Genomic DNA, 116015 nt, shown 5'->3' on the forward strand with positions numbered 1-116015 from the left:
CGCGCATTAAAAATTGTACTCTTCACTCGCGCAGATGCCGGACGTCACTAGAGCACACACACACACGAAAAAAAAAAGCAAGGACCATACACTGCCCGGTGAATGTTAAGCGTCGAGTTGACCGGCACGTGTGCGAAGGAGAGACCCGTGATCGAGGCGTTGTCCGTTGTCTGGGCACCGTGGGGGTATATCTGAAAGTATAAATATAGCAGCATGGGAAAGGAAATAAGATGATGCTTTAATGATGCCACGGGGAAAAGGTGGAAAAACGCTTGCACACACGTAACCACTACCGTACAGGGTACACCGCCGTTGTGTGCGAGTGATGGCATTCGGACACGGTATGATATATTGACGTTGTTGTCTGAGAACTCGCAACGGCAGAAAAGGGCAAAAAACTCCCCATACTGATCGGTTGGTGATGATAAATTTAATGGAGACTAAGCAGGGAACCTGTCACCGTTATGCAATGGGCAATGAAACGGGCGGGACAAAAAAAGATGCCCGCCCTTAACCTTGACCCTAGCAGGGCGATTGAAGTTGTATCATGGCCGTTTTGAGGCGCCATTAAAATTCCCGTTCATTCGAGCATGGCGGGAGCAATTAAAAAAGCGTAATCTTCGCACGTAATATTTATGGAAACCCTTCTTCGCTGCTTATCTCATGGAGCACTTCCTGCAATCACTCTTCAGTAAATGCCATTTCATCATCCTCGAAAATGTCATTCACTTCCCATACGTCACAACGATCCTGCGCATCCATTGGCAATTGGTCAATCTTGAAACCCGTGTTCCATCCCAAACACGAAACGGCGATTAAAAATGCGGTTCATAGCAGATTTATTTATTTTTTTCTATTTTTTGGTGAAAAAAATAAGAGCATAATAAAATGTTTAGACTAGTTCATCCCACGATTGAGGAGTTCCTCATACTCTGGCTTCGTGAGGGTTGCAGTATCATCTCACGCCATGGTGACGTCTTAAGATGATGCCCGGTCAAGGACACGACGAATGGACAACATGTTTGCGAGCAGCAGCGACTAACCAGCTGCCCAAGGGTTCCATCAGGAGAACGTGCCGAACGAGGAAAAGAAAACGTCTCGATGAAATCTCAGAAATGCCGCCACCTCAAAGTGGAACGGGCGTAAATCCTAACGACCATCGCCTTTGTGTCGCCTGGTTTCAAAAATATAATTCAATCGGCTGCTCCATACGTACCACTTGTCAAGTAAGCTCTACGGCGTTCTTGGTACCAGCGAAGTGAGTCAACACAGCCCATTTTTAATCCCACAAACCATCGCAATATCTTAGGCATAATGAAACACCATAAAACACCCCCAATGGTCTCCAAGCGGACCCTAAATTTTCGCTTATCCGACACGCGATTTCATGCGAATGAGATTACCTTATCGGTTCATCCGCATATCGTGGAAGATACCAGAATCCACCAGAAGTTAAGCTCGGCAAGCACCAAACACTGCTCTTCGGCGCTATCACTGGCTGGCTAGGAGCACTTTTTCTTCTCCTCTTGATATTACTTTATTACTGACAGATTTACGGGGTAGCGAAACACTCACAAATTATCCCATTTCGTCTGGCGCAATATCACGCTAAACGTTGCACGTAAGGACACCGCGATTTCAGATGCAGCCGCCTTCAGAAGTCGGCAAAGGCAAACAGCTTCAGCTGCTGCTCTGCATCGCACCGCGTACGGGAGACAACTGAGAAAAACCCTTGATACCGGCGAACCGTGGGAGCGATTTGATGAGTCGTCATGCGCCTCCATTCTGTCTCTGCCGAGCCTCCAGGCCCTGGTCCAGGCGAGCTGCTTATCACCGGATCGAAGACACGACGTCACCTAGCTATCAAGGTCCGATTTTCATCCCGCTCAGGTTGCCGGTCGACGAACGGGCAACTGGCCAAACTGTCACCGAAAGTGTCAATTCGGGAAAAGGAAACAAAAACCCCGAGGCAATCTAGCAGGCGATGGTGGTGTCGGTGGTGCAGCTAGACGAAATATTCGGCTCCGGCAATGGTTGCCTAGATTGGGGGTTGTTTGCCGCGGACTGGCAGGAAACAGCCAGCTCTAATGATAGTGTGGCATATATTTGGGGGAAAACATAGCTCCCAGAGCCTGGCTAAAGGAGAAATAGCATCCCAGAATCTGAAGGTGTAAAATAAGGAATTTATGGAGATGCGATTCGAAACCTTCACCAGCTGGTTTTCAAAGTGTATGTTCGATAGTAACTCAACTCCTCCTCCCATACACGATAAGTATATTTTAATTTTTGTTTTACGAACATTTTTCGATTTGCTTCTAGATCAGTAACAAATTAGCAATGGCAGTTACACGGCTAATTACTGCTACAACGCGAATAGTTTATCGATATTTTTTTACCGTTCTATATTCTTCCCTAGCTTAAATGCATTTTAACGCGTAATACACCTGCTGCGGTCGGACTCGATGTCACTGCACTTTTATCGCCAAGCACTGCGTCGGTTTTGTGTTGATATTGAGATAAAAAACAAACGAACGATATCGCCCATGCGGCCCAAGTGCTCGAGACCAGGTACGTACCTATTTGTTTCTAAGTCCTGTCGTTAATTGCAAACGTCTAACGATATTACCTAACTAATTATGGGGACGGGCAGAGAAGATAATGCATATAACTTTATTTTTTCGCTTATGAAAAACCTGAGGTAGGGGGTTCTCGTCGGAACACACGTTTGAAGTGATTAAAGCTTGACGCAAAGCCCAGCATTTACTATCGTACGATACTTTAACGAGCAACAAAAATTTATAACTTGAACGAACCGTTAGTGACACATTTTCTGATAACGTGCTTAGTTCCAGCGTTTCTATCAGTAATGTTAATATCACCCATCCATCAGCAGAAGGTGTCACCCTATCTAAAGCGAACTCTGCGCCTAATGCAGCGCCGTAGCAATAATTTAAATAAATTCAGCCAACGGCCACAATCGAACGGCGTGCGCCCGGGCGCTTTGGCCTCGGAGACACTGCCTTTCTTGGCGATCAAGTGGTTCGGTTCCGGCCGGTTTGTACCAGTTCCAGTGGCCACGAGCCGCGGCCGGGGTAAATGTGCTCAATACTGTGTCGATTACGAGCCCAATCGACCATGTCTGCGACGACACAGTAACGCATCATTCGCCTTTGCGCGTCGTCGTGCTTTCCTTTTCTCCTTTCAGTAGCTTCCAAGTAGCATTTGTTTGTTGTGAGCGCCTGGCTGATGGGTTCTGATGCTATTTTGAGCTCAAAAAGTGGTCTGACGCACCCTGGACTGCGATATACTATTGGGCAGTACAAGCAATCGGCAACACTGAAACACGCAGCACGTTCAATCTGCCTCGATTTGAACAGTGGCGCCTTGCACAATTGAGCGGAAATTGCCGCCAAATTGGTGCGCGTACGCGTTGCAATTCTTGTAACGCCTGGTGCATGCGATTGCAATTTAGTACTGGGGTTGATTGGTGAACTGCACGACACATGGTTTTGCGATCTACTGCAAAGATCCATTGCAAGCTAAATGTATTTGATTCCAGTTACATGGAAAATCATTTGAGCTCTAAAGAATGATCAGCATCATTTGAGTGCTGTGCTAGCTAGATTACAAAATAATTTCATAGAATCATACATGTGAATGCTCAAATTTGGGTGCGATTTGTAAATGAGATGGTTGATTGGGCTGGTTTTTCCTTGGCAAACCTTCACAAACTCACCATTTTTAAGCCCATTACCCATCCAATTAACGCTGACCACCGCTTAACCAGCTAATGCGTTGCATAAAAGGTCATGCTGGCGTTCGCTGGAAAGTGGAGTCACGCAAATGAAAAAAAAAAACGTATATTGAGTTTCCGTCCGTCCGGGAAAATGGCAGATTTCCCCTAGGTTGTGCTTAAACCCGACGCTTATGTCACGCAAGGTTTGCGTGTTTCTTTTGCTTTGTGTTTCCTTGTCCATCAAATGGAAAGTCTTTCACCGACAGGAAGTAAAATTTTATGCTAATTTTAAAACCTGCCCACCAAAGGCAGTGAGGCGTGCTTATGCGTTTGAATGCCTTGAAACAAGGACCGATCACGGATAAGGCTGCACGAGTGCATGTGGTTGCGAATAAAACGACCGTAGTGTTGCAGAAGTACGTCAAGGCTTTCAAACGTCCCTTAGGCCTTACGAATGAGGTTAATTGTACCACCGAGGAATTTCAAAGGTCAGCAATGAGACACTCAAATGCGTTTTAATTGCCAAGATATGGCAATATGCCTCTCGAAGACACAATCATATACCTGGTCCATGATCGACCGCGATAAGCTTATCTTTTGACACAATCCGTTCATCACCTTTCTTCAGTAGAATCCGCTCTGGCGGGTATTTTCTCTGCTACCAATTCTGAATCCAGACGAGAGGTATTTATAAAAAAAGAGTCACTGTTTGCAAGACCAACACCAAGACCCGCTTAGAGCTTAGAGACATACTGCACGTAACAAAGCGAAAAAACAGGGTGATTGAGAGTAATGCGAGAACATTAGTCAGACAACCGGATCCATTAGACTTGAATCAATCATACCTCTCCAGATAGCGTCATTAACCGGACATTAGCGAGTTCCGGCGTGCAGTGGGAATAACAGTTTTGTCACGACAATGAGCTTCCGCTGGGTGGTCAGTAATTCTATATTGCAAACAAAGGTTACAATAGGTTGCCGATAAGAAACATTGTTTTCAGTATGCAAAACAACGATGCCTTTTCCCAGCGTTTTCTTTTTCCTGAATGAATCGTGCCAACCGTACTCACAGTCGAAATTTCTCACTGTCAGTGCTTAATCGCGGAGACCAGAGAAATGAAATTGAAAAAATAATAAACAAAAATAAAGATTACCAGCCGCTTGGCGTTTGCTCGAATATTGGGCCAATTCATTTCCCCTGTCCATCTTCGAAGGGTTGTATCAGCGAAAAATGTTCAGCTACTACAACGCAATAATCCCTATCCCAGCTTGACCCGTGTGCCATAAATCGGTCCCGAGGGGCATAACTGCACGTCATTCTAAAGGAACCGACCCCAGCCACAAGCCCCGAAATGATACGAGCAATCGAGCAATTTTTTTTATTGATGTACCATTCCATTTCCGAGCGGCATGGTCGATTGGTGCTTCGGAACGATCGAAAAAATTGTAAGAAATTAATAGCAACGAGCCGCATATGCGAAAATGCCGGTCCGTAAAGGTAGCTCAAATCTGCCAAGGCCACAGATAACGGGATGGGATTGATGAGGCAGACAAAAAATAGTTGAACAAATTAAATAGAGTAAAATTATGGATTGGGTTATTCCTGTTGTGTTCTCATGGGTAAAGGTCCCATTCTTATCAAGACCACGTGCTAAAATGTATAAACTCTACTAACACCATCGGTTAGTCACCTGATGTTGCACTGAGGAGTTGCTTTGTTCTACATGTTCCGCATTCGTAGATCTATGATCGCCCATCGTACACAAAAAAAAGTCTCCAGGCGCCAATCTTCGCTAGGAAACTGGTTTCGTTGGAACGTTCACGACGAATCGATCGATAAAATTAAAGAGTAGGCACCCCCGGGGGTGGGAAAAGAAAAAGAAACAAAGCCTAAACTACAAATCACTGGCGCGCCTCCGAGGCCAGCCTATTGCATCATAAACCGCGAACGGACACACGAAACACACAAAAAAGATATATCGTCCAGACCGATATTCGAAACCTCACCAAACTTGATTAACGACGCCAGAGCTTTCTGCCCAGAACGCGTGTATTATGCAAGCGAGAATGAGCGTCAGGTCGTGACGGTGTCTAGGAAGGCTTCATTAGTGATGTCGATTAGGATGCTTGTGTGTGGCTTGCAAATCACTCAAACTAGTCCACGCGTTCACTGTCGTGATGGCGTGGTTTATCAAATTCGCCTTATCAGACCAGATGCGCTCATCTGCGCAATGTCATTATCAGGGTTCGATCGCGGAGGGTTTCGCAGCTGGGAATTAATTTACCGATTTAGGCGTGGAAAAACAAGTAGCCAAATAAAAGAAAAATGCACCCGCACAGCAACCCGATAAACCCACCCCAACGAGCACATGTCTGTTTTGAACCAGCTAACGACGCAATTTCAATGGAACTGCTCCGATGCCTGTTCTGCAGCTGCTCGTTGTGCCGTCGTCAATTAAACGGTTTCTGTCGCGTTTATTAATTTCAATAAAACGCATTGCGAAGTGTTTGGCGCTGAATTGAGTCGGTTTTAGATCAACCTTCAATTTAATCTGCCTGTGTGTATTAGGAAGCTTTCTGAGCCCACATCGATCGAGATCATCAAAGCAGCGTTTTGTTCCGGTCAGAAAAGCGTCGATCAAACAAAACGGTTAATTTACGCGCCACCGTGAGTTGCTGATCCCTGCACGAGATGATCTTGAGGGTGAACCTTCCCCCTTTTTCGCGATTACCGCTAGTAACCGATTGCTCGTTCACGCTGGCGGGCAGAAATTGTGCGCAAAGCGATCTAGAAATAGCTTACTTCCCATCCAAACTCTGCTTACGCTGCAGCAGCGCGCGTCAGCAGCACCGGCAAACACTTCAAGCAGCAGAAGTCTCGGAACTCACCCCAACGGCAAGCGGAATGTTCCATCAACCCGTTTGGCTTTACGCTGCGGATTCAGCGCCTTCGTTTCGCAGCCGCAAAGTCGCAGCTTTATTTATCTTCTTTCTGTTATTTTTTTTCCTTCTTATATTATTTTGTCCACGCGATAAAACTCGCTCCCGCTGCCGGCATTGCTGACTCGCTGCGAGCGCTTTGGGCCTTGGAGTGGAAGAAAAAAAAATATGATCCGATCTGCAGCACACAGCGCCATACATTGCCATAGCAACACGCTGCTGGAGCGCTTGTGAGACGCGTTTTTGGTGGCGTGCGATCATCCCGGAAGAAAACACATAAATGGACATCAAACCGGGTTAGGGTGAAAAGGATACGAAGGATGGAAGTAGGGTTTTTGTGTTTGCCCACTTCATATGCGATGCACATTCGCTGCATCTGATCAACCGTTCGGTGCATCGATCACCCCCGGGTGAAGGTTGCCAGTGTGCGTGCGAGTGTGATGTTGGTATAAGGGTGGTGAGAGAAAGAGAGAAGAGTTGATAAAGAGACCCGTACGAGAGAAAAAGAGCGCCTAACAAAGGCCGGCAAAGAAAACGCAGCAAAACGAATGCGTGCTAGCTGTCACTCTGAACAGCTGATAAGTGCCAACGCGATCAGGCTGTGATGCATCGAACTTCCTCTGCCACTACACCTTTACGGGCTAAAGCGAAACATTTCGGAAGCTTCACGCCGAAACACGGCACGCACGTGCGTACAAGCGCGAGAACGAGATGGAACGGGCGTTTATCTTTCTAGGTCATACACACGTGAGCGTGATGTAAATGGGGCAGAGCAGCACGTCCCTTCGCATCCTCGCTGCCTTACGGTAGACGGGTAGGCGGCCCACGGGAGCACAATTTTCGAAGGACACTCCGAAAGGGCGCAATGGGGTGCGTTTACTTACCGCTTTTGCGGGAGTTTCCACTCCGGGGGAATCACCAACGAGCGCACTTTCGGTCTCTTTCGGTTTCACTGTGCACGCAAAGCTCGAATAGTGTTCTTTTTTACTATAACACTGGCTCACACTACTCACTCGATTTCAGTCGGTCGATTGTTTCACAAACCGTCCCGTTTACTACCGCAACCGTGAATTACGTTCGTGCAATTCCGTGGGCGGTGTTTTACTTTCGTTCAGAATGCATGTGCCACTATCGCTTTCCGTCCAAGGAATGCTCAAAGCTGCGAGTAGAATGCTTGCGGTTTTTTTTTTTTTCCTTACGTTCACACAATGTGACAGGTTACCTCGCGGTGCAAAATACGCAGCCTGCTTGCACGGTGGTCGGAGAGAAAATTCGTTTGCTCGCGGATTGTCGCTAGAAATTTTGTTGTCGCACGCGCAACGACTCACACGCGTGGTGTGCACACACACAGAGACTCAATCGTGCAGTGGACTGGGCTGTGTGCGTGAGCGCACGCGGGGTTGCGGAAAATTAGAACCAGCTGCATGGGAAAACTTTTGGGTAGACCAAAACGTTTTGTGCTGGTTTTAAGGTTGCAGCATGTGTTGGGAAAATTATATGATTTTTTTTCATTTTCAAATGGGCTTAAATTTATTTGAAACTTCTATTTTCAACTAACAAACCTTTGTATAATCAAAATTTTATTTAAAAAAATCCAATAAATTAGAATAGAGATTGAACATAACTTTTACACTGACCCAATGCACTTGCTGCTTCTCAGATGTGATGTAACATATGAACACCATCGGATTCGTGATGTTTCAAAAATATTTAACAACTTATAAATAAATTAATATGATAATATTCATATGATCATAATATCATAATATTTATTTGATTTTTAATTTATTTTTGTATAAAAATCTCTTTATTTTCTATATATCTTGTAGTGTAAACCTGTTAAGTTAATTTAATATTGAAACAAAGCAGTACACGTTTTTTACAAATTATTATTTAAATAATATTTTTGATCAGCTGTTTCTATATTTACATCTCAGCTGTGCTATGGAATAAAGCCATCAACATCATGCATATGTGTTAGTACAGTGTGGTGTGATTGAACAGCACAATGTATCAAAAATAATCGCTTACCTTTGTACTGCTTACCCAATAGTTTCTTTCAATATAGTTTAATTTGTTGTAATCCAAAAATATATATTCCTAGGATGGAAAATAAGAATTACATTGTAATTATGAAATGGAAAGTTCTCGAAGGGTTATGCGAGCGTTACATCAACTCAATGGCACTGCAGCATAGTAACGCTTGTCAATTGCAGGGTTCCTACTCCCGGTTAAGAAAACCGCGTTATGCTAACTGCTATTGTTTGGTTTTGAACTATAAATAAATTATATTTATATTAAATATAGTATTTTAATACAAACAAACTTTCGAGTCAATCGATATTTATCTATTTATTCAAAAACTACAGGCAATGTTAACATCTTTTTTTTTAAATAAATCAATTTAGTTATTCTCTCATTATGTCATTATAAAATCGATCCTTCATTACCTCTTTTTTGTTAAAAAATGAGCCAATCTGTTCATATAATTCTAACAAAAATTATATTCTATGAGCTTTATACATAAGTATGCAATGAACAGTGTGGAACAAAAGATTAGCATTTTAGTTTACATGTTTTATTTTAATTTTTCAAGAATGATTTGTTACATTTGATTTGTTCTTCGTTACTATGATCTCCTTTACAGCAGTTTTGTAACATACACATCATTTGGAATTACTTTGCTTTAATTTGCTTAAGTGCCAAAGTTTTTCCCAACGTCATCAAATGGCACTGCATTATATAGGCATTCAAAAGCTTCGAAATTTGCCCTGTGTGCTTTCAACTTTTTCCAATATTATGTTGCAAAGAATTAACGCGATACAGTTTTAGAACTAAACCCACAAGAGAGATAATTTCCACATTCCTGCGCTGCCCTTCGCTTACCCTTCCACAGGATAACGCACCGCACTCCCGGTGTACGTACGCGAGATCAAACCACGGAACTCTCGCAGCTGCCCTTCCGAAGCCACCGGCATAATCCGGCGCCCGCAGCTCCTCCACCTCAACGATGACGCATGCACACAACACTCGCCGCCATCAGAACGGGCTGCGAGAGGAGCAGCCACTCAACGCCTACTTTGCGTGAGTTAGCCCAAAAATGAGCCGGCCTGGATCATCCCTCCACCAGAGCCCACCTTGGAATTGGAGAAAACCGAAAAGCCCACCTGAGCCCGCTCCATCTTTTCCGGAGCGCGAGAAAAGCCCACCAAGGGTTCTCGCAGCTCCCAAACCGGTTTCCACGCAGCAGTGGGCTCCGTCAGTGGGCTTCCAACAGGCGAGATCTTGTGAGCCTCTCGCACTCTCTCTCTCTCTGTTGTGATCACCATCGAGATCTAGCCAGCGAGAGTGTTGCCGTGGTGCCCTGCTACCAGCGAGCTTTGTACGCATCAATCCGTCTGTTGAGCTTCGTACCGAGGATTGACCATCTGGCCGGATTCCGGAGCGTACGCGTCAGATCCTTCACAACCACGGCAGCCTGCCGCACGAGTCCTTTGCGCCGCCGTCCTTGTGCTAACGCCCCCATCCCGTTACACCGCCTACTCTACATCGCCCTTTTGCCTGTCAGTTGGCTGTCACGCGTCCGGTTGGCGTCGTTGCGCGTTTGCGCGAACCGTAATCCCGCGAGTGTGCCGTGTGCGTTAAGAGTGTTTGCCTGCATACAGTGTGTACCTCCTCTTCCTCCCCCCCCCCCGCCCCACGGTGCTGTCCTCTCGATCTCGGTTTCCCTTTGCGCAGAACGTCGCGAGTGTGTGCTTTTCGCGCGTCCATTTCTCCTAGACCATTCCACCCGAACGGAGGTGCTGGACGGGTGTGTTTTCGGGTCGTTTTTTTTTTGTTTTTTTGGTGTGTGCTCCATTCCACGTGGTCTGGTGTCGTTCGGAAGAAGCAGTGGTGTCGGAAGTGGCGTTGCGCAAGTAGTATCGCGTTGTACCGTTCGGTGGACAGTTGCAGTGTACGTGCCGTGCAGTGATCACGTTTATTTCGTACTCCCGTGTTCTGTTCGGAGCCTGTGCGAATCTCCGGTGTGGTGTTGTGTCGGATTTGGATTAAGAAAAAAGAATATATATACGAAAGAATAAAACGTCCATAATCGCGCAAACCGAGCAAGCGTGTACGTGTGCGTGTTTCGTGAAGCCAAAGGTGAACAACATTCTCGAGCGTTTTTGTGTGCCTATCACCCGTCCGGTTCCGCCTAATAATTTCCGTGGCTCGATTAGGTTTCGATTCACCTGTCCCGTCCGTGTTCTTCCCGCATCCGCTAACCGGTGGGACCGCGTGTGTGTTGTGCGTGTGTGCAAGAGTGTAGGGAGAACCACGAAAACCGACGATGCTGACCCTATCCCACAGCGGGGATGATCTGGCGAAGTCCCTCGGTGCCCTTACGATCTCCCGGACGCCTCGAGATCAGTTTTCGGAAAAGGTAAGTACACCAGGAAGGTGGCGTTATCAATCGGCTTTATGCGCAAAAGTAACCTTCAAAATGATGCTGTCAAAATGGCGAACGTTGAACAAAACGAGTCGTCCGCATGGTAAATTCGCATTACTATATAACGGTACATCATCGGTGCTAGCGTGTGTGATTGATCGAGCAGGATGGCGACGGGTTAGCTCTGACGAAAAACGGGACAAGCTCTGTCACCAACAACATGGTGACTGAACTTGCCTCACGTCATCACCCGGTTTTTTTTGACCCCGTCACAATTATTTAACGTTTGCGCATCGAGAATGAAAGCGAAACTCGTCCACAATGATCTCATAAAGCGATGAGAATAGTTATTATCGCTGCAATGATGCCGATGATGATGATGATGATGATGCTACTGCCGTTGCCGTTTGCTGCCGGTGCTTGGTGTGCGGCTAATTAATCGGTGGCTGCGGGAGAGAATCTCGCGTTCTGTCAACTTGACACCAAAGCGCAGATAATAAGCGGGTTCGGCTTTGTAAACAATAACAAACCCACCTACGCGATGCTTAAGCAAGCGGAGTCCCCACCCACCCCGCCCCTGGCAGCCCAACATTTCAGAAAGGGTGGTAATTAACTTCCGCCGTTAACGCAAGTATGCGCCGCCATTGGGCGCATTTTATACGCGACCTGGTTATGATTCCAGCGATGACTTGGATTGTCGCATGGTGGTTTGGGGTGGTGTGTGTGTGTGTTGTGCTACCGGATGAACACCACCCCACTGTTATTCGTTGCCCTGCTTGCACGCGGTTGAGTTGAGTAATGATTTTGAGCGCGGTACGATCATCATCATCGTTGTCGCCTGTTTTTGGAGAACGCAATCATCCGGACACACAGGGTACTAGCTTCACCCTCAGCGCTAAAATCTGCATCCAAACTGCACTCCAAACGTTCGTACGACCTCCGCGCATAATAAACAGCTTAATCAAACCGAAAAGCCAACCGAAACGGTAGAGCAATTCAAACAAACGCCGAGCGCGCGCCGAGAAAAAGAAGCAAAATATTCATACGTCAAATGACGTCATTCCCGGTCAGCCTCATTGACTGGCGCAGACAGCCGTTTGTTTTCTGTTCTTATTCTTGCTGCTTTCCTGTTTCCCTCCGAGGAGGGTGACATTCTTTTGTTGGGAGCGTGCTCTCGTCGCGATGGCAACCACGTCCGTCAGGGACGACTGGATTTGAAAATTCCACTTGGCGGCTTCCGGAACCACCACCGGGTGGTGTCCATTATGATTCCCAGCGGCAGGTTGTATATTTTCTTACTCACCCAGCCATCATTGGGTGTGGGTTTCTTCACCGTTTTATCACGCGGCTGAGGGTCGCGAATTTTTCGGCCGATCAATCGTACCCCGTCACAGTGGAGATTGATTGGCTGGGGTAGGAAACGAACTCTCGGAACACGATAAGGCCGAAGGCGACGGTTACAGAACAAGCTTTAATTGAAGAACTAATTATCGACCCCGACATTCCGTGTAGTGTCACGGTCGAGGTGTCTTTCGCCCTTATCGCCATCCATCCCGTCAATTGGCATCAACCGATGCGCGGTGTGAGATAATTTTTATTTTTATCGGTTATCACCGAGCACTGGGTACGTGTTCAAAGTCCGTTGCGTGCGCTTGTAATATCTTAAAGATGTCCCCCTTACCCGATGCCGCTAACATTTTAAACCTCACTTTGTTATCGTACGGTGGAGGCATTGTGACGTGGCGAACCGCTCCCAACGAACCGCTTGGGGCAGGTCATGTCATCCAAAACCGGCGTGCAACTTCGACTCCAATGAATTATTGATGCACTTTGGTGCCTCTCAACTCTTTCGCAAGTGCTTTGTTCGCTTACCTTCTGCTGGATTGTGTGACACCATCCATCATTTCATTCTACCTTTCCGATGTCATGATTTAATTTTAATTGTTCAGTTTTTCGCTTTTCGCAATAAAACGTCAATAAAATTACCATAAAATTACGAGCCAGGGTTTTTTTTGTGTGTGGAAGTCTGCCCCAGAGAGCCTCGCTAATTGTCTCCCGAAAAGGTGACTCAACCCTCGAAACAATAGTGATCGGTTCTTCTCTGCGTGCCAGGGGTTTCAAATTAATTTCACCAGATAATGACACAGCAAAAGGGAATCCCCGAACCGCCAATCTCTCTGAGAGATCAAACGTTTGATGTGCAATGTGCAGTTGGCATTGCCTTTTTTTTATTCATTCCTGCACCACGGCTGGCCTTTGGGAACATTGTCGTCGTCGACAATACGCAAAAGTCGAAGGTTTCTTCGCAAATCAAGACCCAGACAACGATCGCAATTCCTCGATCTCCGTCGATTCGTCTTGTTTCGAATCTCGTACCGAACGAAACGCAAAAAGGACACTTGCCAAAGGGCTTCCCATCGAAGGTGCGCACGCTTAACAAATGGCCCCATAACCGGCCGCGAAGGTTGTGCAGACAAACGATCGTAGGGTTCGGTGGGCGACATTGAGCTGCCAGTTCGAGGGCTGGCTGGGAACACAATGCGAAACAATCTGGTTCCTCCGTCCCTTTCAGGTGTACCCGGGACCGTATAATGGGGCAATATTAGCCATATATGTAGCGACAATTCCGGAGGGCTCTAGAGGGCTAATTAATTATGATACACATTTTTGCTTGCCTCTTTTCGTTTTTTTTTCGCACACAGTGCACAACCGATCCGTTGCACTTTGGGCGTCGGGAACCGTGACTCACACTCGGGAATGAATAAACATCGGGTTTCCGTTCCCCTTATGGGGAAGATCGTAAATAGTTCAACGTGATAAAATTTACGTCCGCCGCAGGTTTCGCTCCTATGGGCAACTCAATACACTTTGTTTTGCACAGCGTGTATAAAGGGCTGAAAGGGCTTATCAGAAATGCATCTATGGCGAGGAAAAATTGCATCGTGTGTGATAGAACACGCGGCACTGGAATAATCGTAGTGCAGCATCCTGCCGTTGGTGAAACACTTCTTTTTTTTTGATCCACTTACATCACGCACGCAATTCTGGTTATATAAATGTCACCCGATCAAGGTGCCCACTAAGTGGTCCCCACATCTGGCAACCGTTATTGAAGCTTTTCGTCCTCGCCCAGCATAATTCCCGGGATTCGGCTGGGGCTAAAAGAGCCCTTCGCATTCGAGACGTGAAATGTCGCAGACACAGAGCCACAAATGCGTTGAACGTGGCCTGCGTATTTTATTTTATTTTTCATTTTGCTCCCTCGCCACCAATCTGGAAGGCTACCTTGAAAACCGGCTCCATTGAGGGAACCCCGCTGGAAGGCAGATGAAACCAGAAGGAAGGGGAGAAAGTAGTTCGGATTCGGGTGCGATCGCGAAGTAAATGCACTGCCAGTGCAGTTGCAACAGGGTGTAGGGAACGCAAGCTGAAAAAAAATGCGTCACTTCACGTGCCTCGCCCATTCCGGGGCCCGCTATTTCACCGGATCTTCGAACGTTTTCTCGCGAGATGCAACACGACGGTTCAAGCCAGTATGACTCATCTGCATGCAAGTGGATGCAGGTTTATGCAGCAGATCGTTCGAGCGGTGTGCAAGAGGTGGTCTCATAAGTAACACGTGTTTAGCAAATGGCGATGGAAAATTATGGAATTATTGAAACGTGTTGAAAAAGAGGTGCTTGCAAATTATAATCAACACATGAGAAAAGTGTGTTTTCATTTATGATTCCCAAATAGACACGAAAATTAAAAGCGTTTTGTATTTCCAATCAAATATTGAATCCAAAGTTGCTTAAATAAAATGATAAAGATGATCGTTTGATATTTTCTAACCTCACTAATCATTTAACTCGAAACATTTTTCGCACTCTATCGATCGTGCCCTAACTTTTCTCTCAACCTAGCTGCCATTCGTCGTAACCATAAACAGGGACCGATGCAAACGAGACCCATTTTCGCGACCGGGTACTCAAATCCGATTCCAGGACGGTGATTTCTTTCTTTAATTCTGAGAAAAAAGCCCATCTACACACCCCCTTAGGGCAAATGCAAAACTGCAGCCACACAACATGCGCCGGGCGCGGAAACAATCGTCAGCAATAACACGAAACGATAAGCAAATGTTGTGCCAATTTCTGGTGCACCGGCAGCAACATTGTGTCCCGGTTGGATTTATTCAGTCTCCATTTCCCCGACAGGCGTGTCTGGCAACATTCTGGCCAGTCATTCATTCACACACCGTCTCGTCTTGGCGTCTTTCTTCCGCCTCATGATCACGGCTGCCTGCGAGGAGGCGAAAGCAAGCGCAGGATAAATGGCTGAAGAAAAGCCAAAACAAAAACATAATCAAAGCCCTCCTCTCGGGGTGCTTTCACCCGTTCAGGTTTCGGCGGGGGAAAATTGAGGGTAATTGTCGAATTAATGCATCGTTTCCGTGTCGGTCCGAAACAAAAACCACTCGTAACGATACGAGCTCGCCGGAATCGAACCGTCGGGGGGATGTTTGTACGGAATTCGGGACGCATCCGAGGATAAGCTTAATTTACAATCCGTCAGTCGCCGGAGCAAAGCAACCTTGGGATCTTGTAAGGGTGGGAAAGTTCACTTCCGGTCCGCCGGAAATCCTTGGCGTCTTGACCATGCAACCAACGAGTGTTGTACGTGTTCTCACAAGGCATCTGCACCAGAGGTACAAGAAAAACAAATGTTAACACAAACAAACGGGGCCAATATTGGCCAATAAATTCGTGTAGCAGCACATGTTGAGCGTGTTCGAGCCAATCACATGTTTCAGACCACCCCGGATGCACGGTTGACGGTTTGCATCGGTGCATCCGTGTCGATACCGATCGCCATGTGCGTCTGATCTGGCCACCACACACGTGAGGCGAGTCATTTACCACCCAGCGGGAAAATTCGCACCCAAATGCCTAGAACAGCGCGATTGCTAGGACAGGCGCTGCTGGAACAAATTACTCGCCCGTTCGATGGACGTGCAAATAAACAGCGAAATTTATTGGTGCCACAAACTTTCCCAACGATCACGAAAACCCACATCGTCATCGGGCTGGATGTGGAATGCTGTTTTGCAACAAACTCTTGCCGGTTAAGGGCACATTAGTACCACCGGCTAGAAGGACATTGGTTGACGCAATGAAGCTATTTCTTACTGCATTATGAGCGGAAACAAATGCAACGAAACGGAGTGAACAAAATGCACAGTAATGAAGAACAAATGATGCTTTGTTAGGTGCTCGAACAACCGAGCTTGCGGAAGGCTGAAGCAGCTATTCGACGCTTGCATAGATCGTGAAACCACCCTTTTTAATGTTGCTGGAACCATCCCGTGTGAGTAATGAAAATGCTTGCTTCAACACTTGCGCTTCTGGGTCTGGACCTAGTCCTGAGTTCGAAGAGCCGACCTTACACACAAACCGCAAATAAACGACCGCCGTTATTGTCCTAGAATATGTGGGATACATTACGAACACCGCGAGTGTTACCCGGTGTTTTACAATTTAATCGCCCGGACTTTCGTGGCTGCAGTGGCCGGGAGTGGGATGCTTTCACACCCTGGGCCCTTCGCCTCTGGTTTCGCTTGCAAGCACGCACGCAACGTAAATGCAAATCCACGATCTTCCAGCGCACGGGGTAGGCATTTTGCGCAGCCATCATTGCCCCAGATCGAACCGGGCTGTGATGGGAGCGCGATTGTTAATAATAGCAGCAGAAGGCGAATGGAACGCCCAGATACGTCGTCGAGCAGAATGCATGCCTGCTGGCCTGCATTCCTGGTGCTGGAAGGCGCAAAACACAGTAACAGCAGTAAAACGGAAGTGATAAGCGATGGTGTAAAAAACGGGGCCGCATTAAAGGCACAGGGAACGATCGCCCTTTAGGCGGCAGGGTCTGACAGGTAGCCCTCTTCGACCCTGTACGTGGTACGTCAGACACGCGAAGGTCGTTTACACCGCGCCCCAACGCGTCCCTCTGTGGATCCAACTCTGACGAATGCTTCTCAAGGAGGAAAGGCAGGAAAAAGGCACACACGAATAATGGGAGCTCTTGTGGGGATGGATGCATAAAGAACAAACGCAAAAGCATCGAAATAAATCACTACTGGTTGGTTTGCTTGTTTTGATCGAAATTGTGGAACATCACAAGCATGATCGATTGATTGTGACGAATTTCTATCCAATTGAAATCTTAAAAATGAAATGAATCAAGTCTACCTTGACGCTAAACCGACTACACCTCTCAAACAGCATGCTAGATTGACCTAAATTTCATTTTTAACGTGCTTACTCGCGGCACATCAATTACTCTTAAATGCATTCTCTCCCCTCAAGGTGGGGTTGTAAACGCACGCATGACAGCTTTGCGCTAGGCTAGCCGGTGTAGGTGTAAGCTTTACTAAAAGCCCACCACAAAAAAGGTGTCTCACGGCTAGATCGTACTGCTTTGTGGTTCATTTTTATAGCTCACGTCATAGCCGAGAATCGCCAGCGTCATCTCCACGGTTGTGCATATTCATATGCAACGCCTCCGCAACGGTTCCGACGGTGGTTTATGAAAGACAGAGACACCTTCACCGCCGGGAAATCCGAGTCGCATGCAAAGTTGGCGTAATTAGTGACCAAAGCAGCGGGTGGTGATGCCCAATTAAAGCCGGCCCGGTCCACTGGAGAGCAGGTTTCGTAGGCCGCTTACCTGCTTGCAGTGATCTTCGAATGATCGCCGAGTTTCCGGACCGTCTCTCTCTCTCTCTCTTGTTCACTCCCATTTGTGGCTTTCTTTCACTCACATACACACAGCGCTGGCAGGGTAATTTAAGGAACGATGACCTCATCGATGGTGGGATGCTTTGACTAGAACCACGGCACAAAAGCGAACCACCAAACCCCCTTCTCTTCAGGACCTCTTCAGCTAATGGCAGCCTCGGGGCCACATGGAGACACGCACGCTTAGAAGTGCTTCCCTAAGGCTAAACTGGTTCCTGGGTCCGTGGGCCGGCGAAAATGCCGCGATTGTGACGTCGGGAAACGGATACGAACCGGGTGCGGATTTTATTTGGGCCACCCGTTTCTAGCGTGGAGATGAGAATACCCAGATTCGCGGTGAGGTTTCCACGTGCGATCAAACGCCGCACTTAGCCGGAGTGCTGCTGCTGCGCTAATGGAAACGGATGAAAGTGTTACGAGAGTGGCCGGGTTTCGGAAATGGCGGACACCGTGCATCCGTGGGCTCCCTCTTGTTTGCAATCATCATCACCTCCCGGGCAATTAATCGGCTCTACACGCCACAAGTGGATAACGATCGCTATCGAAACGGGCGCACATTTTCGTTAAGAGCCAAAACCCCCATTTAATGTGTGCGCGTGGAAATGCCACGCTTTCAACGAACGTTTCCACTCCCTCCGAAAAAAAAACCCCCAACGTGTCAGCAGCCGTGTGCACATTGTTCCACAGCTCGCGCTACAACAAGGTGCAACATTAAAACTGGCCAATTAAATGGTTTCCAGTGTGGGGAAAATCGGGTAAAAAAGAGCATTCGATGCGCATTAAAAGCATACCCGAACACGGGTGTCCCACTTCAAACCTGTTAGATCGTTGAGGTAATGGTGGCCATCGGGTCTTGCCACTTTGGAACAGAAACGCAAAGAACCCTGCAACACTCGCCGGTAGCCATGATGTAGACATTGTCTGCGTTCAACGCACCCTCACGCGATCGTCTGCAAGTGACCTCGATGCAAGTGGCGATTGTGCAAATATACAGCCACTCGATAAACACCCGTGAATCCTGAATGTCCGCCGCACTCGCTGCCATTGACTCCACCAGCTTCTGCAGACTCATCGTTGTTGGGCTCAAAAAACCTGTCCATTCGTTCGGGAAAACCCCGCCCCCATCGAAACCCGCCACCCGTTCGAAATCAATCACCGGAGATGCGCCCCCCTTTAAGGGGGGTTGTAATTGAGTGCGATTTTCCACCCACCTCTCATGTTCCGCATGGACTGGTGGTGGACAATTTCGCGGATGACTGTCAGCTTTTCGGTTCTCCATTTAACCCACCATTTCCGGGATAACGCGGCTTAACGCGAAACCCTCCCCCAATCCAGCAGCAAAAGAGTGCGGATCCGGTGTAGATCACGCGCATGAGATCATACCGGAACACTCGAACACGCCTCCGGAACCGGCCCCAGAAGCGTCAACCTTCCGAACATGAGCAAAAGCAGCAGAAATGAACGGTTTGTTCCGTCGCTCGGTGTGGTGGAAAAAGCTTCCTTCTCCAACGCACACGCACCATCCCACACACACACACACCAGGGCACAGGACTGCCCACGCCAGTGTTGCTGGTGTGTCCCATCTAAAGTGCCGTCTGTCCGGCACGGTTTGAATACCTCCAGAAATGGTGCCTGCTGCCTAATCCGTGCCAAAATGGCTTCCCCAATGGTAGCAATGGCGTATACCATGCACTGCTGGTACCGGTGTGGTAGTGTACACCATCAGACAGCCTCTCGCGTAGGTTGCGCGGCGGGAATGGCGTACGGAAGGTCGGAGATTCGAATCCCCACAGAGCCGCGCAGTCGCTGTTTTGCATCTCGATCGGCGTGAGGTTCGAAGCTTCACACACGCCACACCACCGGGTGTGCTGATCGGTTGGTGATCAACGCGTTTGAGTGTGTTTTTTATCCGGTTTTGGACCTGCGCGACACGTGAGCCACGAAGGACACACTTCTGTGGACGCATTTCCGGTGGAAAGTTCTGGGTGGAGTTCTAACCGCCCCGTAGTGTGTCCTATTTCCCGTGCAAGTGAGTGCGATCGAGAGCGATCTTCGGTCTTGTGATTGCTGTAGGACATAAACCAGTCGCTAAGGTGGTCGGTTCTGGTGCGATCCGGCTTGCTCCAGCCCGGGTTTTGATTGGGCCATCGCCATTTCGGTTAGGACACAAAATCGTAAACAAGAAAACAGGTTTCTACGGGCCCCGTTACCACCCGCGGTTAAAGACTGCCGTTTGAAAGCCGAACGATGCTTTTCGCTTCATAATTGCTGTCCCCGATAGTTCTGTTCAGTTAAACCAACTGACAAATGAACCACTGAATGCTGGAATCACATTTTTGGTTAAACAAATTCCAACGAGGTTGTTGAACGAAAGCAGAAACGTGTCGATCGAGTTGCGGGCTGTTGCTGAGATGATCGCGAACAATGCCCTTAGGAAACGACACACGTGAACGTAATTTGCAATGTAAAAACAGATCGCTCTCATTTGCACAACCCCGTGTACGGCAAACGGTCGCCTGTCATACATCGATCTCTGGGGCTCGATTGCAGCAGTTCGATTGACAACGGCCGCGCATGTGGAACGCGACGCCCGGTAGTGAAAAGGAAAACTTGCTAAAAGCTTCTCAAGCAGCAACACCCACCGGGTGTTTTCTGTAGCGAGTCGGCTTTCGGTACCGATCAGTGGTCGAACGTAGCCGGATTAGTGACCTAGTTTTATACGCCCACAGCACAGTGATGTCCTTTTTGAGAACGTTTCGTTCGAATCTAGTACTCAGCACAGCTCCACCGTCACCGTACGGCACCGAACGCGACACAATGCGTACTGGTTCCACGTCTAAAGGAGCTTCGGGGAAAGTTTCGTCGGCTGGTAGTCGAAAGAATTCGGCCACAGGACGTTCCATCGTGGAAGAGTCTGATCGTACGATTGATGCCGGTCGGAGAAGCAGTAACAGTGGTGGAACGATGCAAAATCGAACCGGCTCGAAGCATAGCACCGCTGGACGGTATGGGAAGGAAAATCCGGCTCCAATTGTCGTCTATCTGGACAAGCAGTCGGATGGGAAGAAACACCCTACCAGCATCCTGCGGACGAACACCTTCACCAGGCATGATGAGGAACCGGAACGTGTCCGGCACGCGATCAGTCGCAGCGATACGTTCACCATCAACGAAACGAACGATGAGCCGGTCAATACCGGCACCTACACCAGGCATGGAAGTGAGTAGAACAACTTCTCGCATTAGCCCTCACGGTAACGTGCTCATACTGGGTGTTTTTGGTTTCAGAATCAACCATAGCAACAACGGATGTGTTCGAGCCACTGTACGCGAAGAACATCACGCTTGATTCACAGGAAAAGCTCCCGGCGGTGGTAGACTCTCGCACGTACCGCAAGAAATCACTGAAATCCTCCAAACCCGTCCAGAAGGTGGAAAGTTTCATCAAACGCTTCGAACGCACGCTCTTCAGCAAAGGCAACGGTGGCGAAACAAAGCGGCACGGTTCACGGAAAGGCTCGACCACATCCGAGACAACGATGGCACCAGGACCCCGGTTTCGGGACGTCGGAATTAACTGCAAACTGGACGAGGAGGAACGATACAAAGCAAAGCTGGAGGCGATAAAACGATCGCGACCTAGTTCGCGTGATTCACTCGCCAGCTACCGAGAGCGAAGTTTGTCACCAGGCAAGACCAGACTGTTCACCTCCGGCACCTATGATCGCCGATCGTCATCGTCCTTGTCGGCCGGGATCATGGTGCAACCGTTGAAGGAAGACGAGTACAGTTACGGAAGTAGTAGAGGCAGTGTGACACCTCCACCAGGACGATCGACGCTTTTGCAGCCGACCGAGAGTAGCATTCTAAAAAGCCGCCAAAAGGAGATCGAAATGGGCTACAGTGTGGTTAACAAACGAGCGCCAGCTTTATCAATTGCTGCAACACCATCTGCAAGTGGGCAGATTCTAGTCGATCGCAACACATGGCGATCGGAGCGTGATCAGCAAGATCAGGTGGTGTTGAGCAACGTTCGAGAACGCACGCATCATCGGGAACATGCAACAACCACACGGTATCCTGCTCGCAGGGATACGTACCAAACGCTGAAGGATGAGTACGAACGGCAGCAGAAGCAGCAGGTTCAGGCTCAGGCGTCAAAACCGATCGGGATCGCTAGCCCACGGATGAGCGCAGGTCGAATAGAGTATGCGCCACCATCACCACCAAGCGCACGCAAGGATTCGCAAACCGAACTGCCGAAGTACACCTTCGGGACGGATCTGCAAAATCGTCGCAGCCGGTTCCAGCAGTTTCAAAAATCGTTCAAAAAGATGGATGACAGCGCGTCGGATGTTTCCGTACAGCAGAGTTTCTTCGTGCCCATCTAAGGCAGCTGGTCCATACCTAACGGGGACCGTTCTGGTCGTTCTTGTCCCGCGCACACGCCTTATTGATGTTCATAACAAGCGCTATAAATAAAAGCATGCCCCATGACAGAAACTAAAAGAACTGACTTTTGTTTGTTTGAAACTATTGTCTTCTCTTATGGAGATATTTTTAACCACCAATTTCTGTGCTGTATACAATAAAAAACAAAACTATAATTTAGATAAGAAACGTTAAATCATTATATTTGTTCTCTTCTGCGTATTATAACGTAATCAACGTAATTACTGTCTTAAACATTGACTCATTTCATTCGAGCCGATCCTAAGAGATCGGACACCTGCAAACTAGAACGCTTCTTTCACGATTCTTGAGCAAGCAAAAGTAATAACATATGTGTAGACAAATATACGTGCTCTGTCAAGCGTTACACATTTAAATCATTTTAGCATTTCACATTTGCTTTCAAGAACCATCGTAAACCTGCAATTCATAGTTTGTTGATCTTTTAAGAATAACTGAATGATTGTTTCCGATTATGAAAACGAAATGGATCATTTTTTAACATACTTTGTTGCGCCCGCTCTTGAAAAATAAGCCTACGAACCATCGTACTTCAAATAACCAAACAACATAAAGAGGGATCAAGAGAGTTGACGAGGGCTGCTGAAGGCGAAAAAACGCAGCGTCGGCACGTTTCTGCACCCGCTATGGGATAAACTATGGTCGATTATTAATTGTCACATGTCTTCTCTTTCATTCCAGGGCGTCGTCATTAAGGAGGTCTTCGATGGAACCGAATGCGACAACTGTCCGGATCGTTGTCCGGGCTTTACGCCGCACGCCTGGAGGTAGGTTGCGCTCGATTCTAACAATTCGCACTATGATCTCGGATTCTGACGCCGGTTTCCGGTTTGGGCCGGATGGGTTTTCTGCTTCCTTTTGTTCGGGCAAACGGCTACGATGTGGCCTTCTTGGCGGCAGTAAAAACACATCCTTGTCGAGTAACGGCAGGTTGTGTGGCCCACCTCTCCGCAAGCTGTACACCGGCTTGATGTGTTTAAAACCAAAGCATTTGTGGGCACTTTCCTGGGGGTTTCTTCCACACGTGTGTGGAAATTAGAAACCGTAGACGGTGGTCGCTCGTACGATGTAGTACGGGTGGTGCGATGCATACCAGTAACATTGCCATCGCGAGGATGATAAGCGTTACTAACGTGTCCCTGCACACGTTGGGGTTGACGCTTTGCATTGGCCGATGCTTTGGAACTATTACTTGAAAACAAGTTACCCATGGCGAAAATTATTCAACGTTACACACACGATCGAAGCAAAGCTTTCGTTTCCGGAGCTTTTTATCCGGAGGGGCACTATATATCACACTTGACTTTTCACGTTAGTAGAATAAACAATTTTTTACATTATTTAATGAGATCTACACAGCATGTGGAACGATCTTGTACTATTTTCGAATAAACATCGTTGATTAATCGCGCGGCTGCATTCAAACTGTTACTGTCGGTATATTCACTCGGAAATAGAGCAGACTTTGTTTGAGCGAGGTTTGCACTGTTGAGACTGTTGAGCGAGGTTTGCACAGAGTTGATGACTCAGTATGCGCACCGGGTGAGTTACACCGTCAGATTATAACCGATAAGAACCAAATGCTCATTTTTCGTTTTACGTAAAGCAGTATACCTTCCCGAGGCAATGTGTTAGTTGATAGATCAACAGAAGCGAACGAATTGAACGACAAATTAGTTAGAAAAATGCAGTGTTTTCTAGTGCAGTGTGTGGGGTATCTAGTGAAATGTGTACAGCGGTAAGGCATGGCCATCGCATTCGATTTAATATTTGACCTCACGCGGAGTTAAACCATCTATTGACAATTTGGCCCAAATGTAGCAAATGAGTGTGATACTTATAAGAATTTCGCATAGTAATTTGTTGAAATACCTTTCAATGTATTATTTGTTATCAACACGTAGAAAAAATTTACGTGAAAAATCCAATGGATAAGCAAAAAACTTTGCATTGAAAATTGAAAATATAGCGTTGAGCTAACCTTGCGCTCTATGCAGCCATGTCAGTGTTTCTTAAGCAATAGTAATACACATTCTATTTTAAAAAGCTGAATATTTCCCATTCCGATGTTAGTGATAAAATGCAGATAATAGATTCCATTACAACAAATTCATTTTTACAATTTGGAAAGTGAACCGTAAAATTATTCATAGGCTTGAGAAGCACTGTCTTTTGTTTCCAAGCGTGATTTACGCCGCAAATTGTGGGCTTGCGTATACATCGCGCTGAAAGTGCATCAGAAGAGTAGAATATCTGGCCTACGCGAGTCGCGCCGCGCTTAGTGGAAGTGTTTAGCTTAGTACAAAAAAGTTTAGTTTAAATTTTTTAACATGGGTTGCAATACGTCCAGACAAGATACAGTTCCGATGCCCGTATCAAAATCAAATTATCGAAACTCAAATTATCAACGTAGAAACGATCATCCTGGTTCGCACAATGGCTCGAATCAGAAAAATCATCGAATTCATCCACAGCAACAAAACAATTTACACCATCACAAGAAACAAGTGTTGCATCAACAACATGTTGTAATAGAAAGTGCAAGTATGCATCAGCCAAGAGGACAACCGCGGCAGCATGAAAGGCAACAGCAAAAGCGGCAGCCGTCGATATTGGTTGATAGCAATAAGAAAAATCGAGAATGCGACGTTTGCGGGCACGAAGGGCACAGTAGTGCTCGTTGTTATCATCGGAATAACACATGCCACATTTGTCAGCAACAAGGACATATTGCTTCCGTCTGCAAACAAAAAACGCATCATCCCAATAGCATTTATAAACCGAAATCTACTGCCAAGAACACAAATTACTAGGATAGGTAAGAGTAGGAAAAACGCATCATTATTGTTAAGAAATATCAGGATTACAAATAACGGTTTATTAAACCACCATGACGAAATCTCCATGCATTACGTGTAATACCTGAGTTTAGAGAATTTCAAACTTGTGCAAAATTATATTAGCTAGTAATGGTGTTGTTACCTTATTTTTAGGAAGGCTCAACAACTATAATACATCGGTATTAGAATCTTGGAACATATCAGTATGGATCACGAACTGCTCGACAGCTGTAGAGAAACTTAGATCAAGAAGCGAAAAGTTGTGGCCCATGTGCTATGATAAATTTTCAACTGTTTGCGATTAGATAGGATGAGCTTATTTCCATTGGTAATATATATTTTTAAAAAGTGGCCCCATCATATTCTGCGCTGATTTGAAGACGAACAAAAATTACTCAAACGCCCAACGTGTTAGTACAGACTAAACAGTCTTGTTGTGTATCGTATGTCTCATTTACCACTGGTCACCACTGGTCACCTCTAAAAGACCCAACGAAATCACCTGTAGCAGTCTAATTTAGTTGGCTTAAACTATGTGTAATGACGTTATGTGAAATCATGTTGTAATGATGGTTCAGGAATAAAAATATGTGCTAATGTTTTATTTCATATTACTGCATTACGAATATTGGCAGTATCTTCGTCGGTTCGAATCTGTTTAATCCATTTTCACCCAGAATTAATTTGAGCTTTTTTCGTATGCACCGGCGCTTAATCACAACGAGCTTTTTCGATGGACGCTTTCCCTAGAAATCGAGCTTTTACGAAACGTAAAGAAAGCTTTCGGGTTTTCGTCAAGTTGAGGGAATTGAAGCACTGAAAGAAGTTCAAAATATTTATGGAGGTGTTGTTTTTTTTTTCTTATAACTGCATGGGCATACATTTTTATCAATTAGCATTTGTACTGGTTTTTGAGAATAAACATTTTTCCATATTAATAGTGTAAGAAATTTACATTTTTCTCCTTGAACTACTTGAACCATCGTTGAAATCTTTTATTCCAACGAAAAGCGATCACATCACGCCTAACGTTGGTCAATTTGACCTCCAACATTGCGTTCCTTTGTCGTTTTGGCACCCAAACAGCGAGTACGTATTCAAGAATTTTGACGCAAAACATGTGTAATTAAAATGTAATTAGGATTGCAGCTAGCATTCGCTCGTTTGAATATATCGTCGGCATGGTGCAATTACGTCACAACATGGGAATAAAAATATATGGGGTCCGAAGAAAACGAGCAATGGTGGTGGTGGAAACCAAATGTACTTTTATATTCTGTTTTGATTTTCCAATTCGCAGCTTACGTTTTTGTTTTTTTTTTCGCGTCCCGATCGCCATGGTGGCAAACTGCCACAGTGAACACGGACGAAGGCTAAAACATGAGCATTGAATATACTAAGTAGCTCTCACCGAATGACAACTTTGCTACGTCATCAATTGATGGTGGGAAATTTTGTCTGTGCACTATATGGCGCATTCACGGTGAGCTTTAAACAGCTCAAGCGCACGTCGTTTTGTGGATCTTTTTAGACAGCAATGGTGGTACCCTTTTACACTGTGCGGTAATTTTCTTCTTTGCATATTCGTTGCTTTTTCCCTTCGCCCGTGTGTTGTTGCGTGGAGCCGGCCGCGATCGTTTTACTAACCTCGCTCGCTCGAATGTAGCTTTGTCGCCGCGATCTGCAGTCGTCTGTGTCCGTCCGTCCGCGTTCCGTTTGAGTAAAAGTTGCGTTTTTGTTAACGTTTTGAAAATTCCCCATTAGTTGTTCCCGTCCATTATCATAGCACAGTTGCGTTTCTCTACCATAAGTGCCCTCGTGTGATTGTGATAATAAAAGCGATCGCGTGATTGGTCTTTCCCCTGCAAAACCGATCGCTACAATAATCACTTGTTTACCGGCTCAAGGGTACCGCCGCCCAAGATCAGACAAGTGCTCGCGAGTTGGTATGTTTCAATGGAATCGTTTATGTAGGCTCAGCCGGGAGATAGCATGGCACACTGGGATGTTTCGCTGACAGCGACCATCTTCATTTTCTGCTGCCTTATCTAGCCGATCCACGGTTGCTGCGATGGTTGGTGACGTCTCGATTACATAAAGTGCGTCCACAAAGCGCGTACCTCGCGAGGGATACCTAAAACGCAGTGTGTAGGAAGAGTGATAGTATTTGTTTTTTTGTTTCGCCTCATCACGATTTTGTGCCATGTGTTCTTGGAATTACCAACTCGTGCCTGTTTAGCCATGCGTCCATCGTACGCGTGTACCTCGTTTGTCTTATCGAGCTGTTTACGAGGCTGCGTGCGTGAGTGAAAGAGCCAGCAAATACACACTGACCGGGTGTGGGTTGTCTCTGTCGCACAACAGCACTTTACGCGCAGACTGCAGCCAAGCGTGCGTTGCTCGCGGGTGTGCGTTTCGTTGGTGCGTAGACGGAGGCGCACGTGGGTGTGTGTGTGTATGTGAGCGCCCTCATGCAGTTTGAAGTGCAGGCAAACAAAACATAAACACAAGCCAACCCAGACAGAGGTGTCATCGTCGTTTTTCACTTGCTTTTGTGAAGTGCCCTTCACCCACCCCGAGTTTGTGCGTGTCTCATTCGCGTTTCGAACACGGTGGCTAAAACGTTTGCCAGGAAATCGTTGAGGAGCAGGAAAAGACCACACGGGCAAAACAAAAACAAATCATCGTCGAAAAAGAAGTCCACACATCCACCGAAGAAGACGCTGACTGTTTACATTCCGCGCTGTCATCGTGTACGGCGGCGTATAAGCATCTTCGAGCGTAAAAGCATGCGTCTTCCAAACGAACCGGAGCCGGAAAACTTTGCCCGTGGAAGCGGCTTGTTCCGGAGTCTGCGATCACGTCTATCGGATGCAGTTGGAGGCCAAGCTGCTTCGAGAGCATCTGCACCGGAAGGAGCAGCCGGAGAGCAGCAAGGACCTATCGACGCCAACGGTGACGCCATCGGGGATCGCAGGATGTCGGGGTTGGATGGACGCACCGTCGAGGTGCAACCGGTTGTAATCCGGAAAACGCCCAAATTTCCCTCTCGTGAGCGTCATCTAGCGATCCGGCGCAAGAATCGTGTTCCTCCGGCGGTGTTGCCGTCATGTCCTGGTTCTCCGGTGTCGGTATCGAGCGAACGGCGTCTCAGCAAGTAAGCGAAAAAATCCATGCTTGTGCCTTCGGGCAGGGTTGGACTTGTGCGAAATAAGGACACACGGGTGTTTTCTAGCGTTAAGACTGCAAAAACGTCATTTCGACGTGTTTCGGTGTGTTTCATAAGCGAAATAAATACAATGTCTAGGGAATCTGTAGTATACATTGATATCGGCTAATTAAGCTCAGAAAATGCTTTGTCTTTGTCGAGCTGCTGATAACAGGGATCGATCCACACTTCACCTACATAACAACCCCTTGGAAAGTCTGAAACATTTTCAATAAAAAAAATACAAAATAACACAAAATGCTTAAATAACTGCATGCGTCATTAGCCAGTTTAGATTTAACAATCTGTTGAATTTTATTCTAATATAACAAAAAATCGATACGATTCTTACCGTGTCCAGCCGGTTCCACTGATAAACGCTCGTTAGTCAATCCACTTAAATGGCCCTTAACGGACGGGAACACAAACACGCGCCCATTCCCTCTTGGCGCTATCAAATCAGACAACCATGGCCTGGTGCGGTGTCGCCCGGGAAGTAAATTAAACTCACGGTGGGTTTTGGGAAAGCGCATATGATTGTCACCCTGTCCGGGAGGGGGCCCTTATCGAGCGCTTTGGTCCTTCACTTGTCCCGACGCCTGATGGTTTCTTTTTTTCCCCCGTCCGTCAGCAGTTCCATGATAATCATAATCATAACCACGGGTCGTTCCAGCTTAGACAGCCGGGTATTGTCATCGTTTGCTACCTACCCGTGCTCCATCAGTATGGGTAATTCCCGGCCATCCCTAGAGGGTTAACCATAAAACGTACGCTGCACACCCCGGAGAGAAATGGGCGTAGAAAGAGCAAAAAAAAAGAACTACCCGTCGATCTAACAGCTTTTCTGTACCCCCTTCTTGGTGGACGGGACGAAATAAAGTACGCACAAGAACAAGGACACGGTCATGCCCGTCATGTTCTACGGCGGGAGTGGTCGGGGACAGTGTTAGCCCGTGTTTTTTTAGGTTTCCTTCGCCACACCCGCATTTAGTGGCATTCGGGGTTGGATGATAAACTTTCCTCAGTCCTGATGTGCGTCACGATGTGTCGAAGACTCGACGCCCGGGAAAGACGGTTGTTGATGCCTCCGGTCCTGAAACGGAAGCAAATGCCACCTCTCGCAACCGGCAACATAGTCGAACGCTTGAGCGCATCGGGTTGTGATTTGTGCACCGAAAGCTTGCACGGTCAGAAAGGAAAGGCGAATCTTTCGCTCCATGTCGCCAGGACGAAACTGCGACCGACGATGTGCAAAGCTCATAAAATTTACGACCGGAACAAAGGCCGATAAAAGCGGTGTAACTGTTCTAACGATTACTGCGGCCGGGGAGGAAAGGATAAAAAGGAACAAGGGAATCCTCAGCAAAAGCAGGAACAACACGATGCACGGGTAGATGACGGGTTGGGGAAGAAAATGGCGCATCTGAGGTTGAAGATTAAGAAATCGCACACACCATCGCATATCAGCAGGGGGAGCTTAGGGGACTGGCAATTTAGAGTCCTGACGGGTGTATTGGCGGCAGGCTGGCATTATCAACGATGGTCGATGGAAGGCTGCATGCGCGCACACCCTCGCAAGGAAACGATACGCCCATCAAAACCCATCCATTAGCGTTATGGTGTTGCATCATTTTCTCGCCATTCTCGCGGTGGTGGACGGTGGCGATGGGAGCGCCAGGATGTAGATAAATTTGACGAGCGTCCCATCGTTCATAGTCCTGTGTTAGTCTGGCATTGGGGTTTTATTTTTTATTTCGTCTAGCTGACGTTAGAAGGCCTCACCTGAGCGTGGTAGGGAAATTGGCTTTCCAATGTATGCCGCTCCGTCAAGTGGGAAAAGAACACCGAACACGAAGGACGGTTCGGGTTGGGAGAATTTTCCACGACCGGCCGGGGGTGAAATTAATCCATCCACGACGTGCGTCATCGCCCGGCCGGAGGCGCATTGATGGATGAGTCAAAGCACAACGCTGGTCGTAAAACAAACGCCCTCTTTCATCGACATTTTGTAAAAGGTCGCGTGCTGGGAGTGGGAGTGTAAATTAAAACACATCATTCCCGACCCTTTACTCCGGGGGAAAGTTTTACATCTCCCGGAACGAGGGGGTGTGTTCGTTTCGGAGTCGAAATAGTTTTTCCGTCCACCTCCGGCAGGGAGAGAGCGCAAGATTTCCACGCGATTAATTGGCACTCGAGGCCGCATTTGAGATGGCAATCAGCGTCCGCCTGTTGGGGTGGAAAAGGCTCGAAAGTTTAGTGATAACTTTGGTAAGTGGGTGGGAGCGAGTTTAAATGGATAAACACATCGCCCAGTAACGGTTCAGTGCCGATGGGTTTGGCACCTAATCAACCAATTTGCGCACGAGATCGATCAAGGCATCAAATTGGCATCAAATCGAATGTGCTGATTGCGGGGTGTAATGAGTGCGATTGAATCAGTGAGGTGTAATGATCGTGAAGGAAGCAAATTTTGCTTATGTTTCCATGTGAAAAGTTTCTTCGAGCATTAGGTCATTTTATGACATTTTAATTCTTCCAGTTCGCTAGACAATATATTGCCGTTTTTCTCGTATGCGAGTAGTTTAGTTTAGTGCCCTTTTCGTACGCAAAATTAAGTTTACCTAGTTCTTCGCTAGTGCGTGCAACTAATTACCCTTTTTATGTCTGTCTATTTTTAGGTAAGTTCGAGCGACGGAATCACACCCTTCCGATGGCAACCAGCGGGCTCGTTTGGTGCAGACAGCCTAAATGGAGGCCAGTTGTCAACACCGGTAGGATAAAACTAGCCAACAAAAAACGAACAAGACACCATGTAATCCGATCTTAATCATTATTCGCCACGATGGGTGCCTTTTTGGGAGAGAGCGGCCAGGGAAAAAGGGCCACGAAAGCCAATGATAAATATTTGATTTTGCAAGGTGTGTGCGCGCCGTCGTAGCGTGTCACCTGGCGTGAAGCGATCATAATGTAACGAAGGCAGCTAATCAAACGAAGCCAGTTCTACCTGGGCTTTTATGACAATTTTATGAGTCAAATCAAACGTTGGCTTCGACGATTAATCGTTGTTGGTTTGGAGTAGTGGGGCACGATTCAGCCGCTAGCTGGAGATAACGAAAGTTTTCCCCCAACAAACAGCTGTCCGGTTCGCCGAAGGAAAAGGGCGCTGGTTGGGTTGAGATCGTGCTCCGGCCATGTACGGTACCGCAAAGGGAGGCGATCGTTGGGCAATGGGAGGCTTTTTAGCTCGACCGGGTACCAAGCAAGAGAAGGTCATTGGAATTGCCTTCGCGGACGGAAAGGATCGCCACATACCCGTGGAGTGCAAAGCTGGCTTCGGCGAAGGAGCTCTCGATCGGTGCAACAGTGGTACAACATTTTTGTCTGATTTAATTGCTTTAATGAGCAATGATTAGCGATGGACATTGGTCCCGTGGTTCGCGTTGTCGTCGATGGCTGCACATTGCATGTCCTGAGAGTGACACGTGACGTGAAGCTTGTTAGTTTGCCCGATTAGCCACACATTCGGATAAATGCATGCCGTTGCCGGTGTCGGTTTTATCAAGAGAAAGAGAGACCTTTTGAGCGGGCTTTTCCTCCCGCGTTTGTGTTTCGATCGAGGGAAATTCGTCCGATTAAACGGAGTGGAAATCGTCTAGGGCCCGAGAGAGCGGCATTTCCCGTGGCCATGCGGTTGCTCGGGTTATGCCGAAATGCGACTCTCGCGGTTCTATCCGCTCTCGGTCAATGAGGAAAATCGCTCTCGGGTATGCCACATTCGTTGTCAGATTTCACTTTTCGCGCCAACCGATGAGAAAAATCTTTGCAAAATTAACGGTCTGGGATAGAGGAAGGTAGCGAAATTGGTAGCAGCGAAATTTTCTCTCATATTCAATAATCTTGTCCAGGATTTTATCTGATAGCATATCCGCTACGTCAGTGAAGCTAAAATGTGTTCAATGTAAGCATGCTTTTTCACGATTGATTTCTTTTATCGTTATAGCAAAAAAAAACATCCGCACGCATACGTGATTGTGAGACGCAGATAATGTTTTAAAAATAGATCTCGTAATGCATTTTATCACACAAATCGTTTCCTTACGCGGAATCCGTTTTTCGTTACCCGTTATCCGGCGTATTTTAATCGCTTTACTTCGCACAATTACTTTAATGGTGAACACCCTCCTTAGTAGTTGGCAAACTTTGCGTGATAACTCCGACTGATAACATGTGATAAGAATTTCGATTACCGGTAAGACGCGACCGGTACGTTTGAGCAGTCCACAGGGTTACAGGGACATTATGTCATTGGAGGTGTTGAAGGTACTTTTCCGACCCACGTTTGCACACTCCACTAGTGCAGTCGGTGGTTGTAACGCAACCGCGCAGGTGAGCTCAAGTGTGCGAGAGCTCGATGCACGTTTTCTTCGCTCTCTCTCGCTCTCGGTGCGCCTAAGATGACTTTTCCATTTTCCCCAGTGGGGTCAACTCCACACACCAGTCGATCGCGCGCGATTTTATCTCCGCTCACGTCCCAGAATGAGAGAGAGAGAGAGAGCACACGCGCGTGAGAGAGCGAGAGACAAGCGGCCAAAAGCGCGCGTGTCCAACGTGCGGATCTTTCGTCGGGTGTGCGCGCGCGTTCCGTTACCGAGAGTCGCCACCATCGGTGACAGAGGCCGCGGGACTGCGGGCACGTTAGTCGCTCGTTAGTCGTTAGTCGTTGCACGCAAAACGGCGCAGCCAGTTGGATTGGTTGGTGTCGATCTTCTGTGGGTTTCTTCGAAACTCCGACAAGAAAGCCCGCCTCGTGGCGTTGGTTGACGCGTTTTTCCGACCCAGTTGCTTGTCAAACCAGCTGCGGGCTTATCATTCACACCTCATTGGTTCAAAACGGTGATCGTTATCTTTCGCCGCCCGGTAGTGCGTGTGGGTGTGTGCAAGGTTTCACAGCCGTGTCACGGTGCAACCCAGAAGTGAAGCAGCTCTCCGGGGACCTGCCGCCGGGTGTGTGTGTGTGTGTGTTTTACGCGAAACCGAATCCGATATTTCCCCGACATTGTTTCTTAATGATCGTCCCGATTCCGTGCTGCTGTAACAATTTCCTTCTGATTTGCTAGCCTCGCGGTGAACATGATCGTGTTCCCATGTCCATTACGCGACATGTGTGCATATCGTTAGGGTTTATGTGCGTGCTGTGTTTTAGGTTTTTTTGTTGTTGTTTTTTTTTTGGCGTTTCTCAACATTCCCATGGTCCTCTGTGCGTTGCTCTGGCCCTGAGAGAACGTTTCCCGCGCGTGTGTTTGCGTGTGTTTGTGCCCCAGTGGAAAGCTGATCCAACCGCACCCAGGGCATGGGAACCACGTGCTGCGATCGCGGCGAAACAGCGAATTGTTGCACTTTTGCAATGCGCACTCTGTGTGCTAAACTCCACTAGTGACAAAAAAGCAACTGCCCACTGTATGTGCTCCCGCCCGAGTGTTTTCGGAAGTGAGTGCAGGAAAAGTGGCACCATTTCCGCGTGGTGATTGCTCCCCGCGATGATAACGAACTGCTTTACTCACTCACGTACACGAAACAAGAAACATGTCTTGCAGAAGTCGAAAGATAAGGCCACCAACGGAGACACTCGTTTATCGCAAGAGGAGGGACTATGCAAAAAGAAGGCCCGATTTGATTGCATTCGAGTGCGCGTTTCGTACCGCTGTGGTGTGTGGAAGTTTAAGTTTTCATATCTCTCCGTGGTGGCTAGTTTGCTCGCTTAAACGAACCCAAACGTTTGTGGTCTGGCCTTTGTGCTGCTCGGTAAAAGAAAGGGCAAACGAGACACCTTCCCCTTTTTCATGCCAGAACGGAACGCGCACGTCTACCGAGATTAGTAGAAACCACCGTGTAGGGAGATCCGGCTGATGTGAGGTTCAAGGTTAAGGCTTTCAAATTATATCACCCCCTCAACGTGAAGTGTCTTAGCATCTCTCTCTCTCTCTATCGCACTTTTCAAAGGGATCGAATGCAAAGAATGCAGTCCCCACGATCGGTGAGGGATATGCATCGGACGATCTTCTGCGATGGCGTCATATGTGTTCGCTTCCGTTATAACGATTCGTACGTGATTCATCGTTTCGTTGCAGCTCCACGAGTCGCAATGTTGGACGCACTTGTACCAAGGGTTTATTAGATACTGACGTCAAATTGAATCACTAATCACGGCCTCGCGACTCGGTTCTAAGACCCGGCTTCGAGACACCGCTCACGAGGTGTGTTTTAATCAATTAAACTAGTGCATGGGTCCGGTTTTGGATGCGGAGGCGAATGCAATGGTGGCACAGCCGGCACACACCAGCTTGTAAGGTGTTTCGCAACGACAACAACATCTACGACATGATGCCGAGGGCCGGACTCTCGGTTCCACCGGCCCCAGGGTTCGATCACCCGCGTGTCACCCTTTACGGGGAGGTGTAGGTGATAAATGCTGAACTAATTTTCCGTTCCGCTCTCGCCCGATTGTGTCGTTTCTTCGCCGCCCTCTGGTCGCTATTTCCGACCAGTTTTATGTCGCCTTTAACCGAGGCGCGAGGTTGAATGCGGCAACGGGGGCAATGGCAGACCATGCGATTGCTTTGGGAAAGCCGTGCCGGCGAGTGAGTTTATTTAGGGTTGTATACTTTTTTATATTTTGTTAAATTTTGACGACTCCGCCCTGTGTCTGTCTCGGTCGTGTCTCGGCGCGACAGTTGTGATTCCGAGTGCCGGGTGACCTCTGCTGTTGCAGTTGCGCCGACAATCGGAATAACATTGGGGGCTTTCATATTTGTTTTCTCTCTCTGTCGCCTTGCTGTTGCGGGGTTTCAAACGGACAAGCTTGTTGTAAGCACATTACAACCACCTGTCAGCGCTAGTAGCGATGGGTTTTGCAATCGGTTTGGTGTAATATTTTGTGGGGGCTCGAAAGTGTTGCGGTCTTGTTTTTCAGCTCCCAATGCGTGATGCAAACTATATAACTTTTTGTGGAAAATTTGGCTGTTCTTCGTTAAGTAAGCGGTGTTAGTGAATTAGAACAAAACATACAAAAGCATTCGATGGCTCTATGATGGGAGTTTTAAGCACACTTCGTGTATGTGATAACAATGAATTTATTTGCCAATCCACAACCATAAGCCTCGTTGCTGGTATGAATATCTCGAAAGTGTTGTCTCTTTTATCACCGTACATACATTACTCAGCAAATCCACTCATTCCCAAATATGCATCTGTGCCGTGAATAATAATGCCTTCTGTGAATAATAATGTCACCTCCGAATTATTCATCCACGCGAACGTTTGACGAGCGTAGAACAGAAAGAACAGCAAAAAAAATGGCAAACATTTACTTTGCATGGTGCTTTACGGACGTTCTGAGATAAAGACGTTCAGAGAAGTTTTATCGGATTCTGATTTTGTTCAGCCTCGAAATGAGAACACTGCTCGAATTATATACTCATCGTTTTTTTTGGTACAGAAAAAAATACGGAGAGATTCATGTTAAGTGCAGGGTTACATTGTTAGATTGACCTTTGATTTACGCGTTCCACGAAAATACACATGTACTGAGGGAGGGCTAATTATCGGTTTCATCGAAACGAGCTAATGAAGCAAAAAAGAGAGAAAAACTTCCATCACACACGACACTCGTAAATTCTCGTTCTACTGCACCGCATTCTTCACCCTTGTTTTCGTACGCCCGGATCGCTTTCTCTCGATGCACTTATTTTAAAACCTGCTTCAAACGTAAACACTGCCTTGCCGGGACTGCGCTTCACGCGAATGGGTGATTTTAATTTATTTTATTACACCCTAACGATGCTGCTAAAGAAACATATCCTCCCAAACGTGCGTCGGTTCCTCGATCGAGATCGCTCCACCGTTCGATCCCGGGTGGTTTACGAGCCAAATATGAGCCAAATAAAAATATATCTATATACACATGGTGCGAGTGAGGTGGCTAAAAATTGCACACAGCCGTGGCTTAGCTTGGTTTGCTCATTTCCTCCGTTGGTAAACATTGGTAGCTGGAAGCAGATACTGTGCGCGTATATGAACAAGCACATCCAAAATCGACTGCAGATCGGGAGGTTTTCTTTTTTAGTACAACACGCGCGGTGGACGTAGAAAATAGTCTCTTAATTTATTGGATCGTTTCCGCATGAGACGCTCGGTTTATTTATTTACCCATTCGTTCGATGGAGGCGCCTAATCAATTTTAATTATTTTGTTCGCTCGGTTTTCGTGGTGGGAAATGTTTGCTTTGTTTGAAAGAACGGTCAACATGTAGCAAATAGCTATGAAAGGTTGATTAAGATCGATTTGAAGGTGGCACGAGTGACACTTTTCTCGGTCATCAAAAATAAAAAATTTGGTTTTTTTTACATAAATGATTAATGACCTTTTTTTTGCGGGGATCCACATCTTGGGTGATGGGGATTTTTGTGCGATTTTTTTTTCAATCACAAATAAAAGCCGAAACACCTTTCCCAATACATCCCCGTGGAACGGGATGCCTTTTTTCTCGCGCCGCAGATGCGGAAGAAAATGGACACGATCCCGGACCATCGTCCAGCCATGATGGAAAGCAAAAACACAGGAGTCGTACACACGGTGAGCGTAGTTCCGATGGAAATTGTTTACGCCAATGCTGACGGAAACCGACCACCACCCGCTCGATCGCGAGTGATCGCGGGCGTTCAACGCGAAGCAGATGTTGGAAAATTGACCATAGCTTAGAGAGAAATCCCTACGTCAACCTCCTTGGGGCTGGTGGGGATTTTGGAAGACGGCGAGTGTGTATTTATTGGCGTGTGGACACACCAACCAAAGCAACCGCCCCACGATCGTACGCATTTTCCGGACGGCTTCATTTTCGGGTGGCGAAATATTTTTCAAGGGTTTTCCCTCGGTTCCGCGGGCACGTGTCTAGATTAGTGTTGATTTTTAATTATCCCTGCCCGACAATTCGTTGCCACTGGTCATCGTGGCCGTCGAGTATTATTCATCATCTGTGAACATTTTGGTGTGCGAGCTCCTAGGGAGACCAACGGTAGTCCCGATATTTTTATAGCCGTTGAAAGACGAAACACGTCCCAAAATTCTGCCCGTTTCGCCATCCTTGACCAAGCCATAATCGTTTTTCAAACCAACCAAATGAGCTCGATGATCGGGACGGGGCATGATTGTACATTTTGCTTGGCGCTTTTGCCAAGTTTTTGGGCACTGAAACCGAACTTGAAAGGAGCGTGTTTTTTTCCATCGCCTGGGGCACATTAGCGGTGGCCTTGCGCAGGGAAAGAATAATATTTTCCCAAAAACCCGCGGTCCCTTGCTTCGGGGGAAATGTTTACAAGACGACGGACGGTCAGCAGTTGTGTCGCAAGCCAATTTCGTGCAATCGCGCGTTCGATTCAACGATTCCCATTTTGGACGACGTTTAGGACCATCGGACGTTGCTTTTATGTGCACTCGACTGCGCGCTGTTTGTTTTAGCTAAAGCATATTTAGTGACCAAAAACTAACAAACACATTGTCGCATGCAATTCCACCCGCGTTCAGGTTCCCATCACCGTTTGAAACCCCTACTTCGCTCGGTGGTCACTCGTGTGTCGTGGCGTTTTTTTTTTCATTTTCCGATTTAAAAATAACCCCGTTTTGCTAATAAATCTTCCCATTTGTTTAACCATCTATCGCCGCGTTAGGTGGATCCCACGTTCCGAGTGGCATAAAAGTTTTATTTTCACTCATCGCTCACTACCGCGGGTGTGTGTGTTCTTTTTTTTTTTTTTGAGCTAGTGCCTTTCCACCCCACATCGCGAGGACTTGTCCACTTCCTACACAACACTCGCCATGAGGGTCGCGATGAAGTCTTAATGTGTACGTAAGGGAGCCACTTCTTTGGACTCCCGTTGGGACGGAAATATCGCAAACCAGAAGCAATTCGGAATCGTTCATTTACCTTCCACCTCAAACGCGATTGTAGTGCGCTGTCTCCTTGAACGAAACAAGCCGAAGGAAAAAGAAAAGAAATCCCATCGAGAATGCACCACACTCAACCTCAACACACCAAAGGTGTCGTGTGGCGCCTCGTTTCTAATGACACTTGCTAAGCTCGCGTAGAATTTGTCAACATTTTGCTGCTGCCGAATTTTCACTGGCCGCACCCGTGAGCCGGTGGTAGACGAAACATTTCGAACGAAAATTGACCGCACCGAAGCGTAACATCTGCTGGGCGTCACGATCGGAAATGGTCAATCGTTATCCGGTTGTTTGGGGTTGTAAATTAATGGTGAAAATATTTCGAACATCTAGCCGCGAGAGGGAGGGTTTCGTTTGCGTTTGCGAACCTTGTGGCGTACGTCGCCAACGTCCTGTCGGAAGTGGTTTGTCACGGTTTAATCATCACTGAACGAGAAGGCTGATGCAGCGGAACTGCCACACGGTCGTACACGCTTGGGAAGTAAAGTGAGCATGCAAGCTGTCATTTGGCAGAGACACCTACAAATCTTACAAAGAAAATCGCACCTACTCCGCTACTAATCGCTACCTATTCCGGCAAAAGAAATTCGATAAAATAAGCTAAAATATTTGTTGTAAAAGAATCAGTTGCTAAACCATCTCGAGGTTAGTTTCACACAAGAAAGTTTGCACACTAAGTTGATTGACTAACTGCGCGACGTACCGGGGTTTGATCGAGAAGGTAAACGCGCTCTGTTCGCCTTCGATAGCGGTGTCGCTTGCAAGAAATTGGCTCGATGACAGCTGACGATGAGGAGTTGCCAGTATTGCGCCAACGAACCCTCCTTAGCGGCCATGTGCCAGGTGTGTGTGTGTGTGTGTAAGTTTAACTTGCTCTCTTTTGCTCTCGCCGGCTTTCGTTCCTTCCCTTACGACGACGCAGCGATCCATCGAATCTTGATCGCCACGCGATGCTCGGTGACCTTGCAGGTTACCGATTCTGCTCAATGTGTGACGTCACAAGATGCGAGCATAGGACACACCGGTCGGGGAGTGTTGGGTCAATTTTGGCAACCGCACGTCACGGTGCTCAAAATTAGAACTCATCATCAAGATTGGAGCAACACTTTTTTATGCACGCGCGTTGGAAAAACTGTCTCCATGTTGGCTATGGTATCATTTCAGTTTTGAAAATGGTTGAAATATTTCTTTTTTTCTTTGGGTGTCCTTCCTCTGATCATTTCGTGCCATTTTGAGGGTGGTTTGGTTTATGTCGATCGTTACATTTCATGATGAAAGCGCTGCTTTCTTAGCAGGTTGATAAACGAATAAATTAATGCACGAACCAAGTGTGACCGTTCGTAAAAGTTGGTATTTAACTGAATTTTAATGTTGGCTAAAAAGAGCACCTTGAGGATGCCCCTTTCATTTATTTTCTCGATCGCCCCTATTATGATGGCTCCAATCTGCAATAAATTGTCTACTAACCATGCGATGAAAACCCCGAACCACTTTCGCCTCCGAAACGTGTGAGAACGTTTTATTTGATAGCCTTCCCAGACACGAGAGTGTTGTTTGTGTCAAACGATGCTTTTCGATAGCATCGTTATGGTTCAGAATTATGCTCCAGGTGTGTGGTCTTAAACATCCCTAATAATGGTCACTGGCACAACACTATAGGGGCATTTGTTCCACGAAAGCCACCTCCTATCCGGCAATTTTCCCACCAATAGTGGGAAATCAATACCGTCGCATCCCCTGGCCACTAATCTACCAAATGGCAATGACATTCGGGTCGGTTCCGCTCGGCTTTGCTGCGTTCTGGTGTGTGTGTGTGTGTGTGTGTGTGTGTGTGTGTGTGATTCGAAAGGGCGTAAGGTTGGACTTAGTTAAGGAAATGAACCGCCAAACCTTATCCTTCCCTTTGTCGAAGGTTGCACGAAACTTGTGAAACCGCTTGGCCGTGTCTCCGGGCGAAAGGTTGATTTAATTAAATTTATGAACTATCAACGCCTAACGAACGCGTGCGCGCGCGAGCCCTCCGTATCCTTCGGCGAGGCTATTCTGTCGCCTTTTTTTTGCGTTTGTCTTCTTCACAGCCGGAACACACGGAACAGGAGCAAGAGTCAAACCGGTCCAGGATAAGTGGGCGGTGGTGATAATGGATCCCCCCGGTTCGAAGGGATGCGACCGCCGCTTCATAGACCGCGGGCGGGCTAACGAGGTCCTGTTACTGAACCGTAGATAAAGGGCGTAATAACTTCTTATCGTCGGGTGTCCGGCGGCTTTGGCTCGGTTTCGGCGCTCAGTGGGTGCGGTTGTCTATTTTTGTAAATCTCACCCATTCCGGTGAGGGTGAAAGCGCGAAACAGCAGGGCAAGGTTGGCAAAATTCGTCCGGGAAGTAGTGGCTAAGAACCGTCTAAAAATCTTCCGCACACCGGTCCCGCGGTTGGAGCAGTTTTTATGACGGTTTCGTGGCTATTTTTGGAAGCAATATCTAAATCAACCGTCTGCTGATGATGAGGACGCGTCCTATTCGGCACGCTAAAATTTACTACCGCCCGCAAAACGGGGAACCCCGAAGTGCGGAAAATGCGCAAGAACGGGAGCCAGTGGTGGAAAAACTATGGGTGAAAATATCAAACCACTTCGTTTGGGTGCGTCCCGTATAGGGTAACAGGAAACAGAAGCGTGAAATAAATCCCACCCAATTTATGCGGCGTGCGAATCTCCAGCAAATTTGAATCAAACTTTTTCATTCCACGAAAAAGGCATTTTTTAAATAATATTTATTTGATTTTGTGTCTTTATGGATGGAGCTAGGAAAAGGAAGATCGCGATGAGGCAAAATATCGTGAACAGGCGTGTGTGCATGCGATGGTTTATTTCATTTTTATACCACATTGCTGTCTCGAGGCTAATGAGCACCTGTTCAAAAGAGGATGTGCGCAATAAAAAAAGATGGAAATAAAAAATATGAAATATCTAGATCTCGGTTGCGGTGCACCGAGAGAGGGGAAGAAAAGCCTTTTGTTTATGTGTGTTCAAGGCAGTGCCGAGATTTTCGCCATGCCGAGCGAGGGTTTTCCCGGAAACCGCCAAAGACGCAAGCGGAATGTTTTCCACGGTGAGTGAATAAGAAAAATCGCCCAGTTTGATCGGCCGTAACCAAACAAACACTAGGCGAATGCAACGGACCGGCCAGTGGCACTGTTTGTCTTGCCATTAACCGACGACACCGGACCGATCGATCATGATGAAATAGGGGTGGAGGAAAAAAGGGTGAAAAACCTTTGGTAGTTTTGCTTTGACGCTGCTCGTGTTCTACCACGCTTTTGTGGCTCGTCGATCTGGTTTAATCGTGCTTGATCGCGTGGCCACGGCGTCGGGAAATGGGAAATATTTCGGTCTGTCCGAAAACAAATTCCGTGCCATTTTTTTCGCCAGCATTTTCCCGACAACACGTTACGGTGGCTCTTCTTTGACCGTTTCCGTCCGCTGGCCGCTTGATGTTAGATGTTCCCAACCAGTTTCGGTTTGTTTCTGTTCGTAATGGTTTTGATTTGATGTTGATTTTTATGTTGTTTGCTACAGTACTTTCGCACATCTTCCGAGGGACCATGTTTTTTAGGAGCTCAAAATTGGGGTGCGAGATGAGTGCCGATCATCGCCACTTTGTTTGATCGTCACCGCTAATAACATGGGTGGAGGAGTATGATCGTTGAATTTATTCCAGACCGTAAAATGTACATAAACACCCTTAAATGTGCGCAAGGTGTTATGTAGACGAAGGGCATTTATGAGGCTTCAAATGAAGCTACTGAAACTAAAAGTTTATCATAAAACGTTGCTCTGGTAATAGACAATCAATCATACATATATGTTGAAGGACGCTTTTAAATAGATCATTCTTGCAATTAGCAGAATATATTTGTAATTTCAAAACAATTTGCCGATAAAGCTTCCATAGAATCGCGCTCCATGAGCTTGGGTGGGTGCCTTGATGATGACGACGATGATAAACGCTGCGGCAGATGCTTATCTTAATTTTCATAAATTCGCAAACCTGCGAAATGGATTGCACCTGTTTTCGCTCTCTGCATTTCGGGGTTGCTCATCTATCTATAAGTGCCTGCGCATCGATGGAGTTTGGATGAAAACCGCAGTTGGTTTCCAAGTCCTGGGTGGAATGTGTGAAAAATAAACTACCAATTGGAAACAGTAATGGGCGCGCTGTGTTACCACCGCACATCCGGGAAATTAGTTTAATTCCGTTTCGATCCGATCCACCTCGATGGGAGGCGGTGACCTAACAGGGAAATGGTTTCGTATCTGACGCGCTCGTCTACTTTCAGTGAAGCGAGGAACATTGACTGAGAAAAATGGGTTCTTCCGTTGCGATGCGATGGTGAAAAGAAACTGAACGATTTCAAACGTGCCAATAGGTGAAGGAAAACACGGAACATGCAATAAACATCGGAAAAGTGTCAAAACAAACATACAAACCCATACCAAAAAATGTAGTGTGATATAAAAGTGGTGGTGCCCTTCGATACGATCCCCAGCGATATACGCCGGGTCGATTGAACAAACCTGTTCAACTTTCGAATGCGGGCCAATGCTGTGGCGACAAAAGCAACAGCAACCGATAGCAAGTGATCGCCGATCGAAGCGTGAACTTGTCTAGTAATAAACGAGACGCACGTTCAAATCTACTGCTAAAGAGACCCCCAAGGAAAAATGCTCGACTTGCAACGGCATGCCGACTGCCCACTCTGGGACGCCCTTGCCAGCCCGGTGGTGCCCTGGCCAGGGATGCGATACGCCTGTGTGAAGGTCCTGCACGCCTACTGCAAAGTGTTCAACAAACAGGAACTCTACGACCTGATAGTAAGGTAAACGTCACCGTGCGGAATATCACTGCCTACTGTGGTTTGGGCTGTGCATTAACCTTCAACGTGTGTGGGTTTGCAGGTAGCTGAAGGACTTTCTTAACATCAAGTAAAATCCAACGAATTGATAGTCTTGCATTAAAACATCAAGTAACTGCTTAAAGTTTGAAGTTCAAATATAGTTTGCAACTTTCAATTTGTAAAATAATGTACACTGTTATTTCGACAGCACTCTCAAATTTCTTATCGAATGGCCGATATATCTACGTTTTAATAATTATTTTGTCAATTAGATTATCCATGTTACTCCATTAGATTATCCATACTATTAGTCAATTTGATTATCCACATTAGCCAATTAGAATCTCAATGAAAGTAACTGTTTGGCAGTGTTCGGATTTAATGGATACTTACCAGAAGCGTAAAATTAGGTTGATATTGCAAGACAAACAAGGCGGTACCCTATTGTGTGGAATAATAATCTCGGCCCATTAAAACTCCAGTAATAAAGTGACGAAACGATAGTGCCTTCGTCGTATCTAACACCCGATAAAATAAATGTTTATTATCTATCAACTCTTGCTGCCATAAGCTGCCACAACATGCCGGCGAGGACGGCGATGATCTAAGCACTTAAAGTGTCAATGTTACTGGTGATGGTGTTTACAGTAGATAATTATAGCTGCATTTACCATCGTCACTCAAACTAGGTAAAATGAGGAAAGGATAACTAAGGTAAGGAGGGAAAATGCCATAGAAAACGACACGTGAAGATAAAGTGCCACACGTCGCTTTTCGGTTTCATAGAACCAACATTTTTACACGAACGATGTTGACAATTTTGCTTATCAAAATTTTAACCATACCATAAAATTCCAAGCTGCCATTCTCTTAAGGCAATAACGATTATTTGCATACTTGCCACCGTTAGATTCTCTTCAACGCTTCTTAATCGGAGCCGACATTGAACTTGACTTTTCCGACCGCCAGGAGTATGGGGTGGCCTACTTGATTGTTGTGATGAATGGCATATTTTTAACCCTAAGCTGATCTTTTCGCTCGAGTCAAGACATCAGGCGAGCGGCCTGAGCTTGTCAGTAATGAAAGACGAGTCGCAGAGTCGCGTTCCTTCTAATTTTACAAACGATAGGCGGAATTCTAGGCGGAAAATTAGCATACTCCGGCTGGCAAACGGGCAAGTGTGCACACTCGGCAAGCGTCCCGACAAAGGTCCACAAATTAACAAGCTCATTAGCTGCGCCTGGTTTGAGGTGTGCTTCTCAGGTGGAAGCGAAGGAGCAAATTGGTACCTTGTCTAAGAGCATTTCGGTCAAATGTTAAATCGTTTAGCTCAATGACGTGCGCTTAGGCTTGCTGAACGAGCACAAATGAGAGCTAAATTTAATTCGTTCAACATCATGGATGTTTAGGATCAACTACAAAAATATTTTTAAAAAATACTTAAGAATGTTTTATGAAAGTTTGAACATTTTTCCTCTACAACAAGAATACAAATGCTTTAAGCATTCTGTGATTTTGAGATACGATGTAACCTAATCATGTTTGTTAATTCAAAAATTTTTGGCAAGGGCAAAAACAATAATATTTCAAGTAATAAAAACAAATTTATGTTTATATCCAGAAAAGATGTTATTGAAACCTAAGCACTGCCGTTCTGAAACAAGTTTACCTTTTACAATTGCGCGCAACGCCTTCATAGGGCAAAATCAATTCTTCTGCTCTCACGTTCGTCAAATAATTCCATTGCATCATCAGCGTTGACTGACATTGCCGACTCTCGTTCGGAAGTAAAACCAACGCTCCCGCGAGAGCTGTCCGAGGCAATCTACCGCCGACTTTCCCGGTTCCGTTCAGCCTCTGCGTGTGAGCAAATGATCTCCATTATGGGCTAATTCAATTAAATTTTATGATCCCCCGCAGAGAGCGAAAGAGCGTAACTGTGGCCCAAGCCGGCGGTTACACGTCCGGTGGTGTCCGCTCGGACGAGGAGAGTTAAAATCACGGCGCACGTAATGAGCCGCACACTGCAACCACACACTGTTGTTAAATCGTACCGTGGAGACTCGTCAACAGTCCGGGAGAGTGGACGACCGGCAAGGCAAAAGGGCCACAATTTGCACCACACCAAGTGTAGTGGTTTTACGAGCGCACAACCAACGCGAGTGGCGTCGTCTGTGTCTATCTCAGCTGATCTATCCCCACCCGAGTCGATTCAGTGGCGTTCTGACATTTCTTCGCCGAGCTTTTCTCATGGTGGAGCCGCATGGTGCTTTACACCGGTGGTGTTAATCCCGCGCAGTAAAGCGTTGCCGTTTCGCACGCTAGTGCTGCCATCTAGTGTGCAGTATCGTCCGTTACTAACGCCGCATATATGCTTTTTCTTCTCCGGTTGATTTCGCAGGAAAACGTGCCAGGAGTGCAAGTGCCCTCGCGAGACTCACGCCGTTTATCACGAACAGCTGACCACGGTACGGGAGCGGCTCGGGTTCAAGTATGACACCAACACATCCAGGGTGGATCCACGTCAGATGGGCTTCACCTGGGTGCCGCCCGGTATTTTAACATCAGCAAAGGTAACAAGCTCCTCGTCATAAACAAGAAATGCGCCCCAAAGGCTCACGGTTGGTTTTCTATCCTTTTTTTTAGATACAACGATATTTCGATGTGATACCGCCCGAGAAGGTGCCCAAGATGGGTACGCAAGGTGAACGGTTCCGTGACAAGCAGCTGGTGTACCAGCTGCCGAAGCAAGATCTTGCACTGGATTACTGCAAACATGTGGAAGAACAGAATCGCAGCTCGTACGAAGATTTCGTGGCAGCCAGGAACGAGATTGCACTAGATATTGGTAGGTGCGATGGTTAGAACATTTCTGCAATGAGTAGATGTCAAATCGTTGGTTTGGTGGCGGTTGATTGGAAGGTTAATAGAAGAATCAATTTAGCAATTAGATTATATTGTCTCAAGATATTAGACCTTGATCAGGTTGGGAAAATGAAAACATATTCCGCAGTTTGTTTCTGAAACATAACTAATGCATTCTTATATTAAAAGCGACATATGTTCTATCTAGATTATTAAAAAGATAGGAATGTTTAGGAAAATTTAGCACTTACGTCATCTGATTTAGAGAAAAGTTTGTGATAAATATGGCTAAATTTAACTTCATGCGCTAGGATATTTTGGATGATAATTTAGACATTGTTACACATAGTTATTAAAAAAAACTACTATGTATTGTCAGGAGCGCATTAGTTGCCAGTCCTCTATAATGCGATATACCAATTTTAATTTGCTCCAGAATAGATATTGAATTTTGGTGTGGTACTAGCTCGTAAGTCATCTACACTGCCAGTGGTGGTAATAACCATTTCTTTCTTCATTTGTAGGCTATGTCAAAGACACGCCGCAGGCAACAAAGTGCGCCGGTTGCAGCGAACTGCTCAACCAGGGCGAGATGGCTGTGACGGCACCGAAGTTCCGGGAGCAAACGCTCTGGCATCCACGCTGCTTTAAATGCACGACCTGTGATGAACTGCTGGTCGATCTAACCTACTGCGTACATGACGACCGGATCTACTGCGAGCGGCACTACGCGGAAATGCTGAAACCACGCTGCAGCGCCTGCGATGAGGTAGGTGCCCTAGTCTTAAGCATATCCTTCAGCTCATTATCGAGCGGAAGCTGCCACAGGTTCGCATCGTTGCGTTCCATCTTCATGCGTGTTGCTTTTCTCACAGGCCAGCCCCGTCCCACGAATGGCCAATTAAACACACCTAATATACGCCTTGTTTACGGCACAATTTATCCACATAACGTTTTAATTGATCGGCCGCAATCGTTTGCGCATAAAACAAGTCCACCAAAGCGATGTTTGATGCCGTGGGTAGTGATTTTTCCCAACATCGCTATTAGTACGTGCCCTGAAACGGACGCGCATTACCTAAACGTCTCATTTCCCGTCCGGGGCAGACGTTGTCACTTTATATTGCATGTAACCGGCGAAGGTTCTGTTTGCCCGTTTGCTGAAAAAGGATCACGCGCGAGGTGACCATGGGGTGGTGGGTGAGCAAACATAAACATAAACGCGCGTCATGTAGCCGCGCGCTTTCGATACATTGCCAATAAAATCGTTGAATGTGCCAATATTTGATTTACGTACGGTCCCGGCTCTCCAAAGGAGACCCCCTTGTGCTTTGATCCGTGTTACGCGCCGACCCGTTTTACTGTAATTGCAATATGAATAACGGATGGGAGCCGGGCGGCGATGGCTTTGCCACGCGGGTCAGCTGTACGAAATGGCTCAATCGAAGTAAAAGTCATTTCTCGACACCCATAAATCCTGCCAGTTGATACCCTTTCACTGGAAATGATCGCTTTCGCGGAACACTGGCAAAGGGTAAGACGTGGAACTTTTTCCTGAAAATTGACATCAGATCACTCACTTTAAAGTGCCTTTAATGTGTTTATGTGTGTTGTAGCTAATGAGCTGTGAGTGTGTAAAATAATCTCACAATGAAAAACTGACCAACAAAAGGCGGCCGAAATCAACCGATAATCCCAAAGCCAGAAAAAAAGGCACACCGCCGACCTTAACGAATCGTTTAAGCAGTTAAAGTAAAACCCCCGGGAGTGAAATCGGGCCAGTTTATTAGCATAATTGTTTGCCCGTCCTTTCGCGCGTGGGGAAAGATAACCTCGATAGCGGAAACGGAACGGCTCATCGTTATATTGCCATTACCACTGGCGGGCGAACAGTAGAAGAAAGCGGGAAAACCACCCCCCACCCCGTCCCGTTCTTCACCACCTCAACCGCACCGGCGTGAGTGGCCTCCCGTGGCATCATTTTCACGCCTCACTAACTTCTTGACCGTTCCCGGTGGTGGCGGTTTGTTGGTACGGTAGCTTCCGCTTCCGTTTCGCCGTGGTTGGGCCCATTTTGTGATAGGATTGGTATCCGCTTCCTTCGTGCGAGTGCCACGTGCGTCCGGTGCTAGTGCGGAAAAAAAGGAGCGTTCATATTTATGGCATCACAATGCATCCCTTCGCTGGCCGCTGGCGGTTTCGGGCTGGTTGCAAGCAAGGAGTTCTCCTGGTGGCACCTTGCTGGCTGCGTTGTGGTTCACGAAAGCCTGTGTCCTTTCGGTGGTGTCCCTGCCGAGTCAGCAAAACGGGATTCCAGGGAGCGGTTCCAACGGGACGGTCATAATCGTAAAATGGAAGGGTGAGGAATTGTAACACAAATTGACACAAGTAGGACAGCGGAAATGGAGAACGCTCCCGGCGAAGGAAGGATAGTCTTGGCATAACATGTAGATTGGTTGGTTATCGTGAATGGTTCTGGCGGGTTTTCTCTGTCCCATGTTTCGCTCGTTTACACGCATAAAAACACGTTTTGGTTATTGATTTTGTTTGCTGAGGAGATTTTTTAGTTCATTTAGCTGCTGGAGGAAACTGGTGTTTAGATTTTCCTTCGTATTCTTTCGTTAAAACATCATTTAGTTAATTTTTCTGTTATTACATAGTAATCATCATCATGACACTTGCGTAAAGTGTGAAACGATGGCCCCAGGATTTGGTATGGGTGCGTAACGCTTTTTGGACAACCCAACGACTTCGTCCACGTGCTCGCAACGGCCAACTGACCTCGATGCCGGATGAATGTTTTTTGCATCAAACGCAATATGTTGAATTCGTGCCAGGATGGCCAGTTTCTCGACGCCCAACGAACGGCGGGTAGTTGTGCTGTAACGGATGGCCAGCAGTTTACTGTTGGATGCATTTCTTGCACCGACTGGCAGCGACTTTTAGCCTTTCCCTCGCAATTAGATGCCGCCGCGTGGTACTGCGGATAAAAATAATGCAATAGGGGGCAAAAAAACTCGGAGAATTAATACGCGCAAAGTTATGTGCTCTTTACTAATTGGCTGTGTGTACGAGATGGGTAGTTTGGGTCAGTTTGGCATAGCATCGCCATGCACTAGTTATTTGGAGAAAAATCCTCCCTTTTTTGGCAGTTTTCTAAACATTTTTATGGCACCCATCGCATCCTGTGAGTGCCTGAAGGACAAACTACTTTTATTTTATCTTATAAATTTTTAAACCTTTAGTGTAAAAAATAGCAATACATTCACGTAACAGCTACTGCTTTAATTGCAGTTTGCACTAGACATCATCATGCTATGGTCAATATAATCTGTTTTGCGCCATAATTATTGCGTTACTCAGTTGACGGATGACGACGGAAAGTTGCCAACTTTAATAACGGTGAATATCAGCTCTACTTTTAACGTAATGGTTCGGAACCACCGAAACGTTGCATCGGTAAACATTGGCTTAAAGTCTCCCTACAGAATCACTGCCGACAGCCGCTCGTAGGGAAGGCATATTTTAACACCTTTAACTCCTTCGAGTGCTGCTGAGCGGGCGACCGTCAACGAAATGAAACCCGCGAGATGCGACGGAAAGCGTTCTAAATTCATCTCGCAACTGTTGACTTTTCATTGGCCGGCAGCGACTAGAGCATCGTTGCACTTGACCCAAACAGCATGCGAACACGCTGCCGGCGGCTTTGGATGATGGATTAGTTCTGCTTCGGGTGCGTCACCTCGGTGGAGCCGGCTTCCGACAACCGATGGCAGGCCAATCTCGCAGAGTGGACACGTGGGATCGAAAGAGAACCGAAAGAGATAGCTTGTGAGTGGACGCGCGCGCGAGAGAGAGAGCTAAACAGCGAGCAGACGACGAGAGCCAACGTCGATCCTAGCAGGCCTTTGCAGCAGCTTAGTCGCTCCGATTTGGGTTCTCTCTTGCTCACTGGACGGTGGTGAGTAACCGACCGAAGGGAAAGCTGTTCGCTCCTCTTCGACCGGAGTGGAACAGCCCAAGTGTGTACTAAGCCAAAACGACGAACGCACTAAAGCTAGCAGCAGGTCTCAGCAGCAGCAGCAACAGCAGACGTTTTATCCATCCACGCTAACCTCCAGCGCAAGCGGTTGTGGTGCCGTGAATTTTCCCTCCATTCATTCGCGGTCGGTCGGTTGGTGAGTTGATTCGCGTGTTTAGTTTTTTATTTGCTCGAGAAAAACGTGAAAGTTCCGCCCAAACCGTAGGGCACGTTGAGGAAACTAGCCGCTAGTAAACGTTCCCTGGAGTGGGTCTGTTTGTTTTATTTCCGCGTGTTCCGCGTGCCTGTGCGGATCAAGTGTCCGTTTAAGGGCGCCAGAAGGTGTTTGTAAAGTGTCCTTTTTACGTTCACGGACCCGGAGTACTACGATAAGCACTGCAAAGCGCCACATTCGAAATTTCCCCCACGTTAAAGCGCACCGTTACTGTACGTTGACAGGTGTCCGGGAAGCGTTACGGTGCGTTACGGGACCGCAAATCGTAGCAACCCCTTTAGCGCTTAAGTGATTTTGCGTCGCCAGAGCTCGCGGTCGGTCGTGATTTATCGTGCCAACGGTGGCAATTTGCCGTAGAAAGGGTGCAGGTCGTCACTAGCGCGATTCCACCTGCCACAGACGTCAGCGGTGTGCCATTTATCGGAGGATACAGCTCAACCACCCCGCCCTAGAGTGCTCGTTAGTGTTCGGCTCGGTTGATTGCGGCGATCATCAAAATCGTCCTGCCGGAAGGGCCGTGAAGGGAACCCCCTTTCCTTGTGCCTGTGGGTGTGAAACGGTGCGATTATTATTGCGCGTACGAAACGAGCTCCAATTTGCGCCCGGACATCCGCGGCAGGTGCGGACAATGTTGCGCAAACGGTCGCAGGGTGTCACTGCGCTAGCCGACGTTGACTTCCGTACGTTAACCGCGGCGTGTGCGTGTGAGTGAAGAAACCCTCCAGAGGAACACGCTGGTGGTGTTGCGCCATCTCAGTTGCCCATGGTGTACGATCTGCGAGCACTGGAACTCGAACCCGCACGCACTGTTTTGGTAATTAATTTCACAACGCGCTGGACATCGTTGACAGACGCGAGAGAGTGCCTACGCCAGGGGAAGACCCTAAAGCGGTAACGACACCAAATACGGCAAACCACCAAAACTGAACCCCCGGCGGTGTTGCGCGAGCGTGTGTGGCTGCAGGAAACCAGTTTGGCCGTTTTCTCGATCTGTTTCACTCAGCGCTCTTGTGCGCGCACCGTTTCGACGTGCCTGCTGGTTTGCAATCGAATCGTATCGATCGACGCGCCGCGACTGATCGTGCGTAATTACCGCACCGGCGGGCGGTTTTGTGACTGTGCGCCAAGTGCGCCAAGTGAAACCGCAACTCGAACCGCTGCCGGTACCCTTTCTGCTGCAGCACCAACGCGCGATCAATTGCTGCTGCCCAAACTTGATCCTCGTCAGCACCATAAACGAAAATCGGCGGCCCGCAGGGTTCACTCTTAAGCCCGAAAACAGTACAAGGTAAATCCGTGACGCGCTCGGTTGTCGGATCTTTCCGGCCAAAGGGTTGCACTTTGAGTGGGATTGGATCGATCGGTTTAGGCTCTAGCATTGGGACGGGCGCCCAATGTCGTCCGGGGAGCGTTAGAATGGACGTTTCTTGTGTTTTTCTTACCTTGAGGATTGATCGGGCTGGGGGATTAAGTTTTAGATTTTTAGATGCCGATAACGGAGCGGCAAAAATGGCTACCACTTGTTGTCGATTGGACTGGTTTTTTGTTGTTGTTGCTATTTTGATAGAATTTTAATGCAATCGTGCTTGCCGCAGCAATTCATAAGCATGTGAACTAAATTGTCCATTTGCACATATGGTTTAAAAGCAGCAAAACGACTGCAAGGAGTTTGTTGAAGCTACGCAGTTTAATTGTAGTTCATTTATCAGTTACTGGGGTGTACGATTTATTTGTTACTCTATTTATTGGCTTATTTTAACGTCCCTGGATACGTATACGTATATAACCCCGTATACAGATAGTTAGTAGGTAATATGGGCACATTTATGCTTTTGTTTGATTACCATAGCAATGTGGAGGATTTCATTATAACAACAGCTATCCCGTTAACGGATCTTCGTTGAACATCCGGCATGGCAAAACAAATCACTTACGTAACTGCATGCTTCCGTTCGAAGATGTTCAATGTCAATTTGTGGTCTTCAAGATGTATGGCGTAACCTCGGCTGGCTGCAATTAGATTAATTAAAATCCAACTCAGTCCTCGCCTGTCTCCTGTTAGCTGCACAGGGTGGATTCTACGTTAGCGACCAGAAAACTCGTGCCTGAACCAGGTGAAATGTACCTTCCACAAGAAGGTCCTTGCCAGCGCTTTATCAGCTGGAAAAGGAAGCACGAGAACGGTATTTAGATAAGGCTCGTTCTCGTAACGCCTCGTGGCAACCGGCTGCTCATCACCGTTTGCCGATGGCAAGAAGCAGCGGTGAAACGTATGACTATGTGCTTCTAGGCACCCTAGGCAAGACGGTGCCAAAAATGGACCGGTAGATTGATAATCGCCCAGCGCGGGGTGCTAAAGCTCAATGACATTTAAATGTCACCGAGCGTCGGGGAGTTTAAGAAGGGGTAGGGTTTGCTTCCGTCTGCGATTCATCAAACCGGGGACCGGTTTATTGCTTCTTTTTTTGGTTCTATTTTGGGGACTGGACGTTACAAACCACTTCCCGGTCCCCGATAGTTCCGGATGCGCAACCAAGAGGCATAAATCGGAGCCCTAGACACCGAGACTGTTTCAGCTGAGCGAAGGCGTCGATTGCCATAAAAGAATTTCACTGCTGGCTCCAGTGGAAATGTCTCGAGCAAGTTTCCAGCACGCGCACTGAAATGTGATAATGCGTAAGGACGAGCCAATGCATACATTTGTGAGATTGGTCATCGAATTCGGTGAGGCTGGCGACGGAAAGGCACATCGTAAAATTCGTCTTCCCACTCGACTGGGTTGGCTCGCAAACTTTCTCGCTCCCCGATAAGCTGTTCACTTAGCTAGTTCGCAAAAAAAATGCATCCTTCATGATTTCCACCATGTCCTTGCCAGTTTCCACTGCTCAAACATATGTACCCATTTCCTGTGCGCAGCTAGTAGGGCCTTAGGCGGCAACATTTGGCGAATGAAACGCTTCCACACGCTCTCTAGGTTTAGCCCGACTCGTCACCAGTCGCGCTGTCTCCGATGGCCATAAGTCATCTAATACACAGGCTCCTTTTAGTAAGCTAAAACATATCTTTCCTGTTCTTGCTATTGCACACTTCCCTTTTTGTAAGAGTTTCTTCCGGGTGCTCGATAGTAATGTAGTGCACATTGAGAACGTCTTTTGGGTTAATGGTCAAATAAAGTTCTTTAATTTTGAATGTAATATATGTTTGTGATACAAGCAGTCTGGTAAAAAAATCTAAATTTTTTGCTATATAATTCAATTACGTCTGCATTTGTTTTATGTTTGTTGAATTATATTTTAGTGCGATGATTTTTCCCTTGCATTTATACATCCCAGTGTGCATTACAGAGCACTCCTGGGAGGTTTTTCTATACGGCATCTCTGCAAGCTGTTGAGAAAGTGCAGCGCTTCTGAAATGGGAAGAGAAACCGGGAGGTTTATGTTTGCGATGGGGCAACACACTCGAAAGCAGGATAAATATCCGGAAGGAATAAACATACATAATTCAAGCGTTTCGCAAAAATGCTGGACCATCCGGTGGGTGAAACTGTGCGCCGTTTTGTGCACCGAAAAAGAAAGCTTCCCTTTGATCGCTTTATGCTGCGAACGCTAAACTGATCCTTCTTTAATTAAAAGTATGACAAAAATAAATGCTCGTCTTAAACGATACACTTTCAATTTAAGTGTCTGCTCGGAAAACCGACAACCGCGAATACAAATGGATTTTTGTAATTATTTAGCGTCTTAGGATGCCAAATATACAAAAGGGCGTTCGTTTTTTTTTTTTAATTCATTCACAAACGCCTCGATAACCAACCGTTAACTGGTAAACTTTAAATACAATTATCGTCCTTGTGGTGTTCGCATTGTCAAGCATGACAAGAATTAACATTGGCCTTTCGGCTTCTCGCTCCTTCTCGCACACGCCTCGAGCAAATGCCGCTTTCCTGAGGGCAGCTTAATTCCGTCCCACTGCCTGGCAGATAGCGTGTTATTATCATAATGAAGATTGAGTGAAATGGTCCAGAACAAAGCTCATCATCTGCCGGTTCTGGTTCTGCTGCTCTCTCTCTCTTCTTTTCTCTCTCCGGCCCCTGACTGGTTCGCCTCCCACACGGCCACCCGAACTCGAAAGGATTTAATTTAATTTAATAACAGCTGAACTTTGGCTAGCTCGAAATCTCATTCGGCATCGTCGGCGTCTTCCTGCCGTTGTCTTCATTCGCCCATTTAGCTACCGTCAGCTGACATTTCGCTCGAACTTCGGCCGAGACGCTTGTGGTTGTACGTAAGGACGAGCAGGAAAAAAAAATTGGAAACAAAATGGCACGGTTTTTGCCAAGGGCAGCCCGATATTCACCTCTCCGTCCGTACGGTATGGATTGTTCCGACGCGTCAGCAATTGTTTCCGCGCTTCGTACTTTGTGTGCTAAGTGTGTCGTACTGCTGCCGCCCCAACCGCGGCTTACATATGTTACGGTAGTTTCGGAGAACCCCGGAGACGGTACCCGATGGAGGCGCCCGGTACGTCGTAGGGATTTTCTTTTACCGAAGCGGCACTCTGCAAGGGAATTATGCCGCGAAAGAGAATGGAGCTCGGAATGTGGCCAAACTTGTGTGTGTGTGTATATATATATGCGAAGGAAACAGAGCCATTTTCAATTTTAAACGCTGCATTCGAGCTTTTATCTCTCAAACCGTCGTTTTGCTACAAACATCCACCAATGCGAGATCATCACCCATTATCATCTATCATCGTTTGATTGACTGTCGCTCCGCGTCTCAAGCGTCCTGCTTTTCCCCGGTTTGTTTCCGAACTATCAACACAATGTAGATTTAATGCCACATCGAAGGTCGCATGTCAGACGGCAGGCTTCCGCGCATGGTCCGGATGCGGGGAGAGAATGCAATGGATAATAGAGAAACGAAACAAGAGGAAAATAAACTTAACCTAAACCGGTATGACCATAGCTAATTCATGGCCACCGGCTTCCCGGTTAGATGATTCCCGTTCTGGCGACGACGGTGACTGTACCATCCGCGTCGTCGATCCGACTTCTCAATCTCATCGGGTGCCCAACTAGTCAGGCATCAATAAAATACCCATCAAAAGTACCACTCAAGCAGCCATACGTGAAACCACCCACAGGTTTTTATGAAGGCCGATGGAGGGCCACGTGTGAAGATGAGGAGTTCGATTTCAGGATGAATGAATTTTTCCTTCTGAGAGCCAACCAAGCTAAGTTGTGAGCGAAGAGAGTCTGTGAACACGTTTAAAGCTTACGAGCAAGCTTCTGCTGACGGTTCACTCAGCTGCCATCTGTGTGAAAACGCTACGAACTACTGGGCAAGCTCTGTGTGTGGAAAGTAAACCTGAAAGCACAGTTCAAACTCAAACCAATCGTGCTGGGTGAATATTGTAATTCTTGGAAATAATTATTCCGCAGTATGATGGTAGTCACACATTTTCAAAATATATTTAAATATTTTTAATATGAATCCTAACAACTATGTTGCTGGGTTTCATAAGTCTCATATATTAACATACACCTGCAAAAGTTGGCAAAATGTCCTAAAACACATACTAACTCCTTTCGTGAAATAATTTTGACACATTACTCATGCAGGCAATTTAATGAGCAACGGAAGCAATTTGGAGTGCCGTAGTGTAATTAGTTTTTCCATTTGCAATGGGCCGGAAAATCCACCTACGCTGCGAACCCAAACCACCAGGCAGCCGCGAAACATCACCGCAATTACTTTTGGCTTTGATTTAATGATGTAAAAATGTATAGTAACTAACCGGCTCTTGCACCCCTTCGTGTTTCTATTCGGGCGAGTTTTCACCGGGTGTGGTACGGGGAAAGGGCACTAAATGCCGCGAATCTGTACTTTAAAGGGCGACCCAGGACGGCCCGGTTGCGGTCAGGTTCAGACACCGAAACCGTCGAAGGTCACCCGCCGGGAGCAGAGGCAAGGATTTTCGATGTCAATCTAATTCCCCGTCGTGACGCTTCAAACGTTCGACAGGGTGTTTTATTTATACAAAACCAAAAAAAAAAAGCGAACGAACCACTAACCCCTTTCGCGGTTTCCTTCGGGGACGGTTCGACACGCTTTCGCGGCTATTTCTGCTTGCGCCTGGCGCTGTCGGTTTACAGGCTGTAAACAGAGCGGGATGCGTTTCTGAGATGCAGATATAAAGCCCACCGCGTGTTGACGCAATGAGCGACGCATCGAGATCGTTGGGTGGTTTCTGCGATACATTCTCCCAACACTATGCAATGGATTCGAGAAGGAAAAATCTCAATTATTCTGGTAGCTTACTGTTCAGGTCACGAGCAGACGCGCTGTTGTTTGGGTTAGTTTTATTACAGCACCAATGAAGCGGTTAAGACGAAACTGTACTCGTTCTCCCCCTTTGCTGGGGGTTGAGATTTATGCCAACAATCACCAGTTGTCACAAGGCTGTGTTTGTGTGCACAAACTCGCTTTAAATGGACGCTGGCGCAAGGTGCAATTAAGATATTCGCAGCTATGGCTCACATGCCTGCATTCCGGCGAAAGTTATTACATCGGATAAAAATGAGCGTTACAGAGAGATTAACGTAAAAATGTCAACACCGTCCGTCGATTGGGAATAATATAAAGCATGAAAATATACATTACCTCTTGACGTATCTGCTTGAATAAATAAAACACGTCCGCATGAGTTATGGTTTCGTTGTGTAGCGTTCGAAAATGGCGTTCTTTTGCGATTTATTGGCTTCTAATACAGTCTTTTCATCACGTGTAAGGCATTGTTTTAAATTAGATTTTTTTTTATTCCGCGCAATGCACCATTTCCCCAACAACGTTTCGTCGTGCAGATTTGTCAGCAAACCTTTGGACCCGTGTGCCGCATTCCATTTACATAGTCTCACCACAAGCGCAGTCCGTAGTAGATGCGCCGAAACCGTGGCTATTTTCGATACACGCTTCCTAATGAGTCGAGTCGTCGTTTTCCTACCTGTACGCGATGCAATCGAACTACTTCTATCCACCCTTTTCGCAGCAGCTTGTTTACAACCGACCGAAGGGGGGGGGGGGGGGGTCGGAAAATGATCACTCGATCAAACGATCGATGGCTCGTGCACCTCGTTTCATGGGTCACATCAGATCGTGTTGACAATTCCGCTAAAGAGAAAGTCCACGAATCATCGATTTTTTTTTTGGTGCATCGATCCGAGGCTTCGTGATCGTTTGGTGACGCTGGCACACGAACAAGCTGATTGACCTGTCAGTGAGCGATCGCGATCGATCGTTGCGAGCAAAGTGTGCCTTTAGTTCGATTCCGCCTGTCAGTCGGGTCCGGCAATTAAACCATCTCGCTGTACGTTCGATCGCAAGCCTCAGCAGGGCCAATAGTTAGGGCCAGTTTTTCCAATCCCGTTTGGTGCGATTTGGCACGACCGTTCCCGGAGGAACGTGCGAGGAGAATGTTCACTGCAGCTGTTCGCGGTGGAACGAGTGTTTTGTTGCCATCTATCAGCTCTGCGTTGGGTGCCTTTGTGGACTGCGATTGTGTAATCGGTGCTGTTGCGTAATCCGTATTTGGTGTCGGAATAAGTTCGTCCACGCTCGCCGTGTTGGGCCGTTTTTCGCGAACCTCCAAACCCAAGAAAAAGATTCCCGGAACTGTTTAACGATGGGTGTGATGCTATCGGTTCTAGTGGCCAGTGTAGGTGCGATGGATCTCATCTACTGCCTGGCGTACGTCTCCAATCAGGTCCCTGAAACCGACCTGGCCATTACTTCGGGGGACGAAGGCGCGGTTTCTGCTGGGAAGAGTCAAGAGCTCGATCAATTTCGGGCTTCCGTGCGGCAGCAAATCGAAGAGGCACCTCGCAGCACGGTGGAAGGTGTGACATATGCGCAGGATGGCGTGGCACACCGAGACGGGTATCGGCTCGAGCCATCCGAAGGATCTGTCCAGTTGGACGAGCTGTTGGTTAAGCTGCGTGTGCTTGAGCGTAAAAGCCAGGAGAAAGATCGCCAGCTCGAGCAGATGAGCGTGCAAATGAGTGAGCTGGAACAGAGCACGGTTGAACAAAGCCTGATTATCGAAGAGCTTCGATCGCGGTCTGTTAGCCGAGCGCATAGTGTTGAACCACCTGCTGTACATCGAACCGCACTGTCTCCAACCGACGCTGTGCCTCAGATTGTGCTTAATGCACCAACCAGTGAAGGTGGCAATGTTAATGCCTCTTTAACCGAAGAACCTCGCCCAAGCTCGAGTAAATTCCGTCCGATACGAAGAGATGATGGGTTGCGTAGGTCGGTGAAAAGACGCTCGGTGACTTCCGTCACCTCGCAGGAGGACAGAACGGACGAACTGGAGCGGTTGAGCCAGCTAGAGGACGAGGAATGCGCCCAAATGGACGACTACATTCCGATCGTGTACAACCGCGACGAGCATGATCCACTCAATCGGCGGCACAATATCAGCCCGATCCCGGAAAGTTGTCTCCACCACGAGGACGACGAGCGGCAGTGGGTTCCGGAGCGTTCCCCGGAACCAACTCTCGCAGCCAACATCACCCGCCCATGGGGTGACATCAAGCTGGGTGAGATGAAGGAAAAAGCCGTACTACGACCTTCCCGTTCCATGTCGATCGAGGAAGAGGACGCCGTGGAAGGTGCCCCGGCGGTGGTGAAACTGCACGTGACCGAGACCAAAAGCGCCCCCTGCCGGAGCTCCCATTCCAGCACACCCGAAAGGACATCCGGTGAACCGACGTTACGCCGCACGACGAAGGAAGCCGACCTAACCAGCCTGCTTGGCGCACCAGAAAGCAAGGCAAGTAGGACGACCGAAATCATTGTGCAATCCGCCGACGAATCGGAGGATGAACAGGAGCAGGATGAAGAGCGCGAGTATGGCGGTTCCGACTCCGACGGTACCGCCCGTCCCCGTGCCATCCCCCAGTTCATGCAATCCAAGTCCCCATCACCGTACGCGGACGGACAGACGGGTTTCCTTGCGCACGAGCGGCTTCCGTTGGCTGACATCTCGAACAGGCTCGTGCCGCTCGTGGCTCCTTCTGTGTCCTATCCTTCCCGTCCCAGGTCACCGACACCGTACGACGAGCCGGGGTCCTCCCGCGAATCGACTCCCACCACCACCACCTCCCTGCTACCGTCCCTGGGAAAGCTCCCGAATGGGTCCGTTTCACGCGACAGCTCCATCTCACCTTCTCATCCTGCAAGGCAACAGCGCACACCACCATGCATGTCCTCATCGTCGTCGTCCTCATCGTTGGCATCCTTGCCGGTGCCAGTTCCTGCTCGCTCGCCGTCCGTTGTGAGTACCGATGGGTCACCACCGTTCGACATCGCTACCGGCCGGGTGCGGATTGTTCTAAAACTCGTTTATCTCGAATTCTAGGCAGATCGTCAGTCCGGCGATCGTTCCCGGAGCGGCGTGAGTCCGGTGAGCGATGCCGAGCGGTTGCTGCTTGAGGTTGATGCCGGCACAGAAGGTGATACGGAATGTGACAACGAACAGCAGCTTCTGTCGGTACCGACGCTAGGTGGACAGCCACGCTCGAAATCCTCATCCCGGGGTCCTTCACCGTCGGCCTCGCCGAGGCGCAAGTTTAAGGAACGCAAACGAGTCGCACGCAGTCTCACACCGATCGACTTTGATCAAACGTTTATGGATAACTTTGCCGACCAGCATCTCTCGGTGTCGCCCTCTGAGCTGGAGGACTACATCAACAGTATGGATGAGATCCGGTTTGTGCCACCGCCGCTGGTTAAACCGAGTTATCTGTATCCTCGGGCTCCACCAAGCCTCGTGTTGACGGATGAGCTCGGTACGGATGCGCAGTTCCACGACGAGTTGTCCTCGAAGGCATTCTATGGACAGAGCCACCCGCACTCGGGCATCGAGCTGAATCACCGGGTGAGCTATGTGGAGTGGATTAAAAAGTTTCCCGACAACCAAACGAGCCACCTAGCGCTGGAGGATTTCGACAGTGACGACGAGGAAGTTGAGAGTATCATCCGTCAAGCGAAGGACGAAAACAAACCATTGTTTCCTACGGACGTACCGAAGTCCGCTGGCAATACGCCTCAACCATCGAAACCGGAAATGCCGCCAACACCCGAGAACGCAATGAAAACCGGCAACACCGACGGTCGGAACGAGTTCCCAACGAACGTAACACCGGCCTACGCCACTCCATCACCCGTGTCGCTTGTTTCGGACCTGTCGGACCTTTCCTCGCCAACTTCCGAAATTTCCCAAAGCTCCCTTCCCTCACAGAGCCTTTCATCTTCCCTTGCCCTTGGATCGCCGTTGTTGAGCAGTTGTCACGATAACCCACCACCAGCACATCATTTCACACCGATACCTTCACCGAGCCTTACCCTGTCATCTGAGAGTGACGCACAGCAACCTGCACTACAATCACGAACCTCACCACAGACTAACACGCCGCTGCGGCCAACGCTTATCCTGCCACCTGGTGTTGCGTCCCGAACACCGTCCGTGTCTCCGCTGCCGGTGGACATTTCGGCAGAGGAGTTGGTCTTTGAGATCGGTCATCTTGATGGGCTTATCTTCGAAGCGAGAAGTCGTGAACCTACACCAGCCCGATCGACGAGTCGAAACGATCAACTGCCGTTGCTCAGTCCGGATGAGTTGGCTTTTGACATTGGAAACATGGGCGGGTTGATCCTTGGACCACCGAGTCGGGGTGCTTCACCGATTCCACCACCATCGCCAACACCTTCGGCAGGATCTCCCTTACCGTCCTCATGGGTAGCCATCGATCAGCATGGTGGAGAAACTCTAACATCGGCAGCACCTCACAACAATACACAGTGAAACGAACAACGATAAACCAATGCGCACACACACGCACACACTCACCGAACATCGAACTGAATCCTTGTGGGGAGTCATCACAACACCTCGCAGAAACGTTCCTTTCAACCGCTCAACCAACAAAGGCTTCTCGATCCTTCTCGCGCATTGTCCTTTCTTTTGCTGTTAGGGGCTGTGTTGAAAATAACAATAAATTGTGGAACTTTTGCGAAAGAAAGCTTACTACGGCTGCTAATGCTATCACCAAAAACTAACCTCTCTTTGCTGTGGTCCCAACAAAGCGTACGCCCGCTGTCTTTGGGTGTGAGTGTTTACTTTGTCATAGCTAATATACTTCCTTGCGTGTTTTGGCAGCCCGGAGGGGAAGCAGCAGGTTGTTGACAATTTAATTAACGAATCCTGATTGCGCCAGGCATGTTCGGTTTGGGACGTTCGCCAAACACTTAACGCTTCATCAGCGCAACCGATCAACCGTCGCGATCGCGCAGGTCCACAAATAGACACTGGGTGGCTCGTAATAAGGGTTGTAGTCGCCAAATAGGACGAAACGAAGACGCCAAAAACGAGGAAAAAAAAATAGCAGAGCAAGGGAAGAAATTTGTGCAACAATTATTGTGCTCTTTTTTTTCTGCACGACGCCATCCTCAGGGTGACACGCTGATCGCTAGCGTGATGGTGATTTATTCAGTCGTCAAAAACGGCTCGACAGGCGGTTCTGCCTTACGGGCCATTTCATTTCTCTACCTTCTTACTTTCATATTGCGCACGTTGTGTAGTTTTTTTTTGGTTCTTTACACAACGAGCGGGCGTTGGGTTTGTATTCCATACGTCTAGCGGCATTTTGAATAAACTTCGCGCTTTAGATGCTAATTCAAACGACTAACTAGCGATTTGTATATAATCATTTTCGGAAATCAAATCCAATTATTTTGATTGCTGTTTAAAATGCTTTTGTGTCTCGCTTTTTTATCACGTTACCGGTGGGTGTTATTGTTACAGTTGTAAGATTTATTGGCGCTATATTATTTATCAACTTGAGCCGAACCTTGTCATGAGGTTTTGAGGGAAATTTTTGACAGCACATATGATACTTCTACGAGTTCTACAGTCCTTGCCTTAGAGGAAAATGTGGTGTGGGTTTGAATCAACCGAAAGAGCACATACGACTAGTCGGAACGCTCAACAGCTGAGCATCGCACAGTACCCTTGTATAAACGTATCTAATCCCTTTCCATGGCCAGTTATAGACCTACGCGTCTTCGCGTAGATGGCCGATATTCTCGAAATAAATAAAATAGATCCTTCAACTACAAAAATTACAAACCACCGTAATGCACGCGGGCGCTGTATAAATAAATCGTGAATCAACCAACCAACCGCTCCCGTACGGATGTGGGAGGCAGTTAATTGGTCCATAAATCAATCGCAAAATGCACTCCGCGTACAATGTTCCCAGTTCACCCAGAGAGATGCTGGATCCGATTCACATTTTCGCCCCCGGGCTGCTGGGTCACAGCAACATTATTGAAGTTTTCCTTCGCGTGGGAAATCGTGGGTGCGCCACATCCTTCGACGCAACGAGGATGGTAACATTCCTGGGAATCCGTTCGCTCTCGATACCGAAAATGTCGCCGGAAGTAACAGAGCATGGAAAATAGCTTCACGCCGAAGCGCGAAACCTGCACACAGCCGGATGGTTAGGATTTTTCCACCCCGTCGGGAATGTGAAAAAAAAGCACTGCTAGGTGTGGCTAGCGGGAATAAAAATAGCGGTCCTCCAACGTGGATGCGCCAGCCACGTTGTTGCCATTTTTGCACCCCAATAAATCTAAATTTAATCCAATGACGGCCACATGCGCATGGGCTGGAACCTATCGGGCCATCCTCGTTATGCGAAACGTTCGCATTGGGAGGGAAATAATTTACCCGATCGATCGAGGATGCGATGATCAAAAATGCTGGCTACAGTCTAGAAGGCTTTCACGGGTGGAATTAGCCGGATGTTCGATAAATCAGCTCCGCACTCCAGCGCACTCCCGGTACGTAATCTATGGAATTTCCATCAATTTGCTCGCTGATCTACGGTCGATGATTTTGGCGTCTAATGAGCGGCCTTCGAGGGTGGATGAAAAAAAAAATCGGCTCCTTTGCATTACCGACCAGTGGTTGATTTTCCATTTTTTCCTTTTCTTTTTTTTGTTGCTGGCGCACTCGCTCACTGGTCTCAGGCAGCTGGTCATAGTCAAGTGGCCACCGTCGTCGTCCTCGCCAATAACAACTTGGCCATCGTCACGATCGGTATTGGTTTCGGCTTCTGGCCTTTAGCCGATGGGTGGTGGGCGGTCGAAAATGTAATATTAAATTTAAAGACCCGCTCCCCCTTTTTCCCACCTCAACCCATCCTAGCCAGCCGATCATCAACACTCGCATTATGGGGTCTGAGAGTTGCGTGTTCGCGGCGTTACGTTCTGGTTCTTGTGTTGTCGGTCGCGCACGCCACCACCAATTTATTCGATTTCGATTCGGTCCCTGGGACTGTTCTGTTTTTTTCGTCTTTTTCTTTTTTCTTCTGTCGCCATGAAAAACGCCACGAGTCCGGCAATTTTGCAATGGAAAAACGGGAGCAGCGAACGGAGCTCACGAGCAGGAAATATCGCGATCGTGCCGGGTGCATAATTTGTGCGCGCGTGGTCACGTTCGGCGAAAGCGCGCGCAGGAAAGAGATCAAGCGATTTGTGTAGCAAAAACGCCGTGCCCTTGCGGAAGGGCGCCTTGAAGGGGGTGGTGGAAATCGGAAGGCACGTAGCCCGGTTCTCAACCCCCGGGAGCGTGGGCCATATGCCATCGTCGTCCCGGCTGGTGAAGGTGGAAAACCGCCTGACGAAGGAAAAGGGCCGCCAATGCGCGGTGGGGTTGAAAATTTGGTTGATTTATTGTTTCGGAAATGTGCCGCCGGTTTCCGCGCGGAGGGCGGTTACGTAGCGCCAAAGTAAACAGCGATCCTGTTAGTGGAAAATGGGCGCCTACATGCTCTACCACCTGCTCACTTTCGCTGCCTGACCTTCTCAGGCAGCTAGGCACTTGATGTCGAGCGAAACGCATCGTCGCGGGCGCGGTATAAACAGGTCATTGGATATGTTCGGCTTCGTTTATTCATTTTGCACTTTTTTTTTTGGTTTTTTTTCTCGGGACCTTGCTTTGTTGTGCACGGTACAACACCGATTCGTCAAGGTCTGGCATTTTCCCAGCCGTTGGCTGTTTGTTTGCTGCTTGGTTTAGGTTGATGTTTGGAAAACGCATTATCATCGGTTTTCATGCTGCTATTAACTGAAACGCGCGATCCTGTTGTGCAGATGGCAGTTTTGGCCTTGAGGAATGCAACCGTTTCTGCAAAATCTTAGCTGCATTCCAAAATTACACTGTTTTATGTTCGAAGAAAATTGGGAAATATAAAGCACAGATTTGAATGTGAAGTAATGTGATGGAAAAGCGTATGAAACGTTAAGTAGCTTAGATGATAATTATGTTATAATGATTAATGATCATGTTAATGCTTGAAATCATCGATCCACATGTATTAAAATGGAATAGTTAACCTGTCAACCTGACGTTTATTTAACATGCACTTTATTCCTATTCAACGTCTCTAGCATGTTTACCAACGCGCATTTAATTTCTTTTCCACTTTATCTCCCTCATTTGCTCTTCTATCTTGTACATGATGATGGTTTTAAAACTTCCCCGTAACACTTAGCGACACGAAATCATGTTCCATTTTTTTTTCTTCTCTTCCAACAGGTAAGTCAAAATAGTACGCCTTCTTCTTCTGCGTCTCGAACCATACCGGAAGGGCCTTCTTCCCCACATAGGTAACAATCGCTAGATCGTTTTTCCTGAACTAATTTTCCTTCTCGCGCTCCCCTGTCTCTCACCTAAATCGGTGCGCGTGTGCACCGACATTCGACCCACATCTGTCAGCGGGCGTCCGTCAAATCTATTTCCGAGCAACTGATCCACCGATTCCGTTGCTCTATTGTCGTCTCAGGTGTTGCTCCTGCTGCCGACGGATGGCGTCGTGCGGAGCTAAAGCGTGCCCATTAGTGCACCAAAAAGAAAACAGCCAGGACACGGAGTTGATGCGCACCGAAAAGTACACGCCATCGCCGTGGAGTCCCATCGACTCAACAGAACCGCCCGAAAATGTAACAAATTGTCACGATCGTCTGCGAGTTGGACCGCTTGCACCGTTGTACGGCGTCGATTTTTAGCATCTTTTAACAGACACAAAACCACAAGTGTCCATTGATTTATGGTCGCTCGTAAGAACGCATCAAAAACTCGCCGCTCCTTGAGCGAAAAGCCATCAACAGGCCGTCCGGGTTCGCTTGTTTCCGGGGCGCGAGTGATACGGCCGCACGAGACGATGGGGGCACATAAAAACGCGTTTTTCGATTCGATTTTTCCCAGCAAAAAGTAACTTCACTGCGGTAGCGGGTGTTTTATTTTCCGCTCTCGCAAACCATGGCGGGTTTATTTTTATTTGGCTTTCGGGAATCCTTATCCCACCGGTCCGTGGTTTTGGCGAACTCAAACTGGTGATTGCAAACAAACTCTCGCTGTACTTCCGCCGGCAGGGCGAAACGATAAACACGATTCGAACGGACATGGTTTCGTCGTTTGAATGAAAATCGAACGGCGGTTGTGGCTGTGTGGGGAAATATTTATGCCACCCGGTTTACGAGCCTCTACACCTCCCAGGGAGCGAAAGATTATTTATTTATCCACCAACCGAGGCAGCTCGCACAAGTTGGTTTAATAAATTATCCATCCTTCAAGGGGGCGCATTTTTGCTACTTAAGGGATGACAAATTTGAGGGATGATAATTAAAAAGCAGAAAGCAGACGCGCTCGGTAATTAGACTTCAATTACAGCCGCTCGCAGTGGATTTATGGATGTCTCGCGAGGAATGCACGCGATGGGTCGTTATTCAATCAACGGCCAGGAATGGTTATGATATGATACGCCTTCGTGGGTTTTGTGTTTCTTTCGTAGCGTGCGATGATGGATAAATAATAAAGCTGGAGGTATTAGCTAACGAACGCGTAAAACCCAGCCCAACGTCGTAAATGTATCGTCTAGGTTTTTATTTTGCTTTATCGGCCCAACTGGTTGTTGTTCGTCTCATGGACCCGGGAAATTCGGTGGGCGGATAGAGATTTGCTTTTCCTGATCCTGGGAAAACACTAACCACCCTGACCACCCGGTTGGTCGGTGACGGGTGAAAAATTATCAATTCCGTTCGAAACACCATGAATCAAGGCTGGCCCGACGATACGTTGTTGCGATAGAAGCCGCGTCCCGTCGTTGGTGTTTTGTTTTTCTCAAAACTCGTGCGCTTTTTTTCCTCCCTAGGACGACATGCGTAGCAGTCGTTTCGATGTGTAACGAGCGCAAAAGTGACCTTTACCGTTACGACGAGCTGTAGTGAAAACAACCACCGAACCATCTTAAAGGAGCAGAACACGACGAGGGTGATGGGGGTTTTTTCTTCCTGTGGGTTTTCCCCCGAAAAACAACCGGTCGCTTGGCAGTCGCATGTCGTCGAATTTTCGCGTCCCCATGACGTTAGGCTTCGGTAACGACACCCGTTCGGGGTTCTTCCCTTTAGCGCGCTGTGGTTTGTTGATATCAACCACGAAAATAAGCAACCGATATAACGGTGACGATCGTGTGTTAACCAGTTTCTTATAGCGCTGTTTTGGTGCCCAAAATCGCTTGCTCGAAGTAAATATGACGCAGATAACGCGCAAGGTTTCTGTGACGTAAAGCAAAATGGCCCACGTTCGAGTTGGATGCTGATCGTGTCGTGTGGCAGTAAAATGGCGAAGAAAAAATATCAAACCGATCGTAAAATTCGAACCGATCAAAGTGGCTGCATTGAATTGATTTTCTAAATCACTTTCAATTGATTTATGACTCGGGAAGACGAAAGAACAAACGAACGCAAAAAGTGCCTTTTTATGAAGCTCTTAAACTGTTCAAAAATGGATATCGATCTTTTATCAGGGCTTTTGAATGGTGTGTTCCAAATTAAGCACATTTGTTTCATTAATTTGGCACAGCTTGATTTTATTTCACGCAATTATTATGTTCATTGCCGTGTGTTGTTTGTTTGACAACTTTATGGTTGATAAATTGCAGCTCTACTGAAGCCGCATGGTATCGATCAATTTCAAGGTGATCTTCTGCTTTGCCCAAACATCCGCAAACTTGACCACGGAAACCGAAACCCACCCCTGCTTCGTGCGAGTCATTTCCCTGAGTCCTGGTATCCTTGTATTCTCTAATCCACCCCCAACAAAAAAGACACCCTGTGCAAAATGATGACAACCGATCGACAACGCCGGCCCCGATGACGTCTCGCGATTGCGCTTGAAAAATGATGCCAAATCACGCTCAGGCTGGCGGCCCATCAGTAGTACCATCAACCCACGGCTGTTCCATTACACGGCACGTCGTCGGTTTGTGTGGGAATGTATTTTGTCGCTTTTCTCTCTCTCTCTCTCTCTCTCTCTCTCTCTCTCTCACACACCCCCTCCCAAACCCGGTGTGACAGGTTGCCCTCGCGGCTGGGTATCGGCAATGTTTTTCACCGTACGTTTTCGGAACGTATCTCTAATTATTGAAAAATGGTAAAACATGTCGACACGTTACAAGCTGTTTCGTGCGCCATTGGGAGAGCCTTCCGGCTACCGGGGCTAGTGGTTAGGGGGCTGCAATTGCATCAGGGAAGTGCCCCGGAATGGTTCTGCGTCGCACTGTCGCTGCTCCAAGGGCATGAGAGTCGGGTGCGAAAACAGGTGGGCGACATCGCGGGCCCGGATCAGATCCACCGAGGGCCACCCGCTGACCTTAGTGGCGTTCTTTGCCAAGCCTGTCCCGCGGGCTAGGTTGGGCCCCCCTGTGGGTCTCTTTTGCATGGGTGAAGCGGAGATTGGTCCTTGCACTTTGGTGAAAGGAGAGCGCCTTTTTGCGCGATAGGTTTTCCTTGAAAATGGCGCACGATTCCGGATAATATTTCAAAGAACAACGCTGGGGATGAATCATCTCGCGTGTTGTGCTTCGTCAAATTACAATGGTCTGAACAAGAGATGAACCATTTTGTTTTGAAGAAACCGTCCACCGTCCGAAGCGTGGTTTATTTCTAAAAAGTTTCACCAGTCCCGTCCCGGAAACTGGCAACTTTCACTTCAAACACCACATGATAGGCGGTCATTAAACTCTTTTCAACGCTGCTTAGCCCGTGCAGGTTTGTAACTGCTGCTCTAATTATGCCGGCTCGGGGGTTTTTTTATTTACAAACCAACGAATCCCAGGAAAAAAGAACATTTTAATGTTCCCCAAGTGCTGCCACGAGACGTGCTATGAAAATAAAAAACAACGCTATGAAGCGCGATGGCGATGAAAACGGAAAATGGAACACATAACCAGGCACTCTCGCTCACATATACGCGCGCGAGTAGCGTTGAAGGAAAAATCACTTCACAGTTTTGTTGCCGAGTTGTGCTGCTCCTTCCCGGCCAATTGTTTCTTTGACCCACACCCTCCCTCAACAGTGTACCCTTTTCCCTTAGCTCCGAACCCCGGGACTTGGGTCGGATGTCCTACGAAACCGAATCGAGCAGGAAAAATCGGTATGAACCGGTGGAAAATCACGGCAAGAAGCTGCGACGGGGACCGCGGTCGTCTCTCGAACGGGGTAGAACATTTTGTGTTCGGGTCGTGTGCAGACTCGAAATTATTGCCAGCGGCTGACGAAAAGAACCGCACGTCCGTCGTCGGAAAACTCGCCGTTTTTCCCCCCAACGAGTGCGAGCGAGTGCTACCGTGCCGCGGAAGAGTGAGATAGGAGGCGATTTTTCATTCATTAAACATCGAGAGCGTGCGAGAGCGAGCGGACTTTTCGTGACTTATGCTCCGTTCGATTCGGCAGCATCATAATTTTGGATAGTAACGGGCGTAAAAATCCGTTAAACGGCGTGTGCCACGAGTGACGGTGGTCGCTTCTCGGGAGTTCCAAACGGATGGGCTAAAAATAACACACCAACGCCGTGTCTCTAACGCCGGGAAGTTCGTTGGCACGCGAGGATATGGGTCCCCACGGGATACGGGTTTTGTTTTGGCTCCCGTTCGTTCGATCGTCGCCACTCGTGGGGATTTTTCCTGTGATTTTTCACGCATCCATTGGGGAGTGAGGCGCATGCGCGCTGATCGAAGCTACTTGGCGTGGCGTTGTTGGTTTTGTGTCTCTGAGTCACGGTGTTTTGTTACGCTAATGTACTGCTAGGAAGGGCATTTAGAGAACTTGGAAAATAAAACCCGTGCCGTTGAGTCACTTGTTTTTTATTTACGACTCCGGTCTTATGTAGCAGCTTAGCAGTTACATCGTAACTTCTAGAGGACCTTCAGCTTTAGTGACATTACTTCCGATATATTGATCGATAGGATCGAATAAAATTACACTAAAAATGGTTCTACAAATGGATATTTCAACGGAAAGGCGATAATGGACATGCAAAAGGCAACATTTTCCCATTATCCTCTCCCATCGCAATCTCACGATCATAGTCGCTCCCGTTCTGGCACCAGCGTAGATCGATTCTGGAACTCCGGCCAGGTATTGCGCGATCGCACTGGGCCCAAGAAAAGCGCATCCTCTGCGCAGACTCCTCCAAAACCTCAGATCGGCCAGTGAAAACCGCCTGACGTCACCGATCTCGCGTCGTTTAACGGCGACAGGAGCGATTTTCCCAGCCACTCCTTGCCGTTGAAAATGGGTGGCACTCATCCCGAGGAGAGGGCGCGCAAAACGTGCGCAAAAATCAACGGAAAAACCTCGTGAGAGCTCGAATCTTTCCGGCGCAGCACTTGACTCGAGTTAAGCCAAACTCTCGAGCTCGCTAACGCGGGGTGGATTTTCCGTTAGAGAGCTCCAGAGGGTCAAGGGGTAGCTCGGGACGGGAGAACCCCGAGAGAGAACCCGTTTGCACCCCACGGTTTGCCAGCCGACACGACGGCAGTCTAGCGAGAGCAGAACACGCACGGTTCACACAGTTCGCGACCAGCCTAGCTTAAGCATAGCAACGAAACCGAGATTTGCTTCACGGGACTCCAAGTGCGCACTAGCACCCCTTTTTTTCGTGTGTGTCCCCAATCGTAGTGTCGTGTGGACAGGACAGTTGCGAGCTTTGATCGAAAGGACGAATCTAGTCCGCCTGCAAAAGTGTCCTTATAACCGAGAATCGCGCCCGGTTCGAGTTCTTAACACCCGCTAGTAGCCCAACCACAGTCACAATGGCCGACGTCGATGTAATGCGTTCGCAGACGGTCGAGGTGAAGAAGACGCGCAAAGTGAAAAAGACCACCACGACGAAGCGCCGGGAATCGTCGGACCAAACCGGCGAGGTGACCATCACCGAGATGGAGCAGTCCGAGTTCATCAACCAGAACCAGGGCGCGCTGGAGGACAAGCAGGGGTAACGAAAGGACAGACGAGCGGTGAAGATGTGGTGTGCGTGCGCGCGCGCGCTGGAAATTGTCCTCATCATCACCCCCGGGTCGAGGGTTAGGGATATGATGCCCTTATAAAGCGCACGTGAGGAGGTTAATCGGATTATATCGGCAAGGGTGCCGAGATGGGGTGGAATTTGGAAGCGCCATTGGAGGGACGTTTTCTCGCGGGTGTGTTAATGACTAAATTAGGCCCGTGCTTGATCGTGCGTTCCTTGATCGTAAAGAGCAAGCTGGGCAGCTTGCGTAAGTTACGGATGGTGGAGCGATCCTTGATCGTGATCAGGCCCGCTATCGATATCGATGGCACTTCGTATCCCATATTGGCGAGATTTGTCTGATGGTGAACATCGTACTTCCAACGTTGCGGCAAGATGCGATCGATCGGGCATAAAATATTGAATTTCGCCGTCTGATCATGTCCAGTCTCGAAGGTTGCAGGCTGGGGTTACAGGCGAATAAATTAAACCGGGGGCGGAACGATGGCTTTATGGTGGTTTAAATTGTAATTGCTAATTTACGCTCATGCGTCGATTAATGGCGTCGAAGTGTGCGATGTCTGCGACCAGGCGCCGATGCACCACCCTGTTTCCGCAATTCATGTTTCATTGGCGGCTGCTGCTGGAGGAAATGTGATTTTGTAGCCGCAATTTGTAGAGATATTTCGTTACGCTTAAATGCTATTTTTGGCACCAACAAACGTGTGACGAACACCGAATGGGCATGGTTTTAAAATCCTCCCCAAAAATACCTGCCAAATGGTTCGCGTATGTTTCCAGCTTGATTCGCGGAATAAAAGCACCCGCGAAGAGACGCCTGGCAGCTGCCATCGTCGAGCGAGAGAGAGAGAGAGACAGAGAAAGCGAGATCCGCAAGAAAGTGAAACATTTCACACCAAGCCGATCGAAGTCGATGACTTGGATGGAAAAGAAAAATGGCAAATAACTTGCCAACCCCAGCCTTGCCATCGATCGCGCTAGCATTTTGGGGGTGATGTGCGAAAAAAAAAGTAAGAATTCGCGCGCGATGCCAAAAATAAATAATATTCAACGCGATGAATTCCATCACCGTGTGGAGATTCTGGCGACGGGAGCGCATGCATTTGTGAACCACACGGAGCCACACGCGGCCAGGCCTTTTCTTAATTACCGCCGGTTGCTGCGGTCCGTTCCGTGGTCGAGTTTTTCACCCAACCGATCGGTGGTCTGCGCGCTCATCCCGGTCACGGTCTATCCGCAAGATGCGCTCGCTCGATGGGGTGTGAGAGAAATAAAAACAAAAAAAAAATAATATGGATGCTCTCTGCCTAGGGGGTAGTTGGCTGGTTTTGCACTCGGCGCGCATACATGACCGAATTTCCGTCGGTTGCGCACCAACCCCAAAAAACCATACGCCGCACTCTCCGTACGTGGGCTATTTTTAGTGCGGCCGTCTCTGTTGAGGCACACAACCGGCCAACTGCATCTCTGTCGTGGGTGGATGCGAGGAAAAAGCCGCACGCAGCTTCTTGCACGGGCGCTACGAAACAAATCGCGCTCCAACACCCGATCGCGCCGTGGAAATGATATGCTCCCGCATGTGGATGCTGTTGTGGGTGGGGGGGGGTGGGAGGTGGGAGGGGGGGAGGGCTTTGGAATGTCTGGGGGAGTGTAGGCGAAGGTGATTGATGATGTTTCCAGTGACCAAAGCGCACACCGTTTCCACGCCGCCTTTCGTTATCCCTGCTCTAATTGTAAGGTACGGGAAGGTTCCATTTTAAGATGTTTTCATTTCGTTTTTTTGTAATTCCGTACCTTTCGTGCAGAGAATGTGTGGTGGCAAGCTGCTCATCAGCGAAATGACATAATCACAGACGACTATCATTTATTACATGTTTCATAACGAGCTAGTAGCGAAGTCACTTTCCTCTCATGTTTAATTATTTGCATTACACCTTTCCCAACTAATAACCTTTACTGTATTTTCTTCTTCGTAAACGGTTCATAATTGTGATAATAACTTGATAAGCAGCATAAAATTCTATTGAAACGAAGCGTAGACAATACATTTTCAAGTCAAGTCAAGTTGAACATTGCTACAAGTTTTCGTCAAATATTATTGATTCCAGCTGTCATTCTCAAGAAGTCAAATAGAATACAGCATTCCTTCTCTAAAAAATCTAATAAATTAATTTGTACACCGCATTGTTGCCGCGTTTAGCTTATTTTCAGTGGCGAGTACACCAAAGCCATGTCGAAGGACTGGCACTCGGGACACTTCTGCTGCTGGCAGTGCGACGAAAGCCTGACCGGCCAACGGTACGTCCTTCGGGATGAGCACCCGTACTGCATCAAGTGCTACGAGAACGTGTTCGCCAACGTGTGCGAGGAATGCAACAAGACCATCGGCATTGACTCGAAGGTAAGAAGGTGTCGCTCCAACACCATACTCAACAATACTCCAACACCCACACACTCGCTCACCCACTGACCGACATTTTTTCAACCTCCGTTCCGGCCCGAATCTATTCCCACAGGATCTCTCGTACAAGGACAAGCACTGGCACGAGGCGTGCTTCCTGTGCAACAAGTGCCGCATCTCGCTGGTGGACAAACAGTTCGGCTCGAAGGCGGACAAGATCTACTGCGGCAACTGCTACGATGCCCAGTTCGCATCCCGCTGCGATGGCTGCGGCGAAATCTTCCGTGCAGGTAGGTGCCGACGTTCCCACATAGCGCAGGACCTTGCGGTCCATTTTTCCGCTTCACCGATCGGAACGGGTCGATTTCAAGTTGACAGTACGTGAGACCGGCCCGATGGGCGCTAAAAGCCAGCAAGCCCCCCCTTTTCGGTGGAGAACACGATCGCTGACGTTGTCGGGACGTGTCCTGCAGTAGACGAACTACAAACAGCGGAAAAACCACAGCCGCAACGAAGCTAATTGCGGGAGCGATTGATTTTCTAATCGAACCCGAAAGCCATCTGGTTTTTCTTTCATCGCGGGTCTAAGAGCCGCCTATTTATTTTAATAAACCTAACCAGACAACGGAACGGAGCGTGAGCTGTAAAAAAAGCCGTAATCTGCTCGAGCTCGCCTCAAGAGGAATTAAATGGATCGGATTGTTTCGAGCGTTTTGGAGATGCTAACAATTTTGAAGTTTCTCGGGTGCGTCATCGACGCCATCATGATCTACAAAAGCGTGTGTTTGCAAAGCACACGGAACGATAAATCACTGAAGCACCGAACCGGTGACATAACCAATATGATTTAGTAAACTACACGCCGGTGGTGGATGATGAATCGCTTGTACCGAGATGTCACGAGAAACACGCACGAAACGGGGTCGCGAGAACGTGTCCACACGCGCTCGTTAGCCTTCCAAGTGTGCGCTTTTCTTTTTTCGTTTTCATTTGCCCCATTCTTTCTCTCTCTTTCTCTCTATCTCCGGACAAGTGTGTCCTGTCTTGGTTTTGGCACACGCGCGCAATGAAACCGACACCGGTCCACACAAAGCCACATCTGTCCCTTGGAGAGTGCGGCTTTGGAACAATTAACTTCAATCGGACTGAGCAAACCTCGACCTCCGAGACCGCCACCGTGCGCTGTGATGCTATTCATTTGAAAGGGCTTACGAAAAAGAAGAAAAAAACATTCCAGACAAACAAGAACACCAGCGTGATGTTCTCATCTTTCATCGCCCCATGCCCGGAATCTGGACATGAGCTAAGCAACCCGACGGTGGAGTGCCAACACTTGCGTCACTTTTCGGTTGGACCACTTTTTGTTCTCGACTTCGCTCCGTAAATTAGTCAAATAAAGAGATCGCACCTCTCGCTATAGACCTTGGCGCCCCTTTCGAATCGCCGCCACGATCTGCCAGGAACACGATCCATTACGATCCGCGTGGGGAGGTCGAACCGTCTAGTGGAGGTTCCTTCGTCAGCAATTGAAGACGTTGTCCGCGAACCAACCCTCTCGGAGGTTGCAAAGTTCGCCCCAAAGTTCGCGTGGGTGTTCTTGCGTGTTTTTTGCCTTTCGTCGAACACAACCATTTGCGAGTGTGCGCTTTCACTCTCGGCCTCCGGGGATTCCGGGCAGAGATCGAGGCTTAATTTCCGCTGCTGTTTTATGACTTCTTCACGTCGGCGCAATGGCGCAACAATGGCGTGCGCTTTGGCCCTGATCCTGGCGGTTGTGCGACAAATTATCGGCCCTGTTCCGTGGACGCGTCCCAGACACCGCTGGTTTATTGGGTCCCGTTCGAAATGGGCGACTTAAATGGGCACGGTAGGGTAATAAGAATGTTTTATTTGCCCTCGCAAGCGCCGAAAAAGTGGGACTCCCTCCCGGGGCGTACAAAATCACACAAGCAGGTTTCTCATTGAAATTGACCGTTTTATTGGCGTTGCAAATAAGCGAAAAAGAGGGGGGTTGAAATTGGGTTCTCCATATTTTCAGCTTCCCGCACAAGTATGCTAATGCCGAGATGTCAGTAGCTCGTTCGTTCGGGATGTCGTTGGTGATGATACACTCCACTTGACCTTCGATGGTGCTGCAGTGGGGTTGAAGATCTGCGCCCCCCAACCCCAAAAAGGTGCACGATCGCCTAATGTGATGGTGGATCTCGCGATCAGCGCGAATAAACGGCCCGCGCGCTCCAGAATGTGACATCTATGGGCAGTTTCAATATCGTAAAACTCGGCTCGCCTGTCAGTGGCGAACCATAAGCGTTTGGTGAGTGTTAGCGCGTTGTGTGGGTGGTCCAATGGTCGCCAATGTGGAGCAAATGGTTTTTGCTGCGTGTGGTGATACGTCGCCGAGGCGCTTCGATTTGTCATTGTGCGAGTCGTCCCACCTTGCGCGTGGGTCTCGAAGGGTTGGCTTTGTTTGGGTGATGTTTGTTTTATGCTAGAATCCGCCATCGAGTTGTCACGTCTTCGTAAGATGAAACCGGAAGCGAGAACCAGAGAGAGGCGTGTATGAATCATTAGCGAACGAAGTGAATGGCATTTTTCTCAGCGAATTGCCGGCTCATCGCTCACCGGGCGGATGGTAATGAGTGCGTTAGAAATCCGCGAGATGCGAGCCCTTTGGAAAGCTGCTATGAAGCACGCATCACCATCGGTTCATCCATCATCGACCTGCCACGCAGAGCAATAACCCTTGGGCGATGTGGGGATGATGGGCGAACCAGTGTGGGGTGTATGGATGGATCTAAGCCGCCTCCTTTACACGCTTCACTCACCTTCTTTCGGTTGGTTGCATCTTCGCCCTTCTCGGGTCGGGACATTTGCATCACAATTGGCCCGATGCACTTTGTCTGTTTGCAAAATGGCGCTCCCCCATCCTTCCGTAGCACGGAACAAAGCGAGAGCCTTGGCGGAACGAAATATTGTCCGATTGTTCAATCAGCATGAGCTCGAACCTGTCCATATTTTCGTCCGCTCGTTCGCCTTCCAAATACACCGCCGTCGAAGGCCAAAACGGAGACGAGCGCGGGTTTGAGGATTTATTTTCTTTCGCTTTAGGCGGGGATCGCGACCGTGCGCTGTGTTTGGTTTCTTTCTGGCCGGGTTTGCTGTTCGAAGTCATAAAAAATGGCAAAATGGTCGTAAAATGTGTGCACTTCCATGGATGTTGCACGAGGGAAGACGAACGACTGACGGAGCTTTCGCGACAGTTTGGTTTTTGCGTTTTTGTTTTACGTTTTTCTTGTGCCAAAACAAAACTCCGCCATCTAGCTCCGATAGTTCGGTCGGTTCTTCCTAACAAACCACGAAAGGAAGAAGATTATACAAAAACACATAAAATGGGTGTTTTTATTTTACAGTAATTAGCCGGCTTGTTGGTCATCAAATACATGGAGCTTTTAGTGCACGCTTGAAGGAGAATAGCGCAAAAAAAAAAAAACAAAGTCGAAACGGAAACCGACCGCTGGTTAAACATGGCCAATTATTGGCTCACCGATCTGATAGCCTACGGCGGCGATCCGAGTACACATTAATTGGGTGGAATTGGAGGAAATAAACACGCTTGGGGAGGTTTTTTTCCGTTCCGATCGCATCCATCGAAAATCAGCTCGAACCCACGGTGCCACGTGCGCGCACCGCATGGGGGTCTGATTAATGCAGACCTTTTCGAGGTCTCGTCGATTGTCGCGCCCCTTTTCGCAGCCCTTGGCGCGCTTTTAGTGCGCTGCCACGTGTGGGAGGGCAGACAATGCCGTAGGAATTAAGCGAACGGTCGTAACTCGCCATGCCGTGGAGTATGACACCTTCAGCGATGGGCTTGATGATTCGGGATCCGATTCCAAATCGTCGACGTGCCTAAGGTCAGCAAAACAAAGACCTTTTGCAGCAGTTAACGGACAACACACACACACACACACACACAGTCACCAAGGGGAGGTTGTTAGGAGGTTACACGTGGGCTAGCGAGAGGAGTCGCGTTTTGTTACTCGATCGCGTTGAGTTTTAGCTTTTCTCAGCATCCCACGATCGGACGGACTCTCATCAACCGTTAGCAGGCGCGATCCAGGGCGATGAATTCCTCCGGCACCAATTGTCGCTTACCACCATCTCTGGCAGGCAATCAAGGGTTGATAAATTGCATTCCAATGCGAGCTTAACTTCCGAGTTTGGAGCTTCTTTTCGCGAGTTGAATGATGTTTAAATGGGATCTAAGCGGCTGTAGTTTCACCACAAACGGGTATTTGTTTCCATCCTCACCTTGGAGAGTGTTTAAACTGCGTCACATCATTTCGACAGAGCCTTCCTCAACCAAATACTCTCGGAGGACGGTGTCGAAACTCATCAGGAATCGTCGCCTCGCAGGGTGGTATAGTTTTATTATCGTTTCCTACGTGAGACCACGCTAATCTACCCAGCAAAAGTGGTTCACTTTGAGCGATTCTCCCCCTCCCCCAGTGAGTTTGTTGTTGTTTGTCGTCGATGGTTCCTTCTTCCCACACTTGCACAACTTCCGACCCACCCAGACAAGGCGAAATCACCGACTCAACAGTCTCCGGGGTGTCGATAAGGGCGGCTCGTGCAAGTAAACCCTCTTGACTCTCCCTGGAACGCAAAACTACCAGCCCCGTTTATGGAGGTTCCCACCCAACGGAAGGTGCGCAGTATTATTGGCGCCAGGGTCGATTCCAACTGACTGCTGCTTCCCGATTTATGCCGCCTTTTTTTTCCGTCGGCCAAGCGCCATCTGGAAACCTAGCACACAGGACCTACCGTAAGGGAAAACAAAGTGTTTCCCGAGCGCCACCGCTGGAAATTGCGGCCAGCGCTTAGTTCGCGGGAAAGTTCGTGTCACGCGAGGCAATAGAATGTTTGCATGCCAAAATCAATTTAAGTCACCCTGTTGTGTGTCGCTTTTCAAGCTGGCTGGAGCGCGCTACGACACGCAACTGCTGGTTGGAAGTCTTTTCTCTTGCGATCGGTTTCATCCGACCGAGAACTTACCCTCCCCGTCTCGAATGGGGGTGGAAAGCAACCACCCTCCCCCCCCCATGAAACCCCGAACACAAAAACCCAGACCGGGAGGGAAATAAATTTGTAAAATTGTGACTCAATGCCAAGTGCTGCTGCTGCTGCTGCTGGATGACGGATGACTTGAACACTCGTGTGGAATGCTTCACAAGTGTTCACCCTGGGTGAGGTTCCCTGAGATGGTGACTCGGTTGGACATCACCTCTCGTTCTCTCTCTCTCTCTCTCTCTCTTTCTCTCTCACACTCTCCCTCGAGATGACGACAACCATCGGCCACGGGTGGACGAGAAGACAAAAGAACCACCCCTTGTAAAGGAAATCGTAACCGCAGCAAGCCACTACTCCGGCTGGAAGTGGATGCCACTTCTCGCTTCCACATCACCCCTCACTCCCCACTGTCCACACCAACTTCCCACTCGTTCCGTTGGGGGCTACGCACGCAATAAGTACTACTACCCCCGGTGCCGGTTCGAGGCTTGACTTCAGTTATGAATGAACGGTTGGCCCGAGCGCACACGCAGCCCGAGCAGCTAGAATAGTGGTTTTATTGCGAACGCGATTGTGCTGGAAATCGAAGTGCGTGACGCGGAACGTCCTCTCTCTCTCGTATATAGTGATCGTGGTTTTTGTTTTCCCCCCATACCACAAAGCTAGTGCCCAAAATCGACTCACCATTCGTTCGATTTAGTGAACCTTTGAAGCTTTGACGTCAAGTTTGAGCAACTCTTCTCCTTCCGGTGTGCGTTAAGTGAAGTAGGGTTAGGAGTCCGGGATTCGGTGTTTTTTTTTCCGCACTCTATCACACGGCAAAAACGAAACAAAAAACGGCAATGGCCATGGATATCCTGTCGTCCGACTTCGACTCCCGGCTGCGGCTGAAGACGAAAACGATCGGTGGCGAGCGGATCAAGCGCGCCAAGGATAACAACGAGGACATCGCGATCCTGAGCATGTTCCTGCCGGGCGCGACGGCGGCTAAGGAGCAGGAAAAGTTCCGCTGTCACCTCGGCATGGACTGCCGCGTTGGTGACTGCCGTGACACGACGCCAGGTACACACCGTCGGGCTGTAGTGGATGGAAATGGAAATTAGCGACACGATGATTAGAGCCAAAGGGCGAGCCTACGCGGCGTTACGCTTCCGTTACCGTTCGTCCAGCAGCACCATCTAAGGGCCGCGAATGGTCGACAAGTTTGCCGACTTGCCGCTCGATGACCACCCATTTAGGTTGAATTAGCAAACGTGCGATAATTGCGCCGCAAAGGTTCGCTCGAGGCAGACACACCGCCGATGAACATGGGGTGCGAAGGTGCGAAAAAAGCGCAAACATGTTGGAGGGCTTTCGTTTTCAGCCCTGTGGGCAGCCACCGGTAATGCCACCGGTTGGGCTGTCCCAAGGGTCCCCTGCCCACGGGGTCGTTTGATCGATAGTCAGGGTTAATGTCGCCATTAAGGCATTTGACGTCGTCGGGTGGGTCGGTGAGGACGCCACTGCGGCTGGTTTGAGCTCGGGTGCTTTTCTCCGCGGACATCGCAACGAGCTTCGATTTGAAGTGCGTTCTTTATTTCCAAGCCCCATTCCCCCAATGGCTCCCAAAGGGGTGAACTCGAAGGGCTGCTAGACTGCGACCGTTAATGCAAATGGCTCTTTTATTGATGCGATTTGTCGAGATGGTGGGTTGTGGGTGGTGCTGCGGTACAGCCTTTCAGACGCAACTCTTTAGCGAAGCTGGACCGCAAAATCATTGTAGGAATATTTAATATTATATATAAATGAGACGGTTACTAATCCTGAAGCGAAATGAAGTCCATTACTAGAGGGCTTTCTCGATGGCTGAAACCCGGCTTCAAAAAGCCTTCGATAGGGTGATCTAAATGGAACAACTTAGACGGCAACATATTGCCGATTGTACGTGTGAAATACTGCACGGCATCGTCATCAACTTGAACAAACAATGCCCCCGTTTGTCTCATGACCTCATCAGCATTCGCGATCAGCTTTTCACTTTCTGCGGTACAATGCAATCTCGAGTGCACTTGGGTTGAACCGATGGGTTCAAGTGTTCGCGCTACTTCCTATTCCATATTCTAAATGAACGCATTTGTACGAACGCAGCTCTCTCTGCAGCTTCTTCTAGCCACGCTTGACGACACATTTGCCCCGTCGAACGGCAGCAAAATTTATGCAAACACTTGGCGGATTGGTTTTTTGCGGGACCTTCGAACAGCTTGGCACAAAACGAAACAAGCCGCACCATAAATGTGTAATCTTCGTATCGCTTCGAGGTAAACTCGATTTCGGACCGGCTGCGCCGATCTCTCCTTCGTCTCGTGGCAGGTTAATCTTGGCATTATTCGGCGGTCGGTCTAAACCCAGAAAAGGTAGCAAAAAAGCGCCTCTAATGTCCTCCGCGAAAGATGAGCGTGGGCGGCAAAAGACCCTCGATCGCGATCGATGCATTGCAACGGGGCGAATGTTGCCACCATTCCTGCTGGCTCAACCAGAAGGCGAGCACTTTTTTTCCGTGGACCGTGTGGGAGCAGGCCTGCATGCGGTCGGTTTTGCTTGCATGCTTGGGAAGATTAATATTTATGGCCACCGACTCGGCTCCGGTGTAGGTCAGACAAGAAACGAAATTGATTAACGAAACAAATTGGAATGCAAATAGGAAAGTTGTGATTGCTGCTTTTTTTTTGCCCGCTCTCGCGCAGTTTGTGCTGTTTGTTGTTGCCATCAACTTTGGGAATTGATGAAGCCGGAGGTCAATTGAAACGGTGTGTAAACAAATGGCGAATCCTGCAAATCATGCACCACCGATTTGCTGGTGTGTTTGGATAATATTTGTGCAATCAATCAGCATCGAACCAACCCCACCACAATGTTGATGTTGGAATCAGCGATAGAGTAAATTTCCTATCGATGGCGGCTTTCGACTTTTTTTCTAGATCGAAGCCAGCTACAGCTAAAAGATCTTCCCAGGCAAATCCCCACCATCGATGCTGTCACGCTGACGCATTTGGTGCCATTTTGCCGTTTTATTATAAACAACTTTATCTAAATCGAGAAGAAAAATAGCCCACGATCATCGTCCCTCGGTTAAGCGCTGGCAAAATAGCGACCCCCACGCCTTCTCTACCGGCATGGTGAAAAAGAATACCTAAAATTTGTCTGCCAAATCCCAACACTTCACAACTGCACGGGCGGCACTTGAAGGAACTGATCGAAACGAAAAAATAGCGACAAAAGAATATTGGGCGTTAATGTTTGTTCAGCACGTTGAATCAGACGAGCCGACGCGTCGGTGTGGTCGGGCCAATAATATACATATTTTATGGACAGCCGCTTTTATGCGGTATCCGATCGAATGATCCCAATTTGTAAAGCACCACCTCAACCGACGATCCTGGCGATGGCAGCGAGGTCGAGTCGGTTTGTGTGCTGGAAATTATACTATTTTCATTCGAAATCACTCATTAGAATGGAATGTAATGGGTGGTGGTGGTGCACCCACGGATGGATCTAATGGATGCACATTTATCACTATCGCTGCTCGAAAGCTCGAATGCTAATTTGGCGCCTACATATTCGCGCCAACCTCCCCAATCGCCCCAGGAACAGGAAGCGTTGTGCTGCGTCGCTGTAACAATTCATTTTCCAACGGCCCACGGCGCCTTCGCGCTTCGGTAAATGTTTAACGATTTTCTCCCCGATCGTATGGCATTTGTTTATCGTTTCGCATATTCCAGGTGTCGTTTAAATGTTTACACAAAAGGCCATATTATGATACTGCTTTTATTTTTCGCCGGACGCTTGCGAGGCGTGGTACGAGCCTAGATGTGTGTGGTTTTTGTTTCTTTCTTTTGCTGGCGTTATGCCAGTTTTGTGTGAAGCCGTACATTTATTTATCCGTTCACAGGACGCCGGGTTTCGAGACACGGTTAGCGTGTGGTCAGCTTCCTCCTCCTACATGAGGAGATCGTATAGTTCGCCTTTTTTTTCTTCTTCCGACCTTAATTTATAGCTGTCTTTTCTCAGTACACACATATTCACCAGGCGTGAATGTGAAAGAATTTTTTAACGGCTTACGTTTAACAACTTGATTTAAGTGCTGTGTTGGGGCCTTGCCTTGCTCCTTCGTTGACTCTCTCGTACTTCCTGTGGTGCGAATTTTAATGGCAAAGCCAAAGACCTGTCGGTGAACATCTTGTTTAACATCCACGCGATAGAGATTAAAAAAAATCTGTGTACACACATCGCTCGTTTGGAGCTTTGATGGATGGGTGAACGAATAAATCAACGCTTAAACTGGCGACAATCTCACCTACACGCCTTCTGTGTTCCGTTTCGCCTTATTTTTCCGTGCCGCAAGCCGGGGCTGGATTGATCGATTAAATATGCAATAGACCTAATTAATCTTGCCTGCGAGCAATGGCAACAAGGCGATAAAAATATACATCGAATTCAAGGTGTAATGGGCGAAGGGAGGCCCGTTTTACCAACATCGATTGAAGGGATATTGGGGAGGGCTTTCGGAAAGGTTGAACTAATTACTTTTTTAACTCATTTTATATTTTGTATGTCATTATTTTTGCTCTTAAAATATTACGAGAGCATCCAAAGGCGATTAGTTTGCGCGAGTTTCACATTAGTTATTGATTTTATTTAGTTTTAAACTTACATAACAACTTGGCCGATGATTCAAATGAATTCATTTATGGCCTCTCAACCCATCAATCGATGCCATTGTGCATGCATCTCGGGGAGAAAAACAAGTGCGTTTAAGATTAAAATTTGTTCTGCCTCCGGGGAATTTGCTCTCCAACGCACCACCGATCACTCTGTCAGCCGGAGCAATAATTTATTGACCCATAATTATGACGGAAAGATTCCATCTTCCCTCGGAACGAGCGAGGGCACACGTTAACCAGATCGCCCTTGCCCTGTGGTTTCCACCGGATGGCCTTAGGTGGCGATCGCGCGTGGCCACAGCAAGGACGAAAACGGGCGACATATCATACCGGTTCTGGAAGCGACATGCGCTGGCATTCTCCCACCCACACGCATCGATTATTGCTGCGCTATTTGCCAGCTCACTCTCTCTCTCTCTCTGTCTGTCTCTCTGTGTCTCTTTCCCTATCGCTGGAGGACGCCACCGGGGTTACTCTCGGCCGTAAAAGGCACTGGTTGTCACTTTTCCAGCAGCCAACACACGCCAGCGACCGACACAAATGGACATGGGGGCGCACTCGTTCTTGTACCAGAGTCCTACAACGCACAGCATCTGAATCCGTCTGTTCCGGTAACCCCCAACGAAACACCCACGTCCACTGAACGACTAAACCTCAAGCCCTCCTGCCTGACGATTTACGCCAAAAACAGAGTGCGAATTGCCTGGCAACGGACCCGAACGAGAGAGAGAGACATAGCACAAACGTCAACTCGATCACTCGAACGAAGCTTCCGGCGGTGGCGTAGCACTATTTATTGGTCCTCGTGATGCGAAGAAGATGGCCGATCACACCCGTGGGGCACGGAAGCATTTAGCTCCTTTTACGGGCGGCATCGAATGAAGAACCGTGAATCATAATCAGCCGTCCATTGGTCGTAATTTCGCAGGCTGTCGGAGAACCGTTCCCATTCTGGGACCGTTGGCTCGATTGGGATGCATTCCTATCGTGACCTTTCGACCTGGCGTGATCGTGGGGGTGATTTTAAGGGGTAGCTGGAAAAGCGTAGACAATCTCTGGCAGGAAAACATTGACGCTCAAGCACTAATGGAGGCGCCCCGTCGAGCACAGATAAGCCCAAGTGGTGGGCAATTATTGGTATTGCGAATCGAGAAGGTCCGATTGATGATGAGCCGATGTTGATCGAATGCCTGTAAAGCTTGCTGGATGATGGCAGCACGTGCCGATAGGGTGGGCCCTGTGCCAACATCGCGAAGGTCAACTTCGTCGCTCGTGGGTGTGTGTGTTTGTGTGCGTTTGAGCGCGTCTTGAAGTTGGAGTATTTATTTGCACAACGTGACGTGGGATTTATTTTACGATGCTAGAAATTGAGCGACAAAGTTGTAAAAATGCGGGGATCCCGCACCGTTCGAAGGGAATCGTTCATTTCAATGTCTCCAACATGCGACGGTGTGCAGAAACAAAACGGCAAAATATTCTTTGTGCTGCAGCCTCAAATTTGAGCAATGCGCCTGTCGGATGATGCTAATTCCTTGTCGTTTTCTCCGTCCACTTGCAGGCACGAAGAAGATGGAATACAAAACCAGACAGTGGCACGAGAAGTGCTTCTGCTGCTGCGTGTGCAAGACCGCCATCGGTACGAAGTCGTTTATTCCTCGCGAGCAGGAGATCTACTGCGCTGGTTGCTACGAGGAGAAGTACGCCACTCGGTGCATCAAGTGCAAGAAGGTGAGTAACCGGGTTCGTCCTACATCTCGGGGTCCTATTTTAGAAAGCTGAAGACTTTCCCACTAACTGCTATTTTGCATCCGTCAGATCATCACGAGCGGTGGCGTAACGTACAAGAACGAACCGTGGCATCGTGAGTGTTTCACGTGCACGCACTGCCAGGTGTCCCTGGCCGGGCAGCGTTTCACGAGCCGTGACGAGAAGCCCTACTGTGCCGAGTGCTTTGGTGAGCTGTTCGCGAAGAGATGCACCTCCTGTACCAAGCCCATCACCGGTGAGTAGAAGCATAGGACCGAGGGTCCGAGAATCGGGCTGTTCAAGGATGCTAATGTGTATTCTTCATTCCCTTTGCAGGCATTGGCGGTACGCGTTTCATCTCGTTCGAGGATCGCCACTGGCATAACGATTGCTTCATCTGCGCCATGTGCAAGACGTCGCTGGTTGGGCGCGGTTTCATCACCGATGAACAGGATGTCATTTGCCCGGAGTGTGCCAAGCAGAAGCTGATGTAAGGGCCACGACGGTATCCAGACTCCGCGGCCCAGGTCGCCGATTACCATCCCTGACATAGCGACACTGGAGTTCGTTAGGATTACGACGCTACAGACCGAGAGGGAACCCGAGCGATCCATACAAGTGTCCCTTTCGAGCGAACGGATCCTTCATGCAGCAGCATCATCATCATCATCGTCATCCCATTGCGTCATCGATCGCGTTTAAATTATTTATATCTATTCCCTCTTATTGCAAGTTTTACCTCCTAGTTTTCGCGTGCGCCACTTTCTCTCTCACTCGTTTTTTGCCTATCGTAGGAAAGGATCGTAGAGCATCCTGGCTAGTTCGTTGTGGCTGCCGATTGTTAAATGTGCCACCAGTGCGGGCCTTGCGTGTGCCTTCTTATTGTTTCATTTCGGCCAGTGTTCCTTGTTTGCCCAGGGCGCGAGCTGCTTTCCCGTCCTCAATGGCTTTGGAGTCTTGTTTTTTTTTTTGTTTAAGCATGTAATGAAGCTTGCCGAGCGTAGTAAGATACCGACGTAGTTAGAACGAAACCCAGAAATTGCGAGAATGGCAAGAGAATGAACAAAAAGAAGACGAGGGAGAGAAGTGTGAGATGTGCGAGTCACACGTGGAAAACGAATGAAATTAGGAGGATAGAAGGATGGACAGCATAGCGTAGCGAACGGCCTATATTCACTGAAGATGCCTTTTTACTATCGGATATAATAACCTTACACGAAGCAAGGAAGCAGAAACTGGAACACGTGGCGGCCGTTTGTGGAGGTGTTCAAACGAAACGCTCACGTGTAGACACGCGCAAGCCTGCCCGGTTGACGGGGCCATTAGTCATTTCGTGGCAAGTGCTACTTTCGACCGAATGTTACCGCTTTCTGGGACATAATTTTAGAGTATGAACCTGCTCCCCACCACTTCCAGCATCCCACTCCTCCCACTGTCGGAAACTTCCGCATTCTCTCACCCGCCATTCGGTGTTTGTTACTTCCGCGTTGAGTTCCCTTTTGTCGCTTAGCCTAAATTAGTAGGGACTGAAAATGGGCAAAGAGTGTAAGAAAAATTAAACATAAAAAAACAACGAACAAACGAACGCGAGGCTCCGCGAGGTGCGCTTGCGAGAGATCCCAGCAGGATAGTTTTGTAAATTTGATAGGACACAACGAAAGGCGGAAGGCGTTGCACGAATTGTCGCTTGCGTGGAGCGTGGAGAAAATGAGACCCATGGAGGACAGCTGAAGGAGCAGCCCATTCGTGAAATGGGACATGCACGCAAGGAATTGGGCGGCCATTATTCGCACGCACCCACGTACACACTCACCCGACAATGGCCCGGTGTGGAGCCCACAAAACGATTGGCGAATGCGGAATGGAGTTTTTGGTTCAGAACAGCAGCATATCGTTTGCGGCAACATTGGCGTCCTTTTAAATTATTTATTCGTTACACCACATGAACCACCGGGTTCGTGGAAAATCCGTGGAAAACATCATATGCACATACACACGACGGTGCGCAATCGAAAGAATCGCAATAAAATCGTAATAAAGAAACCATTAAACGAAACAACCACAGCACACGTACACGCACCCCAACACACACACACATACATACTGCAGAAGTTCGCAACATAATATCCCACATCCTTACTCTTTATCTCTCTTGCTCCTTGAACCCCCATTTCGCCGTGATGGCGAAACTCGGGAGGGCTTTGATAACAGTAGAACTTAAAATCCTTCCCAGCTATTCGTTTGTTAACCATTTAAAGGTAGGAGTTTAATGCTAAGTCTAATAAAAAAAGAAAAATATTTAAATATATATATATGTATGTATATGTACACAAAACACGCATGGAAAGGATATTTATGCCACTGTGGGGCTGGTCTTTTCGCTGATGCGTTTAGCACGCTATTTACTATCCGAGATGATTTATTACATTGCATTACACTGCTTAAGTGCACGATCATCTCACAAACGACCAAAACCACACAGAGAAGCGTACTTTTTACTCCTTGTTCATCGCTTTCTAAACGATTTCTACTATTACTACCACTGTTACTACTATTGCTACTACTTCTGCGAGCAGTCATTAAGAGATGGATGATAAGGAGGGAAGAAAAAAAAAGGAAAATAAAACAAAACCTGTGGCCTTTCTGTATATTGAGATGCGAGATGCAAAAACTGTGCATCGGATGCAACTGTAAATGGCATGCATAGTGGCCGTTGCGCTTAGGGTAAACGAACACAAGCCCCCTCATCCAATTATTGTGTAATGTAATGATGTAAATGAAACGCACGTTCGCTTCAGGAATGAAGAACGGGGGCCAAATGTAATGCCGACAGGATGCACGCGCACTGAGAGACACCTGCAGTGAACGTGGCGTTTCAGCGCAGTGTTTGCAATTACTGCAATACTGTACCATTGTAGCGCAAATGAAATAAAACAAAACCTTGTGTGCAGTTAGCAGATGTGTTTGTATTTGTTTGTTTGTTTTTTTTACGGCGGATCGTGCGCCTCCGCTGGGGGTCGTGGGTGTTGTTGCTACGACAGTCTGATCCGAACTGATCAAAACATCACCACGTGGTGAGGAAAGAAACGTGATTGGTTGAATCTCTCGGTGCTAGATTTGTCTCTTTTCCACTCCAGTCGGTTTGTATGGCGTTTGTTTTCCTCCTCGCACCAACATGCCGATCGGCTATTGCCTTCCCGCTTTCGCACGCGCATTCGGGTGGTCCACGTGGTCTGTCAAGGCTGCTCACTAGTGCGAGAGAGACGACGGTATGGCTCCGGGCGCTACCAGGCGGCAACCTCCTGGTAGCATGTTCTCCTGTTACTAATGTCAAATCTGGGACTCGATTTTTGCTCCAAAAATTTTCGCGTCGAAAGGCTTTTTTTGAGACAGGCGATTCGCGTGAAACGACCGGTGAACGTGTCAGCTGCATTTACGCGTATGCCGGTTTTTCGTGGAGTTGCACGGTATGTAAGTGCATTAAAATAAAGTGAAAGCATTCTACAAAACGTTGTTTAGGGTTATACAACGCGAAGGAATCATCTAAGTCCTTAAAATCGCTCCAGAAGTCCTTTTAATTCGGGTAAAAACTCATTTTAATTCGACATTTTAATAGTTGCACAAACCATATACTTACGGAAATGCAGTTAGTGATAGCGGCTTGTGCCAAAGATACTCAAGATTTCTTTCTAAGTAATTTATTTAACACTTAATTATGTTTTTAAATATTTATTCTCGAAGGTATCACGACTGCTCCTGGGAGCAAGCGAGCTGTAGAAAAACCAATACAATTTACGTTTCTATACACGCCGGAAGCGTCTCAACAACGTCAGACATCACCGTATGTCCTTGTGCGACTCCAGCATGGACAAAAGCCTGCAAACGTTCTTAGCCAACTACCAAACGCGGCCAGAACAACCGCCAACGAACAGCAGCGATTTACAGCAGCTGCAGACACACATGCTGCACAAACGGCTGCAACAGCTGCAAGGACAAGTAGGAACTGCAACAGCTGCGACACACTCAACGATCCCCACAGTACCGGTCGCCGAACCTTTGTCGTCTGAAGCTGCCAGCATCGCCGCGAGTCAGATCCTGCAGGAATCCTCGGAACATCCTTCCAGCGTGTCGTTGATACGTTTGTCGTCCAAGTCCTCGAGCTCGGCTCCCGAACGCGTGCGATTTAACAAGTCGCAACTGATACAACGTCCTCAGTGTATGTCCGCGGTATCGGTCAAGGATATAGAGGTGGAGATGTGCTACGACGAGAATATGGTCCGCAGATGGTATAGAAAAACTGAACTTACGTCGGAGCAATGCACAGCGCTAGAACGGAAAGCGCGGTCGTCCAGACTGTCCCGGGCCAAGTATCTGGCTCTTCAGACTTTGCTCGAGAAGGAACACAAGGAGACGGCCGAACAGAACCGCTTGCGGAAGCACGTTGTGGCGAAGAAGCGCGTGTACGCACAACTCCTGGGGCAGGTCGTCGGGCAGCCGGTAATCGAGTTGAAAAACTGCAAGGACACGCTATGTCCACCGGCTTTCCCGGAAGAGGACAAGTGAAACATCCACGTATAGATGCATCCGTTTGCGGTAGACCTTTCCTTTTGAACCTTACTTGACAACCTTCGCCGGATTTGGGCGGTGTCCTTATTGAATGTAAGCTTAATCGTATAAAGTACAACTACCATACTACTTCCTAACGTCTGCCCCATATGTACGCCTAACACTTTACTCGCACGGGAAACGAATAAAATGAAACCTCCAACGGAGCTCCAAGAGATAAATGGTGAATATTTTATTGTTAATTTAGGTTTGGTTGCTTTTTTTTTTGTTATTTTCTTGTAAGATTCTCCGCCATGCGCCGAAAGTCGGATGGCCCACCGGGCAACGTTTCTGACTCGTTCCCCGTGGCTGTGCCCCCTAAACATCACTGGGGGATAACCCTCCCCGATACCGGTCGCCGATCGACAAGCGAGTTGATGCCAGTTTCGAGAAATAGTGGCCAAGGAAAGGACTCCCATGTGCCGGCGTGTTAGTGCAGTTCCGTAGCAACAGCAGCCCAAGCAGAGCTGGGCGTTGTTAGAAAGGTTGGGCTGGGGGATTTGGAAAATCGGGAGAGCAGGGGTGTGTTAAAATATGTATAATCACGTTTATATCTATATGGGAAATACAGATTCCCATAGTCGTCCTTATCCGCTCCTTAACGCCCTAACCGTTGTTAGCGCTAGTGTACACGTGTTCGGGTGTACGTGTGTGGTGGCGTAATTATGCATCCCGGATTTATGCTTTTGCTCGTCGCCCATTACGAAAAAGTCTGCCAGCAAGCGCAGGTTCTACAAAAGGAAGAGCAGGGAAGGCGCTTTCGGGGAGACAATAAATTAGATAAGCATTTTTCGTATCAACGCGCACACGCTTCCCTCGCTGGGTTCACAATCATTATAGCGCGTTTTGATTCTCTTACTCTCGTTCTCTCTCTCTCTCTCTCTCTCTAGCTTAGGTGTGTCACGTGTATGTGTATGTTGGTGTGTCTGTGTGTGCAACATAAACTTTACTTTACAGGAATATATTTATAAACGGTTGTATTACGAGCTTCTCCACCCCCACACACACGCAAACTTTTTTCCTCTTTTCCGACACCCTCTCGAAACAACGCTGGCCGCATCATCGACTAGATGCACCAGGACGCGCCCTACTTTCGTGATTTGCTCTTCACGATACGAACCGATTCCGAAACACAGTGAGAGTGAGAGCTGGGTGGAGAAGCGAGCCACAAGGAGTTGAGGAAACGAAGGGAGGGAAAGCGAGGAAACGAGAGACATTAAAACTGAAAACCATCCATCGGCACCGACTGGTCAGCGTTGAATTGGAACTGATTGCTGTCCGTGCTCGGTGCCACGGCCAGATCCTCGTCATCGTTGCTAAAGTACTTTTGGATGATGCTAAATGCCTTCTCGTAAATATCATTGTTCTGGTGCGATTGAAGGAACTCCAGCTTGTCAAGACCTGCCGTCCCCGTGTATGGGGAAAGAGAAGAGAGAAGGGGTGAGTAAAGGACATCTTCCTACCGGTCGGGTGTGACATCCTTACCGTAGCATTCCTCGATCATGACAGAGTACGGGTTAGGTTTGGTTCGCTGCTCCTCGCCCATCTTCAGTATGTTCTCGAGCCCGTTCATTGCCACGGTAACTATCTTCGGGTCCATTACGGTCAGCAGCTCGCACATCGGTGGTATACAACCGGCTTCCACCTGCAAAACGGAAACCCCCCCACCTTAGCGTTGGTATCTCCAAGTTTTTCCGCTGCTTCTTTGCCGACCGTACGTACCAGGTACTTAATCTGCGCGACCGTGCCCCCACTCGTTGCATTCGTGATGGCCCAGGCGGCTTCTTTCCGGGTCTTGAAATCGGCCTTCTGCAGCAGCTCGATGATGCTCGGGAAGATGTTGGCGTCGATGGCCGCCTGGATCTGGTGGCGATTGCCGGCTGCGACGTTCGAGATGGTCCAACAGGCCTCCTTGCGCACCGCCTCTTTGGGTGAGCTGAGCAGCTGCAGAATCGAGGGTAAGGCATTGCAGTTCAGGATCAACTGGGTCTGGATGTCGTTTCCGGTGACGATGTTGCCCACGGCACGCAACGCCGCCGACACCACGTTGCTGTTGTTGTGTCTAACGACCGGGGAAAACGGAGAGATACAGTGTTAGAGCTTCAGACGGATTCTCTGTTTACGGTAAAAATGTTCCAAATACCCTACGAAAGGATTAGCCCGTTAAGGATACGTACGATAGCAGTTCGATCAAGCGTCGACAGCAACCGGCATCGATGACGGCCTGAATGTTGTCGTTTGAACCGTCGGACAGATAGCTGACCGCCCAGACGGCATCACCCAACACCTCCACATCGCTGTGGAACATAAGCTGGGAGAGGATGGGAAGGCATTTCTCTACTTTCGAGAAATCAGGCGGGGGATTCTTGCCTCGGCACAGGTTCGACAAGGCCCACACCGCATTACGGGACAGCGTTAACCGGTGTGAGGTACTCAGCACGCTGGAAAGGAAAGAGATACACGTACATTACGACCGGGAAAATAGGGATCGATCGATGCTACGTACTATAGTAACGGTTCCAGCACGTCGTGGTCCAGCACGCAATCCCGACAGTCTGGTGAATCGCCGGCAATGTTCCCCAGTGCCCATATCGCCTGTTCCTGCACGTCCTCGTGGGGGCTTTTCATAAGATTCACGAATATTGGCACCGCACCGGCCGCTATCACCACGCTCGTTTGCTCTGACGTACCGGAAGCAATGTTTGTAAGCGCCCATGCTGCCTCGAACTGAGAGTAAAGAATAGAACCGTTAGGTGTATGCGAACGCTACCGGTAGCTGGAGGCCTGTAGCGTTACCTGTAGCGTGGAGTTGAGAGAATTTTCCAAGAATTGCACCAACCGCGGAACGATATTCTGCTCGATCACCATATCGATCGGCGGATTGGGCTCTTTGGAGAGCAACCGACGGAACTTCTGTGTGGCTACCAGCTGCTCCGCGACAACTTCACTGTACAAAGCCTCGAGGACGGCTGGTTGGATGAGTGACCTACTCTCCGTTGTCTGCGTTTCGTCCTGTGGATGTAAAGGAAACGATCAGATCATATACTTTTTTTTTGGAAGGCCTTTTCAAACCCTGCATTACCGTTAGTATCGCATCCTGATCGAGCTCTTCGGCCACGTTGACGTTACGTCTCTTGATCAGCTGTTGTTCGCGTTTTTGCTTTCGCAGCTGAATTCCTTCCTCCTCGCGCCGGCGCCGCATTTCTTTGGAGTCCAGGCCAACATTTTTATACCGATGCCGATGCGCTGGGTTAGACATCTGTGGGCGAAACAGTTGTAGCAAAAGGGCACACAAAAATTACGTCAAAGGCGAAACACATTCGCAAGTTGGCGAAATGAAAACGCTCCTATCAGTTTGCCCAGTGGTGGGGTATTGATTTAAAGTGACGAAGGGCTGTCGTGAATGACACAACACACATCAACACCGTACACGTCTTGGCTCGGTTGCTCGTGATGTTCGATTCGCTCGCGAGAAAACTGCCTCCACACACGAGGCGCACACGCCTGGGCAGCTGACACTGATTCTCGCTGTTGCAGATGCATTTTTTTTAACGCCAAAGACCCATATTTAGCGCGTGCGGGACTGGCGGACGGACACGGTGCAGCCAATGACATTAGTAAATCTTTTTTTCTCATCCCTTCTCGTCCTTTCCACACACACTCCCGGCGGCCGTACCACTGGCTACGCACCATCACCTACCACATACTTTTTTACGTCTTCGTGTTTTCGCCTACGTCCCTTCTGGGACTACGTACAGTGTCCGAGAATCTGCCACGCGGAAAGCAGCGCAGTAATGGGACGGAAATCGAGCGATAAAAGCCGAGAAAACTTACTTTTTGCTGCGGGATTGGTCGGGAAAATCAGAAAATTTTACACCTTCAGCACGACTTTCACGTTCATCAGAATCTGTCAATGAAACTGTCAAATAAGCACCTGACATTTCTACTCGCTAGCATAGTGGTCGGTCCAATAGGAAACAACATTTGATGTTTTTTATCACTTCGGTTAGTAATGTTTTCGAATAATTTAAACGCTTTCTAGCATAAATTGAACCAGTAACACCATCCTGCTGCATGCAGCATTTCTAAAAATAGCCCTTAACTGTTCATTTTTCATCCATTTTTAACGACACTTTAAATCGATCACGTGTTGCACATTGATGTTGCACGTGTGCACGATTGGTGTTGATTTTGATTTGGTTTCATGATTTTTAGTTCAAACAATTTATTCATTCGTTTCTTTGATTTGTGTAGAAAAACGATTAAATGAACATATGATTAAATAATGGAAAGAACTACCATCCATAGTAGATCGCATCCTTAAGGACCCGTCCTCGACGCTGTCAAGCCGGCTGTCAAATGAAAGAGAAAGTGTATGTATTCAGCACGCTGGTTTCTGTTATTATTGCATTTTCGTGGTTTTTTAACGAAAAATAGACTAAACATTTAATCCTATATCGCACAAACCTGCCTGTTCATCGGAGGAAATGAGTTTTAAATATGAATGTGCCGATTTCTCGCAGTTTCAGGTAATATGATAGAAGAGTTTGGCCACCCGCACTGCTGCTCACCTAGATTGTGTAATCTTATTTGTTCCTACTCGATTGATCGCGATCCTCACGGCGCTTCTCTTGTTTGCGTTTACAGGAGCAGTTGAAAAAAATGCGCGATCTGGATGACAAAATCATCTACGCGCTCAATACGACTATCCCGACGGAATCGTTCAAAGGTCAAGTAGATGCCGAGGTAAAGTGTCGTGAGTTACACGGTCAACTCGAATCTGGCTACAGCCACCGACAGGAGGCGATAAAGAAGTGCATTGTCTCTTGTGCCGATACGGTCAAAACCTTGAAAGACAAACGAGAAGAAAACAGGGAAGATGTTGCTCTGAACAAACAATTCAAAACAGAACAGCGCAAGGTAGGCGCAGTAATTGCTCCGTTATGTGTTGATCTCTTAATTAATCACATATTTTTTTTATTTTTTAGCTACGATTACTGCAAGCAGAACTGAGCGTTGAGGATATTATACGAGAACGAACACAGAAAACCTTCCGAGAACGCTGTAGGCTATTTTTTCGGTTCGATTCTCTTTAAAACTGGTGGTCCCATGGACCAGTAGACCATATTTCACCAATGTCGTGACTGTAATGTGGATAGCAGTCGTGGTTGCAGAACCGAGTTGCTCAACGGCATTTACAAAACAGTAGCGCATTTATTCATGGAATTGTTTAGAAATCATCCAACCCGGCCGTTGGTTTTAGTTTATTCTTGGGAATCATTTCGATGGGGACGATAAAGTGACCAAACTGATAACCTCAACACATTGAAACATGTTATATGATGTTGTTTATTGTAGTAAAATATGATAGTTCTCTAACTATTAAATTCTATTGTGTCCGTACATTTTTTTCGCCGAATATCAACTTATCGGAATGATTGTGTTTCCTTATAGCCGTTCTTGTGAGGATTCTACTTGTACGCAATGTAGTTACGCATACCGTATTGTATGCCACTTTCACACCATATTGCACGCAAGAAGGCAACTTGCTAGTGTAGATCGTTAGATCGTACGTTAAATTTATCAGGAGCGCAGAAATATTGTAATAGTGTTATAATATCGATCGACAGACAAACCATATTCAACTGCGAGCAATTCCAGTTTCTCCTGCACCAGGCTAAGACCGCTAAGCAGTTGTAGCGGCGGATGCGCCAAGTAATGTGATTAATGTAATATTGTGAAATTACGTTCAATGTGCGCCTTATACTAAAATATGAAACTTATCACAAATAAGAGGACCAATCATGGATATCTATGATCAATGATACTATTCTTACAAAAAAGATTAAAACAACCATGGCAGAGAATGTTTTAAAACACTGCATATTTATTTGCATCCTTAATCAAACTTTTTTCTTTCGCAGGCTCATTACCTTTCCAGTCTACACATTTGCCGGTTTTTATTTCGTATCGTTTCTTCACAGCAACATGCATACAGCAAACTCACAGTGCATTGTTCGCTCCGGGCTCAATTCGATCTATAACGTTTGAAGTGGGCCTCCAACGATGAGTATCAGTCAATTATTAACTTCGGTATGCTAGCTTTATGACGTTTAAAATACACTCATACAGCTAGATAACCAAAGAGAACATTGACGAATCGATGGTACAAAAACAACTGATCCGCAGGCTGCACGTTGTCTCTCGACGACTCATGGGCCGCGTTGAGAGCGGGTTGTTTGAATTTCTCGATCACGATGACTACTTACCGATCGGCTTACGCGCGGGCCCTCGTGTCGCTGGGTGTGTGAGGTCTGCTGGAGCCAATTTGTGCCAATATTTACATTTCAATTTATCGACAAACCGCAGGAGATGGTTCCCTAACCGGCTGACGGCAGAGGATGGGCTAAGAGAATGGGAAAAGGAGCGGCGTACGGTCCGTTTCCCGTACTGATTGTGTTGAGTGAGTGGAATTTCAGAACTGTTAAATTCTTATTTTCGCGCGAAAAAAAAACACATCCCCTGGCGTACGCAATGCGCTCGGGGGATGACCCGATCGAGACGAACATGCTGCGAGCCACGGTACGAATTAGTCGCCAAGTGTTAATGGTGTTACCGGTTTTCGCATCCGTCTCCCTGGAGTCTCTGGCTGGAAGCGTGCAGTGGACACGTTGCCAAAACCCACCCCTTCTGGCCAGCATGGTGGTTTGCGTGTGAGATCGCCCGCTGAAAGGAACACATTGAAAAACTCGTTCGCCTCGTCAACCAACACCGCTGCCGCCGTATTGCTGGCACTGTACACGGGGGGGAGAGAGAGCTGGGAGACGGCCGATAAATATTGAACACCGTCGTGGCTCTTATCGCCCTACATTATCACCGCCGTGCTGTCTAATCAATAGCCCCGCAACCCCATACACCTGAACGATAGTGCGGTGTGATCGGTTGATTACGACCGACCGTAGCAAGACATTGCCGAGATGCGGCAAAATCGTTGAAAATAAAAATGCATGTCAAACTGATAAAAACCAGGCCCTCCACGTGCTCGCGTACGTTGGCCGTTGGTGTTGGCTTCGTATCCTCCTTTTTTTAAGCAAACAGCACAAAAAGCAACACCGCAAGTAAAAATGGTTCGCTTGCACACCTGAAACGATCGAAAAAAATGTATTAAATCATATTCCTGTTGCTGATCTTCATAAACTAGATGCAATTGCATTTTCTCGCTCTCTCTCTCTCTCTCGCGCGCGCGTGATTGTGTTCAGTTGCGGTGCATCCTCCCTTCGCTACCAGAGCAAGATTGTCACTCGCAGTAGTATGCGAGGTTGGCTGTAATTAAACATGCGACTGCCTAATGCACTTTCGATCCGATCGCAGCGAGAATAAAACGTGTTACTCCTTGTACGGTGGCGACTTGGCATAACAAATGTGCCTCCGAACGAAACACATCCGGGATGGAACGCTCCGTGTGCGTTCGTGTGGCTGTGTGGTACGATAGATCACATCTTAACGCGTGTCGGTGTTGTGCGATTGTTGGTTTTCCATTTCCATTCGGCGGTAAAATCGTACGAGCTCATGCACTCACAATTACCTCCTATTTACTTACCGATCTTTGCGTATCGATTCCTCCCATTGAACGTTCGGAAAGCGTGACCTTCTGTGGGTAAAAGGAACGTCGACCGGAAATCGAACAGCTCCATTCAATTGAGGCGCGTTTTTTCTTGTCCCCCCATCCGAAAAGTCAATCCATTTCCCACAAAAGTGTCCCTCCGTGTGTGATCGCAGCTGGATCATTTCCTATCGGTTAAATAGGTTTCTTTGTTGGTTTTATTCTTTCGCTACCCGTTCAGAAGGAACCGAACGAAACCATTCCCACCATATGGCGGCCAGGGGTAGTGTGTCTGGTTCGGGGGCATGGTGTTTTTTCCCTCCTTTCCGAATGCGATTTTCTTCACACGTTGCGTGATATAGCAGCAGATCGGCACACATTGATTTTGGAGCCAGTCAAGAGAAAGAAAAAAAACGTATCTAAATCAATCGAAACAGCGTAAAGCGTGACCGATGCGATCCCGTGGCCCAGCCAGAGGGTCAAAGATTTCTACTACTGGCACTGGTACACCACCCCGTTTTTGGCCAGTTCACACCACACCTGAAACCACACGTAAAAACCTCATACTCACTCGTCCAGAGAAGGCGTGGGAATAAACCACCCCTTCAATCCACCCCAGATACCGATCGACAGACAGGCTGGGAAAGAGCAGAAAGGGCAACGGAAAATCCAATCACTTGCCGAAAATTAGTGGCGCGAGAAAAACGAAAAAGAAACCGAGCCCACAAAATTCCACCGTACGTGTGCTTTCACAACAGGAATGTGTAATTGCCTGCATAACCGGTGTCTCACGGGAACTGTGCCGTGGAGGTGATCAGCCTCGGACCTGCTGGGATGTGGGAAGCTTGACTGCTTTTTAATTGGCCAGCCTGAACCACCAGAGCCAATCTGGAGGAAAATCCCGCCAATTCGTCATATGGCGCCACCACGCAACATTGTCCTCATTCCCGCCAGAAGGACCTGGCAATGGCAAAGCCGTAACAAAAAAACACCCTCAGAAAGAGGCACGCGCGTATGCTTGCACTTGTCCTTGCCTTATGCGAGCAGTTGACGATCGACGAATGATCGTGATCAAACGCGGGCGCAAGTACGACAACTCCAAACTCGGACACCTCCATTCGAGGCACGTTTCATGACTCACAACCCACCGCAACCAGGAAGATCCACTGTCCGACGATGATCCCAAGAAAACCGGGCACCGTGTGGTAATTAAGATTCACCGGCTGTCGTCATCGTTTACACGGAACTTATGGAACCGAGAACCGGTGGGGGTTTTTTGTTTTATGAATCAGCTCTCCCTCCCGGTAACAGCGCACGCCATCTTCAGGACAGTATACATGACGAGTGGCAAATTCACACGTTGCTTTTATAGCACAAAAAAAAAGCAGTAAATAAATGACCCATACGCAGCTAAGCTAAGTCAAGAAGGTACTTTATCCGTCTCGTAACCAGCTACCTTAGCCTCCCTTAACTACTCATTCATGAGCAAAACCCCCCGCTTCGAAAGGGTCAAACGACCCCCATAAAGCAAGCCCGTAGTGTGGGGTTTCTTAAGAAAAAGGGCCAGCAAAAAGTGTGTTCGAGGTCTCCAGCCCAGTATAACGCTCGGACCTCGAACACCTGGAGGCGACAGCGTGATTGATCGAGTGGACTTGAATTCTTACGGCCACCTGGCCCCCGCGCTGGGTTTTAATTGCCGTGAAGAACGGAGAATGGAAAGAGAACACGAACCACACCAGCGTGGTGTCCTTCGCGAAGGCGAGGCCCACACATCGCTGGCCCTTGTTTCTTCGGTGCGCGTTGGTCAGCTTTTCCGTGGGCGATTGAAACGCTCCTCGATCGTGTCACGAATCGGTGAGTGGCTCGAGAACGTGGCTTGGGTTTCTGCAAATCACCGTCTACGGGTGCGCTTGTGTATGCAGATCACAAGAGTTCCTTGCGTACTGAGCGTTTAAGTGGACGGGGACGTTTCTGTCCGTGGTGTCACTGCGTTATGGCGTCATCGCAAGTTCATTGAACATTTACACGTAACCCCGGAGCTCTGGAGATCATGATCTAACCATCTGCACCATCAGGTCCTCGGGCTCGATCGACTCCGCAAACACCTCCGTATTGTGCACAACGGATATGATTTCTAATTTCACACCAAGTCATAAATCTTCTCCATCAACCGCCTGTGGTATATAATCCGAGAAGTCCTCGGAGCAGGATTCTCACGCTCTATTCGACCTCCAGAGCATCATCGGCCGCAGCTGCTGCTGTGGCACAAAGAACAACGGTTACAGAGAGAAAAAAAAAGCGTTGGTTCATGGTAACGAATCAATCACCCGATCGGACGTCTAGACGAAGATCCTTCCCGGGGCATCCTGGGAAAACCTGATCCCAAAAAGTCACTCCTCACACAGCCCATTAGTGGCGCAAGACGGTACACCTTACCACTTGCTGTAATACCCGTCGAAACCTAATCCCTTTCAAGAGGCTCCAGGTTCAAGACCCCGAGTCGTCCTGGAAGCAACAACAAAAACACGCACACCAACTCCAGGTAACGGCCAGTGTTTCCCGTGAGTAAGGACAGCGAAACCTGCTGGGTGTTGGTGAACTGAAGACCGAATTCCAGGAAACCGGACAGGTACCGGGTACCTTCAGAATGACTCCTTAGACCATACGCAGCAGGTACGGTTGCTTGGCTATGGATCGTAAAAAAAAGGAAGCACCGAGGTTTTTACGATCCACCGGTGTCTAAATGGTGTAGCTCTCTCTTGTAGCATCGACCGTACCTGCGGACTGTTCGCCCTTCGATGCATGAAGTTAATTTTCGGTCATTTCTCATCCCAACGAGCGTGATTATAGCTTCCTCGAGCTTTCAGGAGTCTTGCCTGGTTTGTGTTGTTTTTTTTTTGCCGTTGGGTTGGACTAACAAGTCCTGCATTCCTGTTTGCGATCGTGGCCCGGTTTTCCCGGTGGCTTCTCACGGGATCGGAAAGGATAAGCGGAACCCTTTTTTTTTCTTTTCAACCCTCCCGAGCAGAGACAACGACGGCTTTTATCTTCAACCTCGGAGCCGGTGTCTGCCTCGACGATGACGTTCGAAAAGGCGTCGTTCTTTGCCTTTTTCTCCACGTTATTGTCGTCTTTTTTGTTCGAACTCATCCCCCAGTTCATCCCTTCGGTGGTCGCACAGCCGCCAACATCCTGTTGCACTTTTGTGTTTTCTGGGAACGAGCGAAGCGCGTCTGCTCTTTTTTCTTTTTTTTTGAGTATGTGTGTCGTTATTTTCGTTGCACTTCCCTCTGTTGGCCGCTGTTTGGCCTCTTTACGCATTCCATTCACGCAGGGTACCGGTGCGTGAGTACAGGTGAAAAAAAAGCCCCCAAAAGGTACGGCTCGCGAGACACGAAGGGCTCATTTTTCATGCGTCTAAAGCCTCCCCGGGGTTCGGGCATATGGCACCAACGGGATGGGGGAACCAAAACCACGCTTTCTGCATTGTTCTTGCATATGCACATCACACCGGACGCATCCATTCTGAGGGATTTAAAAAGAAAACGCATACCACCGGAGCTGGCCAAGGTCCTGGCAAACGGCAGAACGGAGGAGAAACCGTCGGAATCGTCGGGCAGAAATCATGACTGCTCAGGTTTCGCTTGGACTCATAAAACATGCATGGCGAACCGTCTCGCATCGGCAATGAGGAATCGTAATCACCGCCGGAGAATCGTAATCGAGACACGCTGCCAACGTGGGTGCGCGGGGTGAGCTCAACCAAACACACACACGCACGCACACACGCACGCACGGGCGCATTATGCATTCCGTGTGAGCAAGGAAGGATGCCGGGACACTTTTTTATACCACGTTAATATTTTGCATTACGCAAGCCCCCTCGATCGGGCGACACGGGAAAAGGCGCACGGCGAAAAGCATGTGCCCCTCATTGGTCCTGCCACCGACATCCAGCGCATGTTCAATATGTTAAACCAGAGGTGGTGCGGTTCCAGCCGGCAGGGTGATTGGAATACTAAAAAACCCCAAAACCCGAGTGCCTCGTGTTCCATCACCATGTGACCACTCGCATCCGAAATTCGACCGCCAAAAAGCCAATCATTTTTCGTCAATCATCGTCCACTTGGCCACACACACACAAAAATACGAGGCTCAAAAATCGAGGCCAAAGTGCTGAGGCTTTTGATTATTATGCGTCGCTGCCGGTTGCAGCTAGCGCACAATTACCAATTAGGTGCTCACAGCTCAATAAAGGCCTTGGGGGAGGCCTGAAAATCGATCGATCGGTGGCCATTTTCCAATGGAGTGTCAATTTTTGCTTCATCCTTGAGCCGAATTTTAGGCCCCCCTTTCAGCGACCGGTGTGTGTGTGTGGATGCGTGTGTGTGTGCCAGTGAGGGTCTCTCAATTTACGGCAGCCTTTGAAATGAAAGGGGTCGCTTTGTTGCTCCGCATGAAAAAGACCATCCAAGCAATCCGTGTGACGAGGCGTGTTGCGTAGATGCAACATGATTTTGTCTTCTTTTTTTTGTCTTCAGTTCTTCCCCCCCCTGTCGGCATTCCAATGCCTACTTCGGGGGTTGCAAGAAGTCTTCCGTCTCTTTCCCACCGCCCGTTGGTGCATGGAAAGCCATTTCCCACACGATGGTACTTCGGTGTTCGGTTTCTTGCTATCTGGCGCGCCTGTTGACATTATCGAAACGTTCGATTCCCGTGTTTGAGGAACTTCCGCGTGACAACGATTCACGTCGATAAACGGACCGTTCGTTGTACCGGCGATGGAGGAACTAGTGCTCTTATCGAATCGGCATTTCCTTTCATGCCACAGGCTTGCCTGAAGGCAAAAAAAAACTCGTGGCTTTTCGATTCTTTCCACACCCATCCACGGCCGGAGTCGATTTTCGGGCCCACCCCCGGTGCTTGAAATCTACCCTCGCGTGTTCACACACGCACCCACATACACCCACACTTCTAATGTACAATTTTAGAGTCTTCAAATGCCCTCCGAACCCTCCCTGGTACTCACCTTCGGTGCGCTAATGGAGGATGTACGCTTGGCCCACCTCCCTCTTCGCTTTTTTCAGGGGGTGATCTTTCGATGCGGGGGTTGGGGGGGGGGGGGGAGAGTGGTGGAGGTGGTGGTCAAGCGAAGTTTGGTTTGGGCTTTTTCTTCTTCTTGGCTTGTTCTTCTTTGGCCTCTCTCAGCCTCTTCCGCACGTCCTTCACCGTCGCACAAATATGGCGGGCGCGCACTTGACCGTTTCGACGCTCCTTTGGGAAAGGACGAGGGTAGAGCGGGTGAAGGGAGGGGTGGAAATCAACACTTTTGGGTTTTTCTTGCCGGTGGTTGCCTGCTGCTCTCGCTTCACACCGAAAGCTAGAACAAATAGTAACAAACAACAGCGAAACGATGGGAGCAACAACACCAACAACAACTAAAAAAAAGCCTACGCCGTTTTCCTCTCCCTTTTAAGGGTGTTTTCTACTCGCGAGTTGCTTCTTGCGTTGTCTTCTCCGGTGCTACTCTACACGCCTAACCTGGCAAGCATAGGTGGTCAACCTAATGACGCACACCGCGTGTTGGAGATGCTCTTCCAAGCCCCATTATAGTTTTACTTCTTTGGGCTTTTTTTGTTCTCCTATTCGCTTGCCTTCTTGCTTTCGTGCCTTCCTCTTCAACCTATCTGCCCTGTCCAGCTGGTGGAGCGATGATCTAGCTAAGTTTTGTCTATTTCTCAAACCAAAAAAAAAAAAAGAAGAATACGGAAGGCCACCGCTTAACGCGGTGGAACAGCAGCAGGTGGTGAAGCTAGCGCTGTGTTTCGGTAGTATTGGTAGGCCCTAACGATCGAGAATGCCTAGTGCGATCGGAATGGCGCGCTAATTCTTAGGACAAACAGCACCGCACACAAACACACCGTGGCCAACGAAAATGGCCGTCCTGGCGATGTGAGGAGCGGACGGACAAAAAGGCTTCTCGTTCGGGGCTCTAACACACCGATAACCCTGTACAGGTGAAGCAAAATGGTGGCCCTTCTAATTCACACGTTTCGCTTAGCGGGATGCTTCCGGAATTGTGCTAGAATCGAGTCGAAATGATGTGCCTGCGGTACGAGACGAGACTACCGACTCACGTCAACGATCCTGCAAACCCTGATCCTTCCTGTTTCGTGCTACCTAATTGTCACTGATTTTGTTTGATCAAGCATGAGCCAAAAACACGCTTCCTTAGCTGCCGTTCAATTTCCTACCGTAAAACAACTCCTTTAAGCCTGCTCCTTTCGGTTGACTTGCCTACACGAAACTGACTGATCACTGAGTTTCGCGTGTTTTTCTTTTGCTTCGTTCGTCCTTTCGGGAAACGCGAAAAAAGATAAAGCAGTCCCGTGTATGCTGGAAGCACTTGAACCGCTCGATCCGCTTGATCCTGGCTGCTGGACGGACAAAAAATAGGGGACACCCAGAAGGTTTTCCTCGACACTGACGGGACACTGGACCCGGGCCGAGCGAGCGAGCCCGTAGCCAAGCCGGCACTTGCGCACCTTACCACAGCCTAAAGTGAACTGACTCACGGGTTTCCTTCAGCGCGGACTGGAACTGGCTCGATCGGAGCAAACAACGTGTTCCACGCGTGCGGTTGCGACCCCGGGGCCCCTTCCCGTGCCGTTCACCATCGCGGAACCTGCGGCTACCTGCTCTCTCACCTGCACACCGACCTGAGCGCTCCCTTCTGGTGGTGTTGGTGCACGCAACTCGATCTCGCAGGGGTTTCGAAGCAAGCGGTGATGGTGATCGTGGCAGGCAGGCAGGCAGGCAAGGCAAGGCAAGGCAAGGTGATCGTTATTGGCCGATCGATGCACACACGCGTGTGCGCGCACACACCAGCATCACGCCAGCGTGGTCGTTTTTACTTCATTGCTTCCTTTGCTTATTCTTTGCTTTGCGCCCGTTTCACTTATCCTCTGGCGATCGGCTTCACCTGATCGTTGGGCTTGGCGGGCCAAAGAAGGCCCAAAAAGTTCTGATGTCCGCGTGAGCTGGCCAACTGAAAACACTTCAAAACCGAGCGAGAGAGCGAGGCAGCTGTAAAAAAAAGGCACGACATGGCCGAAATTCCTTTCGAACGGCCAGAAATGAAGGCCCACTGGGGAGAAATACGATAAGTTTAGGTTAGGAAGTTGCGATTGCACGCGGACCTAACAGCAACACGAGTTTTTCGGCATACCGTTGGGTGAGATCGAGAAGGAGTGGGAGGGTGGAAATCCTGTTTTGGTTTCACGCACCCAAACCACCCAGCCCAGACCGATCCCCACCTCCCCCCAAAACCCACCAGCTTAGATCATAAATTATCAAACTCGTTTAGTTTTCGCAGCACATTTTTTTTCGAGGATGGTCGACCTCTTCGCGCGCTTTTATCGCCCAATATCGTGACCACGTGCGTGTATGTGTGCGTGGATCGGGATCGAGATCGTAACACACACGAAAAATAGATGATCGCGGTGGGCAAAGCCTGCAGGGCAATAGTGTGCTTTTTTCTTGCCAGCCATAGTGTGGCGTTTTTCTTTTTCTATTGCGCCCAGTTACCGCTAGCGTTTGCTTGGCCATTTTTTTTTGTTTGTTTGCTGCCCGCAGCCGCAAAATGCCACGTTCGTGGCCTCCAACGTAAGCACCAAGGGGGAGTCCAGGTGCGCCTGGCTCGCGGAAAGATATGCAATGCGCCGAAATTACCACACGATCGGTCAGTTCCACGGATCGCACCACTCCGGACCGGTTGACAGCATCCGGCGGAACGATCGCCTCTAGGGGAGCGAGCGAGAGGGCGAACAGAAAAAAAAAATCTCACCTTTTCGTCGAAAATACACTGTGATGTAAATTAAACAGCTTTAGGATGGGTGTTGTTTTACTTTTTTTCCCTCTCTCTCTCTCTCTCTCGCTCTCGATCGTGATCTTCTCCGGTAACCGGTTGCGACCGATCGATAGTTTGGTTGGCCGTAGTTCGAAAGCTTTAAGCAAGCCAAAAATTCTGGCACCAATTTCGATCGCTTCCCCGCGCGAGCAAATACACCCTCCTGATCGCCGGCCAGGATGCGTGCGTGTGTGAGTGGGCTGTTCCGATGGATCGCAGGCTTTTTCCGCTTCGTGCCGTCATCGAGTAACGTCATTTTTAAATTTAACGGCCACAGGAATGTTGCGTCAATGTTTTCACCCATCGGTTTGCTTCGATCGGTTGCGAAATTCCGGAACGGCGCGCGAGAGATCGCCAAAGGGCGTCCCTTTTGGGTCTCTTTGCTAAAGCAAAACCCAAAAAGCTCCTTTTGGGATGTTTAATGATGCATAATAGGATACAACAGCCTAATTCTGTCCGTGACTTCGGCGTGTTGCTTTATGATTCAGCATTTCAATCGTTTGCAAAGGGTGAATTTTCTGCTCCAACCCAAAATGGCCATGGCATTCCAGTGCCGTGCGCTTTACAAACGTCGGATGAAATGTGAAACGATAAACGGGCTTCATTAGGCAAATAAAGGCACCGACCATCCGCGCATCCTGCTTGAGAAGGGAAAATCCCTAACCCTTCTCTAGCCGTTCCATGTAACCATTCATCACAATGCTTTTCGCGCCGGAGCTGCCCCACAAACTGGCCACAACACGCAACTCGAACGCGCGATCGGTTGGCCTCATTAGATGGAATGGTTTTCGTTCTCGTGGCTGGTCCGGGAAAACATTAGCAAAACGGTCAGACCGCATGGGAGGGCCCGCATGCATAAATTATTCCCCAACCCCAGCCAGATCCTTCCCGATCGTGTGTCATTCTACGTGTGCTCTGAGGAATGCACGTGTAACCCAACGCCCAACGTTGGGTGTCGCCGGAGCTTGGGCAGTTGTATGGCCGAAGAACTGTGCCACTCCATCGGGATAACTATCTCGGTTGGTTTGCGTTTGAGCTGATCAGGATTTATGCTCTCGCCTTATTGGTGGCACGCCTAGCTAAAAGCACGAACGGCTGCGATGTGCAATACAAATGTGCAACCATGAGCTGCATGCTGCGCAGCACCATGACCTGATTCGTTGTGGCTGATTCCGTGGCTGAAAAATCTACGAACATGAGCCACCGATGGCGTGCGGGGTCTTGGTTCGGTTACAATAAATGGCCACCATCAAAGGTAATGTTTGCCATCGAGCATTGTGCGTACCTTCCATTTGTTCATCCCAATCCTTGCATCCGTTGCATCCAACGCCTTTCGCGAGTGTTGTTGAATCGTTGCTCGTCTCCCTGCAACAATCTGCAATTTTGTCGCATCTCGGAAAAACCTCAGCATCTCGTTCTATTTGGAGCACCCAGCGGTCCTTCGAGTGGTCAATCGAGTGACCCGAACCCAGAACCCGAACAATGTTCTGAGATGACTCGAACGAACGGGGTAGAGTAACGAAAACTAAAAAAAAAAGAAACGGGCTTGTCAGGAAAAACGAAAGAGAGATAGGGAAAAACACATAATCATACTAATCGTCAACAATCATTATTAAACGAAAATAACCAATGGAGAGAAACGAAAGAAGGAACAAAATAATGATAATTCGATTCCGACTCCTCGCCGGCCTTCCCGCCTCACCGTCCCGTTGTCCCTCCCGACACCCAAACCCACCCGGTATCCCGTTACCGAACGTTCCACAGCCATCCTCCCCAAACCGAGCCTCGTGGGGTTCAATCCTGGGGCTCTTTCCCTGCACCCACGTTTGCCCACTCCGTCGAAAGCCTTCTCCCCAGAATGCGATGCCCGAGGACCACGGCCTCATCACGGTCAGGGCCAAACCCTTGGCCCCTTGGGTGCTACGGAGGCCACCGGGGTCTTCTCCTGGGGCCACGCGAGGCAACGCAGGCACACGGTTTCATTATATAATTTATCATCCACCCCGTTGTGCGGAACGGGTTTCGGACTTTTCGGAGTGGCACCTCCGCCCCCCTCCCTTTTTCGTTCTCCACCTTCCTTTCACCGCGGTTTGCACACCGGCACTTTTCGGACCAGAACCATTATAGCCTCCGGGCGGTGCGGGCCGTCGTTCTGCGGGGTCGGATGAATAAATGAGGAAAACTTCCTTCCCGGCACCGGGCGAGACGGCATCGTGCTTGGGACAAGTTCATCACCGAAACTGGCCCGGGGGGGCAAAGAGACAAAAAGGGAGGAGGGAGGGGGGGAGAAAACGCGGTTTCGCGGCTTCGAAAATTAAACGCTTTTTTGTGTCGAATTTTTCGCTCCCTACGGTCCGTTCTCCTGCACGGGATCCGGTTGTGATCGAATATTAATACTTTCCGCCCGGAGGGAAATTATTCGCCGTCCGGGGTGGGGTCTGCGGGTGAAGCGGCATGTCGCGGAAGGTGGCGAAAAATCGTGAGACTTTCCGGCCCGAGGCTTTGGGGTTGGCTTGGTACATCATAATTTCGTGTCGATGCATTAAATGACCACTAAAACAATGCCTGCTCGGACGGCCATCTTTTCGCGAGCGATCTCTTCCCGGTTGCCATGGCAAACGTATCCTTCCAAAATGTTCAAATCGTATGCGCCTGAATCAGAATGCCCTTGACGTGGGTTTCCCGCTTTCGGTGGTGGGTTTCTTTTGATCATGCTTTTATTGATTTGGAATGAAACAAGAAGAAGAAGGAAAACCCAGCCACGACGCGCGCAACGATAGGATCTCCCTGAACATGGCTCGTTTTGGGAAGGGAAAAAAGCGCTTGTAGTGTCGTTCGATGCGTTCGCCCACCCTCTTTTTGCCTTCTCACCCCCGCCGAACCCGTTTCGGAAGTTCGGACCGCTTCTTTATAAGGGTTGTAAATATTTATTGGACGCTCTCTCGACCGAACCACCAGCACTTTTAACGGCCGATCGACGAAAAACCGAAACCGGAGGTAGCATTCCGATGCGCGACATCTCAACTCGACCGGGTGGAAGAAGACAAACAAATCGCCCCTACGAAATCTCCGTCCATGGCGGAAACATCCCAAAAAGCTACGTGCTTGCCATAGGGGGTGAACGAGTGTGAGTGTGCGTGTGTGTGTGGGCAAGAGGAAAAAGTAAAATAAAAACCTCCCGGCGGGCCATAAACACAGCGGCGACCACGGAGGAAGCGAAGAAGCACCAGCAAACCCTTCGCCAAAAGGCCAAAAATAACACGCACGAGATTTTGGGCCCTCCACACGACGATCCGGAGCCAGCGAGCGGTGAAAAGCACTCCGGACGAAGGCTTTCTTTCTCGCTGTCTTTTCCGTCCATCCAGCCTGCGTTGGTAGCACGGATGCGACCCGATGACCTGAACCCGGTGGCTGCTCTTGGGCCGTTTCCTTTTTTCTTTCCCAGAACCCAACCCACAACAGCGCGTCTGCACACCGAAACTGGGAAACTGGAAAACCGTTCCGCCACGATTGTCGTTCGATAAAATATGTGCGGCGCAAATTTACAATTTTCGAATTTTTCGCTTACACGACGCGAAATTGCACCGACATTCCCCGATTATTTTTTTTTTTGCAACGAGACCCATCGAGGGCCGGAGTTTTCGTGGGCTGAGGAGGAAGCAACAACTAAAAAAAATAAATAAATAAGCGCAACATTATCCCGCGATGGTGCCCCGTGATCGTGTCCACCGGCACAGGAAGAGACGGAAGAATAACACGACGTTGGTCTGCCAAAACATGAACATCCTTTTAGCTGCGGGTACATAATTCCAAAAATAAACGAACGCCGGAAAAATGCTGCCAAACCGAAAGGATAACAGCCGCCAGCAGCATCCCAGTTGCCATCGTGCCGAGAGCCTTTGCCATGGCCTGCTACGGTTGAGAGAGAAAATGAAGAACGAAAAGACAGCCACGACGTGGTATCGTTTCGAAAATTCGGCACGAAACGCAACCGCGCGGCATTATGTTTGAAGGAGAATAAATTTTCCTCGATTGTCATGTTCGTTATCTGACCGGGTTGCATTGGGATGGTGTGCGAGGCGGTTTTTGGGATGCCAATTTTGTCGTGTTTTTTTTCTTTTTCGTCTTCGGTTTTCGTTCATTCTCCATCGCCGCAAGGATGGAGTCCACGCTTTTGCCTTTTATGTGCGAGAGGGCCGAACATGAGCGTTGGTCTACCAAGGGCAGCCCAATTTAGTGCACATGAAAAACCCTACGATCGGGAAATGGGCATAAAGTTATGAATTAATACAATTTACTCGTTTGCAAAGGGAAAAGAATCGCTTATAAATAATTCTTATCTTGCTGTGAAGGATTGTTAGTGTTAAAACAAAGACAGGAAAAAACCATTGCCGTTTTCTTTTATCCTTTCTTCCTTTTTTGTCATTTGCTCGATGAAACGATATGTTGAAATATGCATTTAAGTATTGCTCAGTTCCTTTCCAAAAGCACACACACACACCGTTGCGACCATCGAGCGAGCTGTATTAATCGATTTTTAATGCCCATTTGTAGCTGAATGAGGAGAAAATGAATATAATAATGCTATTTCCCAAATGTATAGCAGGGCAATTACTGCATCGAACCGTGCCGTGTCATCACATCCGTGCGATAAAGTTTATGGGAGCGCAATAAATCATCCCTGGTGACAACAAAACGAGATGGGATGGAAATTTTTATAAACCCTCCGAGCGGCGAACGAAAATAAGAGTTTGAGATCCGGGCCTTTTATTAGAAGGGATCGATTCGCCTCCAACCCGTAATTACTCTTTAGGCATTTTATCAGCCATCTTCTGGTGTTGGTGTTGTGTGAGATTACCTTTCGAATGGAGCCGATCGGGTCGAAGGGAAGAGAAAAAAAAACAGACCACAAACGTGTCCAAATTACACGGGACAGGAAAACGATAATTCCCTGGAACTATTCTGACAGCTTTTTGACAAAGTCGTTACCATAATCGTTTGGGTGTGGAGCTGTCCCGATCCGGGACGATCGAAGCACGCAACACACACGCACAAAAGGAATAAAAAGACTACGAGAGCTTTAAAATACACGATCCGACCGCGTTCACCGATTCCCGGTTGCTCGATCGCGATCGATCGAACAGTTTTGTCTAGTGGGTGAATGAACTGTTACGTATCGCCCTCTAAGGCGATCCATTGTTTTTGGACAGGTTTTGTTAGGCCGCTCCCTCCACACACATAGAAGGACCGATCCACCTTCGCCATCCGGGAGAGGCCAATCGTTTATTGCTGCCCGCCACATCTCACACGCACGGGACACGTTGATCTGCTCTCCATCCCGATGCGATAGATTCGAAAGCCTCGTTCAACCCCCGGGGAGTGCTCTCTGTCGACGATACAATCCGACGTGTCAGGTTCCGTTGCTGGCCGGGCTGACTGGGCCGGCCGGAGGAATGCTTCGCGCGAGATAATTTTTTATTCATGCGCACACCCATGCGCCCATTAAATTGAACGCGCCATCGCTTGTTATTTTTTTAATCTCTCCTCTCGAACTTCTTGCTTCTTGAACCGTGCCAGTATCCTGAAGGTTCTCTTATCGCGCGTACCCTCACAACCGCTGCCGGCACGCAAAGGCGCAAGCGCAAACGCAACGCTCCCGAAACGCCTCGTGCGGGAAACGAGAGACTTCAACCAGCGAGCAAGCGACGAACCGCGGCCACGAAAAATGAACCACGATTTGCATGGAATTTGGAGGCAAACATTTTTGCATTTCTGTTGCATTTTCTACTTATCGCGCATTCTGCCGTATTCTTGTCTTCTGCGTTTTCTGCGTAATCTTCTTACTCGCCTTTTTGATGGTGCCTTTCTCGCTCGGCGTATATTATTTTCCTCGCCATCGCGCAACATTTCCGCCCAGGAACAAGCGTCTCGAATGCTGCGTAGATTGAATTTTGCGCTCATAAAATCAACCCCCACCTCCCTTACCAAACCGGTTTGTTAAGAATCCAATTTGTGGCTCGACGATATTTCACTCCAGGCAGGAATACGAAAGGACCAAATAGACGGACGCGCGAAATGCATTCTGGAATTCATCTGGGGAGAATTTTATGTGAAAATAGAGTGAACAAAAAAAACCTGCCCACTAATTTGTGCCAAAAAAAAGGCAACAAAACAACGCTTTTATCGCCTGGCATAAATGCTAAAAGGTAATTTACAAAGTATAAAACAAGCAATTTTACGGCCGACGCTAAATGCGCAGGCCGCTATCGCGGAATTAGAGCCTATTTTTTCGCCACCACTTTGTGCGGATTTATCAATCCTTGATCTTCCCCTGCCATCGGTGATCGTCCTTCGTCGTTTTGTCTCGCTCACTCCCCTTGCACCATAATTGAAGTGGGTTTGTTTGTGCAGTTCGGCGGGCCTAGTGGGACCGGTCGGCATTAGCAAATGGACTCGGTGGCACCGATTTGGGCTGCTCTTAATGAATGATGCTCATTTACTCTTGCGCATTCTGGCGCGCTCGATCTTGCAGGCCTTGCGCCCTGCAAAAGATGCTGCTTACTCATGCTGAGCCGTGCCTTTCAATGCCCCGTAGTTTAGGGTAACGTGCGTTTTTTCTTCTACTTCTTCTGCTCCTGCTGCTGCTTCTCTCAGCCCGTCACTGTGGTTATGCGCCTTTTGCCGACGCAAATTCATCTAATGGCATGGAATTTTTCTTTTCCACTCCCAGCAACCAAGAATACCCGCTCCATCACCGCTCAGTGTTCGGTGGAATCGGTGAATATTTTGTAGTTTCCCTCGATTTACTTTTTTTTCGCTCTCTCATTCTCATCGGAACACCGAACACGAACCGACCCAAGAAGGTTGGCGAAAAAATAAGCCTCTTCATTCACGGTGCGGTTTATTCTTGTTGTAGTTTCGAGTAACTCCTCGCAAGGCATCCTGCCCCGTGGTGGCTCTACATCTTCCGTCTCGCTCACTGGCAGCCTCGTTGCCACGGACAACCACAAAACATTCGTCAATGTTTGCTTGGGAGTTGGGACGGATCGACCGCTTTTGCCGGTTCGTGTGCATCAAAAATCTACGACTCATTGGGCAGACGAGAGGGCCATAGTGATGCTCGCGATTACGAATCGTTTGAGGGCCACTCGAGTCACCTCAAAGCCACCATAAAAGTGTTACGATCGGTTGTGAACACCGTCCCGACGCTGCGGATAATTCTAGCCACACCGTGACTCGGAGCCGCAACCAGAAATCCGCTCAAGCGATATCGCGTTCACGAGAGCATTCCATTTTTATGCGCCAAGCATAAGCGCTTCGCTGGGAGGCCATCGTTTAATGGTCCCGCATAAAGCCACCTCTGCGCGAAAGGTTTAAACTTGTGTGTTGTGGGTAAATGGCCATTAGGCGCACTTTGCGTCCGGAAGAATTAAAAGCACAATCCTGCCCACCCACTGCATCGAAACTGTTTTGCTGAAGGTCTCTCCAGTAACATGGCGTACCTCTGTTAATGACACAGATAATAAACCCATCCTGAATTTTCACGACCCGTGAGCATCGTAAAAGCGAAAACAAACTCCTCCAACATCTTGCTGGAAAAAGAGCCGCTGTGGTGGAAATTTCCACTCAAAAAGAGCACGAACTGGGTCTTGGATTGCAACAATTTAACCTCCACCACGTTGATTTTTATCAATATTTCGATGCTGTTGTTACCTTGGCAATCCCTCTCGGAGGTGGTTCCTTAAATCAGGAGGGTGGGTCGCCGTGAAGGGCCTCCGGGCACAAATTGAGCGCCATTAAGTGGTGCAACCCGGTGCGGCTCCATGCCTCCTTTTATTCCTTTTTCAAAAACGAACACCCCGAGACAGGTTTCTCGGCGCAAAGGGAAGCGAAACAAAAATAATCACACAAAAAAAACGCACTTCATTTTGCAACAATGTCGGCAAGCCAGCTTCCTTCCCAAGACATTGTGACCGCGCGAATTTCACTTCCTCAGGTCGCGCTTCTTCGCGCGCACACGCCCTATGGCGGCAAAATCCTTTTCATTCAGCCGATGCTGGTGAAGGGCGGTTTTGTTGGGCTGGTATGGGAGGCGTCCCCGGAGCCGGAGAAGATTCATCATTGCGAGGGAAGCTGCTTTGAAGCGCGTTATGACGAAAGTTCGACGGGAAGCGTGGTAAAATGGCGAACCCGGACAGAGGAAAAGATGATCGTGAGAGGCAATAAATGGAGAGCCACGAAAAAAGCATCCCCTTGAGTCACAAAACTAACGAACTCCAGGGGTAAGTAGGGAGGGAAAAACTGCCACATCGACCGCCGGAAGATGGCGTCGTCGACGTCGTTTCGCCATTCGGTGCTCGGATACTTTCCAGCGGAATCTCGTCGTTGGCTCCCCCTTGGGGAGCTTTTTTTTCGCGAGGGAATTATCGCTGCGTGTCTTTTTGCACACGTCCCTCTCGACACACACACGCGCGCACCCCATTAACCGTGTGTTTGTGCGTGACTCTGCACACACTTAATCTTTTCCCTTTTTTTGTTTCCTCTCGGTTGCTGAAACCGCACCGCCAGTTTTCGTAAGCTTTCGCGAACGAACAAACAGAAGAGCCAAAACACGGAGCGAGGAGAAGGTTGAAAGTCGCGAAAAAAATCGTTTTGCGAAAGAATTTCGCTACAAACAGCAACCCAAAGGTGGGTACGATGGGTGAAACCACTAGCGGGGTGTGAAAGGCGCGGAAGTTGAAGTTGAAACCCCCCACCGAAACTGGAAATGACATGCCAAAAAGCAGCCACTCTGGCTTCGAACGTCGTAGGAAGGGAACCGCTGCAAGGCGGTTCCAGGATCAATGACCGATCTTTTCAGGTTTTTTTTTCTTTTTTGGCTCTCAGCTTCCCCTGCTCCAAGCTGTCACCGGGGGGATGCTGTCAGGAACGTCAAGCGTAAACAGCAAAACAAAATGAACAAAAACCACGCGCTCGCACAAACAACCGAAAAGAACCAACTCTGCGGTTAAGCTGTTTGGTTGGTGCTTCCCGAGGAGAATAAGCACGGACGAGAGCCACACTGGGACGTTGTAAAGTTATCATGACCAAGGTGGAATGTTTTTTTGGCAGTCACAAACTGGCAAAAGGGATAACAAATAAAGCGCGCCGGCGATTCCACAGCCTGCTTGATTCATCGTGACAGCGACGACATTCGCGAAGAAACCGCGACGTAAGCAATGGCGAAAAATTAGGCTCAAACTGTCGCAAACGGACTGCCGGCAAGATGCGTCCTTCGCTGCAGCCAGGCTTATGACTATCGTAAACTGTCGTTTTAAAAACTAATAAAAAGTCCATTCGCCAACACCAAGCCGCTTACGATGGGCGAAAGGCGGGACAGTTTTAACGAGGATCGGATATCGGCGTTTAAACGTTTGACTACCAGAAATTATATTGATTGAAGCAAAGCTTCTGGAACCAGTTGCTTACTTCTACTGACCAGTGAACGAACATTTTATTTGCAATCATTTTTTTACGCTCTTTCTGAGACATGCTTTTAATGACGATGGAGCAGCCTGGTGTGTGTCAGCGTTGTTAATAAGGATGCATTTTTGCCGGAATCGCTTCGAAACTTATTGCGCAATAAATGTAAATTTCGGTCTCCTGAGGCGGAGCTCGTTATTTTTTCGTTTCGCTTGCCCGTTTGCTTAATCAACCGATTGTGACATTAAATATAATTTTAAACACTGCTTGCCAAGAACCACCCCAAGTCTCTGTAGAAAGGTTGACGTAATTCAATACCCTATTAGATCACTCAAACGGTGAAATCCGTCAAGCCGCGAGCTCCGGCCGCAAACCTGTTGAAAGGTTTAGACGAAACCGGCCTCGAAACAAAAACCCCAAATTTCTGGCCGCGCTCGAAACGATGACGACTCGGATGGCCGTTCTATGACGCTGCTGTTAATGTTATTCCGAAGGAGCCCCACCATAAAATGGTAAACGCGCCGTAGGCGTCCTATTGCCGTGAGTGTGTTTGTGTATTTGTTTGTGCTCTCTTGCTCTTGTCATTTGAATGTCAACGAGATCGATGGAGATCGAACGGGAACGGTCTGCCAAATGAATGTACGAAACCCCCTAAAAAAAGTCAACGAAACAACCCCCATTCGAGCTGTGATCGGGCCGAGGACATGCCGCAGGGAAACAACGACGAAGTGGTAGACTTTTTATGACCCAGCTTGAACAGGGCCCCAGGGGCAGCTCGCTAATGATCGCGTACATCGGAGGCTAACCGAGTTCACCGTGCAAATGGCTGGGTGTCCTGGGGCGGCGAAGGTGGTGGGTCCGAAAACTGGCTGGCGCCTCTTAGCCCAGGGGCTCATTAAAATGGACACAATTTTAAACAGACACTAAAAGGAACGGTTCTCCATTTGCCACCGGTGTGGTAGATCTAGTAGGCCATGGTGTGGTTTTACCAACCCTTTGCCTCAAGCTTTATTCGCTGGCGCCACCGAAAGGCTCGGTTTCACAATGCAAACCATTTACGCAAAAGCTCTCCATTTGGTTAATATATTTTTTTATTGCACTAATATGCTGCAGAGTTCTTTTTTCCTTCCTCTTAGGCAGATTTTGCTCGGTTGGTGCACACATTGCGATTTTACGCCGGCTCCCGTATCCAGTTTTTCCTGCAAGTGATCAATAAATTCTCACAAACCGCAAACGAATCGAGGAAAAAAACAAAACCAATTCCAAGCCGTGAAACCAGCTAGACCGTTTGCAAACCAGTTATCCATTTGTGGTATAATTAATGCAAATTTCTCACACTATAACTAAGGAGTCTGAAGCGCCCGTTCTTTTTATTAGCTTTTTTTTTGCTCTACTGCCACTGAAACTTCATAACGATTATGCGAGATTGAAATGCATACTCTTTGTTGGGGAGGAAAAAAATGATACACCAAATCAGATGTTTGATTGACGGCCAGAGACAATCTGACGGGTTTCGAAAGGTACTTTCAAAAGGAAAGTTTTTTCTTATTTTACTTAACTACAAAAAATCCAACCACGACCAACAATCACGCTTTGAAAGCGCGAGCAGTAATAATAAACTGGTGCTTTCCAAGGGGCTTACTTATGATAATGGTATTCA

At 48.3% G+C, this 116015-nt stretch overlaps 5 protein-coding genes across 9 annotated transcripts; 4 read left to right on the forward strand and 1 right to left on the reverse strand.

The window, feature by feature from the left end:
- Positions 1–20624: 20624 nt before the first annotated feature.
- On the forward strand, positions 20625–22373 carry LOC128726608 (uncharacterized). The gene is made up of 2 exons (XM_053820423.1): positions 20625–21108; positions 21177–22373. The coding sequence occupies exons 1-2, from the start codon at positions 20625–20627 to the stop codon at positions 22277–22279; spliced, it is 1587 nt and encodes a 528-aa protein (XP_053676398.1). The 3' UTR covers positions 22280–22373.
- A 20376-nt stretch (positions 22374–42749) lies between these two features.
- Positions 42750–87737, forward strand: LOC128726435 (four and a half LIM domains protein 2). Of its 5 annotated transcripts, XM_053820244.1 has the most exons (9): positions 42750–43284; positions 45704–45875; positions 45949–46150; positions 46692–46936; positions 73063–73263; positions 73379–73553; positions 84589–84758; positions 84846–85032; positions 85113–87737. In XM_053820244.1, exons 1-9 carry the CDS (start codon positions 43130–43132, stop codon positions 85268–85270), a joined length of 1665 nt encoding a protein of 554 aa, XP_053676219.1. In that variant the 5' UTR covers positions 42750–43129; the 3' UTR covers positions 85271–87737. The 5 variants fall into 5 exon arrangements, with proteins under 5 accessions (XP_053676219.1, XP_053676222.1, XP_053676220.1 ...); XM_053820247.1 differs by lacking the exons at positions 42750–43284; positions 45704–45875; positions 45949–46150; positions 46692–46936 and adding exons at positions 70419–70787; positions 72918–72921; XM_053820245.1 differs by lacking the exons at positions 42750–43284; positions 45704–45875; positions 45949–46150; positions 46692–46936 and adding an exon at positions 70419–70829 and having other exon boundaries at positions 73074–73263.
- LOC128726434 (histone-lysine N-methyltransferase 2D-like) lies at positions 58107–61648 on the forward strand. The gene is made up of 2 exons (XM_053820243.1): positions 58107–59759; positions 59847–61648. The coding sequence occupies exons 1-2, from the start codon at positions 58107–58109 to the stop codon at positions 61290–61292; spliced, it is 3099 nt and encodes a 1032-aa protein (XP_053676218.1). The 3' UTR covers positions 61293–61648.
- Positions 87738–89571: 1834 nt separating the features above from the next.
- On the reverse strand, positions 89572–99294 carry LOC128727316 (importin subunit alpha-7). The gene is made up of 8 exons (XM_053821211.1): positions 99250–99294; positions 92464–92640; positions 92178–92393; positions 91888–92108; positions 91559–91822; positions 91104–91443; positions 90867–91026; positions 89572–90782 (listed from the first exon to the last, which is right to left on the reverse strand). Exons 1-8 carry the CDS (start codon positions 99292–99294, stop codon positions 90598–90600), a joined length of 1608 nt encoding a protein of 535 aa, XP_053677186.1. The 3' UTR covers positions 89572–90597.
- Positions 93780–94702, forward strand: LOC128727317 (protein MIX23). Its single transcript, XM_053821212.1, has 3 exons — positions 93780–93910; positions 94029–94301; positions 94370–94702. The coding sequence occupies exons 1-3, from the start codon at positions 93869–93871 to the stop codon at positions 94475–94477; spliced, it is 423 nt and encodes a 140-aa protein (XP_053677187.1). The 5' UTR covers positions 93780–93868; the 3' UTR covers positions 94478–94702.
- Positions 99295–116015: the final 16721 nt, after the last annotated feature.

This window comes from Anopheles nili, chromosome 3 (genome assembly GCF_943737925.1).
Source record: "Anopheles nili chromosome 3, idAnoNiliSN_F5_01, whole genome shotgun sequence".
Classification (NCBI taxonomy): domain Eukaryota; kingdom Metazoa; phylum Arthropoda; class Insecta; order Diptera; family Culicidae; genus Anopheles; species Anopheles nili.

Bases quoted from the DNA above. Each gene is read 5' to 3' on its own strand.
- LOC128726608 (XM_053820423.1), top strand. From the start codon at position 20,625: ATGTCCTTTTTGAGAACGTTTCGTTCGAATCTAGTACTCAGCACAGCT. The intron at 21,109-21,176 runs GTGAGTAGAACA...TTTTGGTTTCAG, and splicing joins CACCTACACCAGGCATGGAA to AATCAACCATAGCAACAACG.
- LOC128726435 (XM_053820244.1), top strand. From the start codon at position 43,130: ATGCTCGACTTGCAACGGCATGCCGACTGCCCACTCTGGGACGCCCTT. The intron at 46,937-73,062 runs GTAGGTGCCCTA...TGCCGCGTTTAG, and splicing joins GCTGCAGCGCCTGCGATGAG to CTTATTTTCAGTGGCGAGTA. The intron at 85,033-85,112 runs GTGAGTAGAAGC...TTCCCTTTGCAG, and splicing joins CTGTACCAAGCCCATCACCG to GCATTGGCGGTACGCGTTTC.
- LOC128726434 (XM_053820243.1), top strand. From the start codon at position 58,107: ATGGGTGTGATGCTATCGGTTCTAGTGGCCAGTGTAGGTGCGATGGAT. The intron at 59,760-59,846 runs GTTGTGAGTACC...CTCGAATTCTAG, and splicing joins TTCCTGCTCGCTCGCCGTCC to GCAGATCGTCAGTCCGGCGA.
- LOC128727317 (XM_053821212.1), top strand. From the start codon at position 93,869: ATGAGTTTTAAATATGAATGTGCCGATTTCTCGCAGTTTCAG. The intron at 93,911-94,028 runs GTAATATGATAG...TTGCGTTTACAG, and splicing joins CCGATTTCTCGCAGTTTCAG to GAGCAGTTGAAAAAAATGCG. The intron at 94,302-94,369 runs GTAGGCGCAGTA...TTTATTTTTTAG, and splicing joins TCAAAACAGAACAGCGCAAG to CTACGATTACTGCAAGCAGA.
- LOC128727316 (XM_053821211.1), bottom strand. From the start codon at position 99,294: ATGAACCAACGCTTTTTTTTTCTCTCTGTAACCGTTGTTCTTTGT. The intron at 92,394-92,463 runs GTAATGCAGGGT...TTACATCCACAG, and splicing joins ATCAGGATGCGATACTAACG to GACGAAACGCAGACAACGGA. The intron at 91,823-91,887 runs GTACGTAGCATC...TTTCCTTTCCAG, and splicing joins GTGCTGGAACCGTTACTATA to CGTGCTGAGTACCTCACACC.